The following is a 121,896-nucleotide window of genomic DNA, read 5'->3' as shown; positions in this document are numbered from 1 at the left end:
GGCACCGCAAGAGCCACGCCTATATCACACCAATCCGATTTAACACCAACTTCCCTCTGCTGGTGGGGCATGTGTTGGTATGCCAAGGCAACCCAGGACGTGGGGCTAGCGCACGCCTGGGGGTGTGACTGCGGGAAAGGGGGTCAGAGCGGCCTTTCTGCTCCTGCCCGCCTTGCCGGGAGGACGGACTTGACCCGGTCCCTCCGCGCAAGCGCAAACCGTTCAGAGGTCCTCCGGGTCCCTCTTTCCGAGGCGGGCAGGACCGCTCGCCCAAACGCTGCCCCGGCGCGCCGGTCCGCCGGAGGAAGGAGGCCTCCTCTAAGAAACCAATCCAGCTTTATTTGACAGGCCCGAGCGCGCGCCCCTCAGCTGTCCTTCGCGGGGAGGTTCTTGGACTCGGTGGCCTTGGCGAGGTTCCCCGCCTCCTTCTTGAGCACGTTGAGCAGCGTCTGGGAGCTCTCCAGGATCTGCGGGAGGCGGAGGCGGAGGCGGAGGCAGAGGCGGGCGGGGTCGCGCCGCGCCGCCCACCCCGCCCGGGGCCGCGCCGGGGGCAGGCCGGGGCTCACCTTCACGTAGGCCGCCTCGGTCTCGGCGATGGTCTTGTCGAACTCGTTGCGCGAGGCCATCTTGCGCGCCAGGCTCTCGTTGAGGCGCGCCAGCCGCTCGGTCAGCAGGCGGATGTCGCTCTGCAGCTTGCCCTTCTCCTCCTCCTCCAGCCGGATCTGCCGGCTCAGCTCGTCCCGCTTGGCGCAGAGCTCCTCGATGCCTGCGGGGCGGGGCCGTCAGGCGACCCCCACCCCCCCAGAGGGCTCCTGCCGGGCGGGGCCGCGGCGCTCCGCTCGGGGGGGCTCCGGCGCCCGCGGGGAGCTACGGCTCCCGGCATCCCTCGCTCCCTGCCCGGCCCGGCCCGCCCGCCCCCCGCCCGCCCCCGCCGGCCCGCGCCCCCTTACACTTGACCAGCTCGTTGTTGTAGCTCTGCAGCGCCGCGCCCTGCTGGGTCATCGCAGCGGCTCCTCCCGGCCCGGCCGGCCGCCTCCCCGCCACCGCCGCCGCCGCCGCCTTCTTCCCGCCCGGCTCCGCCTCCCTCTCCGCCTCCTCCCCCTCCAACGGCCGCCCCCGCGCGCCGCACGATGGAGGTCTCGGCCGCCTGGCACGCCCTCAGCACCGGCCTGGTGCCGCCCGCCGCGCTGGGCCTGGGGCCGGGGGAGCCCGAGCCGGCGCCGGGGCCGGGGCCGGGACCGGGCGCGCTGCGGGCGGCGGCGGCGGTGCTGGCGCGGCACGGGCTGCTGGCGGCGCTGGAGGAGTGGCTCCTGGAGGTGCTGCAGCGGGACCTGCAGGCCCGCGTCGCGCCCGAATTCTGGGGCCGCGCGGGGGGGCGGCCCGGCGGGGAGGCGCCCTGCTCGCAGCGGCTGCTGGAGGCCTTCGCGCTGCTGCGTCGCCGCCTGGCGCCCTACCTGCACGGCCTGGGCCTGCTGGAGGAGTGGGCGCGGGCCGGGGCGCTGTCGGGGCGCCTCCGGGGCGGCTTGCGCGAGCGGGCCGGTGCCCTGCTGCGCGCCGTCCTCTTCTTCGCGCCCCCCGCCGACTTCCGCGAGGCGGTCCGGCGCTTCTACGGGCGCAGCTTCCGCATCTACATGCGGCAGTGCGGCGGCGGCGAGGAGCCGGGGGGCGCGGGCTGCGGCTGCGGGGAGGAGTGCTGCTGGTGCCCGCTGGCCATGGAGCAGTTCCAGCAGCTGAACGCCATCCTGTGCGTACCGCCGGCCGGGGGCGAGGGACCTGCAAGCAGCGGGGGGGGGCTCGCCCGCGACCCGCCGACGGGACGGGGGACGTCGTGGCGTTCGGCTTTCGACCAGGGCCTCTCTTTCCTCTGCACCACCAGCCACGAGCTGAACCTGCTGGAGCGGGTCAGCGCCGACGCTGTCACCCACGTCCTGCACCGGATGATCGAGGAGCGCATGGAGTGGCGGTGCCGAGGGGAGTACGAGCGTTCCTTCTTGGGGGAGTTCCAGGAGGTGAGCTGGGCCCTCTTTGGGAAAGGGGGAAACCGCGAGCCCCTCCCTCGCCATGGACCGTAATGCGGGGGGGGGACGCTTCAGATGCGCCTCCCTGGTTCAGCCTGTTGGCCCCCTTGCCTGGACGGCGGAGGGGATGGGGTGTGGGCACCTGGGCCTTTATCTCTGTAACAGGCCATCTGTCTTTCGTCGTCTCCTAGTGGATCGAGAAGGTGATTGGCTGGCTCAGCAGAGTTTTTCTGCAAGAAAGTGCAGGTGCCCAGCCCGGCCCAGCCACCAGCAGCACCCTGAAGCGGTGGCGTTGCCACGTCCAGAGGTTCTTCTATCGCCTGTACGCCAGCATGCGCATCGAGGAGCTGTTCAGTATCATCCGTGGTGAGCCACGCGTGGGTACTCTTGCCGGGTGCCCTGGTCTCTGCTCTCTCCTGTGCTCTCCAATGGTTGAGTGTCTGCCACCGTAGACCAAACGCAGCCCGGCATCCTCCGGATCGGCCTGCATGGCAGTGCTGCGGGCCCCGCCAGCTCCAGAGAGGAGAGGCCGGGCGCCTTTTGAATCAGGTTCTTTCCTCGGGAATGTCAGTTTCAGAAGCTTCTTGATGTCTGTGTTAAAGCTGCAGCAACGTTGAGGAGCCTCTGTAGGGGTTAACCGTGCTTTGACAGTTGAAAAGCGGCTTGTGCTGTTTACCGTTCTGCCTGCTCCGTCCTTCTGTGTTGGACTTTGAAGCTTCAGCATAACATTGGAATAATTGGGGGGCTGTGGCTTACAGGAAGGAGAAGGGTGCCAAGGCAGAAAGCCCCACCCTGGAACCGCAGCCGTCGGTGGCTCGTCCTCTCCTCTCAGAGGACGCACTGCGCTCAGCAAAGCACAGCGCCAGGAGCACCTCTTAATTCTCTCTTTGGCTACTCTGGGTTTTGAGGCAGATTTCCCAGAGTCAAAGCCAGCAGTAGAAGACCTGAAATACTGCCTGGAGAGGACCAACCAGCGGCAGCAGCTCCTGAACTCCCTGAAGAGCGCCTTGGAGATGCGGCTTCTCCATCCAGGTGGGTGTTTCCCCCTTCCCTTTTCCATGGGTCAAGAGACATTTTCTCCTGATCGCGGAGCTCCATGGAGCCCGGAGAGCAGGCGTTTCCCCCTTTCCAGCTCCCCACTCCTCTCTTTGCATCAGGGGTGAACACCTCAGACATCATCACCCTCTACATCTCTGCCATTAAAGCTCTGCGGGAGCTGGACCCCTCCATGGTGATCCTGGAAGTGGCCTGTGAGCCCATCCGGAAGTATTTGAGGTGAGCGGGGCCGGCTGGTGTTGTGGTAGCCTCTGCAGCTGGTGTGGCTTGCTCCTTTCTGGCCTGCCTTTGGTGGTTGCGCATTTTCAGGATCGCCAGCTCTGGTTGGCACGGTGGACTGAGAGCCGTTCCTCCTCCCAACAGGACCAGGGAAGACACCGTGCGGCAGATCGTGGCCGGCCTGACAGGCGATGCGGAAGGATCAGCCGATCTGGCGAACGAGCTCTCCAAGGCCGACCCCGTGACACTGGAGAATGGCCAGGAGAGCGACGACGACGTCTCTGAACCTGAGGACTGGGTGCCTGATCCGGTCGACGCTGATCCGAGTGAGTTGGGGCTGCACTGGGAAGAGAGCTGCAACCAAGCACTTTGTGAGCACGGGGGGCCCGCGGCAGACCCTGAATCCTGGCTGAAGGCGCTCCTGGGCTCTACGCATGGCCCCTCCGTCTCCCACCAGGCAAGTCCAGTTCCAAGCGCCGCTCCTCGGACATCATCAGCCTGCTGGTGAGCATCTATGGCAGCAAAGACCTCTTCATCAATGAGTACCGCACGCTGCTGGCCGACCGGCTGCTGCACCAGTTCAACTACAGCGCCGAGAGGTGAGAGGCCAAGCCGCTCAGTTCTGAGGCAGGCCTAGTGCTCCAGCATAGCAAAGGCCACCCTGTGAGTAGCAAAGTCTCTCCCTCAGGCTTGTCAAAAGCCTTTGCTGCTTCTTGCTTCAGGGAAATCCGAAACGTGGAGCTACTGAAGCTGCGCTTTGGAGAAGCCCAGATGCACTACTGCGAGGTCATGTTGAAAGTAGGTGGTCCCTCGTTAAAAGGGCCTGCGGAGGTGTTGCGAGACCACCCTGGCCCCTCTGAAGGCTGGTTTCACTTGGCGGGGCGGGCAGAAAACGGCCCCCTTGTGGCCTGTCTGCGCCTCCTGCTCAGTGGGGCATCGCAGCTCCTTCCCTCCCTCCCCCATGCAGGACATGGCGGACTCTCGGCGCATCAACGCGAACATTCGCGACGAGGAGCAGAAGCTGCCCGAGGAGGAAAGGCCCCCCTTCAGCCTTGTGGCCATCATCCTCTCCAGTGAGTTTTGGCCCCCCTTGAAGGAGGAGAAGCTGGAGCTCCCAGGGCAGATCAAGGAGGCCATGGAGGCCTATGCCAAGAAGTATGAAAAGCTGAAGGTAGGGGGGCTCCGTGTCTCTGGGCGGGTCAGCTGGGGGGCCCTGCCTCAGCTGGCAGCCAGCTGCGAAGGAGGCCTTCCGTCCCTGTCCTCCTCCTGGTTCTCCCTGGCCACCCTTCTGGGAGGTGGCTGCTCCTTCGTCCCCATCTTCCTCTCCGTTTGCGCAGGACCTCTCGCGGTGTGGCGTGCCCTTGTGCGGAACAGGCACACAGAGGCCAGATCACTAGCCAGGATTTTCTGGCTCCTTAGCTGGGTAACTGCAGCGCTCCCTCGTGGCTTCTTCGCAGGCCATGAGGACCTTGAGCTGGAAGCACCACCTGGGCCTGGTGGACCTGGAGGTGGAGCTGGCCGACCGCACACTGTCCCTCTCCGTGTCGCCGGGGCACGCGGCCGTCATCCTGCACTTCCAGAGCAAGGGTGGGTCTCCCGGTTCCTGTGAAAGCCTCCAGCCCTCTGCGCTTCCCCCAGGAGGAGGGAGGGAGGGAGTTTCCGGTGTTATGAGAAGGGCCAAGTTGAGATTAGTTAATAAGCATGAATAACAGCAGAGGCTGGAAACAACGTAGACCAAAAACGGCAGGGCCTACCTTTCCGCAGACAGGTGGCTGCTCCTCTTTGCCTGCCCCCTCCCATCCCTCGTGCCAATCTGTCCCCCTCCCCCATTCAGAGGTCGTTGGCATCGCCTGCACCATGCCCCACCAACCAGCCACAGCAGGAGGGGCCATGAGAGGCACACCTGGGGGAGGCATGCATTTGCAACTGGCTGCTTTTGTCTTGTGGTGTCAGGGTGGATGTGGGAAGGGGTCCTATCAGGAGACCGTTCTTTCTGGTGCCAGGGCAGGAGCGGAGTCTCAGACTCTGCACGTACCAGCCCCTCTGAGAGCCCATCTTGGTGGAGGCCTTTCTGTGTGAGGTGCTGCTTCTGCCCCAGAATTCCTGTGTCCTTCCTCGGGCCTTCCTGATGTGGTGCATCGCCTGGATGGGCTTGAGTCAGGGCCCTGACTGGGGCACGTGCCTCCTTTCCAGACACCTGGACGTTGGAGGAGCTGAGCGACTCACTGAAGGTGCCAGCAGCCTCCCTGCGGCGCAAGATGACCCTCTGGCTGCAGCAGGGGGTGCTGCGGGAGGAGGCCCCTGGGACATTCACAGTAATCGAGGAGGAGCCGAAGGGCCATGCGGAGAAGGTGGTGCTGATCGACAGCGACGAGGAGGGGGATTCAGCGATGGCCTCCCAGGCAGACCAGAAGGAGGAGGAGTTGCAGGTGCCATTCTGGGTGGGAGCCCCCACCCCCCACCCCCCACCCCCCACCGTTGACCATGACCAGCCTGAGAGGCTAAGGCCAGGCTGTGGCCAGGGTCTTAACCCCGGCCCTCGACTAATTGGCCTGTCCACGTCCTGGGGTGGGGGCTGGGGGCAGAGCTGGCCTCCCAGCTTGGGGGTGCTGGGCAGATTCCAGAGGCCCCTTGTCTGGAGTTTTCCTTTGCTCAGCAGCAGTTGCACGCACCAGCCCCATGGCCCCATTCTGGTCTCTGCCTCAGCATTGTTTCCTGTTCTCCTGCATCCACCCCCCCCCCCCGCAGCTCTTCTGGACATACATCCAGGCGATGCTGACTAACCTGGAGAGCCTCTCCCTGGAGCGCATCCACAGCATGCTCAGGATCTTCGTGATGACGGGCCCCATGGCGACCGAGATCGACGTCCAGGAGCTGCAGGGATTCCTTCAGAAGAAGGTCCGGGACCAGCAGCTCAGCTACTCCGGGGGCGTCTACCGCTTGCCCAAGAGTGGCAACTGAGGCGGGACCCCCGGGCTGCCAAGCCCATGGGGCAGCACGAGACAAGATGATATGCGCAGGGAACTCTCCAATTCTGGCCTGCTGAGCCATCCTCACCCTGATGTGTGTGGCCGCGGAGGGAGGTGCAGTCACGGGGACCGCTAGGGAAAGCATTTGTTTTTATTGATTTACTGGTTTGTAATAAAGTGGCTTCTGTCTTAGCCATTGGGAGTGCGATGTACTTTTTCTCTGCCGTATGGCCCAGTGGGCAAATTGGGCTGGCTTGCTCCCTCTTTCCGGCCCTGTTCCTGGCCCAAGGGCTGCATTTCTTTCTGGCCCTTCCGCAGGATATCAGGAGAGACTGGGGTGGCTCCCCACAGGAAGGGGGGCAGAAATACGGCCATTTGGCTGGTTTGGTCTTCCTTCTCAAGTGCCTTCTTAGTCCAAGTGTGGTGTGCTTCTCAGAGCATCCGTCTTGGCTGCAAGCTCGCCCTTGTAATCAGTCTGAATCTGATACCGGAGAGGTGGGGAAGGGAGGGAAGCTCTTGGGCGCCCCCTTTGCCGAGGGCTGTCACGTGCTCTGTCCCCATCTTATCCCATCCAGGGAATCTGAGGAGTTGTGGTGTGGCACTCAGGAGCGCATTGGCCCTGAGAAAGAAAAGGTAGCCAACTTTGGTCCAGTGGGGAGCATATTTCTCCAGGACGGATGGATTCATGTCTGTGAGTCTCAGCAAAACCTTTTTAAGTCCCAAATGCTCCGCGAGGTTACAAAGCGCTGATCGCACCTGTTGGGCTGGCAGAAAGGCCTAAAGAAATCAAAGCCGGGGAGATGGCAGAGGTCTTTGTTGAGAACCGCTGAAGGCATGGGACACACTTGGCACAGGAGAAAAAGAAGATGTGGAAAAAAGGATTTGGGGAAAAAAAAAAGCCGACTGCCACGGACGACTTGTGGTAAGTGACCTGCTTTGAGGAATCATTGGAGCGGGGCGGGCATACATATATTATACGGTGAAGACTCTCTGTTCTGCCCCTGGATTTTATTGGTTAATTCCTACTGTACAGTATGAATAGGAAGGAAAAATACTTGCTCCCTACCCTGTGTAATCAAATGTGTTTTTTAAAAAAACTACACCTCCCCCCCCCCAATGCTTTCACTTTTTCTTGCAGAAGGGATACTACAGTGCAACCCTCCTTGTTCTGGTTGTGACAAGGCCAGGCTAATGGATCCAAAAAGTGACAGCTTGGAGAAGTCAGCATCCCGGTCCTCTCACTCTACGGTAAGCAGGAGACATTTTCCGCCCTAAAGGAAAAAATGGGGAAGAGGAAGTGTTTGTGTAGAAGGTCTACCTAAGATTTTCCTGGCCTGTTGCAACCCTGCTTCTAAAAAACCACCCAACCGAGAACCAGCAATCTGGAAAATATGCTGGAAGGATCTGCAGCGGCTCCTTCTGGCAGCCTGGCTGTTGCTGCCACTGGGTCGTGGGGCAGAGGGTCAGCTGGTTCTGCCCATTGGCTGGCAAATGTTCTGGGACCTTGTGATGTCACAGACACTCCCTTGCAGGGTCCTGCCTGGCTGGAGGCCTGGCACGTTTTCAGGGCTCCTTGGAGGTAGTGAAAGATTGGGCTTAGGGCTCCAGGATGCTGCTGGCCTGCCTGTTCACCGTAAGCGTCCTCTCCTTGCCTTCAGGTGAGTCCAGAAGGTTGCCTTGAGGCCAGAAACGGTTCTCCCTCTATTTTGGGTCGAGCCTCGGTCTGTTATACTTAGCGCAGGCTTTCTGCTACCTGGAGGTGCTGAGAACTGAACCTGGGTTTTCTGATTGCAAGGCTTGAGAAATGGTCCTGATTATCCAGCCCAGATGTCAAAATGTGAGGTCGTTTCTGTAAGCAGCCCACAGGCAGCCTGGCTGGTTTCAAGTCATTAGACAAATCGTACGAGTCTACGAAAGGAACAATATATTTCCATCGCCATCCATGGGCGGAATTGCTTTCTTGCTCTGCCCAGCTTTGGAGGCCCTGCTGTTCTCCCGCTGCATGGATAGAATCGCTCAGAAAAGATGTGCAGAACAGAGGGAGCAGAAGAGATTGAAAAAAAGGGGGGTTGGCTCCTCTGCTGGCAATTTTAAGGCAGCTGCTGGGCATTTAGGGCTGACCCAGCTTCAGCCTCATCTGCAAGGGAGGGAAGCCACGAACAGATGAAGGCACAGGTGACGCTGTGTCTTGGTGGCAAGCCCAGGTGGCTGTTCATGTGGCCGCTGGGTGAGCTTAGCTTAATACTGCCAGGCTGCAGGAGGATTTTGCCCTGTATCTGGTTCCCATGCCCAGTGAAGTCTGGGACAAATGTCAGCCAAACAATCCCATGTATGAGATCAATAATGCTGGGGGACACACACATGCACAAAATATTGACTTGCGGAGAGAGGATCACCATGGGAAGAATATGGGGGAAAATCTCCCAGCTGTCTTTTTTTTTGCATTCAGAATTCTTCTTCCTTTGAGTTGCAGTGAGAATGAGCAGGCTAGAGGCCTCAAGAGCTCCTCCAGCCAATTTTGAGTTCCACCCAGAACAAAGAAAGAAAATAGTTGCCTCTCCCCAAGATGCCTGGAAGGAGGAGGACCGAGGAGGAGGATCCGATGAGCGGATTGTTCGGAGAGCTGTGAGGAAGGTGAGCGTCTTTGGAAGGGGCACCTCGGAGCACTCACTGCAGAATGTCCGCCATGGCAAGGCCAGGTGTGGGGGCCCATGGGGCTGCCTCCGCTTTGACTCTCCGCACTCCCAAGTAGGCAAGCAACAGTCCCTCGGCTCTCCCCCTGTGCTGTGGTGGGGCGGCAATGACAGGATGGCTGAGAGGCTAGAGGCAAATTGCTCCAAGGACAGGCATATCTCTCGGCTATCAGGAGCCAAAGCGGGTGGGCCAAGTCCATCAAGCAATGGCAGAATTAGTTCTACACCCTTGGAGAACTGTGAACGTCTAAGTGTGCCAACCGAAAAAAAAGTCCTGCCTCCAAGTAGCCCTGAGGCAGAAATACACAGAGCAGAAGAAAGCTTAGTGTGGTTTAGGCACCCCTGAATCTTCCTAAGCAGCGGGTGTGGTATGAATTTATAACAGAGCATTGTCGTCAACAGTATCCGGAAGATGCTGAAAAACACATGGAAGTTGGCCACCGGCAAATCTCCATCCCCAGTAAGAGCTTCTCCCTCCCGTCCAGGATTTGGGGAGGGAGGACTTTGCATCCCTTTCCTCCTCCGGGTCTGGGGAACGTGGTGTGGCTTTGTGCCTACTATGCTTGAAGTAGCAGGACAAGCACTGGGCTTTGCCCCTCTGAGAACCAAGATGGGGACTTGCTAGGGAGGGCAGGACAGAAAAGGTGCTTGTGTCTCTTGCCGCCTGTCTCCCCAAACTGCGGGATCAGTCTCCAGGACCTCCATGGATGAGTTTGTGTTTCCGGAGAGCTGGGGGATGGGGGTGCCCCTCCTGCCCCTGACTGTGCTTCTCCTTCGCATCCCAGTGGCGAGACCCGAGGGCAGCTGTCCCGAAGTGCTGGCCAGAGGGACCCTGGCAGCGATTGTGGCCGCCTTGGCTTTCTTGGGCTTCTTTTCCACGTCTGTTCTCCTGGTGGTTGTGGTCTGCGTCTTGCGGCTGGTGGATAAGCAAAGGTGGGTCTTGCGGGCTGGGAGGGAAGGCCAGCCCCTCTGGCTGCGGGGCCTCCACCCCGCTGCTGCTGAGCTGCAGAGTCCTCGTGGAAGAAGGACTCTGGAACCACCTGGGCGTCTTCCTGTGGCTCAGGATGGCATTTCTACAATAGTTGCAAGCAGCAGGGAGCATGCCTCCCTGCTCTGCCCTCCTCCGGACCGTGTGTGCGGGTCTGGGGATAAACCGGTCCATGGATGGAGACGGTTGAGCAAACCTTGCAGGCCAGAGGACTCTTTCCAGTGACGCCGCAGCCTGCACAGCTTCCAGGGTTGCTGAGTGCCCCTGTCCCAGGTTGTCCCTCACCAGCGTTTTTGTGTCTCTCCTCTCTGTCTCAAGGAAAACAGGGAAGGAAGGGAAAACAGCTTATCCTCCTCCCAGAAGGCTTCTCCCTCCTATTCCGTAAGTGCTGTGGGCCAAGCCAGGGGCGGCTGCTGGTCCCTGGGCTCCTCACGCTGGATTTGGGGATAGCAATAGGGTAGATGTGGATTGCTCTGGGTGCTGCAGTTGAAGCGCCAGAGTTTAGAAGTATGGTCTCAGCTGAAAGCTTCAAGACCCATGAAGAATATTTACCAGCCACCCAGGCGTTTTGTCTGTCCAGATGGCTGTCCTTGTCCAAAGCTTGGGCTGCCGCTTCAGGTGCCATAGGACCTCCTCCTCCCATTGGCCTCAGCGAGGGAGGGAGGCAGGGAGGGGAGGTGTGTGCCAAAGGGGGCAGGCCCCTTTCATTTTTGCCCGTGCCTCTGCTTGCAGACCACCTCGCCCCGAGCATACATATATGACCATGAAGCCACATAGCTACGAACACCTCCATCCAGCTACCCCGTGAGTAGCAGTTCTTGGCTTCTGCTTCAGAGGAACCTAGGTGTACATGGGGCTCTTCCTTTTACAGCCCAGACAAAACAAGTAGCTGTTTAGCTATCCCAGAACAGAATGTTTAGATTTGTAGCTGAACAGGGTTCCTGCCTCGGTGCACCGGTAATCAGCCCGAGTTATATTTTATTTGTGTTTGGCTTTGATGCAGCCACTGCAGTTGTTGTTTGGGAGCAACCAACCTGGAACCCTGCTTTGGATGTCCTGCCAAAGCTTTCCCCAGGAGGGAGCAGGCCAGTGTGCTTGCCCGTATCCAGATCACACCATCACCCGCTGAAATTCTTCTGGCCTCCCCATGGCTAGGCACGTGGCCAGAGGCTGGGTGTACTGAAACAGCATTGCCTTCAGCCAAAGGTGACACAGCAGTGCCCGTCCCCTTTGGCTGAAGGGGATGGGCACTGTGACTCCCTGGCATCCAAGGGCAGCAGGCCTGCCCTTGAGAAGTTGTTTATCCACAGGCCCTTTTCCCCCCCGCATACAGTCCGAGGAGGATAACTCCAGTGGTCAAAGAGGGATGTCAGAGTAGCCAGGACGAATTGACAGAAGTTGTATCTTGGTTCCAGTGTGCATTTTGATGAAAAGGAATCTGACCCCTGGGCAGTCTCAAGAAGCTGTTTGGGGTGACCGCTTTAAGGATGTTGGGGAGGACGTTTTGCAGAAACCAAGATGGGAGAGCTGAAAGGGCGTTTATTGGCACAATTAATTTAGGACATAAGGCTTTTCTTCCAGAGAAAATTTATTTAGCTTGGCTCAAAAAAATAGCCAGAGCTCTTGATTACTGCCAATTCCTCCCTTTCTGTCTTTGGCTGGCAGATGCAAACAGCCCTACGTGTGGGACCGTGGGGCCGAATTCAAAGGTGGAGGAAGGAACAGGTGTGGAAAAGCTGGCCCCTTGCTCTCCTCGTCGGGCAGGTTCTGCTCAAAGCACTGAAGCGCATTCTCTGTCCCCTCAGGCGAACTCCGGAGGGTGCCTACCTGAGTGCCAACGAGCTGAATCCTGGTCCCAGGTGGGTCAGAGAGAGAAGGCAGGAAGGGGAGGGCGGGGCAAGATCCCCGAGAAAGACTGCGCCTTTCAAAGCCTTCTTGGGTACACAGCTGCTCTTGGGGTTCATTTTGGGGTACGTGGTAGAAATGCTGTTTTAACAGTAGACAGATGGCTAGAAGAGGGCTTGCTTAAGAACGAAGTACCGCTCTCTGATGTTCAGCCATCTTGGGGGGCACGAGTGAGGAAAAGACCTTCAGCCCCCTTCGGAAGCTGAAGGAGGTGGAGACTCTCAGACCCAGGAGGCTCTTTCAGCATGCCCTGGGGCTGCTGTTGCGGAGAGGCAGAGCACCCCTTGAATTCTTTAGCTCTTCTGCGCCATGAACAGTCAGACGCTGCAGCCGGTTTTTTGTCATCAGTCAAAGCTGAGCAATAAGTGGAACTCTCCTGGCTCAGCCCAAGGGCCTTTCCAGCCAGCATCCTTCCCCCAGCAGCAATTCTGCCCCAGCACCAGATTCCTCTGCTTCCTAATGAAGGTGCAGTTGTAGAGTTAGAGTTAACAAATGAGCACCTTCTCCGCTGACCTGGAAGCATCCGGCTGCATCATGGGAGTCGTGGGGCAGTCTGGCTCTGCAGCCCTTCATTGTGTCGTTTTAATTTCAGAACCACTCAGAATCTCCACCACCAGAACTTGAATGCGTCCCAGCAACCCAAGTCAGTAGGAAGAAGAAAGCGTGGGGCCTGGGAAAACGGGGCGGGCGGGTACACCTGCTCCCCACCCGACCATTTCTTGTCCTCCACTTGCCACATGCAGAGTTTATTTGCTGTTTAAAAACCAGGAGCAGATAACTTGCTCTGGGCTTAGGGTCTGCCTAGAAATCCTTCTGGTGGTGGTCCCTCTGGGTAGCCAAGGGCTGGAGCAGAAAGGCCGCCTGAGCGCCGGCCCTTGTGGTCCTCTGCCCGCCCCCCCCCCATGCTGCAGCCATTTCCTTGTGCTTCCAGGTCTGCCCCAGAGAGGGAGTACGTTAGTCTTGAACCGGTGCAGCCCTTTTCCACGTGAGTATGAAGAGCCCCAAGATGAAGGTTTAGGGGTCTCGGGAAACGAGGCTGCAGCTAAGGTGCTGCTTGTCCCATTTAGGGTTCGTTTTAAGAAGATCGTGTAAGGTGACGTCATGTGAAAGAAACTAGAAATTCTTACTGAAAATTTTTCAGTGCTTCCTTGTCTGTAGATGTCCCTAACCCCTTAAGAAAAGCTTCTGTGTACGTGCACTTGTACCGTGAATTATTAGGTGAGCTTCCAGTGTGCTGCACTCATTAGGATCTTGTTTGGATCTGGACTACCTAATGGCATGGAAGAGTGCGGGGTGTGCTTTTATTTGAGGCTTCCTGCTTCCCAGCCAGCACCGTCAGCTTTAGCCACAACAGCGCAGAGCTTCCATGTGTGGCAGCCACACATCCCTGAGTTTGTTGGGGGGGTGGGGAGGAGGAACAGAAGTGGGAAGTTGCATCTGGACTTCCCAGAGACACCACAGACACCTGGTGCCTGGTTGGCTGCTCTCATCCAGCAAGATCCATCTGTATTTCAGCCCTCCCCTGGCAAAGAAGTATGTGAATTTTGAAGAGTCTGACCCTGCAGCCATGTAAGTGTGGAGAACAAATTTTGTGGGATGGAGGAGGTGCGCGCTCTTTTGACACCTTCCTCCTGCAGAGGACTGTAATGGACAAGAAAACAGAAGCGAAGGGATGCCCAGGAATTCCAGCATGGCCATGTCAACTCGGGCCAAGCAGGAGGGGGGCTTTGTGCATGAATGTTGGCTCTGTGAACCTTTAGCCAGTGATTAAAGAGCAGCCTGAGGTTTGGCAACTCCTGGAGCTGCCTGATCAAAAAATGAGGTGACCCCTGGATCATACACACACCCCTTTGCAGCTGCCCATCACACTAGCTGAGCTGCCTCTCAGGCTGCTCAAAGGAAGGAGGCCAGAAGCTTTCGGCCTTCCTGAGCCAGATTCCCATTGCTCCTCCTAGCAGAGGTTCTGCCTGCCCAGCCCCCTCCCTAATACAGAATTCTTCACTTTTTTCCCTTCCCAGAATGGGAGGCTCTCCAGAGACTGGAATGACACCTCGAGGGTGAGTTAGCATTTCCTGGGACTGTGGGAGATGGGCATGGTGGATCAGCTGCATCCAGGTGACAGGGTGGGATTAGCTTCCTAGTATGGAAGATGAAAATGCTGGGCATCACAGGATTAATATTGTTCAGAGCGTTCCAATCTTTTGAAGTAAATGGGCAATAAAAGTATCAGTGGAAAGAGAGATTCAACAGGCTGTCTTATGGAAAAGTTCAGTGTATTTGTTCATAGCAGAAACATCATTCTCCTTTGCAAATTACGGAACCTTGAAAAGTTAAGGTAAGCGTTGCTGGACCCCAGCCAGCAAGAGAATGCAGGCCTGAATCATGATGATTCAGCGCTGTAGTACTGAAAACCCCTGAAATCTCATTTAACATGCCTTCGATGCTCGATACTGGCTGAAGGGGGTATTGTCCTTCACGCCCAGGGGCGGCTTCCCAAGCGCATGCCACTGGCCACGGTGTGCGAAAGAGGAGGTGCGCTCAGTGGGCGGGTGGCTCTTCTAATACTGCACTCTTCTTGCATTGCCTAACACGGGCTCGATATGTGGATCATTTTTCAAGGGTGGTGTAGTTAAAAGATAAAGAAAACAAGGAATACAACATGCTCTGCTTGAATTCAGTCAATAGATAAAAATTTACCTACTGTAAATGGCATAGAGTGAAAACATATCCTATGGTACAAAAGCTGACCCCTTGTAAGAAGCACTTTGTGTGTTTGTGTGCACACACACACGAATGGACACACCTATCTACGGGATAGAGTGGAACAATTCCCTTTGGGGTAATGTTCTGATATGCTTACCAGACTCTTCCATCAGCTTGGAACTTGCTTCTTGTCCTTCATTAGTAGAAGAAGGTGGGCCAAGTGCCATTGCTCTATGTCAAATGACTGAAACATGCCTCTGTGGCATTTTAACTGCAGTGTCCTTGGAAAAGGTGGTACTTAGTGGGTAATACAATAAAAGCTTTGTTCAGAGACCTTAAATGTGCAAAATTATTTTACCTGCCTGCTGATCTTGTTTTGTGTTAAATGGATCCTGGGGTGTGAAAAACGGCAGGCACCAAATCATACTGGCTTTTGTTTCTCCATCTCATTGTTCAACAGACGTGACAGTCATATTTACGAAGAAGTGGAATAGGAGAATCACTGCGGAGATGGGCTAACACGCTGTATGAACTTTCCCATGGAGCCCTTGGGCTGCAGAAAGACTCCTCTGGCAGGGTACCACCAGGACACCCTTTGATCTTCCTATTAAACATGCTTTTAATTCCCCTTAGTCCATTGATTTTGCTGTGTATGCCACAGAACCCTGTTTGTTGTGAGAATGTTGGCTTGGCGTGCTCTAGAACGTAGATGCTGCTGAAGGCACGATGCCATTCATTCTGCAGCCCTCTTATCCGCCTCCATAAAGAAAAACTCTTTCTTGTTAACTTAAAACAAAAACTATGTTTTAAGTTAACATTATTCTTATGGTCAAAAAGGAAAAAGGATACGTTCTTGAAATACAGAGCTTTTTGAAACAGAATGTACAGGTTTGTTAAACCAAGCTGCATAACTTCCCTGGGTGCAGATCCCTGTGAGTCCTGTTCTGACCCTTCGGTTGCCGTGGCTCGTGCTTGGCACTGGGGCCATTCCTTTGCCCAGCTGGCATCCTCACAGCTGTTTCCACAGGGGAGAATGGGAGTGCAGTTGGGGAACCCAGGAAGGGGAGCACAAGCCTGGAGGGGAGGGGAAGCGTCCCTGGGACTATTTCCTTGCAGGGGCTGTGGACAGAGGGGGCAATTTGAGGGGGCCCTGCAAGGCGCGATGGCGCATTTCCAGCAGCGGCTCTCTGTTGCTGTGGTGCTTCGTGCAAGGATGCTCGCGGCTGCTCCAGAGGCGTTTCCAAGACGACAGAGCCCGTTGCTAAGGAGCGGCTTGTTTACGGCGTCCCCCGCAACCGCCAGGCCGACAACGCTCCGTCCGGGCAGCTTGCGCTCTTAACGTGGCAGTTAGCGTAGTCGCCATAGCGAAGGGACTCTCCCGTGCTACCTGCGTGCGGGCGTTTCCTCTGCGACCGTTACTAGGAGACTCCTCCCCAAAGCCAATTAGCGGCCGCTATCAATCATTCAAATCAACCAATGGAGGAAGCCGCCCGGATTTTTCAGTTGGGAGGGAACACAGCCAATGGGGGGAGGAGGAGGAGCTTCAGCCGACCGTTGTAAAGTTCTAACAGAAAATTGGAGGGAGAACGTACTCGCGCTAAAAAAACGTTCAAGCGTGAGCAGGCTCTCGGTTAAGACTGACGTCTCAAGTGCCCAATCACAACCTCAGAACGAGTACTTTCGGCCAATCGCCGCCGGCAAGGCAGATGACGAGAGAGGTGGAGTGAGGTTGAGACGGCGCGCGCGACTGCGCGGTGCCGCCCCCTTTCTTGCGCCTCCTATATAAGGCGTGTCCGTTACCTTGACGCAGCTAGTATTTGTGGTGCGTTCGGTGGCGCTCGTCCTGCTGTCTGGACCGGAGAGAAGAGGCCGCTGCTGCCCGTCGGTTCCGACGCCATGAGGGAGATCGTGCATTTGCAGGCCGGCCAGTGCGGCAACCAGATCGGCGCCAAGGTCGGCCGCACCGGCAGAGGCTGGGTGGGGCGTGGGCGGCCGCCTCCGCTTCGTTTTCATCGCTCTCCCCGCTTTTTTGCCCTTAGTTCTGGGAGGTGATATCGGACGAACATGGCATCGACCCCACCGGCACCTACCACGGCGACAGCGATCTCCAGCTCGAGCGCATCAACGTCTATTACAACGAGGCCACCGGTGGGTCCGCGGGCGGGGCGCCTCTGAGCGCGTGTGGAGTCCCCGCCGGGCCTCGCGCGGGAGGGAAGGCGCTGTCCTGCTGGCTCGCCGCCGTCCCTCTCCTCTCCTCGCTCGCGGTGTGCCGGGCGGGATCGCGGGACGGGGGCGACGGCGGGGTGGTGGGGCCTGCGGTTCTCGCCCTTACGCCGGGGGGACCGAGTGACAGCCGGCCCTGCCCCCCGGCACCGGTGGTGGGTTCGGGTTCCCGTTTCCCCCCGGTCGTGCTTTGCCCTCGGGGCGCTCAGCGGCTTTTTTCCTTCGCAGGTGGCAAGTACGTCCCGCGGGCTGTGCTGGTGGATCTGGAGCCGGGCACCATGGACTCTGTGCGCTCTGGCCCCTTCGGGCAGATCTTCCGCCCCGACAATTTCGTTTTTGGTGCGTAAGCCCGGGTTTGGGGGGGAGGGCGTCATGGATGAAGCGGAGTGGGCTGCACGGAGAGCTGCGTTGGCACTGGGGGAGCAGGCATTTTCGGGTGATTTGGGTAGAAGAGGGTTGGCCTGCACGCATCTTAGTTTTGTAATCTAGATGTGGGATTCTGAGTTGTTTAAGCCTCCGCCAGCGTAGAATCTTTGTGAATTTTATGACACCTCTCAAGTTTTGCTCATCAGCAATATTTGGCAATTAGGAGATAAAGTTGCTATTAGTACGAAAGTCGTTAACTTAGATGACGAGGGTTTTGGAATGACGATGTCCTTGCTGGGAAGGGATGACTCAGGAAGATCCTATTGAGGCTGCGTTGCCAAGAGTCCTGTTTCATCTGTGCCAGAGCAACGGGGTGTGCTGAGGCCTGATCGTGAGGCTGGCACAGCATTTGTGCTTCAGCCCTAAGCATGCTAAGGGCTGCATGGGGGCAGTACAAGAGCGTGAATTTGGATCTCCATAATCTCAACATGCTGGGATAACGCATAACCTGGTAGGGCCAAGATCGCTGACAGACCTTACCTGGCAGCACTTGGCAAGGTTAAGGCTTTCTCTGAAACTGTTTCTGTGATTGGCTCAGTGGTTAATGGAAGTGGCTATTACTGCTTGGGCGGAGGGGGGCAGCCCTTCCCAATAGGGTTTTGTGTATAATTCCCATGAAGGAATGTTGGGGGCTCACTCAACAGGTGCTCATTCCCCCACTCTGCTCCTTTGCAGGTCAGAGTGGAGCAGGCAACAACTGGGCCAAGGGCCATTACACAGAGGGGGCAGAGTTGGTTGACTCGGTGCTCGACGTTGTAAGGAAAGAAGCCGAAAGCTGTGACTGTCTCCAGGGTTTCCAGCTCACGCATTCCCTGGGGGGCGGCACTGGCTCTGGCATGGGGACGCTGCTGATCAGCAAGATCCGCGAAGAGTACCCAGACAGGATTATGAACACTTTTAGCGTCGTCCCCTCCCCCAAAGTGTCAGACACTGTGGTTGAGCCCTACAACGCCACTCTCTCAGTCCACCAGCTGGTGGAGAACACGGACGAGACCTATTGTATCGATAACGAGGCCCTCTACGATATTTGCTTCCGGACCCTGAAGCTGACCACTCCTACCTACGGGGATCTCAATCACCTGGTGTCAGCCACGATGAGCGGGGTGACCACTTGTCTGCGGTTCCCAGGCCAGCTAAATGCTGACCTACGCAAGCTAGCGGTCAATATGGTCCCCTTTCCTCGGCTGCATTTTTTTATGCCTGGCTTTGCTCCACTGACCAGTCGTGGGAGCCAGCAGTATCGTGCCCTGACAGTGCCTGAGCTCACCCAGCAGATGTTCGATGCCAAGAACATGATGGCAGCCTGCGACCCTCGCCATGGGCGCTATCTCACTGTTGCGGCAGTTTTCCGTGGGCGCATGTCAATGAAGGAGGTGGATGAGCAGATGCTGAATGTCCAGAACAAGAACAGCAGCTACTTTGTGGAGTGGATCCCCAATAACGTGAAGACCGCTGTCTGTGACATCCCTCCCCGCGGCCTCAAGATGTCGGCCACCTTTATCGGCAACAGCACAGCCATCCAGGAGCTCTTCAAGCGCATCTCGGAGCAGTTCACTGCTATGTTCCGCCGCAAGGCTTTCCTGCATTGGTACACCGGGGAGGGCATGGACGAGATGGAGTTCACCGAGGCGGAGAGCAACATGAACGACCTGGTCTCAGAGTACCAGCAGTACCAGGATGCAACAGCTGAAGAAGAGGGTGAGTTCGAGGAGGAAGCAGAGGAAGAAGCAGCTTAAGGGACCAGAGGTCACGCCTGTACGTTAGTTCAAAGGTGTCACAAACTTTATTCATTCCAGACCTCTTCTCTGTTCCTTTGTCCTGCGTTTTCTTCTTATGTCACCTGTCTGATGCTGTACAGACATTAAAAACATTTTCATCCTGTGTGTTGCCTCCGCTGTAATTCGTCATAGTAAGCTTGCCGGGTGCTGTTGCCAAAAGTTAGGGCATAACTTTGCCGGATAGCTGGGGAGAAGAAAAATCCAAGTCAGCCGCCCCGCGTGCTCCAACTTGTTCTTTCTGGCGTGGGAACGTGGCGGGACCGAGCAGTATGTCGGAGGAGAGGATGGGCGTAAAGGCTTAAAGAACACTGTTGTGCTATACTTCTCTGTAGGTAAAAGCAGGCAGAAGCAGTTCCAGGAATGTTTCTATAACAGGTCATGTGTCTTGAAAGTTACAAGGGAGCTTACTGGCTCCACGCATTCCATAACAGACTCGGCAGCTGGCAGCCCTGGCGGTGGTTGCAGCTGCTGTCTGACCTCAGCTCGTTTGGTTCTGTGCAGCCGGGGGCAGTGGTTTGGAGGAGGGACTCTGGGAGTGAATGGGTTGTTCTGAACAGATCTCACCTGCTCAGGGGAGCTGGAGGGAAGGGGAGAAACTTGGCTTGGGCTGAGAGGTTCCACGACTTACTTGGCACGAACCCGGTGTAGAATGGAACCAAGCCACCGCTGGCGTAGATCTTTGTGTTGGGCCAGTAAGTGCGGGGCAGGCGCTGGCCGAAGCTGTACATGGGGTTTCTCAGCCTTTCCTGGGGAAGGATGGGCAGGTGTTAGGGGAGCTGACTGCTCACTTGGGGTCTGCTAAGTTTGGTCCTGAAAGACCAGAGGCTCAGTCCCCCTGACTGGCTCTGCAGCACAGATCTGTTGTTGCAGGCATGGGAAGAGGGAAGGGAAGGGCTATCAAGCTGGACCCTGTTCTAGGATTCTTACTAGGTTTCCAGAGGTAAGAAACTATTTCTGGGGACCAGCTTATTTGTCTCCAGGAGGCATTGGTACCTGGGCCTCTGGGCCGTTTTTGGGGAGAGGTGTGCTCAGCCTTTTCTTTTCCCCCTAGTATTACCTGGTTTCTATCAAAACTGTTCATGGCATCTTTCACTCCCTTCAGGTAGTTGACTCCCATAATCCAGCTGAAGCATGGGATAAATCCAGCGTATCCTGTGAAAGAGGTTCCAGGGAAGTGGGAGCCTTGGTTGGAAACTGAGCTGCTCAGGGCCTAAGATGGTTGATGCTAGAACCCTTTTTGCTCCCTCCAGGCCCAGAACAATGGCAGGTGTGGGGCTGTGACCTCATTTTTCCAAACCAATCTTGCCTAGTAAAAAAAATCAGAAGAACTGAAGGGAAAATTTGGCAACCATCTGCTCTCTGTTCTTCACTGAGTTGCACTTCAACTCCTGTAATTCCTGGCCACCTGATTGACATGTCTGGAGGACATCAGGCAGGAGAAGGTGCAAATCTCCCCTTCCCCTGTTTGCAGGCAGGAGCTAGTTGCCAAGAGGGGATTGGGTGAGGCCTCTGGGGAAGGCTTGGGGCAGGGAGAGGCATGCTGTTAGCTCTGTTTTTTCCAAAAGGGAAAGAACCTGGTGTGCTTTCTCCAATCCTATTTCCCTAACCCTTGTTAAAGCAGCAGGGCCTCTTGTGTTCTCCCAAAGAACCATACAGTTGGAGTTCCCACTCCTGATCATACAAGAACCACGGTGGTGGTGGCAAAACTCATGGGCGGGGGGGTGTTCTGGGCCTTGGAGGAAGACCAGGATAGCACAAGTCTACCGGTAAGAGATTCCTTTTCTCACCATGGCCAGTAATTTACCCGAGATGGCTTTTCGCTGGATGAGGTTGGGCAGATCCATCTTGGGGGTCCGGTCAAACCGCCTGACATCCACGGTTTCTGTTGCCATTGGCAGAGGCACCCCTTCGGTCCTGGTGGGCTGGGAGTCCAAGCAACAACAAAACAGTTTTGTCTGACTTCCTCCAGTAATCATGCAAATACCTTTCAAAGTGATTGAACCCAGTTTTAAACATCCCATCTTAGGCTAGTGAGTTTCTTCTGCTAAACTCTGCAAAAAAAAAAGTATTTGGTCAGTCCTGAGTCCCCCAGTTTGGAGTTTTGCACCCATGGGTGCAAAGGAAGTATTGTCAGAACAGGCTCCTCTTGCTGGTCTCGTGGTCTGGGCAAATTCATAAGGAAATTGCGCTCCCTCGGGGTTCCAGGGGTGCTGAACAGGCACTTAAGGCTCCCAGTCTAATGTAATGTGTATGCAGTGAAGTATGTCAGTTAAAAGGCAAACAGTTTGCCCTCATTAGGGGCAGCCCATCAGGAATAGTTGTCTACTGCTGAAATCTCGCACAGATCCCAACTGCCATTTCCACCCAGCCACTGATGGGTATCTCCCGGGAGGTGCGGGGGAGTGAGGTGCCTCTTTTCTGTGGCTCATTACGGAGCGCACAGCCCTGGAAGCTGGTCCCCAGCTCATGGTCTGCTTCTGCGCACGTACCTGATAGGCTCCTGGGTGGCAAGGAGGCCCCCGCCAGCCCTGACCGCATACCAGAGACATGCTGGTCTTGCAAGGCCCCCGGTGCTGCTCCTGACCACACACCAGCGCAACGTCCGGGTGGCACAGAAACTTCTGGTCGCCTTTCGGCGAGACCAACTGCGAGCCGGCTGTGGCTGCAAACTGCCTCCATCCTGGCCCGCAAGCCAGCCGGATGCCCGGGTGGCAGGGGGCGACCTTCCTCTGAGCCACCCGTTGCACCACATCAGCCTCTGTCCCAGGAGGAGGATGGGGCAGGGGAAGAGCCCTGAGCAAAGGGGGCAGGCAGTCTTGGCCTGGAAGAGGAAAGCAGCCACAGTAGGGTGCAACGCCTGGAGAGGGAAACAAAGGGAGAAGACCAAAGTCCTGAACTGGGGAAATTGCTGGAGGAAACCTGCTGCTTCCAGCCATTTGGGGCCAGCAAAATGGGGGAGGCAGGATCCTGGGATGAGGCCTGCTGGGCGGTGATGGTCCTCAAGTTCTGGATGAGGACCTGCCCGTGCACAGAGAGCCCTCAAGGAAAGGACTTGCAGGAGCCACCCGCCCATGCCCGGCCCCTTCCTCCTCCAGGTCCTTTTTGGTGGCGGGATAAAACTTCTCTGGGTCAATGTCTCTTATTTGGCCAGCTGTGAGGTTTTGATGCTTTGGGTTGCTATGCCACAATTCGGCGCTGTTCTCTAGTCCAGCCGGAGTAGGAGAGGCAGCAAGGAGCTTGCCTCCCCTCCCGGAATGTCACAGCCCTCCAGCAAGGTGTGGGAGCAGAGCACAGCCCTTTACAAAAGCCCTTGGTGCCCCTCTCCTAGCTTTCTTGAGATGGGCACCTGTGTATCCTGGGATGTATGACTGGTACTGATCCATCCTGTCTCGTGTAGGGAGGTTTTGCAGGCTGAAGTCTTCAGTGAACTTGGGCCTCCTCAAAGGTGCGAGAACGGAGCACGGGCTCTTGTGGACCTCGGGGTCGGTCAGCATCCTGGAGGTGGTTCTGCCGTAGCTTTGCCCAACCTGGTAGCGGACCTGAGGGTAGAAGCCTCCATATCTTGGGAGGCACAAGCAGATAAAAGGAACGGAATCCACATGTTGGCATGTCAGAAAAGGAGCATTAATTTAGATCAGTAAAAGTCGCCTGGCACCAATGTTATTAGAGATCTGCCATAGCAGTTTGATCGGTTTAGGAAATTCATAAAGGGGCCTTTCCTGAAAGAGAATGGAAAAGGAAAAAGAAATGGGAGAAAGGCAACCTTGTTCTTAACTTAGAAAGTCTTTGTGATGGGCACAGTTCAGAGAAAGGAATTAAAAGGCAGGTGGGGGGTGCCTTCCAGAAGACTGGCGTGGAACTGGCACAGCATCCCCATTTGGTGGACTCAGGGATCAGCCAGCCTTCCTGCCTCTCGGTCTTAGTGTGGGGCGTTTAGAGGTATACTGCCTCTGTAGGTGGAAGTTCTGCTGGGAGACTGACATTGGTTGTATGGTAACATTAAATCGCATTTCTTCAGCAACAGAAAGAGGTCTCCAGCCTGGAGCCTGTGGACTCACCCAGGGATGTAGTAGGGTTCCTGCGGGAAGAAGCTACATTTCTGAGTTGCTGTCATTGTGGGTCAGCACTGCTGCTTCAGGCTTCAGCTTACAAGAGGGCCTGTCTGCCTGTCTGGCTGGCTGACCCCCAGCTCTGTCACCCAGGTGACCATTGTGAAGCAGCCTCCTGTCTCTGCTTTAGGGCAGGTGCAGGGGGTGCCCCGGTTGGACTTGGCCTTGTTAGACCTACTAAAGGCGAAGGTCTCTCACTCTCCCCTCCATAAGTGCAGAACAGCTGCCTGCAGGGGCGTCTTAAGTTGGCACCCCTGGGCTGGCTCCGAGACGTTGGGGCTTCTTTCTGTTCCCGGCCTGCCAGAAGCCAAGGCGGAGGTTGGGGGCTGCACCAGGCAGGATCTGGTCTCCTTCGGGGCCATAACAGCAGGGAGGCTGCGGAGAAGCGGATTCTGCGGGGCAGGGCCCTCCCCTCTGGGCGCCCTTTCCCGGCCAGCATCCGATCCCACCGCGGCGGCCGCGAGGGGGCAGCAAAGGACCGCGGTCGAGCGGGGCCGGGCGCTCGGCCTGCCTCGCGGGGCCGTTGTTCCGCGGCCGGGCTGGGCCGAGCCGCGCGAAGGTTCCGCCTCGGGGTTGCTGTTCCCGGGGCCCCATTTGGGCGGCGCACCGGCGAGGCCCGACTTCCGGCATCCTGGCCCGGTGAGGGGGGCTCCGCGGAAGGGCCGGGGACGGCGGGGCGGTGGGGGTCCGCTGAGCCAGGCCGCGCTTCCCTCCCTCCCTCGGCCGGGGCCTCGCTCCTCTGACCGCGCGCGCACGGGGGCAGCGGCCGCCGGGAGGGAAGGCGGAACGCAGCCGGTCCCGCGAGCGAAGGGCCGGGGGCGCGCTGTGGCCGGCGGGGAGGCGCAGCCGCGGGGGCGCCTGTGGGTGGGAGCGGCGCGGAGCCTCCCAGGGCGGGACCCGGGAGCGGGAAGGAAACGGGGAGGGCAGCCGCCCGCCCGCGCCGGAGGTAACGGGGGCTTTCCCGCCACGCAGCTTTCTCCGGCGCGAGGAGGAGAACCGAGGGGTGAACGCTGGAGGCCTCGAGAGACCAGGTGAGGCCCGTCCTGTTCTGGCGCTTCGCCCCGCGGACGCGCTCCGACGTGGAGGGGGCCTCGGCCCTCTGAGCGCTGGGCGCGAATCCCCCCGGCCCGCCGGGAGGAGCCAGAATGCGCCGCCCGGAGCCCGGAGGAGGCCCTTTCCGCAGCCGGGCGTCCTCCCTTCCGCCGGGCCGGAGGGGCTGCTTGCCTCGCTGGAGCTCGGGGGCTTTAGAGCCGGACCTGCCGAATTGGTGCCCCGGGGCGTCGTCGGTGGGGATCTGCTCGTCAGCTGAATTCTGTGGTTTCGTTTCTGCTTTCTTTGGCTGGGATGCCCTTTGTAACACCGAACGAGGATAAACGAAAGAGGAAGAAAAGTCTTGGCCGGGTGGGACTGAGGATCTGGATCGGGAGAAAGTGACCAGGAGAGCTGTGCAGCCTCCCTCTGAAACTTGCTGCCAAGGAGAGAACTCAGGACCCTTGGCTCTCCAAGCAGTACCGCCCTGGTTCTCTTTGATTGGTGCCCTTGGCCCACTGGGCCAAGAAGCGCCTGGCCCTTCTTAAAGCTAGGGTGGGTGCGGGTGTGCAGGTGGTATCCACCCTCCTCAGAGTGGTCGCAGGTTCTGATCTACCAGGATTTCTCCCCCACAGCTCTGTGTTGTATCGTATTGTGGGACTGTCCTTCCTCTCTGCCGATCGACCATGTGAGGAACAGCCACCCAGGAGCTGTGTGGCAGGCAGTGGGACAGAAGAACAGTGGCATGAAGAAGCTCCTTGGAAGACCCCCACCGAGGGGTTTTTCCACCCAGGACAGTTGGCTGCATGTTAGCAACCTAGGGCGTTTAGTTTGGCAGATGCTTGACGGTCGGCGTTGTCAACCCTTTTGCCATTTTTTTAGATTGTTTGTTACCAACGTGTTACCATTTGTAAAGGTCTTGCAGTTTTTTTCCCTTTGGGGGATAGAAAGAACAAGTGCCTAAAATAACGTGTTTCTCTGGGGGCACAAGGAGGTCTGATCCTGCCTCTTGGCCAGGCTCCTTTCCTCACCTGTTAGCCACAGTCACCAAAGGCCCTTCATCTGCTTCCCCCCCAAGTAAAATGATGCAGGGAAGGGCAAAGGATTGGTGGCGTCCTCGCCAAAACGGCATGGCCGGAAGAGCTGCTGCTGCTTCTTGCAACTTCTAAGCGGGGCCAGGAGACGCCTCAGCCGTGGATACTTGCCAGTAACCTGATGGTCTCTTTGGGACTGTTTCACTGAAAATGCTGCTGGCCGCTCTCCAAGCCTGGCCACCTTCCTTGGGTACACCTGTCTGGCTTCAGACCCCGAGTTCCCCTGAGTCCAGTTGTCTTGGTTGGTTTCAGCACAGAGCAAAATCCAGTGGGGTGACTGGGCTTAGCAGAGACCTGAGACCATCTTTCCAGACGAGCACGCCGCTGTAACCTTGAGATGTTTTTGCACCTAAGGTGGTGTGTATGTGTGGGTGTGTGTACACATGTGTTTTGTGAGAACACTACAGTGGGTGTTTTGAGCCAGTTGTGATGTGATTGTGTCTCATGGTGTCTGATGTGGCTTGATGTTTTGGTCATCTGCCTGCTGGACAGGATATTTCCTTTCAGTGGTTTCTGATTTAGATGGAGCTGCAGCACCAGATCTTTGGAAATTAGGTGGATCCCTGCAGAGATCACTGGACCAGGGACAGCAGCTGACTGGTCCCGCATTGTCAAGGGCTTTTGATATGGTTTGCATTTACTGGACACTTCCATGTGGTTTGTGGGTGTTTTTTGAAGTCGGCAGCCCCTGAGAAATGTTAAATGGATCACAGATGTCAGCTGCAGAGTCTGTCTGGGCTCTACTGTTTGGAGGACTTAAGGGTCCACATCCATGGGAATCCTGTGTTGGCAGTGCACCCGGCAGCCCCTGATTTTTCAGCTAGACAGCAGCACTTCTTAAATGTTTCAGTTCCAAATGTTTTTTTTAAAATGTTTTTAAATTAAACCCTTAAAGTGAAAAACAAAACAAAAAAGCAGCACACTCAGCAATTGTCCAGAAAAACATCTGGCTCTCTTTTCCTGTGTAGCTGTTTTTATTCTCAGGAATAAATTCAAGCTCCCAGTGCATTTCTTCAGCCTTTAGCTCACTGGAGAGGCCATGCCTGGCAGATCCTGATGCTGGCGAAGTGCCAGCTCCATGCAGTTGGCTTCTCCAGGCGCCTTTCTTTGACCCTCCGTGGTTCCTGCAGGGAAGGGCCGCCAGGTCGTGTCCCTGGAGAGGAGCTTGCGTCGCTCCTGTCTTTCGTGAGGGGGTGTGGGCTAATCAGCGTTTTGGCAGGTCTGGCCCAGGGCTTCCTGAACTGTCAGCGAAGCACCAGGACATTCTTTGATGAGGCCTGATTGACGGCAGCGGGGTCCGCCTTGCACTGCTCATCCTGCTTGGTTCACAAGAGAGGCCCGGCTTGCCGCTGTCCCCTGGGATGGCTTTGCGTGCCATTTGGGGCCACAGCGTCATCATGCTCAGGGCAACGGCAGGGCAGATGGCAGAGCTTCCCGGGGGGGCTTGGCAACACCCCCCCGCCAGGTGTAGGGGAAGCCTCTCTGTCCCATGACCCCATTAAGCAGGCAGGAGCCAAGTTGCTCCAAGGGGGTTGGACCCCCCTTCAGCCAAGCCAGGGAGTGGTTTGGCTCAAGGAGATCGGGCGAGGAAATGGAGGGGGCTTCTGGTCGCACCTTCCAGAAAGCACCCTGCAGCACAATCTGGACTGGGAGGCCGCCTGCCCCGGTGCTTTCTCTGATGGTGGCAGGAGTATGAGCGGCAGCTGGTGCGGGGCTCCTTCACCTCCGCCGCCTCGGGGGCAGTTGCGGCTGATTGCCACTCTGTGGCCGTGCCTTCCCTGCCCTTGTCAAAACTGTCTCAGCCATTCAGAGGGTGCCCAGCAGCGTCCCTCTTCCCACAGCAGCCGGGGGGGCTTCAGCTCCGGGACAGCCGGGGGCCATGGACAAGGGCGGACTTGCTCCCAAAGGAAGGTGGCGGGAGGGGCGGCACTGAGGTTTCTGTTGTCCGCCTGCTGCAAGTGACCAAATTCTCTCCTGCTTCCAGGATGAGGAGGCGGCCGCCCTCTATCCCCTGGAAGGCACCCTGCTGGACGACTACCCTCGTCATGGCTCCAACGGTGAGGCGCCTGTCCTGCAGGCACAGAGCCTGTTCCTTCCCTCTCTGGTGGGGCCCAGCTTCTGACAGCTCTTCCTATCCCTGCTGAAAAGTCGCCCCCAGAAGTCCAGGCCTGGGCAAAGGGCCAGGAAGAGGAAGGGCTCTCTGTGGCCCTGAAGACCAGGGAGCAGAAGTCTCAGCACCGCCCGGGGCATCCCAACCCGGGAGGGCGGGGCTTCTCATTTGCGTTTTCTGCAGGCAGTGCCCCTTTGCTCTCCTCTCCCCGAATGCACTTAGCGGGGACACCCAGCAGCTGAGACAGCTACACCCTGGGTGCCAGGGTTGGTGCCAGAGGCTGCTGCTGGAGAGAGAGCCTGGGAGGGTCAGGGGCTTCCGACCTAAGAAGGCAGCCTGCCCTCTGATCTGGGGGTCTTTCTGTGCTTTGTCCTCCCTTGCCTTGTTCAGCCTTTCTCTCTGGGCATCTCAGGAGATTGTGAAAGGCATCTTTGAGGAGGTAAAGAGAAAGGGGGGCCTTGTGTGGGGAGTGGCACAGGAGGCCTTCACCTGGGCGTTCCCATTTTTAGGTACCAGCCGATACTTAGTTTTTCAAATGACCAAAAAGACTCCCAGATGGTTGTTCTCCTCTAAATGAGTGTTCAGGGGTGATTGCTTGGAGAAGCCAAGTTCAGTAGGAAAATGCTTTTAAAAGGCCTTGGCAAGGGAGCATGCTCTGAACATTTCCAAAACTTCCCAGAAAACTCTCACCCAGCCATGATCTGAGAAGCTTTCAGGCCTCCGCCAGATGTAAGCACTCCAAGGAAACTTTGGCTGCCTCCTTGGATTCCCTCCTGCGCCCCAGCCATCCCCCATCTGGCTGGCCCATCCAGGGGTTGCCTCTTCCCGCCGTCCGACCCTTTCTGAGACAAGCGCTGGCTTTGCTGGGCCGGCTGAGGATGGGCTGCAGAGCTGCTTCCTCAAACTGAAGGCCCCGAGTCCCAAGCTGTCAGCCCGCCAAGCCAAAGGCTCCGGTTCCCCTTTCTCCTTTGCAGGCAGACGCTCCACTCCGCACCTCTCCTGGGACTGCCTGGTTGTGAGGGGTGCCTCTCCGGCTCCCGTCTGGGTGGCCGTTTTCAGAAGGCCTTCCTTTCCTGGGCAGCCTCCCAGCTGGAGGTTGCAGGGCTGACCTGTCCTTCCCGGAGGTGCCCCGCCAGCTGGGGCGCTTCCCAGCGAGCGAACGAGGGCCATGCTTCCTGCTCAGTCATGTGAGGAAAACAGGATGCCAGGGGCTGTTTCTGGGAAGGAGGGAGAGGAGGCTCTGGGCCACCCTTTCTCTGCAGAACAGTGCTTCCCAGAAGGGAGGAAGGTCAGAGGGCCCGGCCCATTGAGGCAGCATCTGAACTGGCCGCTTCTGGCCCTGGGTTCTCTGGAGGCCTCAGGGAGAGGGGATTCAGTGGGCCTTCCCAGTCGGAGCGTCTGGCCAGTGGAACCCATTGCCCAAGGTGTTCGTCCAAGTCTTCCCCTATCGGTGATGGCCGGTGAAAACGTTTCGGGTGGGTGAGGGCATTTGCCTTGCGGCTTGGCCGTGTCTTAACTCCTCGCAAGGTTATTTTCGTGATTGATTGCGTTGGCTGTCTGGATAAGAGGCGGAAAGGCAAAGAGGGTTTTTCGGTCGGCTTTAGGTGACTCCAGTGCCCTCAGGAGGACCTCCTTGGCTGAGCCGTAAGCCCACCCCAGCAGGCCGGGCTATGGCGGGAGCCTTGGGGTGGAGGGCGAGTCCCTGCTCCACAGTTCGTTCTCCCTCATTTCTCCTCCGTTTTCTCTCCCCCCTCTAGAGCAGGACCCTTTGCTCCAGAATCTTCAGGTGCTCTGGGCAGGGAGAGACATGGAGAAGGTGAGTTGCAAGGAGTCTTGGGCAAGTTGCCAAACTGCCACAGCGCCCGCCCCCTGGGCAGATTTCCACCCCCTCCTGCTTTCTGAGGGGGAAGCCGCGTGGACCCCTGACTGCTGCTCCCTGGGGCCGTTCTGTCAAGGGCACAAGTGTTCTGTGGAGGGTCTCGCTGACCATGGGGGGATGAGGAGCAGCCTTGCCCGCCAGGCTGCCCCTCTCCCTTGATGGTGCTGGAGGGTCACACTCTGGAAGGCCAGGCCCCATAGGGAACCCTGCATCAGGGCTGGGCAGAACAGGCTCATCAGGGTCCTTCCGGGTTCTCCTAGCTCCAGGAAGAGATGAGGCTGGGATTTGCCAGCCTGCGTGACCCCCTGGCGTGGCTCATCGGCGTGCTGGAAAGCTGTGGTGATCGGAGAGGGCAAGGCTTGCTGTCCCGCATTGTCCGTGAGCTGCAGGGTTGGATGAAGGATCGCGCGAACTGTCAGCCGGTAAGGGGACGCCGGTCCCGCCCAGAGCATAGGCCTCTGCTCCTTGGCCCTTAGTGGGGCTCAGGGGAGGGCTGTCCGCCAACACCCTTGCCTGGTCTGGCTCGCCTTGTGGCCAGGTGCCATTCATTGCCACTGTCCCAAAGGCCTGGCACTTCCTGCAGACCTGGGGAGGGAAGAGGAGTTGCCTGTTGCCCAGAAGCTCAGACCCCCCAATTTCCCTTCTGTGGCGGGTGGCAGGGACCTGCTGGGCTCCTCCAGGCCTGCCCCACGCAGGCTGGCTCAACCCCCACTCACCCCTGAGAAGCCCTCCATCCCTTTGCTGCTGTGCCCGGGACTTCAGCTGCTTTAGGCAAGGAACTCTGAGCCCCACTGATGAGGCAGGGCAGCCTGCCGGGTCTTTAAAAAGAGCCCCTTCAGATGGAGGCTCCCCAGTGATGCCTCTCCCGAGAGCAAGCGGGGATGGTGGCCAGGCTGCCTCAGATCACGGAACCATGGGACCTCTCTCTCTCTGATGCCTGCAGTCCAGCTTAAGGCTGAAGGAGCTGCAGGCTGGCCTTTTTCCCCTGCTTGTGCGGTGCAACACCAGCCTGCTGGAGCCGCTGATTGGCCTCTATTGGCTCCACGCCGCCAACCGCCACCATTTGCTGGGCTTCGTTGACCACCTCTACCACCAGGGGAAGTTCAAAGAGGTGAGCTCTCCCTGCCCTGCTCTTGCTTGGCCACCAGGGGGCAGTGTTGCTCTCCCGCTGGGGCCGTGCGGAGGGGGCCAGAAAGCAGGTGGCGGGAGGCTCTGGGGTCGCGGCTGAGGTCTGTGGCTGGGCCCCTCCCCTTCAGAGCCCCTTTGCTGAGAGCTTGGGCGGCTCCTCCAGCCTCTTGCTGCCCCTCGGCCGGCCATGGGACCCATGGGCTTGGGGAGGTGGAGGGCCCGGCCTCTCGAAAGGCCCATCTGGCCAGGAGTTATGAAGAAGCCGAGGCCCGGGAGATGGTGGAGGGCACACCTGGGAGGCTGTGGCAGCTGTCCGGCCGTCGCTTGGCATGTGAGGGCAGGATGTTGGATGCGCGGCTCCCCGTGGCCAAGGGCCTGCTCCTTCCACCGCCTCTGCACGCCACTGGAAAAAGCAGTTGGGGATTTCGGCAGCCAGCCAGGCGGCTCCCCTCCGAACTGACAGATGGCTTCGGGGGGAAGCAAGATGGCTGTCGCCAAGCCCCTTTTGGAAACCCTGTGGGGATTCAGCAGACCTGGAGGGGAGCGGCATGGCGCTCATCTGAGGTCGCCCTTCAAGCCTTTCAGAGGGCGTCTGCGCCTGCCTGAATGGGCCTTTCTGGTACTCCCCGTGTGAAGATGGCAGACAAAGGAGACTCTTGTCACCAGCAGAGGCCCTTCTCGGGAAGAAAAGCCATTCTCCCGCCAGCAGAAGCGGCCTGGCGTGCTTCGGTGCCCCCGTGATGTCACAAGGGACATGGAAGGCACTGTCAGCTTTGATTAGCAGGGTCTCATGGCTTAATGTGCCACGATATTTCATGTCGGAGGGATGGCGGCCGCCTCAGGGCAGCATGAATGCCCTCCATTGTCCATTGAGTTATTTTATTTACGTTTTTTTAAAATAGCTCATAAAGGTAGAAAAAGAAGATAGCTGTGCCTTTAAAAAAAGAGGGGCGACTTGTGCCTCGGGATTGGGGGGAAGAAGGCGTGTTTCTGTGGGCTGCCTGGAGTGGAACAAGTTTTCTTAAAAGCACCACTCTTGTTTAAGGAGCATATATTAAATTCAGAACAGGTGGGGCAGAAATAGCTTGCTTTCTTCCTGGCTACGGATACAGCTGAGGCCACTTCCATTTTGACTTTCTAGCCTGGGAAAACTCTGTTCCTTTATGTTTGGGAAGGCATTTTGGATTATTAGGGACAAGGGCAAATGCTTCCTTTAGTCAGATTTTTCAGTGCCGCTCCATTAAGTAACAGCCCTATGAGAGGGTGGCAAATGATTGGAGGCTGTCAGTGTGCGTGTGCATCTGTGGAAGAAGAGTAGGGAACAACTTCCTTCTGGCAGAATAACACGATCCCCAGGGAGGATAAAGGAAGGGACTGCTGCGTAGAACCTCCATTTTTAGAGATAATCTATCCTTGGAGAGCAGAGTTCAGGAAGGAGGGAAGGACTGCAGCCTTCAGGCCCACTGGTAGGCTTCCCAGTTAGGCCTGAAACTGGTCACTGTGGAAAGCAGATGTGCAGCCAGGCAAGCATTCGCAATGGTCCAGCATCATCACGCTTCTTACCGGCCTAACCCTCAGCTGCCATCGCTAGTTCCCATTGGATTCCAGAGAGCAAACGTTCCCAAGCGGATATAAAAATAACAGCAAGGGAATGGCATAGATGAGCAGTTGGGTATGTTAGATTTTTTTCCTTCCAGCCCCCTCTCCTCCGTTCCATTCTCATTTCCAAAGCTGATCAAAATAGAAGCCTGGGAATGGCTGTATGTCTCCACCCCCCACCCCCCTTTTTGTTGTCTTCTTTTTGGCTTTTCAGCTGGTGCAAAGTTAGATTCGTATTGGAGGCTTGGGATAGCTGTGTAAGAGGTCTGCATTCTAAATGCCGCGCACCCTTGGGAAAAGGTGGTGTGTTGCTTTATGCGCACTTCTGAATGAATGGTCAAAGACATCCAGAGCTTCCTGTGTGCTCCCCATGCTTGCTGTGCGTCCCTGCCAGCCAGGGTATCTCTGGGAAAGAAGCTTTATTTGTAAAGGCTGAGTCAGGGGAGGCTTTGTATCTATACCGCCACGCTCCTAGGCCTGGCCCATGCATGAATATCCCTACTAGAGGTAAATAAAACCTGTGGAGTCCTTGGTGCTCTCTGCGCTGGGTGGCTGGCGTGCAGACGTTTCCAGGGAGCAACAGTGCGAGTCAGCTGGTGCTTGTAGAAGTTGGGTCATGAAATGTCTTCAAGCAACCACCCAGCTCAGAGAGCACCAAGGGGTCCGCCGTTCAACCCTGAGCCACAGATGCTCCCTTCCATTGGAACAAATAAAATCTGCAGTGCCATGTTGCTTCAGTGTGCCAGCCAGGCAGCTCACCGTGGCCCACACGATGCTCCGCTTTGTTCTCTTGCTCTCACGCTGACAGCTCTCTGTTACAATTGGGCCACTTTTTGTATCTTTGCTCTTCAGGCTTTCACATTTTCTTTCCTTGTCCTGCCCCTCGTTCGGCCATGTGAAGGGGCATCCCTGTCTGACTGAAAACGAACCTGAAAACGAATTGGGCCTTGTTTCTTGTCTGAAGGAGGTCTCCAAACTGTTGGGGGGTCATCTCCGGTGTAAAGGGAACTGGGAGGGTGACGCGCATCGGACGTCTCAGCAGTCCCTTTACTGAACTGTTGGTTTATTCCCTCTAAAATAAGTCAGAATTCATCCCTGAATAGTTTAGGGTTTCCAAGCCACTTGGAAGGTTACTGGCCTCCCAGATGTTGCTGAAAGACAACTAGGCCCTGCTGTAACCTCTGGAGGGCAACCCATTCCATCGCAGCCCTGCCTGTGGGGAAATCAGTATCCATCTTCGCTGGCCAGCAGTGGGTCAGAGTTTTGCTGGTGCTTTTTTCCCCCATATCCTGCCCCCCCTTCCCAGTTAGCTGGGGAGGCAAATTATTCCACATTTTCTCAACTTTACCTCACTCGGGAGATGCATCCCTTCTGAAACGTGCATGAGTGGGAGGGAGCCTGGCAGCCTCTTTGTGCTCTTGAATTGCAGGAGGGACCCAGAGGGAGTGTTTTGGTGGCCCCAAGGAGCTGCACTAAAGAACGCCAGCGGACTAGCCTGCGGGCATGTGTGTCCACAAGCGCTTTCTGCTGAGTCTTACTGCTGCTGTATTAACAGTCCTTTCCCCACCCTTCCTTGTTTCCTAGGCTGCTACTTTAAGCATAAAACTGAAACTACAGCCAGACCTGGAGTTCGAGAAGGTAAATTCCATGTAAAAAGCAGATATCCTTGGATCATTTACCTGTCTCCCTGCTTCTCCCTGAAATGCTAGCTATCCACCTGCAGGGACAGGGAAAATCCAGGGTTGTTTGGCTTGGTTGGGTAGCTCTTCTGGGGTTGATGCATACAACTTTTCAAGACTTCCGGGAGTGAGGTGTGCCGATGTGTCTTCTCCCTTCTGTACCCTAGATGTGCATTCCGTTGCTGCTTCAGGACAAAACGGAGCTCGTGGCAGCTTACGTGGAAGGCAGTCCTGAGCTGCAGCAGAGCCTCTTGCGACTCCTAGACTCGTGGTCCGTGCCAGGCTTCCAGGTCAAGGACCTTGCAAGGTGAGGGGGCCGCTGGGAGGCCGCTCAGGGAGGACTTCTTTCCGGGGGGGAGCAGCATCGGCTCTCCCGCAGCCAGTTGGGCTCCTACAGCAAAAGGGAGATAGCTACTAACTTCCCCCAGATTCACTGTGCAGAATGAGCACGTGCTATTTCATCCTCCGTGTTGCTTTTGTTCTTGCTTTGCTATTGCGTATGATTAACGTGCAAGGGAGGGAAGCCCCCGCAGACCTCCTGCACACGGACAGGGTCCCCACCAAATGTGCTCCGAATCCTTGCTGCCCTGTGATTTCAGTTTCAGAATGGTGCCTGGGTTCTTCTTCTGTGCTTCTAACGAATCACAGCACGTGTGGCTACCTGTGCGCACAGACAGACGATATCCTTGGTCAGGTGGTCCCAAGGAATTGCGCCTTTATAGCGCCAGGGGTATGTGGTGGAAGGCACAGAGACTGAACTCTTGCTGCCTGGGCTCCGTCCCGCTGAAACCTCGGCTCACGTTTGTTTCGGCTCCCTTTCAGACAGTATCAAGCTCTGCCTGGCAAGTGGCCAGAAAAGATCAACTGCAAGATGATGCATAAAATGGCCTTCCAATTCCTGAACAAATACAACCTGGACCCAGGTGGGCACGTCAGGGATGTTCTGTGGGCGGGAAGCCCTCATCCTGGGGACGGGGAACCAGATGGAGTCTGGGGTTGCTCCTGTTGATGTAGATGGGCTTCAAGGGATCTCAGAGCTTCTTGCTGGCTTAGCACCTTGGACATCCCTCATTCTCAGCCCCAGAGCTGTGGCATTGCCCGTGCCACTGGGAATTCTGGAGGATGGCATTGCAAAGCAGGAGCAAAGTAGCCCAGCTAACTGAAGGGCAGGAGAGCTGTACAAACAGCATCTCTGTGGGTGAAAGGGGATGGCTTTGGGCTGAGTGCCCTCCCTGATGGGAGAGGTTTCTGTGTGGGTGTGTGCATGAGAGAGAGAGAGAGAGAGAGAGAGAGAGAGCACGCACTAGGTCACGCAAGTCTGAAGGGACAAGAGAGTCAGAGCAGTTTCAGCATGAGAATCCCTGTTTCTGCCCAGAGACAAACACCCTGCCCAGAGATAACGCATGGCCCCAACCCTGCGCCTCCTCCTGGGCTGGGAAACAGGCGGGTTGTTGTTGTTTTTTCATTTGTTTGACAGATTGCCACATACACTCTCCCTCCTTCAAATGCACCTTCAGGAATATCTTTTTTTAAAAATGGGCTAGAAATTGGCTTTAGAAAGAAGCTTCAGCCTTTCAAGATTGCCTGTGCCCAGTGCCACCACCTATGTTCCATGCACTCCCTCAGCAGGTTACAGAATTCCAGCCTACACACTGATCTGCTTCCTCAAACGTGCACACTTCAAGCTCAAGCAGGATTATTCCCTGCTGTTAAAATAAGAGGCGAATGCAAGGGCTGTGGTGGTTTGAATCGGCTCCGATTTGCAAGGCCTCCACACAGCCTTTCTCAGCCTGGGCCCACCTGTCAGCATGGCCATGGCTGAGAACTCTGGGGACCAAAGTCCGCACATCGGAGGGCACACCGGCTGCCTGGGGATCACAACCACCAAACGTGCCCGAAAGAGCCAGCCCCGAGAAGCCTTGCGCTGGCTGTGGGTTGCTCTGGAAGGTGAGCTGCAGGCCAACAGCAGAGGGTGGGAGAAAGCTGCCTGTGGACTCGGTGCTCTTCCTCCTGTACCCATCTGGGTGAAGTGCCCTCTCTCTCTCTCTCTCTCCTGCTTGTTTGTTGCTTGGGATCACACACGGCATTTCTCCCCCGCTTAAAAAAAAGGAGTTGAGTGACTCAGCCTTCCCTATGCTGGTCCCTCCAGATCTGTTGGGACTGCAGCACCTCACATCCCTGGTTTCACAGCCTGAAAGTTCGGAACATGGCTGGAGTGAAGGAGGCTACAGGGCCTGGGCAGGTGGCAGAATGAACCTGGCAGACCCCCGCCCCCCAGTCCCTTTCTCTGCTTCCACTGACCCATCCTTTTTCTCTCCCTCCGCCCCCCCCACCCCGCTGTAGCGCTTTGTCCCAATATTCTCAACCAGCGATATCTGGGCACTTTGAAATACCTACTCCACAAAAGATTCATTGAGGTATGTGGTGGGAAGGGGGGAGGGTGTCAAAAGGCCACAGACGTTCCAGCACCTTCACAGAGTTGTTTCGCAACGTCTCTTGCAGAAAACCATGACGCAAGAAAACTGGGCTGATCACGTCCAGGTCAGTGCGATTTTGCTTCCAGCCAGGCGGGTCTCTGTGGCTGCCTTGACAGTGTCTGCAAGATCATAAAGTGGTTGGCTTGGTTTGGGTTCAGGGCTGTGTGCAAACCATTTATTGTGGTTTGCCAGTTACGGCTTATGGCTGGTTATTACTATATCTTACGGAGGATGGTTGAAACAAATTGTGGCTTAGCACAGTGTGTGAACGTAGCTTGTGTCTTCTGTGCTAAAGCAGATGAAATATCTGCGTCCTGAGCATGTAGATTGTGCATTGGAGGATAGTTGAATTACGTATGAATTCTACAAATTTGCAGAACAATTTTTTTCTGCTGAATTTTTTTCCTTTTTCCTTTTTGTTTTTTGCTTTTGTTTACTAATGCAAAATATATTTGGGTTTTTCCTAGTCATTCAGATCTTAACAATCATTGCAAAGATTTCAGCTGAAACCCTTTAAGCATCTCTCCACATTCATAATGGCTAGTTGGTCTTTTTTTTTTTTTTTGGATGAAGTTGTCTGCTTTAGGCTCAGTTACATTTTGGGGTGCATTCGCCAACTTGGGGCGAAACTGTACCTGGCATTTGATTGCTCCGAAGTGGCAATGTGAGCGTAGACTTAGAACAGTTACCTTGGAGAGCGTAAACCATACTGAATTGGAAGGAAACGAGAAACTCTCCCTGACCTTAAAGAATGCTTTTCTCTTTGGAAAGTTGTAATTATGGATTTAGGGGAATCCTGGTTGGATTGCCAGGGTATGAATTTCTGAGTGCATTCAGTCTGCCCTCTCAAGCATCCCGTCTCCACAACAGAAAGTGCCGGGGAATTTAATGCATTGAGCGAGATTAGAAAGAGGGAGAAAATGTCTCTGCCAATCCTTCCATTTGTTAAAGATCTTGCAAACTTGCTGTGTACTGCTTTGGCCTGCAGCCAGGTAGACACCTCAAAGAAGCGTGAGGAGCTGTAACCCAAGAGCTGTCTCTGCCGCGTTTTGCAAGGGAGGATTTATAGGGCACAAGAGCGGAGCCTTCAGCTTATTTGTAGCTCTAGGGGGAAGAGTCGGGGGGCGTGTTCCTTCCCCCTGCCCATCCCCCTAGAAGGACACCTGACGTGCATCCAGCTGCCACAGTGGGGAGAGGGCCATGCTCCATCTTCCGCCCCAGCCTGGGCTGCAAAGTCTTCTGCTGCAGACTTTGAGTGTGGGGGGAAGTCCCCTGCCTGAGAGTGCGGATGGTGTGAGCCCTCCGAGGCAGGCAGCTTCCCCTTGCTGCCGCGCCCATCTTCCACGTCCTCCTTCCCACGGGCGGGTGCAGATGCGGCCTGCTCGGTGGAATGTGACTGCGGGAGCTGCCAGGCCTCATTCCTGAGATGCCTCGAGCCACCTGAAGGCGTGGCGCTCCTGCTGGAGTGGGAATAAATCACTCGGCCTCAGGTGAAGAAAACGGTGGCCAGATGGTGGCTGGCTCTGCCCCCCAGCAGCCCCAAAGGCGGAGGAGGGGCTGGGCCTGAGCCTTGGCAATGCTGGGCCAAAGGGAAAGGCTCTGCATGTGGGAGGAATTCCCCACCACGTGGTGACACTACACAGAGAAAGGTGGACCCGGCCGGAAGAACCTGGTCCGGCCAGGTAGCCAGCACAGGCGGAAGGCAAAGTGGAGCCGCTGTGCCTGCCGGGGGTTGGAGCCAGCAGTGGGTCTGTGGGTCCACTCAGCCACACTTTTGGCCCCCACGGGGTGGCCTTATTATTCCTGGCCGGTGACTGCACCTTGCAAAGGGCTGCCCTTTGTTTTCACCTTTTAGGCCCTCGAAGTAATTTCTGTGCAGTAGCTGCATCCCTATCCTGCGCCCCCCTGCATGGGGTGGCTTCTTCCCCCAGCTTCATGTCCGCCAGAGGCCACAAGGTCATTGCCCCAAGGCCGCTGGGCATGTTGCACGGGAAGGCGGCCCCCCTGCTCCCCTCCGGCCCCGCAGCAGCCCCTGGCGGGCTCTGGGCAGGACGAGGAGGAGGAGTTGTCCCCAGCTTGCTCCTTTCAGGGGATTGCACAAGATCTGCCAGGGCAGCCTCGGCTGCGCTGCCTCAGCAGCTCCGGAGGGAACAAGGCACGGTTCCCACACGTTGCCTGTAGCTTGAGAGAGGAATGCCGCTCAGCCGGTGTTTTGCCTCTGGTGCCGAACCCATAGAACAAAACTGGAACGGTGGGAAATGCAGATGCATAAAGCTCCGATTTCAGACTTGCCAGCTTTTCGAAAATCCCACACAGAAAGGAGAAAGGAAGGGAGATGCCCTCCTCTCAGGCATGATGAGGATGATGATGGTGACGACAACAACAGTAATAATGCTTGTATGCAGCTCTTCCGCCTGAAGAAGACTGGAGTGGTTTGCGGGGGGGGGCAGGGGGGGCATAAAGAAAACCGTGAGATCATTGTTTATGTTTTAGAACAATAAATACAATAATAAAACACATAGTTCGCTGTAAAAAAAGGGGGAAACAAATGGCAGGCAAGTCTAAAGGCAGTATGCTCCTGGGGAAGTTACTGACCCTCCTTTCCCCCATGGTCAGAGTGGTGATCCACAGCCCGCCCCAGGAGTGGCCTTGGTTCAGAGGACGGACTGCCGGCCCCTGCAAATGCCTGTCTACTCGCTGCGGGGGGGGGGGGGTAAGAAGCAGCCAGGGTTGCCCTGGCCTTCCCCTCCCCCCCCGGTTGGGGCACTAGCGTGGTCGCTGCACCATTGGCTCCCCTGGCCTGGGGGGCTCCAGATCCCTTCTGGGTACACGCGGAGTTTGAGTCCAAAATACCTGGGAGAGTGGGCTGCAACACCCAAGGCAGGTGGGGCTCAGCTGCCTCTCAGCCCGCGGACATCCCTCCCTCTGTGCTTTCAGGGCATCGTCCAGGACAGTCGGTGGCTCCAAGAGCAGCTGGTTGAACTCCTGGTCCGTTACGCTGGCCTGGGGGTTGCTGCCCAGTGGGCTCAGCGCTATGGCCTCCTTGGGGACAGCTTGCCGATTGGCCTGGTGGACAAGATGGAGGAGCTCGCCGTTCTGGAGAGGTAGCGAGAGGGCGGGCAGGCGGGCAGCAGTTGGGGGCAGCTTGGCCTCATGCATGCAACCCACGGCCCCTGCGCCAGTGAATAGTTGTCCTTCCCTGCGGCCTGTAGAACCAGTCACACGCTCCCCTCAGTGCAAGGCTGGCAAACGTTTCTTTCAAATAATAAACCAGTGGCTGCAGGCCATATGCGGGAGGTCCTGCCAGAAACGTGTGTGTTGACAAGGGACGAAAGGAAGGGATTCTCCCTTAGCCTGCCTTGTGGTCAGCTCCCAGAAGAGCAGGGTGTTCTCAGAAATGGCTTCTTGACATGCGGTTTGAAGAAGTGTGCTGTGTTCTATCACATCTCAAGTCTGAAGGAAAGCAACTTTTGGTGTCCAGTAGGGGTTCCCAGCCTGCAAGGCCTGTGTAAATCCTGTGCCTCTTTGTAATATTGCCTGTGGCTGCACACAGTTTCTCCCACCATTTGTGCTCTGGGACATGTGTATGACTGGAGGGGGTGTCTTCCTTGCTCCCGTTTTCCTAAAAGAAGCCCCCCTCCTGCCCCCAGGGAAGACGCCTCGGAGCAGACCGCGAGTGCCTCTTGGGGCAGCGAGGAGGAGTGCTGCTATCGGCTCCCTGTGCTGAGGGAAGACATCCTTTTCTTATCAACCTGGGAAGAGGTGATGGCGTGCAAGGAGCGTGTACTCCAGGTGAGGACACCCCTGGCCATTTCCTTGCTTCCCAGCTCCTCTGTATGCTGAGTTTTCTTTCTGGCATGAAGGGTCTGTTCCTAAAGTCCCTGGATGTTTCCCTGCTTTCACCGAGTCAGTTAATGGTGGCTGGTGGCCAAGGATACCCTTTCCCGATAGTTCCCAAAGCGTGGAGACCCCACTCCCCAACCACTGGGTAGCACGGACTTCCAGCCAAAGACTTTACACGTCAACCGTTCCTTTCAGGAACTCTGTGGGCCCCCTGCAGCCCCTTCCACCGGCCGCACAGAGGGGAGTCAGGCTGCAGCTGGGGCTCCCAGTCCCCCTTCTAGGCTGCATCCTCCGCTGCCTTAGAGCAGTGTCCCGGGCTCATGGGATAACCGCTGTCTGTCCTTTGTCCACAGCCTGGCCAGATTGTTGGGATTGACGTGGAGTGGCGCCCGTCGTTCAGCGCCATTGGAGGGAAGCCGCGGGTCTCAGTTGTTCAGCTGGCAATTTGGGGCCACGTGTTCCTCCTGGACATGCTCCAGCTGCTCCAGCAGGGAGGACAGGAGGCGCAGTCAACCTTCTGCTGCTTCTTCCAGACTCTCCTGGCTGACCCGGCCATTGTGAAACTAGGCAAGTGGCGCTTCAGTTTAGAGGCCCCTCCTGCTGAGGGCACTTCAACTTGGCTGGTGTTGTTTCAGCGAGAGGTCAGAGGAAGGAGGAACCCTTTCAAACAGTGGACACTGAGAGGCTAAGAAAAGGCCCTGTTCGCGGGCCAGGCAGGGCCAGTGTTCCCATTCTCGGCTGCTGTCCCAGGCAGGCTAGCAAAGAGGCACAAGTGAAATACCCAAGCTGATTTTTTTTTAAAACGCAGAATAAAAAGCTTCTGTAACATTATAGCTGAAGTCCAGTTTTCTGAAGAAATCTACTAGGCATCCTGGTTTAGACCTGTCTTTAAGGTGTAGCTTTGAATCTTCTGCTTTCAAGCACTTTTTCTCTGCAGTTTAGTAGATCTTGAGTAGATTTTAGTGATAGTTGTCATAATTGCTGAGTAGACCTCTGCAGCTGCACCAAACTCCTGTGTGACGCTTCCTGCGCCTTCTTAATAACAGGAGAGAGGATTTCCAGGCTGAGTTTTGCCTTCAGGTTCTGCAGCAGCCAAGTTCCAAGGCCAACCAGCCTGGGGATAAGCCGCAGCTTAGCTTTGTGCCCTCTCTGCAGGCTATGGGATGTCAGGAGACCTGCGTAACCTCATGGCAACCTGCGGCACTCTCAGAGCTGCAGATCTGCAGCTACATGGACTTCTGGACCTCCAGCTGGTGCACCAAAAGGTAAGGAGGGAAAATGGAATTTCTGGCTCATGGAGGGAATGTCAGCTGTGTTCCCAGGAGGAAAGAACCCCCCAGTGGATGCCCAGGTGGATGCCCTGTCTGAGTCCACCGTGGTGTGTGTGTTTCTGTGTAATGCCGGCCTTTTCACAAACGCTATACAGAGGCACGCTACCGTGGCGTGATGTTCTTTGCGAACTTCCCCCTCCACTTTCCAGCTTCTCCAAACCTGGAAATGCAAGGACCCGAGACTCAGACAGCCCAAGTCCATGGACACTGCCTCACCTCACCTTCCTCCCTCCCTCCCTCCTCCAGTTGCCCAAGCGCTCCAAGAAGAGCTGCCAGCCGCCGGACGCTTGGCAGGCAAAGGGCAAGGCCTGGGGGACCAGGCTGCCTGAGAAGGGGCTCAGCCTGCTGGTGCAGGAGGTCCTCGGCAGACCCCTGAATAAGACAGAGCAGCTTTCCAACTGGGAGAGGAGACCCCTTCGGGAGACGCAAATCCTCTATGCAGGTCTGGCTCCCTTGCCCCACTTCGAGCTGAAGCCAGGCCCCAAGATGGCCCCTTCTGCTGGGGGAGTGCAGTGGCAGGAGGGGGAAGCCTCAAAATCTTGGCTGCAGAAGCAATCCAGCCCCACCCCCCGGAGCTTCCTACGTGGCGATGGGCAGGTGCTCTGTTTCGGCCTCAGCTTCTCTGCCCCGCTGTTGGCCCTGCCCTACCTCACAGGGCTGTCATGAGGTTTATAGAGAAGGTACCCGCGAGTGGCTTTGAATGCTTGGCCTGAGCGTTAGAGCAGCAGTGACCATCGTGCCTTTTCTCAGCTGCTGACGCCTACTGCTTGCTGGAGGTACATGCCAAGTTGTCGAAGGATCCAGCTGCTTTTGGTCTGAGTGCTGATGCAGTGGTGGTGACGCAGAAAGCAGGCCCTAAGGCGAAAGCGAGGAAGCAACGGAGGGAGCAGGAAGCACTATCCCCTCACAAGGAGGTTCGTAGGATTGGGGCCTTCAGCCAGAAAGAAGAGGAGGCCCCTGCTGAGTGAGCCTCTGCAGGAGCCCCATGGTGGATCTGGGGCCATGTCAGGCTTCTTGCTTGGCCTCAACCAGCAGCACTTTGGGCTCCCCTCCCTCCTTTTGGGGTTCAGCATCCTCTTGGGCACCCAGCATTACAAAGGGGTTCTAGCGCCAAGCCCCCCTTTGGCAAACTGGGGCTAGATGGCCAGTAGGCCTGTTTTTCCCTGCAGATTCCAGCACCCGTCCTGGAAGAGGCCCCCGGCTCTTCGGTTGCTGTCTTGGTGCAAGACTTCCGCGTGGTCTGCGACAACATGTTGCAGGGCCTGGGGAGATACCTGCGCTGCCTTGGGGTGGATGTCCGGGTCCTGGGGAACGACGACGAGCATCGGAGGGCTGCTGAGGTCAGTAGCCTTGGGGCCAGGGGGAGAAGTGGGTCTGGGCTGTGGTGGCACCAGTCTTCTGTGTCTGGCCTTGGGAGGGTGGGGGCTCTGTAGGGACCTCTAAAAGGTGCGCGCATCCCCAGGCAGGGCAGTCTGGGCTCCATGCTTTGGGAGAAGCCAGGGAAGGCCCCTGCAGAAGCCCCAGGTTCACTTCGCAGGAGGGCCAGGTTTCCAGCCATTTAGAGGCGTGTGAGAGAGCAGAGCATCACCCGCAGATCAGAGGCCATGGGGCTGAACACAAAGAGGAGCTCGGTTCAAGCCCGGCCGCCCCTTGGCCATCCCACGTCCTTCTCCATCCTCATTCTAATGATCCTTCAGAAAGGATGTCTTGTCTCCGTGGAGACCAGGCACTCGGCCTTCTGAGGGTTACCACACGGCCAGTGGCTTTTATCCATGCTTGGCTAATCAAAGGTACCGAGGCCCATCCTCCCCTTTCTCCTCCCAGCCCCCCAGGCTCCCCATCTCCCCAGCCCCTTTCTGTGGCTTAATAAGAAAAATTGGCACTGATGAGCTCTGGCATGTGGATCAAAAAGCTCTCAGGAAATAGCCGCCAACCCGGCCTCAGGTGGGGCTCCAGGCTGGTGTGGAAGGTTAACTTCTGCCCCATTGCCTCCCCCCAGATTTGGCTGACTCTGGGATTTTGCAGGTGGAGGGCAGAGCGGCATGGAGAGGGTTGCCGTGGTTATGGCCCCAATCTCAAAATCAATGGTTGCCCACCTTCCCTAAATTGAGGAATGGGGGGCTTTTGAAAAGGCCCAGAGGATAGAGCACTGAGGGCAAAACTGGTTAGTGGAGCGTGTTCTGAGAGAGAGGAGGGCTGCCACGAAGCCCTCCCTTATCCTGGGCCAGGCACTCCCGCACACCTCCTGCACAGATTTGTTCAGAAGATAAATGGCATCCAGCGAGGTTTAAATAAAGGTGATAGGGCCCAGCCTGGCTCCACATCTATTCAGTCCAGTGGGCTGTTGGGCACTTGCTGATTAAAACAGCATTTGACCCAAGAAAGGTTTCCCTTTCTTCTCCCTGCCTCAGCCAGCCCTCCGCCTTGAACGCCTCCAGTTCCAGGCAAGCTGCTGTTAGTTTGTGCCCAAAGTGAGTCCAGCTTTTACTGATTCCATTCCAGATTGCCCGGGAAGAAAACAGAGTGATTTTAACCTCCGGCCTTCCGTTTCACTCGGTGAGTATGCGGTGGACATCTGGCATGAGTGCTCCCAAGAAGACGGGTGTTTTTTGAGGTCCTTGCCTTGTTTCTGGACCTTTAAAAATATTCCTCTGCCCCCACACCCCCAACCCCAGTAACAACTGGAAAATAGCCTCCACTTGGCCTCAGCAGTACAAGATGACAGCAGACATCTCTCCCGTGGCTCCAGGGATTTTCAAGATGCAGAAGCCAGTGACCATCCCTTCTTTTTGTGACTGGGCTGGGATTTCAGCCAGGAGCTTCCCGGCTGCCCCTTCAGCTTTTCTCCTTCACCCACTCTTCCCAGCCCCGGCAGCAGCTTCCCCTTTGTGACCTCTAGGCTCTTTCAGGCCTCCCCACCACCTCTTTCTAGCCCAGACCCTTTCCATGGCTTTCCACAGCTGCAGTCCCAGGTGGGCAAAGGCCGGTGTTTCTCAGTGAGCTGCTCGGAGAGGGCCCGGGAGCAGGCCCTGCAGGTCCTGAAGCACTTCAACGTCCGGGTGGCCTTGGCCGACATTTTCAGCCGCTGCCAGGTAAGGCGGCCAGGGCCTCCCTGCCCTCCGCCTCGGGTGCCCCTTTCCCGGGTCTTTGGGCCTCTCGGAGCTTCCTTTTGCGGGATCTTCGTTTGCCCTCCCCCCAAAAGCAGTCCCAGTCGTCCTGGTGGGGAGGGAGGCCGAGCGGTCATAGCCAGGTAAGAGCCTTTCTGTGTTGGGAGCAGGTGGCTGGCCAAGAGGGCAAGGCGCGAGAGGGCCACTGTTTAGGGCACTCCTTGTGGGTCGCATGCCAGCTCTTCTGCTTGGAAAAGGGAAGCCCAGCCCTGTGGAAGGAGGGCAGGGACACACAGGGGTGACTTCTGCGGGCTAGGATGGGGCCATCAGTTCAGCTGCTCTGCCTGTTTTATGTTTGGAAACTGTTTCGGGCACCGTTAACACAGAAAAAGCAGCCTGTAGAGTAGACCGGGTTGCCTTTCTCTGGGCAGGTGAGAAAAATCCACCGTGGTGCGTTTGCCTTGCTGCACATGTGACCCGACAGCCGGTTCCTTTTCCCTCTCCTCAGAGGGGCTGCCCCCTTTGGGCATCCGGCAGTTTCAGCCGGGGTTTTGTTTGAGGGACGAAGACTGAGGGGGGAGGGGTCCTCTCTGCAAGTGGGACTCCCTGACCTGCAGCCTCTCTCTTCCGGCCCTGCTGGCTGGTGGCGGGGGGCTCTCTGTCACCAGGGCAAGAAATGAGCTTGGAAGCTCCACCAATGCCAGATGCCACAAGCCAACCTTTGAGGAGAAAGCACATCTTGTCTCGGGATGGTGGGAGCCGAGGGCCAACAAGGCTAGCCAGCTTGTTTCTCATTGTGCCTCGGAGCCGCTGGGATTTTGACAGGGGCCATCGCAGCCCCTCCCTGCCTTCTCTCCCCATGACCTGCTGGGTGGGGGTCCCTCCTTTGGACCCCGCCAAGCCAGGGCCCTTGTTTCCCCTTTCTGGCAATGGGGGGATTCCTGGAGGACAATTCTGAGACCTCACTGAGCCTGCAGAGAAAGCTGACCATCGCCCCGTCCCCTGCCAGTCCATTTCCTCCTCTTGGCTTGGAGCAGAGGGAGCGTTCATGGGCAGGGCAGGGCAGGGCAGAGCAGGGCAGGGGGTCTGTTGCGTCTCTACCGAGTCATTCACTCCTCTTGGCGTGGTTGTGAATGGGTGACGCAGGCTTGATTCTCCTTACCTCTGCATATTCTCTTTTCGAATTCTGTATGGTACGAATGCTGAGTTTGTGTTCCGTCTTTACCCCAAGGAGATCAAAGCAGGGGGTGGCGCTTCTGCCATTTTTATTTGCAACGGTCCTGAAAGCACTTTTCCAACAGCTGGGCAATCGTTTGAGGGACGAGAGGCCACCCCTTATTTTACTCAGGGACCCTGCAAAATTGCAATCAAAATGCAATCAAACCATGTTTCCAGGCAAGGTTGAACACAGGCCGGCTGGCCGGCCCTCTTGGATCTGGGGCTCAGTGGGAAGCAGCCTCTAGAAATGGGGACCCAAGGATTTCGGGGGGGGGCGGCTGTTTCCATGTAGAAAGCAGCTCTGGGCTGGAGTGGTGTGGGCGCTAGAACAACGTGCTGTACCCCGAACAGGACAGAGGGGCTTAGGCAGGCGGGCTTTGCGGCTTCCTGTTGCTGTTCTTTTCCAAAGCAGTAAAATTCCCAGGTTTTCTGCCACATTTTCCTCTGCGTTCCAAGCCAGGAGCCTCCTGGAGGAAGCGGAAGAAAGAACCGGGGGAAGGCCCGGCTGGCCCTTGGCCGGAATCTCACCCGCTGTAGCCGCCTTGCGGAGCGCTGCCTAGTTCCCACAGACGGTGTGTTTTCCTGCCAAGATCTCAGTATCTTCAGAAATCCAGCGGAGCATGAAGGTCACAGCAAGGGAAGAATGACAGGCTCCCCCGCTTATGCTTTTGCTAACGAGCTGTAGACCGTCCCCCTTGGAGCCCATTGGCAGTCCAAAACGGTGTCCAAGGAGCCTCTGCTGCCTAGTCTGGATGTGTGAGAGGTGGCCCAGTTACGTTTCCTCATCCTGGCGATGGCTGGTTAGTCTTGCAGATGCTCTGGGCTCCAGGGAAGAGGCACCTGGCACTCCTCACCTGGGGTGGCCACTCAGGAAGTCATATGGGGTGGCAGGGGAGGAATTAGGCCAGAAGTGCTATGTGATGGGGTGGGCCATAGCAAAAGGAAAGGGCTTTGGGCAAGCTGTTTGGAGGCTGCCAAAAGGGGCCTGCTAAGGAGGGGAGGAACCCCACGTGGCCAGCCATCCCTGGGGTGCTGAGCACGGGAAGGTCACTGGGACAGGAGGCTCGAGCCTCTTTGAAGGCCACCCCGCATTGCAGCAGGCGGCTTCTTCTCTCCCTGTGCCAGTTTCCCTGGGCAGGGTGGCTGCGGAGTTGGCGGTCTGACTTCCATCTGCCTTGCTCACTCCTTACCTTACCTGAGACGGCCTAAAGATTGTCGGGGGGTCTGAGGCACGGGTGCTTAGAGTACCTGGGAAAGGCTCACCTTTGGGGTGGAGTGAGCATTCAAGGCTACCTTGCTGTTTAAAAAGTAGAACTTGAAACTAGCTGGATCTCAGAGAGGCAAGTTCCTGGGCCAGTGGCGCTGTCCCGGGTCCAGCACTTCCAGCCCTGAATGACCGTGATGGGGCTCAGCGGGTGCCGAGGAGTGTGCAATGCTGCTGCTGCTGCTTCGCAGGCCACTGCTGAGAGGCACCTTCCCCCCAGGAGCTTGGCAGTAGAAATCAGGCAGGGAGGGGAGAGCCCATGACATCTCCTGGGAGGGAGCCATGCGCGAAAGGTGCTTTGGGGTGGAAGGCTTCCGAGGGTTGGCACCAGGGAAACTCCAGGTGCAGAGCAGGAGTCCTCACATGAATCCCTAACCCTTTCTGAGCCACGGCCATTTCCCCAGACCATGGCACAACCCACAGGTCTTTTGCTGGCCTGCTTTGCCAACGTGCGTGTTCCGTGTGGCTTTCTGTCGGGGAGCCGTGGTGAAGGGGAGAATCTGGGGGTGGTTCCCAGGCAGACGAGACCCATCCGGGCAGAGCCAATGGGACTCCGTCCTCCTCTCCCGGCAGCCGGAGCCCTGGCTGGCAAGCCTTGGGTTATGGCACCAACAAGGTTGGCAACACTGAGTTTGCAGCAGCCGGGTTCAGCTGGCGAGCGCAGGGGCTCATGTGAGAGGGATTGGCACCCATAGTTCATTGGGCCGGGCAAGAACGCCCCCCGCCGCACAAGGGGTTTCTGTGTGGCTGCCGAGACCCAGCGTGGCCAGCGAGTGCCGGGTAAACCTACAGACATCCGGGCTCCTGGTGCAGGACGCGGGTCGGACGACTGAGCTGCTCCCGGCGCTGGGAAGGGGCAAAGAAGTTGGCTGCTTCTCTGCACGGATTGCCTGCCTAGGAGAGTCTCCTTCACACGCGGGCCGCAGTGCAGCAGCCGCCTCTTCGCTTTTTCTCCGTAACACCAGGGGGGCGCTTTTAGTCTTACCAGGAAGGAAGGGGTCCTCGAAGAGGAAGAGCGGCACCCCATGCTTTGGGGGGCATCACTGACTCTAGGGGTGCCAGAGCTCCTTCTGGGTGAACAGGCTTGTCCATCTGGCCTCTGCCACAGTCTCCCTCCCACCACCCACCCTTTTGTTCAACTGCCCTTCCCTGAGGAAGGAGCAGTTTCATGGAGGCGCCCCTCCGTGGGGGGGGGGGGAGGCAGGGGCTGTCCGGTGGATCCCAATGCCTAAACGGCCTTTTGTGCCTCAAGGGCCACGCCTCTTCCACCTTTGGAGCGGCGCAGATCTCGGAGCTGGAAGGAGGAAGGCTGCTGCCCCCGGCCCCCCAGCGAGCGCTTTCCCGTCTCTGCAAACGTGGGATGGTTTCCTCCACCACGGATCCATTCCCCTCCCCCAGTGAGAAGCAGCACCGTGGAGTTCCCAGGGCTGAGAACCGCCATGGTTATCTGAGGTCATGGACTCAAATAATTGCTGAAAGGGCTTGTTTGCATTGGAGCCCTCGGAGGAGGTTGGCAAAACTGTGGCCAAGAGGGGAGCCCTGTCTCTGGGGCACCCTTTCCCTGGGGGCAGTCTGGCAAAGCACAGATGGCAGAGTGGGCCTGAGCCGGGGTGGGGTGGGCTTCACGTTTCCTTTGGGGGCCTCGGAAAGGGCCTTTCCCCAGACAGACCCCGCAGCTCAGGATGCCGCAAGAGATCTGGGCCAGGCTGGGCCTTCGTCCTTCCGCCTTTTTCCCTCAGAGGTCTCCGCCTTGACTCTATCTGCTGCCTCTGAGGAATCGGAACCACGGGAGCGCGTGCACGATTGGGGCTGGGGGATACAGATCGAAAATCCAAAGCTTCTGTGCCAAGTGGGGACTAGAACTGGGTCTCCCTGTTGCCAGCGCAGCACCCTCTCTGCCAGCCCTCCCCCACACCCAGACAGGCTGCATCTCCGGCTTCAAAGCCAGAGTCTTGCCCCACCTTCTGTGTAGATCTCTGTGCGCTTGCAATTGCTGTCCATGCGCATGTGTGCACACGCAGGCACGTGTACACACACTCATTCAGCCAGTTGCTTTTGGGAGAGGTTTAAGTTCGTGCAAAGGTTTGTGCTCTTCCTCCAAAGGAAGCCTCTGAGCCACATGGGCCTGCTTGTGTTGCGGCCATTTGTTGCTGACCAGTTGGGCTCCCCACAGCCAAGAGATTGCTGGCAATGGTGGGAAATGGGAGCAGGCCAAGGAAACCATTGTGGGGAAACCCACAACAGGAAGCCCGTCAGGAGGAGCTGCTGCCCTCTGTCCCACCCAGGCCCTCTCCAGAGCATCTGGCTGGTTGGTTAGGTGAGGAGGAGGTTGGGCTGGGTGGGCCGGCCTTGATCTAGCATTGCAGCGTGCTCCTTGGTGAGTGGGGAAGCATCTCTGAGATCATCTAGTCTGACCCCAATGTTGACTTCAGCCTGATTTTCATTGTGGGACTGCTGTCCAATAGAAAGAAGTTGCTCCTTGGACTGCCGGCTTGTAGACAGAAGAAGAAACGGCCAGGCGTATCCATTTGAAAGAGCTGCTCTGCTCCATGCAGCCTCCCCTGGAGCTCCTCTAAGCCAGTGTCTGCCCTTAGCCACTCTTGGGCAGCGTCCTTCTCCAGAGACTCCGTGCCACCATGTCCTCGTGGTGCCGCCCAGCCTCCAGAACAGAACGGGGCAAAGCTGCTCTGTGCTTCCGTGCAATCCCCCCCCCCAATACCGTCTGCTCCGTTTATTAGCCTGTTCTGGGGGGGGTGCCTGTTTCCTGACCCCAGGAGCTTCTGGCTCTTTTCTCTGCTCAGAGTCCCTGCTGGGTTCCGAACGGGTCAAACTGGCGGGGACAAATCTCCCGGGTACTGGGAAGGTGAGCTTGGTGGCCATTCTGTGACTTGGGGCCATTTCCGGGGACTGCGCGGCTGAGCACCATCTCCCCTGAACGGGGCACGTGCCGAGTGTCCAGGGTCCTTCCCTGCTCGATGGGCTGTTTGTGTAAGGGAGAGTTCTCATGCTAAAAATACACTGTCAGCGATAAGAGAAAGCTGGGGGGGGGCATGGAAATAACCCTGCGCTAGGGGGAAGATGCTGTTGTGCTGCTGCTGCTGCAGATACGTGGGTATCTCAGAAATCGGAAAGGAGGCTGGGGCGTCGGTTCTTAACTCTCATCCTGCGTGTAGTGTTGCATCCAGTCCCCAAGACCCTGTGTCCAGGCCACTGCAGGTGTTGCGCTGGGTGGCTCCCCTCCTGCCAGGGCTTGGCACAGGGCTTCAGCTGCTAGGCACCTGGGCTGCAGGCAAAGCCAGAAGACTCCCCAATCCCCTGGGGGGCTACCCAGTATAGTCAGGAAGCTAGGAATTGCCCTGGTCTGCCCCACAGCAGCCTCTTCCAAACTGGCCGTGGAGGAACGGCTGGCTCAGCTCTTCTCTTTCTCCTCTCTGGGAGGAATATCTAAAGGGGAGGCCCTGCTGCCAAGGCCGCTGTGAGCGACCCCCAAGCAGGTGCCGCAGGGTGGGGAAGGGAGGGATGTCGGCCTTCCACGTCAGCTGGGAATCTGTCACAAGCCGCTGCTCGTCCGGGTGCAGAGGAGCATCTCTCTCCCATGGCACCGGCTTCTGGCACTCCTCACGGGGGCCCCCTTGCTGCCTGTGCTTCAGGCGGGTGCTTGTGCTGTGTGGCTGGGTTACCAGATGGGAGGTAAACAGTGCTTTGGATCAGTGGCATTTGGTGGTCTTGCTGGGAATCTAAAACTCCTTTGGCCTCTCCTCTGCGTGCCGTTCTGCCCTCCAGGCGCCGCTTGCAACCAAGAATCCGTCCTCAGTCCTCGTTGCTGGCCTCCGGCCCTGCCGTTGTGTGCTAGGTTAACCTTTTTGTCTATTTTTGACCTAATAAAATCTCACATATTAGACTTGGAAGGATTAGCTTGCCGTTGGCAAATGCCGAGAAAGGGGGGGAACTTTTGCTGAGCATGCACACACACACACAAAACTGATGACAGTGTAATCTCCCTCAGTGATAATGGAAAACCCCAGCTGCAAGTAAAGTCACGGGGTGTTCTGGTGGGGTCCAGGGCAATCAGCTGGCCCAGTGGTGTGCCCACTGCCCCAGTGGCCCTTTCAGACCCTCAGGAAGGCCGAGCCATAGAGTTGGACTCCCTGGAGGATGGGGCCTGGCCTTGGGAGAGCAAGGCCATTTGCCCAGCAAGCCACAAGTCTGCAGGTGATGCCATCCTGGCCCAGCAACCAAGGGGGAGCTTTCCTAGCACATAATCCCCCCTCCTGCTTCAGGACCATTGTAGAGATGAAGGCTGGTTGGCCAACTGTCAGCACGGTGGGAAGCCCATCTCAGGTCCCCAAGTGGATGCCCACCCCCCCGGGGCCACCTTTTCCTGATGTGCCTCTGCTGTTTCCTGGTGGGCAGAGAGGCCTTCCCAAATCCATCATCGCCCCAGCAGGCCAGCACTTCCCCTCCCTCGCGTGGGGCTCCTTTTCCCTACAGCGGGCTGGGCCCTTCTGGGTGCCCGAGATACGCAGCCAGGGCATGGAATGGGAGACCAGGGGCTGAGGGCTTCAGCGGGGTGCTGAGACAGCTTCAGAAGGGAACTGGACAGGAGAAATTGGCGTGTGGTCTGGGGTGGCTGGGCGAGGCTTCCACGCCTGCAGGCAGCATACCTGAGAACGCCAGCCCATGGGGATCATGCCGCGGGCTGCCCTCGAGCCCTGTTTGGGAGCTTCTCGAGGCATCTGGCCGCTTGTGTCTGGGCAGGGCACCTGGCCTGCTTCACCCCAATAGCTTGATCTGGGTCTCGGGCCAGGCCGTGCGGCAGTCAGCCATGCTCCCTTCCTGGGGTGCTGGTGCTGGGAAGCTCTGAAGAGGGCGGTGTGGCTCTCTGGTTGGCAGAGGGGCAGTGCTAAAGGGGGGGATACAGGCCGTAAACATGGGAGGAAATGGAGGAGACTGGAAATCTCTGCAACCTTCCACGGGAAACTCCCGTCCCTTTCAGGCATCCCTCCACCTCCCCGGGAGGAGAGCTTCCCACAGCTGATGTGGGTTTAGGTGGCTCACTTTGGCTCCAGCTGGGCCACAAAGAGCCAGACATTCCCCGGCGAGGCAGAGGCCCTTGATTTCCCAAAGACTGGCCACAGTTCCAGGCAGTTCAGGCTCTCTCCTGCTGGAGGGTTAGGGTTCCCCACCACACTTGGTGCAAGGGGGCTTTCCTGGCTGGGCCTGGCTCTGCGGCCAGGACAGAAGAGGCCAAGAGCTCACCTCCAGCCAGCAGCTTCAGCTGGCCAGCTGGCCCACCACCTCAGGGCTCCCTGCTCTGAGGTCTTATCTCTGCTTCCTCTTGTCAGCAGCCCGGCTTGTGGCTCTGGGCTTGGGGCTCTGCAAGGAAACTTCATAAACCAAAGAGGCAGGAACGGGCTTCCTTCAGTCTGCCCTGAATCCGAGGCCAGTTCCTTTCCCTGCCTTCCCCACCCCTTCACCCCACCTGTTCACTCAAGGATCTCCTTGGTCCTGGTTTGGGTTCTCAGGCTGTCCTGCTCCACAGGGCCTGGGGAAGAAGGAATCCCCCCCCCCCCCCCCCGTTTGCTGCGGAAAGTGCTCCCCGGCTCCTTCCTCCTGAGCCAGGAGCAGGGAGGCTCGGCCTCTTTGGCCCTGATCTCAGGAGGAGCCACAGTTGTGTCTGTCCTTATCAGCTTATCGGCTGGGCTGGAGGGCCAGACAAGCACTTACCTCCATCCATCAGGATGGCAAGCAGCTCAGCTCGCTAGAGAGGAAGCACTCAAGCCAGTTAAAAGGGGGAGAAGCAGGTCCCCGGCCACGTCCCCCCTGCCTGTTCACCACAAAGGAGCCTCCCTGGTTGGGGGGAGGGGGACGGATTCAGAGGGAGCATAGCAAAAAGGCCGGGGGAGGGGGCAAACTGCTGTCTAGAAGCCCCAGGTTACATTTTCTTGAACCTAAAGTGTCTATTGTCATGAGGGAAAGGAATATCAAGAAGGGTGAAGATGCCCAGATGGCCGAGGCATTGTCTTGGTTGCTCTGCTGGGGACAGCTTCCGGGAGTTTGGGGTAAGCTGGCTCCCAGCAGGGGTCACCTGTCAGCAGCCGCCCCCCCCCCCCCCCGCCAGTACCCGGGTGCGTCCAAAGCAGAGAGGCAGTCCACCCAGCCTGGCATCCTCTCAGTGCATTCCCGGCTGAGCCGGGAGGCGAAAAGCAGCTATTTTCAGCTTCCTCCCCTTGAACCGGAGTTCAGGAGTCATCCTCAGCGAGAGGGGGACGGGTGTGTGTGTGTGCGTGGAAAACCAGGGCCCGGAGCCGCTCCAGCGCAGCCCAAAGGATATAAAAGGAATGGAAAATTGCTCCAAATCTGGAAGCGTGGCCTTCTGCAAATGTTCTCACAGAACCACTTCTCGGCTTAGCTCTCGTCACAGGAGAGCGGGGCACGCTGGAGTGGGCCTTGGTGGTGTCCCTTGGAGGAGCCCAGGGCCTGATCCAGCTTTCCATGCTTCCATGAGTCCTAGCAACCAGGCAAGGGACCTCCCTGTCCAGAGCAGGCCTGTCTCAGCAGGGGCGGTAGCATGTTCTCCCTGTCCCTGGCCTGGGAGGTGGTGGTGAAGGCAGGACCCCACCTGCCAAGGGTGTCCTGCCACAGGATGCGCAGTTGCTGCTCCAGGCCTACCTGGAGCTCAGCTGTCTCACAGAAGGACACTGTGCCAAGGCACATCAGGCCGAGAGGGTTGCGCCAGATTGGCAAGTGTCTGGGCGCAAGGTCCAGCCAGTTGGCTTGGGTGGGGGAAGGAAGAGTGCAGGTCAGTGGGTTGGCCAGAGGCTGGTGGGGAGGGCCATAGTAGGGGTGCAGGTTATGGAGCCTCTGGTCCAAGCAGGGGCTCGGCAGCTTGGCAACCCAGCCAGGACCCTCCACCCCTGAAGGCACAACTCTGCGATGGGGGATCTGGCATGGAAGCAGCCAGCACAGCCCCAGTGGGACCAAGCAAGGCAGCCACCCGGGTCATCCATCAGGAATGTTGCTCCAGAGGCGGTGTCAGGAGTCCTGATCTGGCATGGGAAAATACTTCCAATCAAAGGAGCTGGGACAATATGTGAAAAAGAAGAAATTAGACACTGAAACGTGAACCATTGACATTGGCACAGCAGAATGGCTATTTTTAAGACTGGCTCCCCCTGGGGGGGGGGGGGCGCTTTCATTTGTCCTGATCAGCTCTGCCCTTCCAAAATTAGTCGCCGGGTGGGAGAATCTGTTTTGTGGCTTCGGCCAGTGTGGACCCAGCACTGCTCCTGAGTTGTGCTGCAAAGCCGTCTGCAGGCTGGGGTCTGAATGTTGGCTTAGCTCCGCTTGCGGCTTTGAGTTCAGGGGGGGTGGGGCACTGGCACTGGTTGTCAGGGTGAAGTGAGCTGCCCTCCTGGATGCGAGCTCTTGTGGGGAAGAGATGGAACCTGCATAAACCCACCACATTGCAGGGAGCTGAAACCTGGTTTTCCTAGCTTTGTTTGTTGGGGCCAAATCCAGGCAGGTGGGGGGCTTCCTCCCCGCTGCAGCCAGCCTGCCAGCCAGCCTCTGTGTTCAAAAGGCCAGGCCTGACTGCCCCCTCCCTTGGGCTTCCCAGGCCTTTGTCTGATAGCAAGCCCCAAAGAAGAGAGCAGCCTCCCCCCCCCTTTCATTCCCACACTCATAATTGCTGGGTCACAAGAGGCACAAAGCACTGGGGACAGAGCAGCAAGCAGAGCTTTTTGGGAGGGGGTGCGGCTTCTGGGTTTCTCTCCAAGCTTCTTCTGGTAACGCTCTCCCTGGCAATGATTCCTGCACCCCCATCTCTCCTCACCCGCCCCCAAGCCCACCCTGCCAGAGCGTTCACCCCTCGCCTTTTGGTGGAAAGGCAGTCCTCGATTAATTGGGTAGGGGGATCTTCAGGACTCAAATCAGGGATAGGGGCTTTTGGATTTTGGAAACTGCCTGTAGTTTTGCTCATAAGCTTCTAGAAAGCGCTGGTGCCAGGAGGCACCACCTTAGAAGGGGCCTTCTCCCTTCCCTCTCACTGGGGAGGGCCATCCTTCCACAAGGAGGCAGGCCAAGACCCCGCACCCCATCCGTGTTGGTGCCACTTCCGGATCTCCTGGGAGGTGGCAGAGCCCAGAAGTTACCCCCCACACACACCCAGGTGGGAAGTCAGCTGTCCCACTTCCTGTGCTGCCACTCAGGATGGGGGGCCGCAGCCCTGGCCCAGGGTCCTTCAGCCGCTCTGGCCTGCTTTGGGAGGAGACTGAGGTCCATCCCACCCAGGGAGAGCTGGCCCAGGAGGACTGTCCCTTTTGGCCTCCCAGTTGTCATTTGCATTTGCCGCCACCTTCCCATCTGGCTGGTTGCCACACTTTATTGTTCCATGTTGCATCAAGCTGCATGTGCCTGGACGACAGCCTTTCTGCCCCTGCACTGCCAGGCACTTGCTTGTGGGAGGCCCTGCGGTCAGTCAGTCACATTTCTCCTGCGGGATGGATAGTCTCTGGAAAGAAGGGTGGAGGGCTGGGGAGGAGAAAGACGTGTGTGTCCCCCCCCCCCCAGCCTCCACTCTGCTGAGCCCAGCCTCTTGCACTTCCAGCCTCCTTTTCGTAGCCTGCCCTGCCCTGCCTGAGGAAGAGGTGGGAGCCTGGCATGGGTTCCCGCCCTGGGGCCCTTCCCTGAAGGAGCCCCACCCTCTGGCAGCAGGAAAGGCTGGGAAGGTGTCCTCAGGTTGCCTGCTGCAACGTGGGGGGGGGGGGGGTTCCCACGCCACCTCACTAGCAGAGCATCCCTGGGGCCAAACTTCTCATGCCTGCCCTGGTACTTGGCACATATTACAGAGCAGAGCGCAGCCTGCTTGACAGGGTTCCCCACAGGCTCGCCCTCCAGGGTCCTTTGAGAGAAGGGGCTGCACTGCGTGGGTGGTGACATTTGCTGCTGCTGCTGCTCCTCCTCCTCCTCCATTTCTCTGATAATCCTAAGCCAGGGCTCCTGCAGAGGTGCCCTGGTGGACTTCTTTTGAGGGCAGCTGATTCTGCCGGGTCTGGGGCCAGGCCAGAATGAGGCATCAGGCAGAGGCAGCCAAGCAGCTTGTCTTCCTCTAACCAGGGATTGGAGACCATGACAGGGCAAGGGTGCGCACGGGGGAAAAGGGGGGCCAAGGGTGCGCCTCTGGCGAGCAGCCCCTCATAGGCTGTGGCAGTGGGAAGCACACCTGGGCTGCACTGGGTTTTGGGGGAGAAGGAGCCTGAGGCTGCTGCGCTCCGTAGAAGCAGCGAGTCCTCTTCCCTTCTGGGGGCCAGCACCCGAAACTGCCCCGTGGGGAGAGCGTCCCGCGTGGTGCTTTCCAGAGGGGAAGGGCCGCGCTAAAGCCGCCCGGCCCTCGACCGCTGGCGGGTGTGAACTTCCTCTCCCAGCGCCTTTCCCACAGCCGGGGTGACGTCCGTCCGCCTCTGCCGGCTGGAGGCCTGTGAGTTTTGATCCGCGCCTTTGCGGAAGCACCTGACATCCAGTAAATCAGATTTCTCTTCTTCCTCGACGCGTTTTAAACGGTGTGTGTTGAGTGTGAGAAAAACTGTCCTCTTCCCAACCCAGCAGACGGCGGTCATCCCACGAAGCCCCCTCCCCCAAAGCAGATTTGGGACAGCCGAGCCGTTGCGCCAGAGCAGGAGCGGCGATGGGCCCAGCCTTGGCGGCTGGAAGGGGCAGCTCCGCGGGCCCAGGGGACTCCGAAGGCGGGACCCGGGTGCTCGCGCTGCCCAGAGGGACGCGGGGAGGCAGGAGGCGCTGGGTGAGGGGCCAGGCGGAACGAGCGGCTGCGGGCGCGGGGCTCCGTCGCGGTCGGCCCGGGAGACGGGGCGCTGTCCTGTTCGGGAGGCCCCCGCGCGTCCAAGCGCTGCTAAGCCCCCTTTACAGCACAAGCCGCGGCGGCCGCGACGTTTTCTATCTGTCCGATGCAGCCCCGCTTCCCCGTGAACAGGGCAGCAGAACCGCCGTTGGTAGGCGACGGCCATCCCCCCCACTTCTCGCCAGGGCCGCCCCGCCTCTCCTCTTCCTCCTCCTCCTCTTCCTCCCTGCTGCTTGTGCTGCGACTCGGAGCCGCCCGCCCGGCCGCCCTTCCCCCCACTTTCCCACACTGCTTAGCAAGTCGGCAGGTTCTCACACTCGGCTCCCATGGGGGCCGCCTGCTTGAAAGCAGGCATGTCCGCCCGGCCCAGCGCTCTTCCTCTCCCCCCACTTCCCTGGTCAGGGAAGCCCCCCACCCCCGCCGGCAGGCAGGCAGGCACGGTGCATCCTCCCAGCTCGGCAGGGAACAAGTGTAGCAGCCGGAGCGCCGGCCGGCCAAAGCAGTGCCCCCGTCCCGTCCCGTCCGCTGCTGGGATTGGGCCTCCCGCTGCGGCTGCCCTCGGCGCTCCGCCCGTCCTTGCGTGACTGCGCCTGCCCGCCTGCCTCTTCTCAGCCCGCGAGAGACAAATAATGCAGACAGGGCTGAGGGGAGAAATGGTTCGGCATCCGGGTCGTCAAGTGAGGCATCGAGTCCCTGGCAGAAGGCAGGGGAGGCCGAGACACTCGCCGGTCAGGGGGAGGGGGCGAAGCCTGCTCAGGGGAGCCCCATTTCTAGGCAGCAGCTGCGGGGAGACGAAAAGGCAGGGCAGGAAGCGGTGGGGAGGAGGCGCCAGGCACTGTGCCCTCTGCAGCTGGAGCTGTCGGGCTTGCTGAGGGCGAGGGCCATAGCGCAGACGAGCTCAGGCAGAAAGGCAGACCCCAACCCCCACAAGGTCTGTGTTTGCCTTTTCTCCCCCCTGCCCCACCCTGGGTCTCCCAGCACAAAGCCCAGTGCCCCCTTGGCCCCAGCGACCTCCGTGCTCCTGGGACTGCCTGGACATCTTCCCAGGATTGGGGGCAGACCCCTCGGTTGCCCTCACCCTATCCCTGTTTGTTGAACAGTTTAGTCTAAAGGGATTAACTTGGGGAGGGGAGGCGGGGGTCTCCCTTTTGCTCTGCCTCTTTCTCTCTCTGGGGAGGCTGGAACTTTCTCCCTGCCTCTGGGGACCGCCCCCTCCCTCCATCTGTGGACCATCCAGTTCTCTCCCAGAAGACCCTGAGGTCCCCGGCCCTTCTCTAGGTGACACACAGCAGAGCTATGGGACTGTGGCCAGTGCTGCAAATCCAGCACCTGTGGGAAGCTTGACTGTTGCCAACGCTTTCTCCAGTGGGAGCTGCCACTTCCCCCCCTTTCTGTGGAGGGGCCCATCTTCCATTCCGGGTTTGGCTCTGTGGTGCCAGGCCTGCCGCCCACTTGCCTCTTCCCCAGGCCAGTGTTCCTGGGCAGCACCACCAGGTCGGTCACCCTCACTGAAGGCATCTGCCTCTTGTGTTCTCCTCTCTTGAAAGTGGCACAGCCCGGGTCTCTAGGGGGAAGCAGGCCACCACCACCCCGACAGCTGCCCCATGGCCTCCCATTCCAGTCCCGGGAGGAGCTTTTTCGGCTTCCCATCTCGGCCTCCATCGGGCCGGCTGGGCAACAAATGCCAGACATTCCTGCGGAGGAGGTGACGGCGGGGGCTGCTTGGGCTCCTGCTGACAAGAAGGAAGTCAGCCCCGTTCCCTGCCTGTTCTCCCCCTGGCAGGGGCAGCCTGGAAGGAGAAGGGGGGTGTTGAATGCCTCCCCCCCCAGGCTTCTTGAGGAGTCCATTCTTTTTTGCCGCCTCGCCTGCTTCCCATGGGGCCTGGGGGGTTCCTTCCTGGAAGAGTCTCCCAAGGGGCAAAAGCCAAAACGTTTGAGTTTTTGGCTGGCTCAATCTGTGCCCCGGGAAGCAGGAGGACCCCCTTTTGGTGCAGCCATGGGACTCCCTGCTCTCTCGCCTTCTCTCTGCTTGCGTGCTTATAGGGAGCTTCTCCCAATCTTTTCCAACCGTCCTCACAAGAGCACCAAGGCCGTGCTGGGCTGCCCAAGGGCCCAGCTGTCCTCCCCACTGAGAAATTCACCAAGAAGGCAACTGCCTTCTGCTGCTGCTTCCAGCAACTGGTTCTCTGCAGTAGATTCCTCTTGGACTTGGAGGCTCTAGGTACATAGGCGGTGATTCACAACCCTTGACTGTTTTCTCTTCTTCTTCCTCCAAGGATTCTTTTTTTCTGCCTCCAGGCTTGAGGCCGCAGCAAAACTAGGGCTTCCTGGTAGTGGGAGGGATGGGCTAAAGTGAGGCCCCCTTCGGAGCCACTTGTTGAGGGGAGATCGGAATGGGGGTGTGGTGGCTCCGCTGTGGCACCTTGCTAGCTGAAAGGGGCCTCGGCCCGTTATCCCCACTCACAACCCACCCTCCAACGTTCCACAGGTGGATGCGCTGCCCACATCCCGGTGGCCCTAAGCAGGGTGGGCAGCCAGACTAATTGTGCATTCCTGGGGGTTGTGCCCCCTCGGAGCCTTTCATTAGCCCACTGGGGCTTTTGGCCCTCAGAGGGTGTGGAGCGCCAGGGTCCGTGGGCCTCTGCTCTGGGGGCCAAAGGCAGTTGGCCCCACAGCCCCCCAGAAGGCTGCCTGCCAAAAGGCTAAAGTGCAGGGCCACGAGCCATGTGGGAAAAGGCGCGAAGGGAGACATTCCTCTGGGCAAGCGGGTGGCAGGGGTGGCTGTGGCCAGGCAGGGCCAGGCCAGAGCTCTTCCTAAGTCTCCTAGGAAGAGCCAGGCTTTGCCACTTAGGGATGGGTGATTGGCCATGGTGCTGCCTGCTTTGCAGGAGAAAACACCCGCTTTGGCATCCTCTTGTTTACCAAGGGGCTGAGCTTCTTCCGGATCCCCAGCCTGAGCCTTTGGACGAGGGGGTGAACTTGGTGCCGGAGGAGGGAGCCAGGCTCCTGGCTCTGCTCAGGGCATCACTTGGATGCTGTGGGTTTTGGCAGGATGATGGGGGGTTGCCACCTGCCTGTAAAGATAGGGGTCCCTTTCTGAATTCTGTGAGTGCCGGTGAAAGAAACTCCGCCTGAACTGGCGCACAAAGGCAGCCTCTCCTTTGTCTGCCCCAAGCAAGCGCTGCAGGTTGGCCATCAACTGTTTCTCCGCAAGGAGGCTTCACTGAGGGCTGCGATGTGGCCAGGTTTGGTTCTCTCCTCCTCCTCCTCCTCTCTAAAGACATGGCACTGCTCGTTGACTTAGAAAGAATCATACGTGTGTGCAAATTCATTCTTTCTGAGCCGGCACGCAGGGCTACCTCTTTCCGAGCCTTGGGAACTGTTGTCGTTATCTTGACCTGAATTTCCTCGTAGAGGAACCAAGTCGGGGGGAAGGGGCTCCGCAGCTGCCTCCCATCTGGGTCCTACAGGAGCAACCAGGCCAGATCACTGCTGTGCACCAGACCCTGGAGTGTCCCTTGCAGGGCCTGAGGCCGGAGGCGCCTTGGCCTTCCTGCCCTTCTCAGGTAGCACCTTCAAGGGCTCTTGGGTTTCCCCAGGTTTCAGTCCTGCGAGGCCTCCCGTCTGGTCCCCGTCCCCCACCAGCCCTGCTGGGAGCAGCTCAGTGGCCTTTGTGTCAGGGATGGGCTCTTGCTCGTGCAAAAAAAAGGGGAAGTGTGTGCTGTGCCGTCTGTCTCTTGATGGATCTTTTCACACGCTGGGGACCCAGAAGCGAGAGCCGTGACACGACACAGGAGCAGCCGGCCCCCGGTACTTCCCTGGGAAGCCTTTCCTCCCACCCTGGCTCACGCACGCTCCAGAGCTGCTGACCAAATGGCCTTTCCTGGGGGGAGGGCACTCTTTTCCCTTCCAGTTCCCTGGAGCTTTCATCCGGGGCACCAGCTGGGAGAAAGCTCGCTGGGGGCAGATCAGCTAGTCCAGCCACAGCACAGAGAGAACTCCCCAAGCTGTCCCGGGAAGGGATGGGAGATCTGCTGGCATTGGGGCTTCAAAAGAGGATCCACAGATCCACAGTAAAAACCGCAGGGGTCCTTTTCAGCACTTTATTGAATCACTGAGCCTTGTGCGGCCTCGGAACTGTGCTGATAGAGCAGCTCTTTGCAGTCAGTCCTTGGTGGCCCTGAGCCACTCCTGTTGGGCCGGTCCCAACGTTTCTGAGGCCAAGTCCAGGTCTTCCCCTGCCACCATGCCACGCCGTGTTGGCAGCAGTAGAGAGCGAAGAAGTCTGGAGACGGCCCCGAAGCTGCTGCGCAGATGGGGCGCTGCTGTGGCTGTGAAGAGGGGAGGGACCGGCCTCCCCAGGAGGGGCGCTGAGGGAGCCACCTCAATGGCTCTCAGGGCTGGCCCGGCCTCCCTTTCTCGTTTCTCTTTCCTTGGGAAAAATGGTCTGCACCAGGCGCAGCCCTGCCTGAGAGCAGCTGGGAACATCTGGGCTGTACCACTCACCAGTGAAGCAGGGAGGCGTTTCCAGCACAACCTGCTTTTAGCTCTTGGGGGGCTTTGCCTTGACACAGCGATTCGGCCTGCTGCGAGGAGAATGGGCTGTTGGGAAGGTTTGCGGCCCTGGGAGCATGGGGCCGTGGCTGTGGGGCGGCTGTCCAAACTGAACCGGCCTCCAGAAGCCCCCCTGGCCCTTAGACACAATCCTCTGTGTTCAGGGGCAAACATTGGGAGCACAGGCTTCCCCAAAGGGTCTGGGGCTTGGGGGCACGTGCCAGATGCAGCCCCTCGCATTCACCTCCATTCCAGCCCCGGCCTCTCCCTGGGCCCCTTGGCTCGTCCTCCCTGCCCTCTGGGCTGGCTCCCACATGGAGGAGACCTCTCTACGGGTGCCACAGCCACATGCTCCCACAGCCTGCCCTGTCAGTCCAGGCGGCCAGCAGCCAAAGCAGCCGCTGCCAGCTTGACAGTTGCGGGGCAGGATCGACAAGGTTGGCTGCAGCATCAGGAAGGAGTGCCCACTTTACACTGGGGGGGGGCAGAATCCCACAGCCCGAGCAGCAGTTCCAGGTTGGCACAGACGCCCCCCAGCCCATATCCAGATGACTGCTGCGCTCTAATCCCGGTCCTTGGTGCATCACTGTCCTTGTCGGTTTGCTGCTGCTTCTCAGGATGCTGACGTTGTGGCCGATGGGCGTGTTGGTCTTCGGGTCTGGGATGAGGGTGCTGGGAGGACCGTCCCCCGCCCACGTGCGTCCTGATTCTCGGTTGTTTTCAAAGACTTGCATCCCATCCTGTCCCGCTCTCTTCCCTTCCCTCCTCTGCTGCCAGCTTGTTCCACCTTGTGTGCAAGGAGAAACCGGTTTTTCTCCTTCTCCGGGGCCTTTTGTTTCCGCTAGATCAGTTACGTTGCTTCTGGGCCTCGCTCGCGTTTCCTTTCTCACGCTTGCTTTCTAAAGGGCGTCCTTGTACCCACGTCTCCTCCTTCCTCGGTTTCTGGCAGGTGGGAGGGGACAGGGGTGCAAACAGCCCTCTCCGGTCACTCTCTGGCCATTGGAAGCCCACCTGCTCCTCTGCTTCACAGGGGCCCAGTGGGCTTGCCTGAGATGGGGAACGGGCAGACTTGGCAGGAGGGGCAAAGAAAGTTCTCCTTCAATGGGGCAGTCTTAGCTGGTGGAAGGGACGGCAATCAGTTTAGGGGGCTGTTTCCTGCAGAGGTTTCAGAGGACTCCCCCCTTGGATGCAGTCTACCTGTGAATGCAAGCCACTCAGCGGCTTCGGCGAGGATGGGCCTTGCTTTCTGGCTCCAGGTGCTGGAGGGGGCCTTCTTGAAGGCATGAACTGGACTCAGAAGCCTTTGCTGTTGCTGGGTAGGCAGGGCTATCCAATCAGCAGGGGTGGGGGGTGGCTTTTGGTACCTGACCTGCACCAGCCCTCTGGCCCCCATACAACCCCGATGTGCAGCAGGGAGCAGAGGCCAAGGAGACTCAGCTTTCAGCTGGCACTGCAGCCTCCAGTTCGGCAAGTGTGGGCAAGACTGGCATGGGAGCCAGGCCTGGCAGGGACAGGCGTGGGGCGCCCCAGGTATGGCTGGGCCGGGAATGCAAAGAGGCCTGCTGCTGGTGCAGTGGTGCCTTTTCCTCTCCCACCCAGAGGGAGCACACGGCACTCACGCGCTGCGGGTTGGGTCTGCCGCCCGTCCCCACTCAGCCAAGTTGTTGGCTGCTTGGGGAGTCCTGCCCCAGGAGCTGTGGAAATGGCAGGGGTCCCTGCCAGCCTAATTCTAGGGAACCTTTAGATGATTTATCCAAGTCGTCAGGTGCAGTAGCCCCAAGCCTCATGGTGCAGCTTCCCAGGAGACCTTCTCTGGATGCTTGCCATAGCTCTGGCAGGTCTGCTTGTAGCTTTGCTTTTCCCACACCCAGGCAAGGTAGGCCTTTGGTACTCCCATTTGGTGGAGGACAGGTGGGGCCGAGCAGCCGAGGGACCCTGTGGCAGCTGCCTGTCCCCATCTTCTGTAGAGGGTGGTCTGGCAGGCAGAGAAGCTGAGGCAGGGCTGGGTTTCTGAGGACAGCCTGTTGTACACCTCCTCCCCTACCCCAGGCGATGCAGCACCTGTGAAAGTTTGGGCCGGACGCAGCACTGGGAGATCACAGAAGGGACCTCTTTATGGAAAGTCTGGTTGCCATTTGGGGGAGCTAAAGGTGGCCCTTGGGAGCTTCCTTTCGGCCCATCTGGGTGGCAGAGCAGTGAGTTGGCAGGGCGAGAAGGGCCACTCGGAGCCAGGGGGAGCCAGAAGCCCCTCCCACCCCCCTTGAGCCTCACAAAGTAGCCCCTTTCTTGGCTCCCCCAGCGGCCACACATTCACAGTGCCCCTCGGCTGCAGAAACGGGGCACAGGAAATGCCTTCTCTAGGGCTTATTTGCCCAGCCCCTCTTGCCAGGGCAGGGCATGGTGGGGAGGAGAGCAAGTGCCATTTGGGGGGTTGGTTTGGGGAATCGGAGCGGAGATTGGAAACCACCAGCAGCCAGCCACCAGGGCGTGAACGTTTGGCTCGTGGTGATGTCTCAACGCATGGGAAATCTTCCAGAAATGCGTGACTAATGCCCGAACAGGAGCAGGGAAGAGGCGGCAAGGCTGCTGGGCTCCTCCAGAGCAGGCCAGCTGATCTCTGCTCTCAGAAGCCTGGCCCCCACCCGCCTTGCACTGCAGCCCTGTGCACTCCCTGGTCTTGGGAAGGACCAGCTGCAGCCAGCACACCTCTCTGGCTGGCCTTCACCCCATTGGGGGAGTGAGGGAGGAGCCATTGGCGCTGCTCCTTCATTGCTGGCTTGTTAAATTGCAGGGGTTCATTCCCCAAAGGCCCCTCCCTGTAGCATTTTCCCCATTCTTCCTGGGAAGGGTTCAGGGCTGCAGCACATCCCCTTTTTGGCTTCCCTTTCATCCTCACAACCACTGAGAGCAAGTGAAAGAGTGAAAAATAAAAACAGGGAGGAAGGGAGGTCCTTTAACAGCAATCACCCTTTCTCAGAGGCAGTCTACCTGACTAAAGATGCTGCTGGAGTCAAACAGTGGCAGCCATATCAACACCACTTAGCCTTTCAAGCTCACTCGACATAATTAAACGTTTGATGATGGAACAGTTACTGCACGTACGTGTACGTTGTCATAGTCACGGAGGTAGGACAATTCTCTTACGTCGCTTCTTTTACAAAAACGGGGCTGGGGGCTGGCCGGCCTTTGCCCTCCAAGCCAGCTCTCCAAGGACAGAATGGGGTTTGGATCCCTGACTTCCCCCCTCGTGTGACTGTCTGCTTGCCCTGGCCTTGACAAAGTGAGGAGGAAAGATCCAAAGAGATTTGTTCTCCTGGGCCCATTTCTCCCCTCCTGGCTGAGGCTCTCAAAAATTGGCCTGTGCCTCTGGGGGTCCTCAGCATGCCAGAGGTCCTGAGTGTGGACTCTCTGCAAGGGAAGCCCACCTCCAGCTTGGCCCCTTGAAGTCTGGGCCCCAGGTTGGGGGCCAAAAGGGGTGACGGGCCAAGCCGCTTGGACTTGCGTGGCCACGAGCTGCTTGACTGTCCCGGGAGGGGGCAGAGATGCCAGATTCAGTAGCGAGAGGGAAAGGTCCTAATGGGGACAAGGGGTCTTCCAGGGATGCTGCACATCCCAGAAATTTTCCATTCCTCAGCCAAGCTTCATTAGCACTTTATGGTGTCATTGGTTTGGCTTTAATTAATTTATTTATTTAGTTTAAATCAGGGTTGTTTGATTCACAGAATGAAATCTTAACAGATTCATGCATTGCACATTCCCACACCCAAACATGTATCTGCAGCGTCTCTTCTCCTGGGAGAAAAGCTACTGCTGGGACCCAATTCCAGAGCAACGCTGAATCCCAGGCTCGAGAGTTGCTGCTGCGTTGCCTTCTTCATGTGGGCCAAGCGCGCGGTCCAGCGGCTGCTACGAAAGCTTCTTGGCCATGGGCAGCTGACCTGACCCACCAGCCTAACACTAGCTTCTGCTACTTGCCTTTGCAATTAAATCGGAGCATTTAAGCCCCTGGAAAATCATAATTCTGCTCCAGGAATCAGAGAGGACGTGTGCATGGCGGTCATGGCCCAGACCTAGCCAGGCATTGCTGACCACACTGCTGGTTCCCGCACCCCATACCCTTAGCAGAGCATCCCAGGAAGGCATTGAAAGTGTAGACAAATTCTTGGGGGCCTCTCCTCCCCCAGCACTTCATTCGTCACCATTCCCACAGAACAGCCATGTCCAGGCTGAAGGCCACATTCTGGAGACAAAGAGCCAAGGGCACTGCCACGCTGTGCTTGGAGGTTTTCAGTTTGGGCTGTTGGCATCCCCAGATGCCGCCCAGAGAAGGGAGACTTTGGTGCATCCTGAGCCATGGAGGCAGGCCCCCGAAGGAGCATGGAGGCCCAAGAGCAGCCACTACACTGGTGCCCTAGCTCAGGTGAGCACGCCCTCAGGGGGGAAGAAGCACTCTGCTGCAGTTCCCACACTCGGGCAAACCTTGCCAGCTCAGCCTGAGTCACTGCCAAGCCCCAGACAGGCTCTCGTTGCCTCCTGAGAAACGGAACTTGGCTGTCACCCTCCTGGAGCAGCCTTTCAGAGGATCAGGAGTCACCACGGGCCTGGGTTCCCACGGCCACTCCTGCCAGGACGGGGAGGGGCGGGGTGGGGGCAGCCGTTTAGGCCCTGGAGTCCCCGTGCCGCTGAACTGTCCCATGCAGGAGCTGGTGGTCCTTGTGTGAGACTCGGATTTCTTGAGGGTCGCACCTTGCTCTGAAAACAAAAATGAAGTCTCCAGTCCTGACAGTCCTTGCCAGTGGATTTCAGTCAGGTGTCCTGGAATTAGATAGGGGGACAGGCCTCTGTCTTGTGCGATGCCCCCTCCTCGCCCACATTGGCAGCCGTCTTGTGCTCCGATTCAGGGAAGTGGAGTCCCAACCCTGGGGAACTATTTCCAGACCTTTGCAGGTCCGGGGCTTGGGTTGGCCCCAATCTGCGATTGCCGGGGAGGGGTGGCTGAGATGCTGCTGGCTTTCCCAGAACTGGTCCGCAGAAGGGAGCACTGCCCGCCCCCCACTTCTGGGAGAGGGGCTGCCACCGCATGGGGTCCCTTGTTCCCAGGAGCTGCCTTGCACTGGGGATGTGGCGAGGCTGAAACGGGGCCTGTGGAAACTGGGCCTCCTGGGGTTTCCCCGGCTAGGCTCTTGTCGTGGCTGCCGTCCCCTCCCACCCCCGAGTGTGAGCAAGCGGCTGTGCGTGGCTGCAGGGGAGCTGCTGCGCCAACCTCCTCCAAGGCAAGATGCACGGCTGCTGTGATTGACAGGCCGTCGCAGGCCACGCCATCAGCTCCCCTGCGCACATCTCAGGCTGACAAGGTGTCAGCCTCCCACCGGCCCAGCCTCCCTGGAGGTTTTCTCATTGGAACGGCAGAAGCCGCATCATCCTCATGACCTGTGCTGGGAAGCATTCCCAGGGATCCCGGCCGGGCCCCGACTCGGGCTGCGCCGCCTCTCCTGGGTGGGGCTCCCTCTGCGTTCCAAGTGGGACGGGTTCAGCGAAGAGAGTAAATCAGCCTCTTCCCATGATCAGAGCATTCTCAGGGTTGCCCTGCCCTGCCCTTCCCCAAAAACAATGTTTGGCAACAAGAATTGCCGTGGGGGTGAGTAAACATGGGGAAGATTCCTGGGCAGGTTTAGTCCCGGTGCAGCTATCCAAGATGGGAGCTGCGCCCTCCCTACTGGGCCTCCAGGAGGCCTGAGGCAGCGGGTGGCCCCTTGAGGACACTGACCCGGGCACAAAGCTAGCCTTGCCCTTGGGGTCTTGCCTTGGCTTCCCCCTGGGGGGAGCCGAAGGGGTTCTTTCCCAGCAGGAACCCAGCAGCTGCTCAGCTGATTGTGGTGAAGGAAAATAAAGGGGTGTGCATGTGCATGCAAAGCTGCGGATCAACCAAATTATGGAGAGCCATTTTGGTGGTCCAGTCTCTGCCTGACCTGGCTTTTGAATTCTCCGTGCCCAGAGAGATGATCACTGCCCAACCTGGATCCTCGCCAGCTCCTGGACCGAGCACACCTTAGTGCCACGCAGTCCTGGAGTGACAGTGGCCACTTCCATTCCCAAAGGCCCCAGGGACACCTTACATTTGCCACCTGGCATGCTGTGGGAACCCCTCCTGCCCCCCCCCCGAGGCATCCCTGGCGTTCACTCCCCAGAAAACATTTCTAGCTTCTGCTGGGCCCCTGTCCCACCCTAGGCACTAGAGCCCTCAGGGCCAACCGGCATTCCTTTGGGAAGCCCAGGGGAAGGATCCCCTGAAGGGCAGGAAAGATCCTGTCTAGCCAAGTCTTGGGGGCAGCAAAGGGGGATGGGGAATGATGCCCTGGCTAGGGGGTGTTCGAGACCACAGCTGCTTTTCTTCTCTCGTAATTCTGTAGCCCAGAGTTAGAGAAGGAAGCAACGGTTACCATTGTGGGTAGCTTCAGAAGAGGAGGGCAGAGCGGATCCTCCATCTTCAGGGGCACTGCTCAGGAAAAACAGACGCAGAGCCAGACAGATGAGAAAGCCGGTCATGGGTCGTCCAAGGAATTGTTCGTTTTTCACTTTATTGAAAGCACACCTTTCACTGTGTCTGCCGCCTCTCTTTCTCTGAACAGGCCTGCAACTGCAGCCAGTACCTGAAGGTCTCGAAGGAGAGGATGGTGCAGCTGATGAAGCAGAGCGGCTGCTGGACAGGGGATGGAGGTATGGGGGGTGCCTGCACTTCAGTTCCTTTACAACAGTTAAAGGCAGGTTTCTAGCCCACATAGACCCAGGATGGGCTTCAGAGCAGGCATGCAAGGGGAAGCCCAGCAGCCTGCGGAGAGAGCGAAGGCCATGCCCAACCCGGTCGAGCACCTTGTGGGAAATTGATCTGTGCCGATTGGCTCGGCCCTTCGCAGGCAGTTAGCTCAAAGCTGGCTGTTCCCTCCAGAAACCTCAGCAAATGACTGGAAAGAGCCCTTGCCCTTCCAGCTGTCATAAAAGCAATTGCAGGGCCCCCGAGCCACCGTAACCGTGCAGCTAAGCAGCTTCTCTGAGGCAGGCTGCTGTTGCGGGGCTGCTCCCTCATGGGTCCCAGGATCCCAGGTGGCAGCAGCTTTGGGGGCAGGCCGGCTGGGAATGCCAAGCGGTTGGAGGAGCGGGTTTCCCAAGAACCTGGGGCGGCCAGAAAGGGAAGACTACCCCATTTGCTGAAACTTTCCCTTCCGCGGTTCCTTCCCCATTGCTGCCGCTGTGACTGACCCAGCTGGCTGAGCAGGTTTCTCCCAGAAAAAGCCTGAGAACGGGAGAACCTTTTCCTGCTTTCTGGTTTCTCTCACCTCATTCCCACAAAAGGCACCTCCTGCCTGTCCTCCCAGCTTCCCGGAAGAGCGGTGGATGTAAAGCAGGGTCAGAGCAGACGGGCAGAGGCAGCGCTCACCCACTTCTCTCGGCTCCGCAACCGGCCTTCTCCCCCCCTCCGGCTGGCCGGCCCACGTGCCCACCTGTCCGGTACAGTTTGGGGACAAAATGGCCATGGGCCTGTTTCCTGGAGCACCACCTCCACAGTTTCCCGCCTTGCAATCGGATGCGCTGGGAGCCTGCCCTGGTGTGGCCCGGATGCATCGGCCAGGCTGGTCCAGGGACTTGCTGGATTGCGTTTGGCTGCGGTTGCCCAGCTGCCTCAAGAGGGGTGGCAAGATGGCCCAGACAGAGCCCCTTTTGGCTGCCGCTCAGGAAGTGGTGCTGCGGGAGCTCCCAAATCCTCACCCAGAGAATTAATGGACGGAGGGAAAACGAGCAGCCGCCCTGAGCCGTTGAAGAATTCCGGCTGAGCTGTTGCTCTTCCTGGAACCCACCCCAGGCCTGCATTTTCCTGTGCCCGCTTTTTTATTTGTATTTGAACTGCGTTTGCATGTTGTTAGAGGACAATTAATTGTGGCGTAATTACCCATTTGAATTTTCCACCTGCGACTCTGTGCAGGCTTTTCCCAGGCTGTGGGATCGTTTCCCGCCCCTCTCTCTCTCTGAGAGCCAGCGCATCATCTCTCTCTCTCCCTTTTTGGCCAAGATCCTCTCGCAAGCCCTGACAGATCCACCTGTGGCTGCAGTGCCAGCCTCGTGGTCCCGGGGCAAATGGCATCAGTCCTCGAGCCCCCACCCAGGGACGATCCTAGCCTCTCTCCCCCGCCAGTGAGTGCAGACGGTGGCTAATCAGCATGCCTGTCAGGTAGCGCAACTGCCTGCCCACCTGCCGGCTGGCTGAAATAGGGACTAGAGGGAGAACTGGCAGACTGAGATCTTCACCCAGGGGGTAGTGACCCCCTTGTCTCTTTGAGGATGCCCAAGTAACCAAGGGAGACTTGCCCAGCGCTTGTTTTCTCAGGCTCCCGAGGGCTTCTTATCAGCACATTGCTTACTGGGACCTTTGGACTCTAAGAACACTCCCAGGGTGTGTTTTTAAAACTTGGGCAAGTTTTATGGCCCACCACCCTTCCCCCCTCCCTCCTGGCAGAGGCACTCAAGGTGGCACACACACCTTCAGCATCCTGAGAGGACTCGACTCTCCCTGTAAAAGGAGGCAGCATTTCTAGAACTGGCAGTTAGAGAGGAGGCTGGCTCGGCCCCCCCAGGGTCTAGCACCTTGCCTTCTCGTTAACGGAAGCTGAGACGGTTGCCTATGTGACTAACACCCCCCTCCCCTTTGAGGTACAAGCTTCAACCATTTCTGAAATCACGAAGGGCGGTTTTACATCCAGGACATGCGGAGGGGGGCAAATTACTCCTATCTGGAGGGGGCAGTGTTGTTGTGACTTTACACAGGAAGGGGAAAACAGACCATTTGGCCTTTCTTGCCAGTGACACTTCAAAGGGTCACCAACACAAAAGCACTTCAAAGTAACCGTTTGTCAATGAGGGGCTTGTAAAACCCCATCCGTCCATCCCGTGTCCCCCCGCCCCTCCAAGGAGACCTTTTCAAAGCCCTCCCCCCTTGGACGAGGCCACCCCGGGGCCAGTATGCAGAATGCCAGCCAGGGCCCCCTCGCCAAAAGGTCACCTCCTCTCTGTCTCCCGAGAGACAAAGGGGGTTTTCTTTGGCAAGGGAGGGAGCTGGAGAAGCAGAACGGGGCAGGGGCGGAGGAGCCCCCTTTGAGGGGAGCAGTGTTTGGCAGGGAGGCAGTCACCAGCACGAGCTCTCCCACGCTGCTGTGGGTTGATTTCACAATAAAAAGGCATCAGCAGAAATCTTCACATTTATGCTGCAGATTCAAAATCTCTGAAACGGCCTTGCCTGCTTCCTCTTGAACGGGCTTTCCAGTAACTCCTCTGCATGTTTTGTGCCTCAAGAGAGAAGATGACTGAAGCCTGCAGGAAGAGGCCCAAACTTTGCCCGCAGAGCCCAATACCCTGCCTGCCCCCCCCCCCGCCCACCCAGGTGATGCCCTGCAGCAAACAGCAGGGAAGTCTGAGACTCACTCTTTGCTTTGCAGGGGGCTGTGTGGGAGATCCTGGCCCCACCACCTGCATGGAGTCCCAGAGCTTCAACCTGATCCCTCGGCGGCCTAGCTACAGCCCAGGCTGGCAGTGGCTGGAAGCGGCAGGCCCGGGGGACGAGCCCACGGTGCTGCCCAACGGCGTCCGCTTGAAAGTCGAGGCCATCCCAATGGGTGTGCTCTCCAAGGAAGATCCAGGCTGCTTCTATTGCTGCAGCCGGTGCGGTAAAGTTTTCTGGGAAGGGTCCCACTTCAGCCACGTGGTCTCCCAGTTTAAGGAGGTGCTGGACCTGCCAGAAGAGAGCTGAACGGGGCCAGGGCCAGGGCCAGTAGGCTGCTGCCAAATGGTCCCTTGGACTCTGTATGTGCTCAGGAATGAGGGAGGACCCCGGGGCCTTTCAGAGCACCCTTTGCAGTGGGCGGGGATGTTGAGAGGCCACCCCATTTTAGAAGGATCTTTAAAAGGATTTCCAGGACTCGGCCACAGAACCAGGGATCTCCCATCAGGTGGCGTCTTGGTTCGGCCACAAACCCTCTTGGCTGGAGCCAGCACAAGCGGGACAGCCCTGTGACCCTCCAGCCATTTTCATCTTCCCAGCCTGCCAGAAGCACAGAGAGGCCGGCACTTGGCTTCCAACTTCCCATTTTTATTAGGTTTTTGACATTGGAGTGGTATAATCAGGATCAGAGCCATTGCAGGCAGGGTAGGGCCATCTCCGCCCCACCCATCTTCCCCTTCCCCACCCCCAGTGTGTTTGTGGGGAGGGGCTGTTGCCTCCATCATTAAATGATCATTAGCGGTGCCCGGGGTATGTGTGTTTCCAACATGTCTTGTTTAAATCTGAATGCTGCACTGAGTGTGTGCCCCACTCGGAATCTTTTGCGAATGGACAGCATATAAGCCCCACAAATAAAGACATGGAAAGCGGAACCGTCCGTTGATGTTCACCCTGACAACGCTCAGAGTAACTGGAACCCTTCAGGGCTAGTGTTGTGTGTGGCTGCAGCTGATCTCCTTGGGTTTAACCCACTGGATCGGTTCCCTGCTTGTACATCCCACTACCCTGATCCTCCGTGATCTGTTCCATAGGTCGTGTGAACAGGCCTCTTGTGTCTCCTGCTTCAGAGCAATCACAGACTCCAGGAACAAATGTTCTTTTGCAGGCTGGGGGATTCCACACACACACACACACCCCGCAGTGCAACTCAGAGCCTTTGCTTCAACTCTGTGCATGTCTTTCCCCCCCACCCCACCCCCAGCACAGAAGAGGTCCTGCTGTTTCTCTGGAGATAAGGAGCACAGGCAAGAAATGTTTCCCTGGCGTCTCAGCCAGCGAGCCCCCCCTTCCCGTCGCCCCCTCTTCTTTGCTCACCCGTTTACCATCCGAGTTTCTGGCAGGAGATTCCACAGGATGACCTTTCGGCATGAGAGCAGCCCGTCCATCTCCCCAAAGCGCTGGCTCGGTCTGCCTTGAGAAATCTGGACCTTCCGTGCAGAGGACGGCAGCCTGCACGCTCCCCCCGGCCCCTCGTGCTGGCCGCTCTTTCCTCTGCACAGCGGCTGTTTTTGCAGACCTGCTTTCGGCTCCTCTGGTGACTGGTTGCTCTGCCCCACGTGCCCCTCGAAGACGGCTTGATCCCAGAGCTTGGGGCATTTGTTCCTCACAGAATTAGATGCTGTTGACAGAGACAACAGAGGTCTGCAGGGGTAGACAAGCACTTAGCAGTCTAGGACTTGGATCTGAACAATAATGCTGTGGGTTGTGGTGTGAATGTTACTGGGGTTGATAGAAAAATATGGAGCGTGTGAGTAAAACGTGCCTTTTTACACATTCAGACTTTTAGCTGCCAAGTTTATAGGACAACCAACGACAGTGCTCCTTAGGCAGGTGAGGAAGTCAGGGCTGCTTTGCTACTCCATGGTATTGCATCTCTTTCCACCCACCCTTTGCCTGCCAAACCACCTCGTTTAGGAAGCTGAAAAATACTGTTGGCATTAAAAAGGGGCTGTTTCTGGATTTAAGCATGAAACATTTAAAAATACACCTCTGCCAAGGATGAGCATTCTGGATACTCTGTTTATGCAGACTTTCCTTCCCAAAGAGCAACCCGCAGGGAGCCCAGGGGCCCACAAGGGCAGGCAGCTCCCCAGTGAGCACAGCCATTGCAGGAAACGAGGTCTTTTCGAGGGCCCTGGTGAGATGGGCTGCCAAAAGACCCATCAGCCGGCGGGGAGGCTGCATTGCCGGCCTGGCAGTCTCTCTTGGCACCAGAGCGCCGTAATTCCGGAAGGAAGTTCTATTTCCCTCCTTCGTCCTTGTCCCACAAGGCAGGCAGCCAAAGTGCAGGGAAGCGGTTTCTGAGCATCTCAAGATGAGGCCGGTCGATCCCAGAGGACGCTGGACCCTTTGGTCTTTGGCCTACAAAAGAAAGCGGCACACGCAAGTGGGAACAGAGAAACGATGGGGCCTCCTTGGCTGGCCGGTCTGTGGAGGGCACCATCCAGAGGAGGATTCCCAAAGAGGGCTGCATTCCCTTTCTCTGGTCTCCTGCCTGTGGGGACATATCCAACAGCGGCCACTGTCCCCCTTCACGTGGGTCCCCAGAGTAACATCCGAAGCAGGAGAGGGGCCCCTCCAAGAGAGAGCCCTGCAGGGAGGGAAGGGGCCCCATAGTCCAGGGCAGAGCTGGGCCCTGGCTTGCCAGGAATCAGCCCTGGGCTGAGAGGCCCAGCTCCGGCTGTGCCTCAGAAGCACTTGCTTCACCTCTGCAATGAGGGAGGAATCGGAGGGCACAGGATGGGTGGGGAACCGGCCTTGGGCCGCTTGGAGGAAGCCATAAACCCCATGTCTCAGAAAGGCTGCACAGTGTCACAGGCGCAGCCAGACGGGCAATAACCTATTTTGTTCTCATTTGGGAACATGTTCTGATCAGGGCAGAGGGCCTTGCGGGGCCTCTTGGGGTCGCCACCACTGCTCACGGTTTAACATTTCGTATGCCACTCTCATGGCCCCCCGTTTTGCCCATGTCTGGCCTGATCGGAGAGTGGCCCAGGATTAAGTTAACACATCAGACTGAAGAAAGAGGAAACCGTATCCTGGCGCTCCAGATACTATTTCAGGAGGCTCCATAGATTAAATCTGCAAAACTGGGCCCCCAAATAAAACCTGTAGGGAAAAAGTGGACCACAGATGAGCTTGGAAGAGGGAGACGGCAGAGAGGCTTTCCGCCCCTCCCTCCCACCAAGGTCCACAACAGGGCCCCCTCACTCTCGAGGTCCAGATGAAGCGGCGGGGAGGGTGCAGGGGGCGGATACAAAATGGGTGCGGAAGCAGGTTCAGGATCTGGGCTGCTCCATCCTTAGGTGGTCCTTTCCCGGGGGCCTGCCCCAAATAAGCTCCCTGTTCGAGACTGGTCCTGACTCCCTGGCACAGCTTCCTTTCGTGCCGGTGTTTCAACCGAGGAAGGCGCCTTCCTTCACCGGCCTCTCCTCCGCTGCCCTTTCCACCGGCTCTCGGGATCGGCCACCGGGTGGCTTCGCCCGCCGCGCACTTTGCAGGCAACTTCCTCCCTGCGCGCATAAGCGAAACTGCGTTTCTCCGCATAGGACTCGGCCCAGGCGCCGAGGATAACGCGCGGACGTCCCCTATCCACCAGTCCTAATCGGCAGCGCCCTCCCCCTCTCGGAGACCCGCGTGCGCGCGCCCGCGCCTCCCCTGGTCCCCGGCCCCGCCCTCCCCGCGGCTGGGAAGAAAGGCGCAGGACTTTCCCACGCTCCCTGGTTCACGGGGGGAGGCCGCGCCGGCCCCGCCCCCGCGGGCAGGCCCCGCCCCGCCCCCCTCGAAGGAGGGCCGCCGAGCCGGGGCCGCGTCGCCTCTGCGGGAGGCGCGGGGCGGCGGGTGCTCGCCAGCCTCGGGCCCCCTGCCTCCGCCAGCGACCGCCCGGCTGCCCGGTGCTTCGGCCCAGCCGCACAGCGCCCCCTCGCCCCCATCTCACGGTCCCCGTTTCAGGCGTGCCCGGAGGCCCGCCGGCCCGCCCGCCGCTCCGGTCAAGGGAGGCCGGTCCCCCTGCGCCCGGAGGAGGCTCCGGAGCCTTCGTGACCCCCTCTGCCCCCTCCCGCCCCGGGAGTCTGTGCGCCCAGGTACGTGAGAGAAAGGGCAGCCGCCTCTCCTTCGGCTAAGCCTCTTCCTCCAGTAGTTGCGAATGGCGGGACTCTCGCGGTCAGGAGGGGTCAAAACACGGCAGGGAGCCAAGTCTCCGACACAGCAGGCTCGGGCTGGAATTAACCCGGTTTGCCGGCTTGTGCCATACCCGGATCACTTCGCGTGCCGAGGCTCGAGAGAACCGGCCGAAGGGAGCGCTAACGGAGCCTGGGGGGATGTGTCCGCGTCGCTCCTGACCGGCCTGGGTGGAGCGTGTTGTGCGAACGCAGCCTGCGTGTCTAATGCCTCCGTTTCCCTCAACGCTGGCCCGGGTGGCCTCCCTCGTCCCTCTTAGCGGCAGAGAGGAGCAAGAATCTTTCGGAGGCTTTGCTGGCCCACCGGCCTAGGACTAGAGATGGGGGAGTCCCTCTGGGGAAGTCAAGGTGCAGAGTGTTTGGAAGCTCATTTTATCTTCACACGACATTCTTAACCTGGTTACTGAACCTGAGAAGCATCTTTTCAACATTCCCGCGCACTGGGCAGGGAGTTGGACTAGATGATCTCCGAAGTCCACCCCTCCGTGTTCTGCGATTCCTAACCATAGCCCTGCCATTCATTATTTACTTTACTTTCTCATGAGATGTACCCCTTGACTTGGCTCCAGGTGCTCAGGGCACACACACCCTCCTCAGTTTCCCCCACAACACCACTCCCACACTCACACCCCCGAGAAAGTCACCCCAGGAGCTTCTGTGACTGCAGGGGGGTGTCCTGCAGCCCTCAGGCAGGAAGTGCCAGAAGAGGCGTCTTGCCACTGATCCTCTTGCTCTGGTAGCGGAGGTGGGCATGCCAGGCAAGCTTCCCAGCCACACAGAAGTCTTGGTCTCCTAGGCCATGTCTCAGAGAGGCCCTTCTTTCATCTTGCATAGAACAGCTCCTTGGGCTGGGAAACTGCACCGCTCCACTTCGCTGGCCAGTGCCTGTTTTTTTCTCACGCCCTGGTTGCCCCCCCCCCCCCGCGCCTGTTCTACTTTCAGTTTTCTTCCTCTTTCCCCCTGAAATTGGCTGAGTCAGCAGTTCCTTTGTGGGTCTGGCTGCAGCTTCTGTCTTTTGCTTGCCCAGCGATCCTTTCCATAGATCTGCTTCCTGATAAGGGCCGGGGCTGCCTGACCCTTGCAAACCGAGTCATCCCTTTAGGGAGCAGGCATTATGTCCTCCTCAGCACTCACTGCTCTTTACAGAAGAGGGGCCTTTTTCTGGGCCGGGTGCGCCACAGATGTTCTGGAACCACCAGCACTCCCATACAACCCTTCTGCCCCTTCTCACAGGATGAACGGCCCATCCCAGGGGCTTCAGCCAGGGGGACAGAATGGGGAGGGCAAGCCAGGCAGATGCCCCGGGGCTGACTCTTTCCGCCCATCCCAAAGCCTTTTCTTCCTTCCCATGCTAAAATGGCCAAGCAGCCCTGGAAAGGACAAGAAAAGCATCTTCCCCGAACCCCACGTTTTCTTTTGTAAAGCGGCTACTTTTAAAGTTGTTATGCACATGGGGGGGCAGGGGAGAGGAACCTTCTCGGAGGGACCTTCCCATTGGGCTTGCGGGCATCTCCACCAGTCGTCTGAGTCAGGGAGGTAGCCGAGGCTGCGTTGTCAGCTCCATTCAAGCCCCCCTCCCCCCGTTTGTTCCCCCTAGTTTAAGCCAGACCCTTGACTTTACTCCATGCCTGCTTGGCCTTCCAGAACGCCCTGGACCCCACTGCTGGCGGGCAGGCTGGGACTGGAGGACAGATACCACCTGCAGGAAGGAGGAAAATGGTGTCACTTGACCATCAGCTATTCGGCAGTCTTTGGGGTGCAGATAACGGGTGAGTTGCCAGGTCTTTCAAACAAGCTGGTTTATTTGTTATTTCTTTAAACAAGGTATGTGAGTAATGGTACTGTGCTGTAGTCTATTAATATTTGTTGTGCTTGTGCGGGTGGATGCTCACCAGAGAGCCCTCCAGCATTGCCCTCCAGAGGGACCAAGTAGCTCTTTCAAGCGAGGAGGGGGCCATCTGGGAGACACTACAAAGCTAAGGCGCCTGTGTGGTCTGAGAGTCTGCCCTGGCAGGCTCTCAGCTACAGATGGTCAAGGGGGCAGGTGCTTAGAGGTGGCATTCAGAGCAGGGAGCCTACAGCCCATGGACCAAATTTAGCCCCTTTTACTTCACTTCCAAAGATTTCTTTACAGCAAGGACTCTGCATTTTTAAAACAGGAGCAGAAGAAGCAGAAATCCAGCCAGGCAAGCATTTCTGGGCAGAAAGAATCAGCAAGGGATGGTAGCCACCCCTGCTGAATTTCTGCCTCACAAGCTTGTTTTAAAAGCTCTTGTGGCAATATATCAGCAAGCACCTGTTTGCTGCTCTTGGTGTGGACTTGGGGCTCAGGTATTTTCTGCTAATGGGGGGGTTGGGTCTTTTCCTGAGGAGGGGAAAGAATTGGGGACTGGGGGGTTGGGAGCTCTTGAAGGAAGACTGCCGCCTGCCCCTTTTGCACCCCTGAGCCAAAAGACCAGTGGACCTTCCTGTCTCCCCTCCGGCCAGTGCAGCGGATCCCCCAGTGGTACCACTGAATCTGACCAGGACGCGATTCCCCCTGCTCTCGGCAGCCCTGCGGGGAGCAGCCACTTTGCCGGCCTTCTCCTCTCGATCCGGTCGGTCTCGCCTGGACTCCTGAAGTCCGGGAACCATCGGGCTTGGGGGAGCCCTCACAGGCAAAGACCCCGCGAGGACGGGCAGTTCCGGAGCGCTTCCCCCGGAATGGGGACCCGCCAGGAGCCCAGATCGCCCGGCTGCTGCAAGCGAGGGCCGCGGTCGCCCGACTCCGGGGAAGCCGCCGCCGCCGCCGCCGCCGGGGGAGGCGGGGCTCGGCCGGGCCCCTCCCTTGCCGCGCGGCGGCCAATCCGCTCCGGAGGGGGTGGGGCGGGCTGGGGCCCGGCCATTGTTATGCAAATACCGAGGGGACGCCTAAAAGGCGCCCCCGCCGACGGCCCGCTCAGTCCCCGGACGACCCGCGGCGCCCGGCGCCCGTAGCAGCCCGCCCGTCCGCCCGCCAGCCAGCCAGCAGCGATACCCGGGCGCGGGGCGGACGGAGGAGCCCCAGCGCTGCGCTTCGCCGCGGCGAACCAAGCCAGCCAGCAAGCCAGGCGGCCCGGCCGGCCAGCCTCTCTGGGGCCCGCGCGCCTCGCCCATGCGGGCCGGCGCGCGGCGCCTGCCCCGTCGCCAGCCGGGCGCGCAGCCATGAGCCAGGCGGAGCTGTCGGCTCCCCGCGCGGCGCCCAGCCAGCGCGTCTTCCAGGAGGCGGTGCGCAAGGGCAACACGGCCGAACTGCACTCGCTGCTGCAGAACATGAGCAGCTGCGAGTTCAACGTCAACTCCTTCGGGCCGGAGGGCCAGACGGCGCTGCACCAGTCGGTGATAGACGGCAACCTGGAGCTGGTCAAGCTGCTCGTCAAGTTCGGCGCCGACATCCGCCTGGCCAACCGCGACGGCTGGAGCGCGCTGCACATCGCCGCCTTCGGGGGCCACCAGGACATCGTCCTCTACCTGATCACCAAGGCCAAGTACTCGGCCGCCGGCGCGGGGGACGGCGCGGGGGGCGGCGGCCGCGGCTGAGCGTGCCCCGAGCCGCGCCGGGCCCGGAGAGGAGGTCCCCGTCGCGGCGCTCCGGGGCCCCCGGCCGGCCTGCAGCCCCGCGCGGCGGCGAGCCCGTCCCTGAGGCCTCCTGGAGGACTGAGCTCTGCGCCGCGTCCCGGGAGAGGAGGTGCGCGCTGCTGGCTGGCACGGGGCGGTGAGGCGAGGCGAGGCGGGCCCCGGCCAGGACCTCCTTGCCCCGCGAGACCAGCCGCGTGCCGCCGCCGCCCTGCCTCTCATCTACCTCGGTTGTTCCACAGTGTTGGCTCCCGCGCTTCCCTTCCTTGGGCCGCTCGGCTGCCGCCCCCCGCGCGCCAGCAGCTGCCAGGGCCGTCCCCCGCCACCCCCCGCAGGGGCCTTTCCCGGCGGCGGGGTCGAGCGGCCCCTCCAGCCCCTGCTCCGAAGGCGAGGCGGCCGCAGCTTTTGTCTGGTGTCCAGACCGAAATCGCCCCTCCCCGGCGCGCCCCCCCCCCCGCTTCCAGCTCTCTCTTCCCCTCCTCGCAGTCTTTTTGTCAGCTCCAGCGGGGGGGGGGGTCGCGGCGCGGGGGAGCTTTTTTTTCTTTTTTTTGCAAAAAAGGTGGTGCATTTCGCCTGGTCTCTTTCGAAGGGGAGGGGGCGCTTTAGGAAGCGTCTTCGGAAGGTCGAGGGCGCCCCCTGCTGCTGATGGAGGGGAAGGAAACTACTGAAAAAGACATTTCGAAGGAGGCGATTTCAGATTTCAGCGCGGGGTTCGCCGCCCGGCCCGCTTCGGAAAGGAGGGGGCGCCGGTCCCCCCAACTGACTGCCCGCGTGCCTCCGATGCTGCTCTTAATCCTCCGCCGGGCGTGGTGCGCCCAGGCAGCCCCCATGAATGTCGAGGAATCGCCCGCCTCTTCTGCCCCCTTTTCGTATGCACTAGAGAGAGCGAGAGAGAAGCCTTTTTCACTGCCATATCACCTGCGTCTCTTCTCCCCCACCCCCATAGCCATTAAACCTTTTAAAATATAGTTTTTCACTGTGTTTGGGCTGCGCGTTTAAGTATTTATCTTGTACGTGTGCAAGGATGTGTGTGAACATAAATATTTGTGACTTGGGCGTTGTGTTGGAAGGGTTGTTTATTTTGTAGTTCAGAAAATACGGTTTTTTGGAGGGGCGGCTATTACGCATAGTTCTTCTTTAATGTCTGCAATACTTTCCCCCACTGCACTGAGTTATTTTGCTGTCTCCGCGGTTCCTCCGTGCCTCCCCAGCCGAGGAGGGCCTGCTTTCCAGAGCCCCCTCCTCACTCGCTTACCCTCCTGGTGGTGTTGCAAGGAATGGCGGTTAGGGCTTTGCCGTCCCTGTTGGAACCGCTGGGCGGTTCTCGGTGGGGGAGAACCAGTTCCTTTTTTCAACTGAGGGGGGGTGTTTAGAGTTGCACATAATTTCTTTTTGTCTTAAAACAGATTTGCCACGATGAAATGTCATAACATTTATGGCATAATTATTAATTAAGAAAAAGTAGCTTGTGTTCAGAAATCCAAGATCGGATTTCAGTTTTAGGAAAAGATCTTGGTGGAAAGCCCAATTTTCTGAAGGGGAACCCTTGTAAAGATGTTAACACATATTTATATTTTTATATATGAAAAGTATACCTTTGGAGACTGTGAAACCTTTTTTTTTTGGGTGAAATTAAATATCAATGAGGCTTGTTCTGTTCTTTTGCATGGTTTTTGTCCTGCTCCCCCTTTTTTTTCTTTAAAAGAACTAATTGGAGAATCCTCCCCCACAAAGAGGTGTTTTTTTCCTGCAGCGTGAACTGAGTTAGGAATATCTGCCTTTAAGGAACAAAAGGGGGCTTGTTATCTTGGTTAGCAAATTAGCAAATCCAGGGTGAGGCAGAGAAGATTGCCAGGGTTTCCTCGCTGTCCCCACAAGAGCCCCTAAGCTTTCTTGCTCTGGAGGAAGACCTGCTGACTTTGGTGACTTTGCACGGCTAGTAAGTGTGCTTTGGGCTGACACAGGAGGGAGTAAAATTAATATTTTCTATGCAACCTCATAAAATTATCGAATGTGGCTAAATGTTATTTCCCTACCTCCCGCCAGTCCCAGCGCTGAGAAATAAAAGGGATAATGTTGTTTGGCTGCTTGTGCTGCTGGACCCTTTGTGCCAAAATGGGAAATCTCTCTTTTGCCTTTATTTTAAAAAAAGGAGGGGGGGTGTTGAGGTGCGCCTATTTTGTGCTGATAACATCTGGCAATCTTCACGTCAAAAATGTTTTTCTTGGGAAAATGCATTAACATCTGTGAAGAAACAGACATTGGAAGAAGCTGATCCATGGGTTACTTCAGCGAGAGCCTTTTGCTAAACAATGGTCTTGTTTTCCCCCACTCTAGACGGCAAATACTTTTCTTAATTATGTTAATTAATTTGTGGAGAATTTTAGGCTTATATTGAAGCTTTACGTGGGTCACTGTATGATCACTTTTTAACTGGATGAAAGAACTGCAAGTCTGTACAGGGGGCTGAGTTCATGAGTGTATCATAGCATTGTGTAGTCCCAGGGTGAGAAATTTATAAATAATTTTTCCACTGATCTTTTTATATAAAAAAATGTTCCTACGTTGGTGTGTGCTTTGTTTTCTTTTCCGACCCAGAGGCTGTGATTTCAAGGAAGCTGCTGATGGGCGGGGAGTGTGAAGGGGGTCCAGGCAGGCGAGGAGGCGGGATGAGGAAGAGAGTGCGCTCCTGTTGTCTTGGACTACAGCTCCTATCACTCCTCACCGAGGGGGAAGCCACCCTGGAGAGTTGGGTGTCCTGGAAGGCTGCTGGGGAACCGGATCGAAATGCAGCAACCTTGGCAGGTCTGGGGCTGTGAGGGAAGGGCGCTCTGTGAAGGAGAGCCTCCATTGCCAGTTCAGCTTTAGAGTAGGACAAACTATTGAAGGGAGGGTTGGAAGCATTCGCATAGCTTTGGGGTCCCAGTGTGAGGAATACAGGAGGCATTGGCCACCTTTATTTCTGTCCCTCGCTGGGTACTCACAGCGAGACAAAAGGCCCTGGAGCAGAGGGTCCCAGGACCCCGACAATATCTGAAGGGCCACAGGGTCCCCACCCAGCTGGGGGGCAGTCCCAGCATCAGCTGGAGGGCACCAGGTTGGGCAGGGCTCTTGAGGGTGGCAGCCTTCTTGTAGGGATGGTGTTTCTCCCCTGAGTTTCGGCAGAGAGGCTGGCTTCACATGATGGGCTTAACTTTGATTCACAGAACTGATTTTCTCGGTGGCCCAGGCCGGATTCTCACAAGGCATTGAACCCGACTGAAGCCTTTGGGCTGGATTCGCGTAGCCTGCCAGGCTAATGGGGGCTGCGACTTGGGGGCTGAACCGGGTCAGTGAAAGAGATTTGCTACCTTCTGTTGCCAAAACAGCCCTCTAGTGAAGTTGAGCAGGCAGGGAGTTGTGCTAATCGAGAAATGGGGCCGCTCTGCAAGCAGGCTGAGTGGTTGCGTGACCCCAGCCAGGGGGTGCTGGTCCCCCAGGGGCTCTGAGGATGCCCTGCCCTTTGGGGGAGATGGAGCAGGGCTGTTTTCCACCCTGGAGGTCTGACCAGACCCCTGTGCCGGTTGGACCTCTTGCCCTGGGTCGCAAGCCTTGACTTGGCCTGGGACGGACGCCTGCGGGGCAGCGGATGCCCGTTGACAGGATGTCAACCCCCATGGTGCCCTGGCCAACAGGCTAAGCAGACCCCGGCTGGAGATTGGGGGGGATGCCTGCCTCCTCTTAATCCCACACAAGACCTGGGCTAGGTAAAAATGGGGAGGGATCAACCTTCTGGGCCAAACTGGCTCTGTGAACGAGCCCTACCCCTTAAGCCATTTGGGTTCCTGTGCTGTGTGAATAGGGCAGCTGTTCGCCTGAGATCCTGGGTTGTATGAAGCAGGCCAGGGTGGTCTGTTGGCGGCCCTCACCCCCTTGGCACAGCAGCCTGAAGCCTGCCTGGCTCGGGCCTTGGGCCTTCCCCAGGCCCACTCCCATGGCTAGCACCTGGGGTGGGCTGCTTGCCTGGGGTGGGCACTCTGAAAGGTCGCCCCTGCCCCCTCCCTGTGCATCGTAGGTGGACTCGTGCCTCTTCCTCCAAGCTGCTCCTTGGGTCCTGGATTCCAACTCTGCCATCCCAAGCCAGGCTGGCTGCTGAGCTCAGGAGGGAGCAGGTTTACTGCCACAGCCCTCTGTGGGGTAGAGAGAAGGGAAGATGATACTTCCCTGCCCTCCTTGGCACCGCTGTCAGGGACGGTATGGAGTCTCTTTGTCAAGGGAGACCGGGCTCCATCCTGCCCTCTTCTGAATGTCTGCAGGTCGAGGGCCTTCTCGCAGTTCCAGAGAGGAGGATTCCCCCACAGAGAATGGCAACTCCCAAACGTTGTCCTCTTTATTTTTCCTTAAAAAAAAAGCTGGGGCTGCTCCTGTTCCTTTTTGGGTTTGCTTCTCTAGGCCCATGCCAGCCTGTCATTCTAATTTTATGTTATTTTTCTGAATCTCATTGTCCCCGAGTTGCCTTGCGTAGGCTCCTGTCGCCGGGACCGAAACCTGTGAAAGAATTTTGAACTTCTCAAGTGTTTCCTGCAGTTGTCTCCCCGTTTTTGTTTGTGCGACTGACTCCAAAACAGATGGATGAGGGCACCTCTTGGTCTTCGGCTGGGGAGACCAAGAGGGGAACCAGGCTTTGTTTCCATCCTGATTGACACACGGATAGAAATATCCATCACCCATAAGGATGGGGATGTGTGTGTCAAATTTAAATGTCTTAGTATTAGAAGTGATGGGGGGTGGGGTGTCTGGTTGGAGGAGAGTCTGTGAGGGCCCCATTTCAACATACTTTTCAGGGCCTTGGCTGGAAATATGCATCATTAGGGTAATATAGCAGACAAGAAATTGAGCTGAAGCCAATCAGTTTAGGAATAATTGGGGGGAAAAAAAGACAAGAAGTGGCTGTTTTTACATTAGCTAAAGGAGAGTCCAGTTTTTGGAGAAGGGGTTTACTGAAAGATGCACCAAATCTGTCTGGATCCCTAAGGACGCCAGGAGGGGACGTGGTTCACGCAGCGTTTGCATGGTGCCCGGGGCGGACTGAGGGAGAAGCAGGGAGTTCTGCTTCCACATGAACCCATCCCCTAGCAGGCTGACTGGGCTCTCCCAGGAAACCAGGGGGTCAGGGTTGACCCTCGCATCTCGAATGCTGGTCTACAGCCAGCCCCTGCAGGCCAGAAGCCTCTCTGCCACTCCTTATTCTGGCCTGTCCAGCCTCTGCCCAAAGGGGTGATGAAGCAGCCCGCCTTCCGTGCAGGGCAGGACCTTTCGTGAGCGTCCCTCCGTTGTTGGCTTTTGGGCCTTTCCCACACCCTCGCCCGCCTTGGTGGGGCCACAGAAAAAAGGCAGCCCCCGTCCCCTGTGTGCAGAAGGGGGTCTCATTCAGGCCTCGTTTTCCTGGGTCCCCATTCCCTCAGCCGCCCCCCCCTCTGCCAGCCACGCCCCCATCTCTCGGCTCTTTTCTTCCTCAAGACGGGCCTGTCCCCCCCCCCCAGAACCCCTTCTTGTTTCTTTCAAAGAGGCATTGACTCTTTTCAGCCTCCCTCCCCCTCTGGCACCCCCACTGTCCCCCTTCAGCCTTTTTTTCAGCTATTCATTCCCAGGACAGCCCCCCCTCCTCCCAGTCCCCTCTCTCAAGCAGCTGCTATGCTAATGAAGGTCTGCAGAAAGGGGCTGGGGGGCGCTCCAGAAGCCATGCCAGGAGCAGCAGCTCCAACAAAGGAGGCTTCCCACCAGCCAAATCCTGCCAGCTTTTCACATTCAAATCCATTAAACAGGGAGCTCCCTTATTCAAAGCGTTGCATTAAATCCGGGAGGGAGGGAGGGAGGCTTCTCGGGCGGCCTTTCCCAATGGTGCTGGGGTGCAGGGGTGAGCGGGTGGTGGAATGGTTTGGGTAAAGGATCTACCTGGGCCCCTTCCCTCCAATGGCTCCAGAGGCCACCAGCCCATTTCCGGGGATTGGTGCCCCTGGACTGGAAAGGGCAGCCTGAGGCCCGTCCTGGGAAGCACGCTGCCCCCAGGGGGGTGACCGGCCAGATTCTGGGGCAGTGGGTTTGAACCTGCCTGCAGACCGAGGGGGATCAGCCATGCCCCCAAGCCTTGCCCTGCGTGTGGTCTCAGTCCTGGCCAAACAGAGGGGCTGTGCTGGGCAGGGCAGTGCCCCTGGAATTCCACCCCAGTGAAATGGGTGGAAATTGGGATATAAGTCCCTCATGGGAGGAGAGGGGGAGGCAAGGCTTCCTTTTAGCTATAACGTGACCAAATGTTCTGTGTCGCCACTCTGGCAGGTTAGCATTTTAGAGCTTGGTTGGCAGATGGGGGCAATCATCCACCCGGGAGAAGCAGGGAGTGGGCAGCCTTAACAGTGGGGAATGCACCTTCCCCCTGCTGTTACTTCCCTCCCATCCTCCTTGGAGATGCTCTGGTGCCCCTTCCCATCACATTAAACTGGGGTGGGGGGGGCTGAATGGCTTTCACCGGAGTGATCTCCCCAATGACATATACCCTGTGGGACCACCCCTGGCATCCTGCTTCCTTGCCCAGAGGCCCAGAGTCAGGAGTCCCTCGAGGAAGATGGGAGGGGGGATCTCCCCAGATTGGTCCTGCTTGAGAATGCAAGTGGGGAGGAGAGGATGTCAGTTTGGCTGCCCCCCCCAGAGCACTGCATTCTCTGAGCCCAGCTTCCTGGTTCCTCATTCAGATCCCACTCCCCCCACACCCATGGGAGCGCAGGATGGTCTCCCCCTGCGGCCACCTTCCAGGACGGAAATGAAAATGCGAGGCGAGGGGCGAGTATGGGAGGAGGGTGTCTTCCCTGGCGGAGGTGCCAGCCATGGGCCTCTCAATGCGTCATTCACCCTGCTCAGCCACACAGAAAATCCGGGTCATCCAGATCCTTGCCCTGCCTGGAGACAACTGTCGCTTTCTTCTTTTAATGGCTGCCCCTGGTGGGGAGGGGGCTGAGAAGCAGTGGCTCCAGTGGGAAAGGGCTGGGGTGAGGCTGGTGTGGCAGGGAGCAAGTCGCCCGGCCGGGGCCCTGCCATCTGTGAGCACGTCCCCCTTGCAAGACCCTCTAAGAGACTCTGGGGGGGGTGTCCCTTTGTCCGGCCAACTTTGGGACAAAGGGACAAAGGCTCAGCCGCAGGCAAGCCGGTGCAGGATGCCCCCCACGTCCCTTCCCCCAAGGGCACATGTGGAAGGCTCCCACTGTTCTCGCCCTGGCACAGGAGACCAAATGGCACGGGGAAGCTGGGCTGCTCACGGGGAAAGCGTTCCTGTCCCAGCGCCTCTTCCACCTAGGCTGAGAAATGTTTGGGTGGCCCCAGGGACCCCGTATGCCCAAACAGGCGGACTTGGGGAGGCTCCTTGCCCTATAAGGAAGAAGCTGTGAAATGCTGAAAAAAGCAACAATTTGGGGCAGGGCAGTGGTGAAAGCCCCCCCCCCCCAACACTCCAGTAGATTTTTTTTCCCTGACAGGCAGACCACACCTTGGTGTTTGGTGTCTCCCAGCAGTGGGGCAGACACATCCGTGCCCACATATGCCCAGTCGGGCACGTCTGCCTTCTGAAAGGCTGGAGGAAACTCTGGGGAAGACAAAGCTGGCCCCTGGTGCCCCCTGCTGGTACCAAGGGGAAACAGCCGCCCAGGGAGAGGATGGCAGAAGCTCCGCCCCCAGGGCTGGGCTGGTCACAGGAAAGGCCTGGGGGACTGGGGGGGGGGGGCTGATGGGAAGGGGTGGCACTCAAGGCCCCTCAGGTGGCGGGTACTTAGAGGGCCTTTGGTTTCCAGCAGCTCCTCGGGCACCTGTCAGGTGCTGGTTGCAACCTTTGCCAGTTTTAAGCGGGGACAGAACCGTTTCTGCAGAATTGAAAGCCACGGTGGGCAAACTCTTTGGCGTGGGCCTGGCCTTGGGAGGGGGAAGGAACAAACAAACCGTTAAAGCGCGGGGGGGGGGGGTTGCAGAAGAGATTACTCAATCCAGAAACATAAGAAAGACGCTCGAAATAACCCGCCTTGATTTTGTCTGGCATAAGATGGGCGGAGGGAAACCCTGGCAGGCTTTCAAGATTCTGTTATCCTGCAGCAGCGATAAGGAACATTCACGGCATCGCCGCCGTGTCTGTTCTTGAGCCGGCCTACCTCAAAGGGGTGACAGCTGCAATTGCCCGACACCCTTTCGAGGAAGGATTCAGCGGGGAGGCGAGAGAAAGGCTGCAGGTTTAGGGCGCAGTCAGCGCACTGGGATAGTAGAAGTGGGGAGCCGAAACGCGGGATCGCGACTAGCAAGGGACGGACTAGCAAGCGACGTGGGCTGGGAGGTGCGTGGCTTGGAGAGGAAGCCAGGAGAGGAAACGGCCACAGAATGCGCGGAGGCGCTTGGTTCAGTCCGAGCGGCCGCGTTTATTGATCCCGACCCAGTCAGGAAGCCTGCGTTGAAAATCGCGCGGCCATCCTCGTCCTGCTTTTTGCAGCTCTCCTCTGGCATCTCACTGGGCGGAGAGATGCAAGAATTCCTCCCCATCTGCGAGGGGAGAAAAGAGGCAGGTTGATCGTTGGGGCGAGGGAGGAGGTCTCCGTGATCAGCCGGCCCCCTTGGCCCATGCTGCCGTCTCATCCCCCCCCCCCCCCAAACAGCTCAGCAGAGCCAAAGAGGCCCTCGAAGTGAGCGGCTCGGCAAGATTTGCGCCTCAGGTTGCAGGACCCGGCTCTCCCTCCCTCCTTAGGCGTGGATTGGGGGTGTGGATGAAGAAGACCCTCTTGTGTAAATTGAAGATGGCACCATCTCTCTCTCTCTTTCTCTCCTGGGAGACCCCCCTGGATCGCATCCCCAAACGGGGAACTCCTGGGTCTTGCTGGAAAAAGTTTGCTTTCCTGATGCGGAGCCCGCCGAGGGGAGGACCGTACCACTGGGGAAGACGCCGCAGTACTCCTGGCATTCCTTCTCCAGGTAGAACTTGTTGGCGTTGCCGCCGCAGCCCTCAAAGGTGACGCATTTGCCCCGGCTGGCATCGAAGGCCCAGAATTTAACCTTGCAGGTGTCTCCCGAGACAACGGGGAGCCGGCAGGCCGCTGAAGGGAAAGAGGAAAGCAAAGTTTGCTGGGGTGGGGGGGCAGCCGGCGGGCGGTGGCGGGGCGGAGGCTACCCTCGGGCCGGGTTGCTGGCGCTCACCCTCCGTCCGGCAGGTCTGAAGGCAGCCGCGCTCCGAGTTGAAGTTGTTCTGGTTTCCCCGGCAGCCCCCGTAGAAGAATTTCTCGCAGTTCTGGGACGTGATGTTGTAGAAGTAGCGGACCTCCATGCCCAGGCAGGGCCCGGGGTCCCTCGGCTTCAGGCAGAAATCTGAGGGAGGGCGGTGGGGGGGGGCGTTACAGCTGGCCAGAGGAGAGGGGCTTATGCCGGCCGGGTTTGATTTGAAGGGTGCCTTCAAGGACAGCTCTTCCGTGCGGGGAAGGAGGAGCGACCCTGAGGGGGGCGTAATCTGGGGCCGTGCCCTGCGTTGCCCGTTGACTGACCCCCCGCCCACGGAGCAGGGTAACCTCCAGCACTTGGAGGCTAGGAGAGGGCCTACAGATTTCTGCACAGCAGCTCGAAAGGCTGAGCCGACGAGGGTCCTTCCATCAGTGGCGGCTGCTGGAAGCCTCCGGGGCCCCCGAGGTGCTCACCTTCCCGATTGCCCCCCACAAATGAAGGGGAGTCGTCAGCAGACCCTGCATCCTCATCCCAGGTGCTCCTCCGGTCTCTCTGCAGAGAGAAAATTGGCCAGTGCTGCATCCTGAGCCCCGGTGGTGGGGAGGCATTTAGGGCTGAGCCCCTGGCCCCCTCAACGGAATGGCATACCTGCAGGTTGCTTTCCAGCTCTGGGAGGACGCACTCCCCTGCGGAAAGAGGCACTGGTCAGAGGGGGGCACTGCACCCAGGGCCAAGTCCTGCCTCCCCCGCAAGTGACACTTTGAGGGAAGGGGGGGGCAGAGGAGCCCCCGGTCCAGGGATCCTGCTTCCGCCTCAAGCAGCCGAGGTTTTTGGAGCCGGTGGACTTTACCTTTTAAAACCAACTTCCTGGCAATCTCCTTTTAATACATTCAAGCCGTTTCTGCTTCTTATCTGGGACTGCCACGTGGTCTCCCGGCACTGCATCTGGCTGCCCGCCTGGTGGTGGGTATCCCCTTGGCTGCTTTTGGGGTGTCTTGCCCCATAGCTTGTTTATGGAAGGCAAACAGCCTCAGAGGATTGTGTCATGGGGGGGGGGGCTCACTCCCTCTCTTTTCCCCAACCCCCCCTTCCCTGCATCTCCCGGCCTGGAAAGACACCCCCACTCTTTGGCTCCCGGTTTGCCTGTTTCTGTCAGCCTGAAAAAGGCATCTTCAGGGATTCCCAGGTTCACAGAAAACTGTCTGAACTCCTCTATCAGGTCCTCCCGCAGCTCGGGCCTCCTTCCTAAACAGGACAAGAAGGCATGTGACTTTTGCATTCCCAGCTCCTGCAATACAGCCAGTTAAATTCATCAGCTATTCAAAAGCAGTCACTGCAGCTTTGCTGAATGGAGCCTCCCCCTTCAGTAGCAGACTACCACTGAATTTCAGGGGTGGTGGACACGTGATGGAGAAGGCACCACTGCGTTGGAGGGCGTCCCCTTCTCCTGCTGAGCTTCGCAGGGCTCTAACTGACCACTGTGGGAAGCAGTGTGCTTAGTGTCCTCTGAGCAGACTCCATTCCTCCCAAAACAGAACCCGAGGGCTGCCCAGCGGAATTGAGACTGTCCCTTTGGGGAAGGCTGACCTGGCTGTTTGCCAAGGGGGCTGGAAACTTGTCCCTGAGTTTATGGCGGGCTCTCCCTGGCCCTGGTCCCAACGGTGCTGGAGGGCAAACTCTCCTGCCCCCCTCCGCCACCTTCCTGCTTGAAAAGCAAGGTAAACATGAAGACCGTGGCAGGGACAGAGCCCTCCTCTGCTTTTGGCCCTTAATCCCCCTTGATTTCCCTAACCTGTGCTGGGGACCGCTTCCCCTGGGGTGGATGGTGCCACGTTTCCAGCTGGGGGCAGGAGAGACGGTTCTTCCTGGAGGCAGTGGGGACCCTGGGAGAGTTTCTCTGCAGGTCCTGGAGGGGTGCCCTCAAGGCCGTGAGGGCAACCCCCTGGCGCTGCATTGGCGGCATTTCCAGCCCTCAGCGGCTCCTCTCTGGCTCGGAAAGTGGAGAGCCCGCGCCTTCTGTTCTGGGACCCTGCAGCCCCCCCGTGTTCGGTCTTGCTTCCACCCCCGTAGCAGCCACGTACCGTAAAGCTGGGCTGTGATGGTGTATCCGTAGCTGCTGTTCTTCTCCCACGCGACGAAGGCGTATTCATCGTAGTTGGTGCGAGCCACATAGCCCTCAACCTGAGTCTCCCATACTGGGGGGGTGGAGAGGGAGGCAGAATGATTCTCCCCCCCTCGCATGCCCCAGCAGCTCCCACCCTGGTTCTTACTGTGTTCCCTTCTAAGGACAGGTCCTGCTTCTAGAGGGCATCACACAGAGCAGGAATTCTGCGTTCAACTTTTATTTCTGTTTAAACCCTGACCTCAAAGTGCTGGACGAGCCGGTTCGTTGCCTGCAGGGATTGGGAACCACCCAGCACTGCTGGCTCTTTCTGGAGCCTGCTCTGGGTGCCGTGGGTGGCTGCACTGTCTGTCTGCAGGGCGAGGAAGCCTTGGGGGGCAGCGCCCCTTCCCCTCCGATCGGCTGCTGCGGCCTCATTGGTCTACTCCTAGTAACTCCACCCCGAATCTTCCCATGGCCCAAGAAGTGGGACTAGGAAACCCCATCCCCAGAGCCACCCCTGGGGACCGCTGAGCGCTAGGAGGGGTCTCGGCAGGCGTTTCCAAACCTACTGGAATTGTAGTAATGGTACTTTCCCGGGGTGCTGGCCTTTTGGTAAACTCCGACTGCTTGGCTGCACATGCCCTGCCTGCAAGAAGAAGTGGGGAGAGTGGCTGAGAACGTGGCTGCGGCTTCGGCCTTCAATAAGGCCGTGGAAGGCGCATTAAGAGGAAGGGGAAGGATGCTCGGCTTTGCGGACCCTGCAGATGGAGCTGCTGGCTCGGGTGTTCCCCATCTCTCTTGTGGCTCTGAAGACACCCCTCGGCTCCCTGCCGGAGTCCAAAGTAATTTTAACAGTGGATAAATTGCCCCCTTAGATGAATAGGAAGCGTTTTTAAATGAAGAAAATGCCTGTCACCAGGTTCCCCTGCCTGATTCCTTGAGAATGCTAGGTGGCATTAATTACTGGCGGTTTTCCCAGTAATATTTTGGCAATTGCTCTTTTGCCCTTCTTTTTCCTGGGCATCACAGTCTTCCCAGGGGGATGGCGGAGGAGCCTGGGCACCCCTCTGTGGGCTCACAGAAGGACCGGGTGCCCGTTCTGCAGCAAGGAGCTGAATGGCCTTCTTCCCTCTGCCAGGCCGCACCTACCGGAGCCGGGTGGAGGTCACGGAGAGCTCCTTGTTTGTCTTCCCCGGTGCCACTACCAGAGTGCCCATCATGTACTGGTCCTTATATTTCTTCAGCCACTTGCAGGTTGTGGCAAGAGCAGTAACGTACCACTTCCCATAGACCTGGCGAGGACAAAAACAGAGGTTCTTTCAAAGCAGCGTTCCCTGTCCGCCTCGCAACAGAAAGCAGACTTTGGCTCAGTTTTCCTCCCTTCCTAAAGGCCGGTGTTTCTCTGGCCCTTGGCAACAGTATTATTATGCCACAGTCCTCAGTCGGGGTGGGGGGTTCTTATGATATTTCCAAAACTAGGATTTGAGCCGTGGTTATTCTATTTTGGAGGTGTGTGACCAGCTGCAAACAGCAAGGTGGTTTATACCAAATCCATAACAATCACATAAAAGGTGCAGCACATAGAAATTGAAGACTGGGCTTTCAAAGCCCCCAGCTACATTAAAACAGAGAAGGGCCGCCAGAAAATGGGAATCGAGTACTTGGAATAAAGTTGAGCTAATGAGACTCGGAAGAGAGAAGGAGCCCGGCGGTTCTGGGGGTGGGGTGGGGATGTTATCTGCAGGTTGGGATTCTGCAGGGACCAGAGGAGCTTTCTAACTGGGTGTCTGGGAAGGGGACCAGAGGCCCATAGAAAGCCCATTCCTCTTTTTAACAGGTCAACCCAGCGGGGTCTTACTCTCGCTTCGTCAAAATCCTCCTGGATTTGGATGTGGTCAGCTGGAGTGACTGGACTGCCGCTGGCCAAGAGGAAGACGGCTGCAGAGATGAGAAGAAGCCCCTGCGGCTTCATGGCTCTTAGTCCTGCTCTGTCCAACGTCTGAAGGCAATTCTGATCCTGCGTTGCAGTTGCCTTGTTTTTCTAGCATGAGGAAACACGAACTTTGGTCTCCAGGCTGCCCCGAAGGTGAATGGCCTTGCATTGGATGTGTGTGTTTGAGAACCCCAGGAAGCAGGTCTCCTGCAAAAAGCCTCCCAGTTGAATTTGAGGGTGTGTGTGTGAACCTCTTTCCCCTTCAGAGGAGGGGGACAGAGAAATGTATTGGACATGGGGAAGAGGGGGCTTCCCTCCAGCTGTTCCCCAGTTCATTCAGCTGAGACAAGGGGGTCTCGCCAAGCACTGGCCTGGCCTGCAGAACTGTAACCTTCCTTGAGACTGTAGGTCCTTTGGGGCAGAGCTCTGTCCCCTCGCCCTTTGCAGAGCACCATGCGTGATGGCCATTCCTGGCGATTCTTGCGTTGATTCTTGCATCCTGACTTGGGGTCTTTCAGCCTGCAGACTTCCGAGCCCTCTCTTGTAGTCCGCATGGTTTGTCCCAAGGAATAATTAACCAAAGCAAACAGCGGGAGAATGCTATAAGCATCAAAGGTTGTAAACCTTCCAAGGTTTTCAATTTGGACGTTGGATTCTAAATAGACAATGTTACTATTGAAGGCCAGCAGCCAGGGTTCATCAGGCTGTTGACAGGACAGAAATCTGAAATGCATTCTTTTTCTCTTGTTTCATGTAAACAGATCTCCAGCATCACTCCCTGCCGGCTGAAATGATGGGCAGCTCAGCTAATCCCACAGGAAACAGGCTGGTTGGCCCGATTGCCTGGGAAAGGTGACTGTTTGGAGATTCATGCAGAACCAGGTGAGTGTGTGGATGTGTTCAGCACTGATGGGCTAAAGCAGTGGTTCAAGGTGAAACTCAGCATCAGGAGCTATGGGTGAAGCCAGCCTGGAACCAGGAACTGGCAGAGCCCCAGAATCCTTTGTTAGGCAAGGCCAAACTGGGATGGAAGGTAAGCTGGGCACTTCCCTCCCTGGCTGGGAATGACCCGCTCGGGGGAGAAGTGTGCAGGGCCCTGGACCAGCCCCGGAAGACATGGGGGAATTGGCCAGCTCTTTGAGGAAGAATTCTGATCAAGAGCGCCCTGACGGGGTTCCACGGGGGGAGCCTTTAGAACCTGGTGACGCATAAAGGCATCACAATCTCCCATCGGGTGTCACAGAGCCGCAGCAGAGTCTTGTACAAATCCAGGTTGGGATGAGAGAGCGCAGTCTGGTGGCCCTGAGCCTTCTGCTGTCTCTCTCTCGGGGCACAAGGGTTTTTTTCGGGAGCTTGGTGAGACGTGATCCCAAGGGGCCACGATGAGGTTCAAGAGGAAAAGAGACCTTAAGGAGCAAATCTGTGAGCTACAGGGAATCATTCACATCCAAGGTGATCCTTCTCGGGCCCGCCAAGTGCATTCGCTTTAGTGGATCCGTGGGATCTTCTGCCCTGGAGGGTCCCATTTGGGAGGGGGAAGCTTCTGGCAGGCCTTTTGCATTGGTCAGATTAGCCGGAGTGGCTGTTCCTGGGCTTATGCTTATTTGAGAAGCCCCTCGAAGGGTTTTGCTGCCTTTGGTACAAAGCCTGCCTAGTCCAGCATCCCTTTCCCCCGATGGCCCCCCAGTGAGTCTCCTCTGCCCTGTGATTCTTTCCAGAACAAGGGAAGAAGCTCTTCACTCAAGGAAGTGAGGAGACGGAGCGCAGAAACAGGAAGCTGATCGGCTTCCTGCGCACCACCCTGCGGGAAGAGATGCAGGAGCTGAATCTTGGGCTGAAGGTAAGAGGTCCGGGTCTCTCCCATGCCTCTCCCTGGCCCAGACTAGTCCTGCCCCATGGAGAGAGCAATGGGCACGGCGATGCTTGTTGCATTTCAGGCCCTCTCAGCCTGCCCGCTGCCACGTGGGGTGGCACCAGCTGTACCTTTGGCAGAAACTGGTTCTCCGGTTCCCTCACCCTCCCTCTCTCTGGTCTTCATAGCACGATCGCGTCACCATCAGCAGAGCCTGCCGAGAGAAGAACGCTTTCGCCAGATGTACTGTGGAGGTAACTGACCAGCACAGCTTTCCCCCATTGCCTGTCCTTCTGGGTCTCTCCAAAATGCCCTTCCACCTTTTGCCCCACCCTAGCAAGCCCGAGAGGCCCTGAGCAACCGGGTCTTTGATCGGATGAACACCCACAATCTCCTGTTGTATGAAGTCAAGCGCCGGGGGAAACACCTGGAAGAGCTCCAGATGACACTGCAGGACCTCAGGGACTTGGAAACGGCCAGTCCTGAGGCCCAGGTCCAGCTCCAGGTGAGAGGGGTGGCTGCGCTGCCCTGGAACAAGGGTCCTAGAATGCCCATGGAGGGAGGGGCATGATTCCGGGGAAATTATACCTTGGGAAGCACTTATGGCAGGTAGCTGGCAGGATGATCAGCTCTGAAGATCTAGTCTCCATATGCACTGGGCCATAGGCCCAACATCTCCAGCCTGCAGGCGATGGGAGTTGGGGAAGATTGTTCCAGGGACATCAGTGAAGCTTCTTGTCTCAGCTTCAGGGATGCTGTTGGTCCAGGGGAGGTGGAGGGCATTGCCTTTTTTACAGAGGCATTTTCCTCAGCCTTTTTTCTGTGTGCAGACAATCCGTCAGCTGGAGAATAACATTGAGAAGATGCACGTGAGCATTGTGACTGCAGAAAAGGTCTACATCCTGTATGTGAAGATGCTGGACCTCCTGAGGGATGTGAGTCCAGTTTGGCTGCCTCCGCATGCAGTCGTCTTGCGCGCAGAGGGACCTGGGTCTGATCCAAATGGGCCACTTCATTCACCTTGTGGGCTCTAAAAGTAGAAAGAGATGAAGGACAGAGCGAGCAAGAAGGAAGGGATGGAGCTGGTACCTGCCTCCTGCTTCAGCGGCAGCCCTGATGGCTGTGCTTGGGACCGGGTCGCCTCCCTGCTCTGCCCAGGGCTGCTTCCCAGAGCCTTTTCCTCTCTCCAGGAGCTTTCCCACTTTCCTTTCGTCCTGGATGACTTGGAGCGCCGGGTGAGCATCACTAAGATGGAACTGAAGGGGATGGACTTGATGGCCATGGATATGTTGGAAGCCATGGAAGCCGCCAAGGTGAGAACAGGTTCCTGCCCCCTCAGCCTCCCCACCAGCACTCCCCCCACTCCCCCCTTTCCCTGTTGTTACAGGCAGACATGACCAACACAGAAAGTGAGTTAATTGCTGAGAAAAAATTCAGGGAAAATGCGCTTAGCGTCCAGAAGAAACAGATAGAACGGATCCGCACAAAGGATGCCAGCGAGAGGCACCGGCGGATGGTGAGTCCTTCCTGGAGTCAGGACCGGAGGCAAAGGATTTGGCTACTGTAGACCCTCCACATTTAAGGGCAGGATGCCTCTGAGGGGGGACAGAGAGGAGGTTGAGGGTTGGTGCCTCGAGCCCCCCTGGCGGGCTTCCTGAGGCTCCCCTGCCTTTTGTGGGAGCCCCGTTTCCCCTAATATGTTTGTTTGGTTTTATTATCAGCAAGCCCGGCGAGACATGGACTTCCCTGCCCTGATGGGCCGCGAAGGAATGAGGGGTAATCTTCAGATGTTTCAGGGTTCCTCTGAAAGGGCACAGCCTGGGGATGGTGGGTGTTGTGGCCAAACCCCCCCGAGGGCACCTAGTTGGAGAAGGCCTTTCTGGATGGAAAGCCTCCTCTCCTTCCAGGGGCAAAGCTGGAGGCTTCCAAGGCCCAGATTGAGCACCAGACCCTGGTGACCTCCGAGGTGGAGAAGATCAAAAGTGCCGTGCAGTGCTCCCATCTCTGGGTACGTACGGCGGCTCTCTCTCTGCCCGCCTGGCCCCGGCCCCAGTCCCCGGTTTCTTTGCCCTGATCTGGGTTCCTCCAAGGCTCAGCCATGAGCAATGCGAGAGCTTCAGCAGCCCTGCATCCTGGTAGCCCCTTTTTCGTACTCTCCAATAACACTGCCAGGAGCAGCATCTTCTAAGTTCTTTCAGACGTGGGCCTGAGATACGGAGCCCCATCAGAAACCCTTGTGCTGCCTGAACTGGTGAAAATGACCTGCTTTCCCACCCGGCGGAGCACCTTTGCTGGCATGCAAAAGCTCTCCAGCCCTCCGGTCTCTAGCAGGGCTGGGAGGATCCCTCTCTTCTCAGGCCCCCGGCACTCAGTTGAAGCCCTGCCCAGGTTGTGAAGGGGTCCTCCGAGGCAGGGGGAGAGGAGGAGAGTTGGTGAGGCGAGGCATGGGGAAGGGACGCGTCAGCCGAAGGACGGCAAGTGGGGCCCTGCAGGCGTGAGCTCCTTTTCCCCTTCTTTTTGCCCTCCCCTGCCAGGATATCACTGGGCGCTTCATGGCCCAGAAGAAGTCTGAGGAGGACCTGCGGCAGCAGATTGCCGAATCAGAGAAGAAGCGACGGGACCTCAAGGCCCAGCTGAGGGCCCTGGAGCTGGAGCGAGCTGAGCTGAAATTCCACCAGTCCCTGGGCTTCCTCAGGTGCTCACCACCAGTTCTGCCAGCTCTTCAGCAGGCCGGAGGCGCTGCGACTGAAAGCGTCCCAGGGCCGCCTCTGGCCACAGTTGCCCCCCCCTCAAAAAATAATGTGGCTTCTCCTTCCAGCTCAAAGAAGCTAGAAGAGACTCTGCAGAAGAACCTGGAGGAGGAGGAGAAAAGGCTTCTGCAGGTCCGCGGCCAGGCCTCCAGAAACCAGGAGCTTCTCCTCCACTTTCAGAACGGGGTCGACAACCTGATCATGAGGCTGTGCGACATCACTGTCCCTGGGCAGGTCTGTTGCAGGCTCGGAAGTTGTTCCAGCCAGAGCCCCTGGGCCGTGGCCCAAGGCAGGCATCCGAGGGGCCCTCTGCCCAGGGCATCCCTCTCTTCCCACTTCAGTTGGAGAGCCAACCGGGGGGGGGGGCGGCCGTCCTTCCCTTGGGTTGTGCCCCTTCCCCGCAGGGACAAAGGTTGGGGGGCCAGCTTCAACCCCAGATGCCGAGGGTCTGCCCCTGGGCCTTTCTCCCCCGCTCTCTAGGAGTTCCCCAGGATGGAGGACATCTTCGAGAAGCTGCACTTCTGTGAAGCGAAACTTCTGCTCTTGAGCCGAAAGATTCTCAATTTGCCCTTGTACAACTTCAGCCAGGAGGAGAGCAACGAGGCAAGTCTTCTCCTAGGGCCGTGCTGCCATCGCCCCCTTTATGCTGTGCCAGGAGCGAGAGAGCTTCTCCTGCAAGCCAGGATATGCTCACCCGGGAAATGTGATTCGGGCTTTAACAGGATCCCGACTTCGCTCCTAGAAGGTGTGAGATGCCCCAGCTCAGCCAGAAGTCTTTCCTAGCCCCCGAGCCAGCTTTGGACACTTTAGCCCTGACTCGGCCTGGTTCAGGGGGACGCGGTGGCGCTGCGGGTTAAACCGCTGAGCTGTCGATCGGAAGGTCGGCGGTTCGAAACCGCGCGGCGGGGTGAGCTCCCGTTGCTCGTCCCAGCTTCTGCACACCAAGCAGTTCGAAAACATGCAAATGTGAGTAGATTAATTGGTACCGCTTCGGCGGGAAGGTAACGGCGTTCCGTGAGTCATGCTGGCCACATGACCCGGAAGTGTCCTATGGACAATGCCGGCTCCAAGGCTTTGAAACGAAGATGAGCACCGCCCCCTAGAGTCGGACACGACTGGACTTTACGTCAAGGGAAACCTTTACCTTTACCTTACGGCCTGGTTCTGCTTGCAGACCGGGCGGTTGCTGCCTCCCGTTGCAGGGCAAAAAGGCTTTGAGCCTCCGATGGGGTTACAGTGTGCCATCTTGGGAACATGGTGGTTGTAATGGTTGCCTAATCCCAAATACTCAGTCTCACAAGCTTGGGCTTAAAGATAACTGATTTATTAAAGGAATAGTATGCAAATACAGAGAAAGCTGAGAATGAGCAAAAGCGCGCCAAATACAAACTTAAAAGCCTTGCCTTCAATCCAGTCCCGCCCCAAGCACCCGTCAGCACGCACCCCCTCCCAGGTGCTAGGATCCATTACACGCGCCTGGGAAAGTAACCTTGAATAGGATTGCAAACCCAAACATACATTCCAAAGTTTCAAAACAAAGCAGAGCGCAGGAATGGAAAAACCCAGAAATGAGCCAGGCGGGTATACACGGAAAACGGCTTGACATGTGAAACGTTACGATGTTAACAGAACATTGAAAGGGGGAACATGACAGTGGTGCCTCTGCTCATCACACGCTCTCCCCGCCCCCTTCAATCTCTTGCCTGCTGCCTTCTGATCCTAACCTGTCCTGGGCAGACGTTTGTCGACCTCAGGAATTTCCTAGAGGAGAGCACTAGAGACGAGCCCCAGAACCTGAGGATCGCCTTTGATGAGGACGAAGAGGATGTCAGAGGTCTGTACTGCCTTGTGGGTGTCAGCAGGGGCAGTGCTCCAAGCAGATCCCAGTGGGCGTTCATGCAGCCGCGGGCTGAGCCTCACTTGGGGGGCTGTTGCTGCCAGATCAGAAAGTGAGGACCTGCTGAAGAGAGTTAGTTTCCTCCCACCCAGAACTACAGTTCTCAGCTGAGTCCTCTTCCTAAGCTACCCTGCGAAATACCCTTTCGTTTTTTTCCCAGTGAAGGTTGCCTGTGCTAGATCCACCATGGTGCAGCGGAGAAGGCGCTGCCCTGGCCCCAGGGAGGTGTGGGTCTAGTCTCCCCTCAGCTCAACCTTCATTGCAGGGTGGCCGTTGTGGGGAAAAACAGGAGCAGGGAGCACTATCCGTGCAGCCCTCAACTCCTGGGGTACAACACTGACAAAGGAACCAATCTCCCATCTTCTCCCACCATCAAAAGTTGGGATATACAGGTAATCCTCGTTTACCGACCACTCATTCAGTGACCATTCGAAGTTATGATGGTGCTGAAAAAATAATTTATGGCCCATTTATGACCATTTATGACCATTTATGACCTTCTCAGGGTCATTAAGCGAGGACTAGCTGTAATGTTTGGAGGGAAAAAAAACAAGCAAGGAACTCTTTCTCTTCTCCTGACCCATTGCCAGTTTCGTGTTTTTGTCAGTGGCCTGGCACGTATGTTCCACTGCTTAGCGAGCTGCCTGCTCCAGTTCCTTCCTTCTCCTCATTCTCCCTTTAACCCCCCACAGAAGCATTTACCTTTGGGGACATTGACCACAGCTACGTGCCCAACCGGGAGGAGATCAAGAGGCAGGGCTTGAAGCTCATTGAAGAAAAGACCAAGGTGGTGAAGAAAAAGCAAAGAGGGGGCAAAAAATGAGACTTCCAAAAACTTCGCTACCCTTGTTTCTTGGATGTGGAGATTTGACTCTACCGTTTTTTTTAATCTGTATTTGTTTAAAATTATATTGAACCTGCCTTTAAGCATACCCCCTACTGAATGTGCAAAAGAGAAGTCCTCCAGGACTTCACAAATTGAGAATGAAGACAAAGAGGTTGATTTTGATTTGCTCTTAAACAAATCTTCCTGTCTGCGAATTAATTATAAGGGCAATAATAGGGAAGATGCTTAACTCAGGCTGGGTGGGTGGTGTGGTGTAATCAGTGCAGGAGATGCAGGAAAGTGGGAGTTTTTGGGTGTGAGGGTCGCATAACCCTTTTTATTCGCCCGTTAAGCACAGGGCTGGATGGGAGAGATGTGTCCGTGGCCCTTAATTCACTGGTAAATTAACCCAAGACTTCATTTGGATGTTGGGAGGCAGATCCGGTGAACTGGGATTAAGGTCCCGGCTTGGACTTGATGCGTATTTTCAAGAGGTTTTGGTTTAAGGGATCCGGCAGAGGCTGACTTATATCTGTCCCAGGGTTAAAAGCAACAGCCCAGAAGAGTCAAGCAACCCCACTCCACTGGGGCTGCTGCATTTCGCCTGCAAAAACCCAGGTGGCTGCTAGGGGGCAGCAAGCAGATCCAGAGACGTCTCCCTCTGCTGCCCTCTAGTGGCCACCTGCAATTTAGCAGCTCAGGCATGGTAGTCCCGACTCAGCAAAAGGTTTTGATTTAGGAACTCAGCCCAACGCGAGCTTGCCAGGGCCGCTTCGGCCCGAAGGTGGAAGCCTCGAGCCTCGTGAACGGGCGCAGCGCCCTCTCTCCGCGCCACAAACCACGTCCGGCTTTCAAGGCGCTGTGCTTGTCCCTCGGGGGCCGCCGTCCTAAGCCCTAGCGGCTTTCCCGGTTGCTAAGATACATGGAAGATGGCGGCGCACGCGATTCCGCGTTTCCGGCCCATATGTCCTAAGCTGCGTGCCGTAGTCGGCTAAAGCGCTGCTGTCCTCTTTCCCCAACAAAACGAGTCTCTAAAAATATTCCTGCCCCGCCTCCACTCCCAGATCCGTGGGTGGAGAAGAGAAGCCGGAGCAGCGGCGGCGTTTAACAGCGGAGCCGTTGCGGACCGCCTCCCCGCACAGCATGGTTGCGTTATAGGACTGGTACCTCTTTTCGTCCTCGCGGGCTCCCGTAGTTCCTGGACACGGGCGAGCCGCCCACTTCCGCCTTGCTCTGGCGCGGCGTTTCTCCCCGGGACGTCCCTCGCGGGCCGCCGTAGCCTGGCTCCGCGCGCGTCCTGCGTCGGCGCCACCTTCCTGGTTGCTCGGCGAGGGAAAGGGAAGATGGCGGAGGCAGCAGCGAAGGCGCCCGCCCTGGAAGCAACTCCGGCCGCCCCGGCGGGGACGGTGGCTCCGGGGACCGCGCGGAGCCCGGCGGCTCAGCGGCCGCGGGCGGAGAAGTAGGCGGCCTCGCCGGGCCGGGCCGGGCGCAGCTACCGCGGAGCGCCGTCCCGCGCCTCACGATGCTTTCGGCCTTGAAGAAGCTGGTGGGCTCCGACCAGGCCCCGGGGCGGGACAGGCCCATCCCGGCGGGGCTCCAGTCCATGAATCAGGCGCTGCAGCGGCGTTTCGCGAAAGGCGTCCAGTATAACAGTGAGCGGCGGGCGGGGGAGGCGGGGCGCGGGCTGGAGGGGGGCCCGGGCGCCACGGTGAGGTCTCCAAGCCGGCTGGAGGCCCTGCGAGGTGCAGTCGTCGTCTTCTGGAGGGAGCCGGACAGGGCAGCCGAAGCAGCAAGGCGCCTGCCGGGGCAGTTTCCCGCTTTCCCGGGATTTTGGCGTGGGAGGCGTTGCGAGGATAAGGGTCCTGCGGTGGCCTAAAGGGGCCCGGATTGGAGCGGCTGGGCTTCCCTCTTGGGGTTATGCAGTGCCCGTGGGCTGGGCGATCCCTGCCAGCTGCCTCTGCCTGCTTTTCAGGGTTGAGTGAGGGAGAAACGGTGCGTATGGCCTTAATTCGTTATTTGAATTACATCTTTCCTTTATCCCTCCCCAAAATGCACTCTGCCCCCAGCAAGACCACTTTCCAGACCTTTTATTGCGAATTGGGGGGAGAGGAGGCGTGGAAGGCCGACTGCCTTTAAGAGAATAAATGCAGTAGGTGGACACTTGACTTTCTGTTTTAGGAAGAATGGATACTTGGGATCAATGAGGAGCAGCTAGGGGTCGAGCATTAATTCGGAGGAAGGTTGGGGCTGCCAGCTGTAAAATCTGAAATGTCTGGCTTTGCCGGAGACCAGTTTTGGTACTTCCAAACCCAGAGGGCTGCAGCCAAGATCCTTTGTGCAGGGAACCACTGGCTGCTTTATTGCACTTGGGAATTGAATGCTTGTTCAGAGCGGTGTTGATACTCTTTTGAGGTGATCAGGCCTCAAAAAAGCACTCAAAACTGTCAGGTTGTGCCTTCCCTGGGGCACATGAACCAATGCCATTCTTGCTTTGCCCTGTGTCACCTGGGTATGCACAAAAACATTTATAAAGGATTTTGTGTGTGTGATTTTTTTTCTTTCTGAGAGTAGCTCCTGCAGCCATGATTTTTAATGTATGGGGCTTTGTTTAGTTGATCTGCAAGCTAGTGATTGGAAGACAAGCATTTGCTTTGTCAGTCTTAGCAGCTGATTTATTTTGCTTGGAGTGATGCCTTGCCGTTGGAATATTTTTTGCGCCCCTGACTTCTTTCCTTTGGTCAAGACAACATTATCACTTGGGACTGTTTTGTCTGTGGGATGATTGCACAAACACAACCCGACTCAGTTACTTGGAACCAAGTCCAGTTGGCTGCAGAGAAATTGGCATCTATGTTGAGAGTGGTTAGATTACAGATTTAGTTTCCTGGCTTGAGTAGGACATAATTATGGGAGCCTTATGGGAGCCTCTTTGAAGTAGCCTGGCACAAAGACCTGCAGAAATACCTGAATTTTCTTAACTGTCCCAGAGGAACCAAGGTCATCTTCTTGTGATATCCTGGTTGTAATAGCATCTAAATAACTAGGATGATGGAGGAGATAAACAGTAGGTTATCTTGTCGTGTGATCCCCAGGATCCCCATCCCTGTAGAAGTTTTCTGTTTAGATCAACAGAGAATTAAGTGAGCAGCTTAATTCTTCAGTATGTGAAATTTAGAACCTCTGCAATTGATTTTTTAAATTTAGTTTTTAAATTGTGCCTCTGAAAAGGCTGGAGATTATTGGCATGGACTGCTACACAGCTGCCAACAGCCATTCCTGACTCAACCATTTGTTTATCTTAAAAAGTGGATGCCTGAACCTAGGCACATGAAATATTCTTCTGTCTCTGCAGTGATGGTGCTCTTGCCTCACTTTACAGAAGAAGCTGGGAGTGTCTTGCTCATCATTTGTAGCAACCTTAACAGAGAACCAGGCATCCTACATGCTGCTGCAGCTTTTCTCTCATTGTCTGTTGTCTGAGCAGAGGGTGAGAAAGCTGTAGCTATTTGTGGTCTGTGGCAGATGTACCTCTGTCTTCATCAGCTTTGTTTTTGCTACAGGGTACCCAAAATGTTTTCTCCTTTTGTGTGGTATATTCCAGCCTTTTTTTTCACTGCGGTTTTCCATTACCGCCTTCATGAGAAACTTTCCAGTCTCTGTAGCAACCTCGGTGCAATGGCATATCTCTTTCACCATGATGAGAGTAAGCGTCAGATGGGTGAGGATTGTTGTCTGGGAGGTGATCTGGAGAGTGGTGTCCATGTGATTTTCAAGAATAGATTGGATATGAGACGTTTCATCAGGTGCGTTGCAGAAGGGAAACCGTGGGAAGGCAGAAATGTTTAGGTCCCAAAGTGTTACTCTTCCTGGGTATCAGGTAAGTGAAACTCAGAGGGTCCTGTGATGGGGAAATAGTGGGGAGCAACTACTGCTGCGAGTCATGCTCTGGGCTTGAGGTACCTACTTGGAGTAAAAGGGTATCTCATGTTTGGGAATGACTTGGCTATCCCAGGTCACTAATCTCTGTGTTAATGGCCTAAATTACCTTCTGGAGGAGGTTGTGTGGGATCCCTACATACTAGTTCTTTTTATCTATCTGGTAACCCGTAGATCACCTTTGGATGCTGATTTCCAGGCATATCTTCAGTTGTTGCCTGATTCATTGTGTCGCAGTGGTCCATCATAAGGTTAAGCTTATCTGAGTTGTAGTGTCCTTGAAAAAGGTCCTCTCCGCGGCCTATGTTGCCTTCTTCGTGCTGGTGACTTTGATTATCACTGGTATATCTATGGGAAAAACCTGAGTGACAACATTTTAACATCTCATTGCTTGTGACAGGACAGATTGTAGTGGTGCTTGTTCCCTCTTGCTGTTGATCCTTGGCTGTATCTGAGCTCCCTTCAGGCTGTCTAAAGAGCCACAGAGACACGTTTATGTGGTGATTTGTTTTATGCTCTGCATGCAGTCAGTGGACCTTCCCATATGAGCAGTCATGCTCAGGCAGGAACAGAACGGCACTAGGTTTAAACAGTGGAAGGCCTAATTTCTCCATGCAGAAAAATGCAACTTCTCCCCCTCTTAAGTTTGCTTAGGTGACTCCCCCACACTTACCATAGTTCCTTCTTCCTCTCATTCCCATTCTGTTCCATACTTCACCACTCCCAGGATTTCATATTGTTGCAAAAGTAGGGGTGGCAATAATAACATAGTTCAGTCAACAGCATTGGGTGCAGGCTGAAAAGCTGGCCTACCTTTGCTCACATCCCAAAGTACAATTTCTGCAGAATGCAGGGTGTGGGCAGGTTTATCCACCCTCTCCCCGCCTGCCATGTCCAGTGGTTTTCAAAGGCAACTATCAGTAAGGGGCAGCTTTGAAATAGCTTGGATGTGTGCCCTTTGCAAGAATCACTGTTTCTTCATTCCGGGGGCGTAGTTCTTGCACCAGTTTATTTATGCCTTTTGCCAATTGGTTTCTGATGCATTTCCATTTTCATCTTTGCAAAGAGCCCAGAGTCTGGAGACACAGACCAGAGGCTCAGGGTTCCTCTGCTCCATATCTGGAACTGGCTTGCCTATATTTCCTTGTGTGTCTTCTGTACATTAGGCTTGGTAGATCCCAGTGGCCTCAAGAATCAGCATTTTTGAAGCGTTAGACTCTGGGCTATAAGAAGGTTCCCCTAAAAGACACAGTGTGCTGTTTTTAGGTTTTAGCAGATGACAGCAACCATTTTCTAGACGGAGGACTGAAAACATCCACTGTCACATCTATTACTTTTGTATTGATATACAGGCAGCATCAGTTGGTAGTCAGCTTTGATATGTATTCCAGCTGTTAATTTGAAAGTTGTGGCACTTCCTTGATATGGTGTAAACGCTGGATTACCCCTGTCCCCAACTCTACTGTAAGAGCAGCAAGTTAGTGAAAGGTGGCTCCAACTGTTGCTTAGCCAAATAAGAGATTAAACAAATTATTTGCTATAACACTCCCAGTATACTATTTTCGCTTTTTTGTCTTCTAAGTTTATTTTATTAAATAGCCAAAGGCAGGGATACTTAAACTGGTTTTTTTTAGTACAGTTTTGTAAAAAAAAAAAAAAAAACAGAATTTGCAAAGGTGAACTCTCAGTTTGGAGACTGATTTTATTCCTTAATTTTTCTTTCTCTAGTGAAAATTGTCATCCGAGGTGACAGAAACACGGGAAAGACCACTCTGTGGCATCGGCTGCAGGGAAAGAAGTTTGTTGAGGAGTACATTCCAACTCAGGAGATCCAAGTCACCAGCATCCATTGGAATTATAAGAGTGAGTTTCGTTGGCTGTTGGGGGAAGAGGCGGGAGAAGTGCTTTTTCTTTGCTGTCTGTTGTATACCTGAACATTTGAGTCCCCACTGCTCTGTTCCCCTTGTCGCTAAGGGCACGTTGCTTGTGCAGGCTTGTTTTCAGGGTTTTGAACACATCCAGCCCCCTGCTCTAGGCCACATGGGTCAAGGGTAGTTCTAGCTGTGTTTGAATTAACTGCGTTTGGGCAAGCTCTTCTTGTCTAATCTGTATGTCTGGGTGTCTTTTCCAGCTACTGATGATATTGTGAAGGTTGAAGTCTGGGATGTAGTCGATAAAGGTAAGGTCTGTTCGTAACCATCTGATGTTACAATTGGGATATAGTACTTGGATTAGGCCTGAGAGTATTTAGAAATGGGCGCCTGCCGTTCAGGAAGCACTCTTTTACTTCTTCAGTTCTAAAAACTCACATCAAGCATAGTTTCATCTAGTTCTTCTTAGTTAGGAGTGGTAAAGAATCTTGTGAGCCCAGAGTCCTCCAAGGAGAAGGCCCACTGTCTCTCCAGATGAGTCACCACTTTGGCTTCGCCCCTTCCCTTTGGCCTCAGAGCAAAATTTTGTGCCTCTACATCAGAATCGTATTCAGGAATGAGAATTGCCTGACCTTGGAAGGGACTCTTTGTTTTAGCTAGATATGAATTGCCGCCCTGGCCTTCCCTTTTCACAGCTGTGGCAATTTCAGGAGGGGAGGGGGCTCCCTTTCCTCTTAAGGAGGTGAATGGAAATTGCACAGCAGCAGGATTTGGAGGGGCGTGTGCTTGTCGGCAGTGCCTATTGATCGGGGGATTTGGAATATGGATAATTTTATTTCTTAGAATCCCCTTAATAACTGAGGAAGGTTATAAGTATTTCTTTGGAATTTTCTCCAAATATTCTTATTAAGCCTGGCACAATTGAGCTCTCTGGAGCAAGATTTCAGACCTGGGAACAGAAGGCGTGCAGGGAGCACTCCTTGTTCTTTTTCTTTTCTTTTCTTTTCCTTTCTTCTTTTCTTTTCTTTTTCCTCCCTTTGGCAGTTAGACTTCTATGGAGCCTGAGGAAGGCCAGGTTTCCAAAGGTTAAATATTTATTCTTCTAATTCACACCTTTAGGCCTAAGGATGCTGCTGTGGCACCGAGGGCCAGTCCTTTGCAGCCTAGTTTAGCATTGCCCCTGAGCTGCTTCTACTTCTCTGCCTGCCCCGCTGGGTTCCAAGTGGCAGAGTGTCCCTTTGCCCACGGCTGCTGCTTCCTGGTGCCGCCCTTGAATGCCCCCACCTGAAATGTATGTTAAGCCTGTCCAGTTTCCCTCTCTTCTTTCTGCAAAGTGAGGAGACATCTCCCATTTTGAGCTTGCAATGGTAGAAGTTAGAAGTGTTATGGTGTGGGTGGGAAGTGGGAGAAGCTGCATATTTGGGGCTCCCTTTTCTACTCAGCTAGGAAACTGACAACTCTGACAGCAGTTTTTCCTTTCCTGTTCCTTTCAAACACTGCAGGCAAGTGCAAAAAACGGGGAGATGGATTGAAACTGGACAACGACCCTCAGGAGGTGAGGCACGCTTTGACCCGCTGTCTTGTAAAGCATCAAATCCTCCATTTGCATATGGCGCAGCCTTTTATTTCCTGGAGGCTGTGAGCAGCCCCAGGTCCTCCGATGATTTGAGCTGTATGTAGGCCAAATTCCTTGGGGAAATCAGCTGCCAACTACAGTCTGAATGCAGGGGGCCGGTGGAATTGATGGTCTGAAGCTGCCCTTTAGATTTGCAATGCTAGCAAACGGGGGGGGGGGGGGATGAAAGAGCACCCACAGTGGGCTTGCTGTGCCATCCCTGAGTGCGTTCCTAGCTGGCCTCGGGATCTTGCCCTGAGTATGGAATGGGAGAAGCATTTTAAGCTTTCCAGCTGGTCTCTGTGAGAAACAGGGATGGAAGGTGGGTCTCTTGGGCAAGGACGCATGATCCAAGCCTCGTCTGCATCACGCCGCCAGAAGCGGTGAAAAAGCCAAATTTTCTCTTACAGTTAAATAGCTGGGGCGGCCACACGTATCTTCTGAGTAGTAGAATAGGAGCCTCTGCCTAGGGCCTCCTCCAGCATTACAGCTTCCAGCTCAGCAGCGGAGCAGGGACCATCTGCAGACAAAGCCGGAACGTTGTGTCTAAAGAGGCAGCCAGGCGGAATGTGCAGAGTTCCCCAAACCAAGTTTCTTGTTCTGCTTGCCAGGCTTCAGCCCAATAGTTCTGCTGTGCAGACTGTCCCAGCTTGCTTTGGAGGACTCTGTCTTTTTAAAACGGGCGGGGGGAAGGGGGAAAACTGTTGTAACTTTGTAAACTCTGTAGCGGAGTCAGTACGCATGGGTGGGGTGACTTAGCTACAGCCTTTGGGGACGCACTGGCTCCATTGTTGGTCCAGGGTGCTTTTCTGAGATCTCGTTCTCGTCCCACCCCAGGCAGAATCCGAGATGGCTTTGGATGCGGAATTCCTGGACGTGTATAAGAACTGCAACGGGGTCGTGATGATGTTTGATATCACCAAGCAGTGGTAGGGACTGCTGCCTTCGCCCTTCCCCTTGCCGTGACTCTCGACAGAGCGAGCTCTTTGAGAAATGCAGAATCCCTTTTGTTGCCAGGCTTTGCAGTTTGCCCAAGGCTTGGAGGAGATAAATGCTGCTGTCTGCTCCTGTTGAGCTGAGAGCATCACGTAGCACTGAAGAAAGACATGGCTCTGTGGCGGCGGTGGAGGAGGTCTCCTTCGGCTGCTCTATTAAGCCCGGGGGGCAGGTCTCAGCCAGCACGTTGCTAGATGCTGCCATGCCTCCTGTAGGCATGGCAGCCCTCTGCCAGAGCTGTCATGGCAGGACAGTGGCCTGGCCTGGCATCGTGCAAGTAGCTCTCTTGCTTTCCACTCCATGCAGGACCTTTAACTACATCCTGAGAGAACTTCCTAAAGTCCCCACCCACGTACCCGTGTGCGTGCTTGGGAACTACCGGGACATGGGCGAACACCGGGTGATCCTGCCTGATGATGTGCGGGAGTTCATTGACAACCTGAACAGGTAAAAACAACAAGCTTGTTAAGGAGCTTCAGGCCACCTGCTGGGGAGCCCTCTTGCGGCCATGGCCGTTTTGAGTAACTCAGTTCATCACTCAACTAAAAACTGCCCTCTGGTGGGCTTGTTGAATAAAGGTAGCTGCGGTCTGAATGCGCACTCTGTAGTTAACTTGGCATCTGCTTTAACAGTGTTCATCTGCAACAACTCAGCAGGAGATGAGTGGGTGGAACTGCTGTGTGCACATGCATGAAATACCCGCAGAATAATTGTATGTCTGCTCTGCTTTTCCCTGTTGGTCTTTAAGACTGATCACTCGGCCACCTAGGACACGTGAATACATTTACAAGCGAGGTGCGGAGGGCACAGTCCCTTATTCAGTAGAAGGTTGCCCCTGAAAGTGAAGGCTGTTATTGGTCTCCTTTTCCATAAAGTGGCGGGCCTCCTTTATCTAAACGAGCACCCACCAGCCTGGTGGCTGGTGCAGGTGACATTATTGGCATAAAAACTGAACGTGCCCCACAAAGGGATGGATGTTTGCTCCATCAGCTCTTGTGCCTCTTTGGACGGCTGCTCTCAGTTGCTGGCAGCCATTGCCCCCCCACAGAAGCTCACGGGCAGCAGGCCTCTTCAGCAGCTGCCTGCCACTGTCTTCAAAGGGAACCTGGCATTAACTCGTCCCTCAGAAGCGCCGTGGGCAGCATAATAACCCACCGTAGACTGAGCCGTCAGCCACAATTGGAGGGTTTGTCCCAAGCAGTCAGCCTGCACAGGCCCCTCCCGCAGTGCCTCTGGCTCACAGTGCTGTTCCTCCCCCCGACACTGAACAGGCCCCCTGGCTCCTCCTACTTTCGCTATGCCGAGTCTTCCATGAAGAACAGCTTTGGCCTCAAATACCTGCACAAGTTCTTCAACATCCCCTTCTTGCAGCTGCAGGTAAGAGTTTGCCCACTCTTCCCTTGTGGGGGCAGGGAGGCAGCTGCACGGTCCCAGCACAGCTGCACCCGGTCTTCTGCGCGAGAAGAGGGGTGAGCTCCCCTGGGGTAGAGGTGCTGCTTCTTTCACCCTGTGGCCAGACCCCTGCAGGCTTCTCTGCCTTTCGCAGGGTGACCATGAGGGTAAACAGAGCCGGGGAGGCAGCGTCTCTCCTAGCCTGGCCGAGGAGCCACATAAACCAGAGGCGACTCGGAACCTCCATTTGGATTTAGTCCCTCCCCAGATGGTGTGGGTGTTCAGAGCTCTTCCGGGTCAGGATGCCCTTCCTGGGTGGTTTAAGTCCAACCCTCCTGCGCTCCCCCGGCCTGTTCCAGACCTCAGGCTGCTGCCTCGCTGGCCAGAGCTGCCGTTAAAGTTAGGACCTCCCTCACAGGGCAGAGTGGGAGAGGGTAGCCCAGACCAGCCCAGGGCTGGTGACACCCGAGCAGCCTCCCTGCATGCTCCGAAGCAGCTGATCTCCCTCCCGTCTCTTGCAGCGAGAGACTCTGCTGAGGCAGCTGGAGACCAACCAGCTCGACATTGACGCCACCCTGGAGGAACTCTCTGTGCAGCAGGAGACAGAGGACCAGAACTACGAGCTGTAGGTCTGATGGGGCCGCCTGCGTGCGCGTGCCCGGGGGCTTGGGGGAGCTACTGCTCGGCTGGGGCGTCTCCTCTTCTCCATGGCAGCGGCTTTCTCCCCTCCACACACCTTGCTTCAGGTCCTGTCAGTGGGCTTTCTAAAGAGCGCGCTGGGAGCCTCTTGCCTTCCCTCTCGAAAAGTCTCGAGAACCGTGGTTTAAATCTGGTCTCTGCCACTGTCTCTTGGGGAGGGCCATCCCGCCGATGCTTCTTTAGGGAAGCAAGTTTACTCTTCCATGTACAGCTGGCTCAGTTTGCCTTTTCCTTTCCCAACTTCCCTCCATCCAGCACAGAGCTGCTGCGGGTGTCCCGCTGCCTGGGATTTTGTTTGTTCTAAAGCATTTTTCTGTTCCTGAGTTCCCTGGGGAGGATGGTGCCCCTGCAGTGGGAAGCCCCAGTTGTGTGCCAGGGCCCTGCCAAGAGGGGAGGGCCAAAGGTCTTTCTGGCCCGGCAGCCTTGGGACCCTTGGCTGCCTGCAGCCACGAAGGCCCAGCCTTGCTGAGGGTGGGAGTGGGTCCCTGAGGCTGTTTCTCTCCCGACAGGTTCCTCGAAATGATGGAAGCGCGTGGCCGCGGCCACGCCTCTCCTCTGACCACCAACGGGCAGAGCCTTTCCTCGGGTTCCCAGTCGCCGGTGGTGCCGCCTGGCAACGCTTCGGGGGGCTCCAGCCCCGGCACCCCCCAGCAGAGCTTGGCCAGCCCTGCTGTTGCCACGGACCCCGTTGAGCCTCCTGCGCCGGGGCTGCCACCTGAAGCCCAGCCCCCTGCGGCCCCCCCCACACCAGCTCCGCCACAGAAGCGCGGCATCATCGCTCGGCTCTTCGGGACGTCCCCGGCTCCTGAGGCTGGTCCTCCCCTGCCAGGTGAGGGTGGAGCCACTGGCTGCCTCGTCCTGGAAGCACACTGGAATTTGGGTCCTTCCTGCTGTAGTTGGTGGGGGTGGGAGAAAAGCTGGCCACCTGCTTCTGCTGTGGCAACATGGCGCCAGCTCAGGGACAGAGGCACCCTGCGCCATGGGTGTTTCCAGGCCCACCGCTGAGCTGGTTCTCCGTCTGCTGGCGCACTGGCAGGGCTTAACCGGTTCCCCTGCGGTGCTTCCCTTGCCTTCCAGATCCTGCCGCTCCCGCCCTCCCTGCCGTTGCCCCCCCCAAAGTCCAGAGCGTGGAGGACTTTGTCCCTGAGGAGACCATGGACCGCAGCTTCCTGGAAGACCCCGTCCTGCAGAGAGACAAGGGGCTGCGGGCAGCCAAGGCTCCCGCCGACAGTGACAGGTGCGGAGGCCCTCTTCCGCAGCCTCGTGCTGTGGGCTGACCCAGCAGAGCTCTCTGCCCTGGGCAGTTGGCCACTTTGTTTCTCGAAGCACCCCCTTCTGCCCCAGAGAAGTGGGGCTCAGAAGATGGTGCCCCGATGCCTCTCTCCGCCATTCAAGCCCCAGCCAAGCTCCCATTTGCTGGGCAGCCATCTGTGCAGCGGGGTCTCTCTCTCCTCACTGTTGCGCTTGTGTGGGTGTGGGTGTGTTTAGCAGGTTGGAAGCAGCCGAGCTGTCCCCTTGGCCTGCTTGTTTGGTGTGGGAGCAGCAGGTTGCCAAGGAGTTGAGCTGTTTTACTCTCTTTCTCCACAGTAGAATTTTATGCCTCAGAGGCGGGTCATGGGGAGAAAGGCCCTCAATGCCTGAACTGGCTGGTCTTCATGTTGCAGTTCTGTGCCCCCCCACCCCCCAGCTCTGAGACAAGTTGATTTCTGGAAGTGGAACTCCTGTAGCCCACTCAGCCTCTGTGGGAAGGGAAGTGGGCTTACAACACCCGATGCGTTCCTCTTCCTCAGCAAAAGTAAATGCTGGATAGAGGAAACAGCTTAAGGGAGGCGGAGGGAGAGGCCCCAGTTTTCTGTTCCATTCATGCCCTCCTTCTTGCAGTTAGCTCTTGGCCTCCGTTCCCCGTCCTGGGAAGGGAGCATTTTCCGTGCTTGGCATACTGGCACTTTGCCCACGTGACCTCCGAAGCAGTGATAGGCCAGAAGCCGTTTTCAAAGACTTGCGGAGCCTCTTCCAGCCTCTGTGTTTAGTTTATGGGATGGTGGCAGATGCAAGAAAACACAGAGCCTTCAGCAGCTGGCTTTCCATGCCGGTCACACAGGGTTCCACGTGACACGACAAACGTCTCTCCAGAACTGCCTGTTGGTAGCTGCTGCTTTGAGTCCTTGCAAACTCCTGCGCGTGTTGTTGGCGACACTGTTTTGCTTGCTTGTCTTTTGTCAGCCGCCTCCTGTTGCTCAGATTTTTGCAACCATCAGTGACTCTTCCTTCTGCATTACACATCCCAAATGTTTAAGCTTTAGCTTCATTATTAGGGCTTCTGGTGAGCAGCCTGGCTTTACTTCATCTGCTATTGATGGATACGCTCTTCCTCTACCCCCCAATATTCTCGCTGGCATGCTTTCCCTTAAACAAAGCAATCTGTGCAGGGAAAGGGTGGTGGCCCAGAAAGAGGCACATTTTAGACTTCTGCACCTCTTGAGAAAGGCCTGTTGTGCCAGGGCAGAGTACCTCAGTTGCATGCCGTTTGCTTCCTGGAATTCCTGGGCAGCCGTGCTGGGAAAGGCCCATCAGCAGGAGAAAGACTGCCTCTCAGGCCGAAGCTTCTAGATTTTGCCCTGTCTGTCCCTGCTTTTTTCTATTCACGCCCTCAGAACATGTTGCCTCTGGGGTTTTTTCTTACAGTGACAGAGATGCTCCTGGTGGGAACCCCTTGGTTGCTGGCTTCCAGGATGACCTGGACCTTGATGAGCATCTGTCCAGCAAGCCCCCATTAGTGGCAGAGCTGGTCCCGAGCAAAAACGTGACCTTGTCAAGCGAGGAAGAAGAATGCTCCAAGTTCTCCATCATGATGGCTGAAGATACTGGCTTCGAACAAGAAAAAAAACGGTAAGAGGCTGCTGGGAGTCATGGGAGGGAGCCTCCAGATATTGCTGAACCACAACTCCCAGCAGCCCCAGCCAACATGGCCCATAGCTAGATGTGCAGGGAGAGGCAGCTGAGTACAGTAATGTGTAGAGGACCAGAAATCCTCAACTCCAGCTTTAGCAGGGCAACTGTTGCTGTTCAGTTTAAATTGTATTATTTAAACATTTTATCCAATCTAAATCAAGACTGTAACATTGTGCCAAACTTTAAACAAAAAAACAGTACCCAGGGAAATTCAGTTAACATGTATCCATTGAAAAACGCGTATATAAGAAAAACCTTAAAGCCTGCTACATTCACAATTATTGGAAGAAAGAAAGTTATGCTGTTAACCTTGCAGATTCAGGGTTCATAGGATTTTGCCCATCGATTCTTTGCACATCACGTGAAATCAACTAGATTTCCACCGAAAATACTGAAGATTCTGCACCAAGCGTAAACTTGTGCTAGAGGGCAAGACTTGCATAATGTTATGTTACATGTAAGGCATAGACTGCTGATGCTTAGTTGACATGAGGCCTCCAGACGCTGTACTCACTTTCCTTTTCCTCCTCCTCCAGAGCTTCCAAAAAGTCCTCAAAACTCCCGGAGCCCTCAGCACTCACCAAAGCCACAGAGCTGAAATCTCCCACCAGCCAGCCTCCCGTCGAGCAAATGAACAGCATCAGGCACTTGATGGTGGCAGGCGGCCCTGAGGCCTGTGCCCCCCTGGCTGCCCCTGCCTCCCAGCAGCAGGAGTCCGAGAGCGACTCCGAGGGGCCCATCGCCACGCAGATGCTCTCATTTGTGATGGACGATCCTGACTTTGAAAGCGAGGAGTCGGAGAGCCAGAGGAAGCAAGCCGTGAGTTCTTGCCTTAGGCATTGAAGGGTTGGGGGTGGGGAGACGGAAGCAAAGTATTAGGTTGTCTTCAGAATCGTGCAGATGGAGGCCAGGTGATTTTCTGCTGTTGCTGGGCATGCTGCTAAGCAGAGTGGCCACCAGCTCTTCCTGGGAAGGGCAGTGCTGAGTGTGCCTTGACCAGCTGCAGAGCAGAAGGGGGGGAGGGGCACATCAGAAGCAGGTGAGGGCTGGCCTGCTTGTGCTGAGGTTCAGTCGGGGCCTTGGTATCCACCTTGTTCTCAATGAGGCAGGAAGGGCGAGCACAGGTGTTGGAGGGAGGCAGAGGTCAAGCCTTGAGTGTCCTAGACAGCTAAGGGGCTAGACCTGACGTGACCTGCTTTTGCCAGGGCTTTCAGCTGGATGCATAAACTGTCTGGGTTCAGAGGCTGCTGGTCACTGAGCACCAGCCATGGGGCCCTCCTGCTTCCTGGAGGCATCGTGCTAGGCCCTCCGTTCAGCCCTCTGGGTCCATCACAGATTTTCTGTGGGTCAGCTGGTGCGCTGGCTACCCCAAGGAAACGCATTCAGAAGCAGAATGAGCGAAGCACAGATGGAGGAGAAAGGAGGTCTTCTCTGGGGTCGTTTTGGCAAAGGAGCGGGTTGGCAAGAAAGGCTGAGTAGCGGGTGCTGAGGTGCCTCACTCCGTTTGCCTCTAGGAGGAGTTCCCAGTGCGAGAGGATCTCTCGGACATCTCCGACGAGGACGCCCCTTCCAGGCCTCCCCAGCTGGCCAAGCCCGTGATCCGCTCCTTCAGAGTGAAGAACGAGGCGGATCTCTTTGGGTTGGGCCTGGATGAGCCAGCTCCCAGAGTCAGCAGCGAGGAAGGTGAGCAGGCCTTTGCCACCGGCAAACCTTGGGGCCGGGCCGTGTCTTGTGGGCAGCGGTATACTCCGACGGCAGTCGCAAAGGTTCTTTCTCCTGGCTGCGCATCTCAGTAAAAAAAAGTAGATGAAGCCAAGCCTGGATCTCCATGACAGGCTTTTGGGAGGCTGTCCGGCTTCTCTCAAGGGTGCAGAACTTGCGGAAGGGAGAAAGTTGAGAGCAAAGCATGCCTGGTGGCACTCCTGCTGCATTGGTCAGAACCATCGGCTGTGAATGGGGCAGGCACAGCAGGCCGCGGGTCCGTTGAGCCCCTCCACCCACGCAGGCCAGTTGGCGCTCCTGTGCCGGGGATTATTCCTTCCCAGGAAGCATCCGGTGCTCAGGCGCCTGGAGCATGGAATGGCCACAGGGTAAAGGCACCTTCTCCCCATGAAACATGGTACTGTTGGAGGCACAGATTCCCCGTGCTGCCGCAGCTTAGACTCTTGCCTGGTGGGAAGCTCACGTTCCTTCTCCCTGCCCCTTCTCTTCCCAGCTGCAGATAAAGAAAAGCAGTCTTTGAAGGAGAAAAAGAAAAAAAAGAAGAGAAGTAGCAAAGAGGTGGGTTGCCGTGTGTGTGTGTGCGCGCGTGCACAAAATTATTTTCAGCTCAGCTCCCAAAGCGGGCTGTGAAAGCAGGTGAAAACAATAACCGAAGGAATTCGTGCTGGCAAAAAATATTCCCAGACACTCAAGGGGAGCTGCTCAGAGCAGCGTGAGAAAAGGTTTCCTTCTTCAACACAGAGTGCTAATTGCACGCATGCCCCTCCCATAGGAGGTCTGCCCCCCCCATTGGAAACTCAGCTCGTGCGCTCACAGGTGAAGCACCCCCCACCCTAAACATCGGGAAGCCGCCTGGCTATGGGCGGGCCGGCGCTTGCTTTCCCTGTCTGGCACCCCTGGGGCACTCTGCCAGGGAGGGAGGGAGAGGGTGCGGCCTTCAGCTATGCTTTGCAGGGGCCCGTTGCACCACATGGAGCTGGGGGTTCTGGGCGTGGCCCTGAGAGGACTGTCCTTGGAGGGGCACAGCCTGGATTTGGGCCGAGGCAGTGATTGGAATGGGCAGCTTTGGGCCTCTTCGGAGCAGGTACCGTGGGTGGGTGTCTCTGGCCTTCCCCGCTTCATCCTCTCTCCCCAACTCCTCTTCCAGGAAGAAACAGAGAAAATCGCAGGGAGAAAGAAGGGCAAGCCGAAGAAGGGCAGGGAGAAGGAGGAGGACAGAGGAGAGAAGGAGAAGAGGAAGCCGCCACCACTGAAGCAGACACCGCAGCGGGGCAAGGCGAGGCCCAGCGGCATCGACGAGCTGGAGGCCTTCCTCGGTGGCGGCGGTGCTGGGGCCGGCAGGCAGCGCGGGGGCGGAGACTACGAGGAACTGTAGCACTCAGACAGGTGCCCGGGCAGGCATCCCGGCTCCAGGAGGAAGCCACCCCCTCCGCAGCTGCCGTCCCTGCCTTTCTCCGCCGCCTGTTGCGAGGCTGGCTGGACCGAGGGGAGGCAGGGGCTGCGGAGGGGCCCGCGAGGGGCTCAGAAGCACCAGGCCTTTTCATCCTTCCTGCCGGCCTAGAGGGTCACTGCCCCGGGGAGGCTGCCTTTTGTTCCGCTTGAAGCGTCTGCTGCCCGTTGAACGCTGGGTCTGGGCTATTTTTTTACCAGAGAAACAGCTGTGGACTGATGGCTCCCTGGGAGCTTGGACAGCTGTGGGGTCCCAGCCAGGTGTATGTGGAGGGGGGCAGAGGCCTTCTGCATTGGGAGGGGGAGGGGTGTTTGAGTAGCCTGGGGCTTTATTCTGGGGGTTTGGGGGAGAGAGACAGACTTAAGTGCTCCCCTCCCTGTTTCTTGGTTGTCCCAGTTTGTGTCCCCGGGAAGCCCATCTGTGCAGCTGAGCATCCTCAGCCACCTTGCTTTGACATCTGCCGAAAGAGGACTGGCCACAGCAAGTGGGGGGGCACCATCCGCCCCTCTCCTGCTTCCTGCTGGAGCACAGAGCCCTCTGGGCAGGAGGCTCTCGCCCTTCCTAGACCCCTGCCTCCCGGTTACTGCTGCATGTGTTTGCCCTGAAGCCCCAGGCAGCCCCTGACAGTGGGTGGTCCCCCCACCATCACGTTTCCTGCGTTGCCCCCCCCCCAGCGCCTTCACTCACCTTCCTAGCCTTGCTGTGCGCCTCCGAAGATCTCAAGGAAAAGCAGTTAAAAATTCTGGTGCATTCCATTGTGGCCTCGTGTTCCTAGGTGTGGATTGAACTTGGGCTGTTTTGACATTCCTCCCCCGTCCCTCCCTTGGGGAAATGCACTGGTCATCCTTGACCTCCAGCAGCCTGCATGACACAGGTAGTGCTCTCAGGGCCTCGGGCCTCCCTCCTTGAGTTGGGGGGGGCACGCATGACAAACCTACTCTTGACCCATTGCCCCCTGAAGCACCTGGGCCCCTTCCTCCTCCCCCCCAGCCCCTCCCAGCCTATTCTCTGGAATGCAGCTGGCAGCTGAGCCTTGTACTGCTCACCTTCCCTTTTCTTTTATTCTCCCCTTTTTCACTTCGTTTTTGGGAAAAACAGTCCCAGCGATGCACTCCTCCATTCCAGCTGATAAAGCTCTTGGTTGTACAACTGTGTCTGGCTCCCTCCTTTGGCGGGAGGGGAAATGCTGCACCCCTCCGAATCTGATCCAGGTGGCTTCTGGCTCGCTCCAGGCTCCCTGTGTGTGCACATGCTCAGAGATGCCAGCCCTGGGCCACATAGCCAATGCCTGGTTCCTGTCCAGCCCTGGGAAAATGGCTTGGCCTGGCCTTCTCCCCCCCAGGAGGAGGCCCTCCCTGCTGCTAAAGGCTGGGAGCTCAGCTGTCAAAGATCAGAGGTGGGGCCTGAACTGCAGGGCTGGCTGGCGTGCCTCAGTGTGGCCCAAGGGAGGAGGGCAACCAAGCCTTGGAAAAGGTTTGCTGGCCCCAAAGAGCAGCCAGGAGGTGGGGAGGGCGGAAGGGTGGGGCACGGACAAGGCCTCCAGCATGGGTGGTGGTGGTGGCTGAGGCTGGGCTTAAGAGTGGAAGGAGGAGGGTGAACAGGGTGGTTTTGCGTGCAACTGAGCTGCCTTTCCCATGGTACATGCTCGTTCAAGGCCAGACGCAGGGAAGACCCTGCAGAGCCCACTTGAGATCACTGCCGCCTCCCCCTGCTCAGTATCTTGCGGCAGGAAATTCAGAAATCCTTGGGCGGGGGAAGCAGGTCTTCCTGACTTCTCGAGCCTTTATCATGGTCCTTTTTCTCATTGTTTTTTTCCTGCCCAATTTAAAAAAGCCCCCATTTTGCAGATGCCCCACCCTTCCAGGCCTTGTTCCTGGCCTTTCTCCAGCTGCCCAGCAGAGCTAGCCTTTGTATTTTGTGTGGGAACGGTGAGCGACGCTGTGTGTCTTTTTGTTGTAAGTTAAGGGTTGAGTGCCAGGCTTCCCTCACCATCCCCGTTTGGCTGCCCACAGCCGCTGGCGTTGCTGTGGTAACCTGCCAGGCAGAGGATGGTGATGTGCTCCCCAGAAGGAGGGGAGGGGGATGTTTGTGGGATTCTCCCCAGCCCTGTCATCTGCGAGGAGGCAAAGGGGGCTCCTTCGGCAGTGGTTCGTGTTCTCTCCCTGGGAGACCCCATGAAGCAGAGCCTGTCACCCCCACGTGCTTTGCTCTGGAGGTACTGACTCTGTGGGGCTGGGAGGTGAGGGCTGCTCCGCTCGGGAGGCATCTGGGCTGACCCGGTGTGGCTTTCAGCCTTGTCCACCTGCCCAGTTCCCCCTCCTGTCAGCCCGTTCTGGGACATGCCTGAATCTGTGGCCAGGAGACTCAGCTACCAGCTAGGTTAAGCTGCAGACATCTTGGGCACTACCTTGCAGTGCCAAGAGATGCAGGGTAACCCTCATGCCTGCCCTGCGGTTCTCCAAGTGGGCGCCCTGCTACAAAAGAAGCTTTTAGCGGATTGAATCTGGGCCCCGTGCAGAATTGTGTACCCCTCCAGCCATGCAAGGATCGGGTGGGGCTACTCAAGGACGTGCTTCTGTGGGGGCTGCCCTGGGCTTCAGTAGGCCTTTGATTCTTGTCCGCCATGACTCCCTTCCTCGTGTTTGCCATTAACTGTGGAACATCTGCTCCGGGCACAGTCTATCTTTCTGCACGTTGGACTGGGTTTCTGCCTTCGTGACCTGCGTGGTGAATGCCTGTGGGAAGCGGCTTGGCAGAGGGGGGTGGTCGTTGGGTCCGAGGGCTTTAACTTCGGAAGCAGCAGCTGCCAGGCCTGCTTGGTGCTCTCGGCAGGTTCTTACCATACGCCGGAAGCGGGTGCTTCTAAGGGTCCCGTGGAATTGGCAAGGAAGTGGTGCCTCTTGGGGAAGGTCCTTGGGGTTTCTGCGGCTCATGCATATCACACGGGCAGGAGCGACTCCAGGTCCCGGCCCAGATGGGCTGCCTTACTGCCTGTGGGAGGGAGGGCCAGAGTCATGCCACGTCACGTTGCTAAACTCCGCGCTGTGGCCTCTTCCACACCTGCAGAGCCAGGCCTTTTCCCCTGCTGCTATTCCCACTTTTCCCAGGGCAGCGGAAGGTGGTGGAGGACCAGCTTTGAGCTGCGCAGCCCTGGGTAAAACACCAGGTGGTTCCCCTTCCTAATTGCTGCTGCCTCTGTGCCCGATTCCACAGAGGCAGCCCCCCCCCCCCCGCAAGTCAGCATTCGAGGGATCTTGTGCCCTGCTTGACGAGCAGCGACATGCCAAAGATGCCCAGCCACCGGGCGCTCCGAGCTTTTTCTCCGCCTCTTTCTCACCCCCCGACAACCCACCCCAGTCCAGCGCCTTGAGTTTAAAAGCAAAAGGCCCAGTGACCAGGAGGAGTCCTGTTCTGGTGCTTTTTGACGGCTCGGCTCGTAGGTCAAACAGCTCCAAAGTGTAACAGCAAGATCAGGTGGCAACCTGAAGCAAGTCTCCTTTGGTAGCTAAGAAAAAACCACCCTGGAATTTATTCCATTGAGGAGTAAAAGGAGCTGTGCTCTGCCTGACCAGCTTGTTGGGGTGAAGGTTCAGCAGGGCTGGGCAAATGTCGGCTCCGAAGTGGAACCCCAAGATCTCTTGGATGTACCCAGGCATGCAAACGTTAAAGGTGCCGTCTGCAAGGGGAACGCGGCAAGCCTGATGTCGTGAGCTGGTTTGGTGGCCCCTGTAGCCGTTTTGAAAGCTCTGAGTGGTTTTTCTTCAGAGAAGATGGACGATCAAGCAAGCTATTTCCATCCCTTTCTTCGCCAAAGATACAAACATGTTTTATTCTAGGTTTTGTGATTCATCCTGAACAGGCTGCAAGGTGGGAGGGTGAGTGGGAGGGCCGTGTTCCAAAATGGGGCGTGGGCGCCAGATGCTGAAGTGGCTTCCTCTGGACCAGCTCCCCTCATCTGGATCTGCCAGCTGCCCGGGGCCGAAGGCTCCCCTGCCCACCCTGCCCACCCTGCCCCTTCTTGGCCCAGCAGGGCTGTGATGGAGGGGTGGCTCTCAGGCCCCTTTACTGGATGGGTTGCCCAGGGCCCTCTGCCACCCCTGCCCCCACTACCTCCCAGCTTCCATGTCCAGGAAGAGGGATTTTTATGGCAGATTTGCTTTTCAACAGATTTTGGTGCGTGCCAACCTGTCTTCTGGCTCGTGGCAAGATTAGATGCAGTGGGATGCTGACCTGGTCCCCATAGAGAGAGCACAGAGGAGTGCAGGATGCGCAGTCCTACGGAACCCGGGCGTCATACAGCACATGGCTTCTAACCCCGAAATGGGGATTGCAAATTTGGTGGAGCACCTTCTGCAGCTGTGGGAGCCCATGGAGCCTCCCCATTCAGGAGCGGTGTAGTTATGCATGCCAGGCGCAGCACCACCATGCCCCATTATGCACTTGATCCCCTGAGGTGAATGCTAGATGGAGGAGGTGTAGCTGTTGGGAAAAGAAGGGACAGGCTCTACTTCCAGGCCTTGCAAAGTCTGCCCAGGCCCCAAGAGGTCTCCAAGACATCATTTCTAAGCCTGGCTGGCCTTTCCTGGCTCCAGAGCTTGGGGTCACCTGGTTCCAGGTGAGAACGGTGCTCCTGCCCACCCTCTCCCTCTCCCTCATTGCTGCATCACCCTGGCAAGACTTGGCTTGCTTCTTGTCCAGATGTCCAGATAGCCATCCCTCCTCCTGCAGAGTGTGTGGGCAGTGGATTGGCCCCCGCTTTGCTCCTGAGGGCGGGACTGGGAGGTGGGGAGGGTGTGTTTCTCCAGGCAAAGAGGGAGAAGCGCACAGTCCTGCCAAGGACAGGAGGGTCCGGCACTCTCTGGCTCAGACGCCTTGCTTGCACTCCTGGTGAATAGAAAGCAGGCTGGGGAGCCTAATGGGGTTGCTCCTCGAGCCCTTTCCCAGGAGGAGGAGAGCAGACAGGCATCTGTGATGGCTGGTTACTGTGCCCGGGGTAAGGGGTGCCGGGAGCTGCCTGCTGGGAAGGCTTTCCTGGCCCTCGGAGATGCTGGGTTCCTTGATGACTTGCTTCTCCCAGAGGACTTTGAAAATAGGGCTTCCGGAAGAGAAGTTAAACAATGGTACCTCCAGATCCAGAGACATTCTACCTGTTGGTCTCTGACTGGGGAGAATCGTCCAGTTCCGCCCGTGGGCTTCACTCTGCCTGGCACTGATTTTGCCCAGCTGGGTGAGAAAGAAGAGACTGGGACGGAACGGTCATTTCTTCTGACCGTTTGGAACGAGAGCTTTTTATTTGGACCCTCCACCCACCCGCCCTCCCCCAAAGCAAATTCAGTGGAAGGGGCCGGGTGGGGGGAACAAGCATCACGCTCAACCGGCTGTCCTCTGAACGGACCGCAGTCAACGCCTGTCCCTCTGGTCTCGTGCCTTGTGGGGCGCGGGGTAACGCGGTCCTGGGCTTTCTGCCCCCTGCGTAGGGAGACCGCGCTGATGGCGGCCCGCCCGCTGCACCGGCTGGATTCCCGCCTCCCGCTCCGCGCTGGACGCGTCGCCTTTAAGGGCTGCCAGTGGCCGCTGGGGGCGCTGCGGAGCCCGGGAGGCGTCTGTGCCGGCCGCCGAGCAGGTGCGGAGACAGGGAGGGGGCGCCTCTGGTGCGAGCGCCCGGCGAGGTGAGGTGGGGAGGCCGCGTGCTTGCGGGGCGGGCTGGGGGGTGAGATCGGGGCAGGGGGTGGCACACAGGGCTGGGGGCAAAGCCCTGCCCTCTGAAAGTGGGGGCTCTACACTCATCGCTGGCTGAAGCTGGGAGGGGGCTCCCCCCCTCCAAAAAGCAGCTGAAGAGGTCGGGGCCGGAGGGTGCAACGCCTTTTTTACATGGGAGCGTCTTCGTGCCCCCCACCCCCTGCTGAAAGGCTGCTCCATCCGCCACCAATGACGTATTGCGAAGGAGGAGGCCCCCCCAGATCCCTTTCCAAAGATTGGCATCATCTTGACCCAGCAGCGCTCTCGACATGAAGAGGGGCATCCCTTCCTATGCCATTCCCCCTCACTCCGCCTTGCTCAGATGGGTAGAAAATCTTGGCCAGGACAGGGAGGGGGGAGTGAAGGTAGATT

General features: G+C 57.3%; 9 protein-coding genes and 1 long non-coding RNA gene across 10 annotated transcripts; 7 read left to right on the top strand and 3 right to left on the bottom strand.

Moving 5' to 3' along the window:
- Positions 1-319: 319 nt before the first annotated feature.
- SSNA1 (SS nuclear autoantigen 1) lies at positions 320-1,079 on the bottom strand. Its single transcript, XM_063316544.1, has 3 exons — positions 951-1,079; positions 567-766; positions 320-467 (listed from the first exon to the last, which is right to left on the bottom strand). The coding sequence occupies exons 1-3, from the start codon at positions 1,000-1,002 to the stop codon at positions 366-368; spliced, it is 354 nt and encodes a 117-aa protein (XP_063172614.1). The 5' UTR covers positions 1,003-1,079; the 3' UTR covers positions 320-365.
- A 36-nt stretch (positions 1,080-1,115) lies between these two features.
- On the top strand, positions 1,116-6,454 carry ANAPC2 (anaphase promoting complex subunit 2). The gene is made up of 12 exons (XM_063316542.1): positions 1,116-1,744; positions 1,877-2,009; positions 2,210-2,384; positions 2,931-3,050; positions 3,176-3,293; positions 3,438-3,619; positions 3,751-3,892; positions 4,016-4,091; positions 4,261-4,464; positions 4,751-4,880; positions 5,487-5,722; positions 6,042-6,454. The coding sequence occupies exons 1-12, from the start codon at positions 1,131-1,133 to the stop codon at positions 6,252-6,254; spliced, it is 2,343 nt and encodes a 780-aa protein (XP_063172612.1). The 5' UTR covers positions 1,116-1,130; the 3' UTR covers positions 6,255-6,454.
- Positions 6,455-13,107: 6,653 nt separating this feature from the next.
- On the top strand, positions 13,108-15,178 carry LOC134506022 (uncharacterized). Its single transcript, XR_010068767.1, has 2 exons — positions 13,108-13,905; positions 15,012-15,178. It is a non-coding gene; the product is annotated as an uncharacterized LOC134506022 (long non-coding RNA).
- Positions 15,179-16,347: 1,169 nt separating this feature from the next.
- TUBB4B (tubulin beta 4B class IVb) lies at positions 16,348-19,081 on the top strand. Its single transcript, XM_063316516.1, has 4 exons — positions 16,348-16,504; positions 16,591-16,699; positions 17,003-17,113; positions 17,876-19,081. The coding sequence occupies exons 1-4, from the start codon at positions 16,448-16,450 to the stop codon at positions 18,934-18,936; spliced, it is 1,338 nt and encodes a 445-aa protein (XP_063172586.1). The 5' UTR covers positions 16,348-16,447; the 3' UTR covers positions 18,937-19,081.
- Positions 18,844-23,262, bottom strand: CIMIP2A (ciliary microtubule inner protein 2A). Its single transcript, XM_063316517.1, has 7 exons — positions 23,037-23,262; positions 22,325-22,539; positions 21,468-21,835; positions 20,783-20,900; positions 20,036-20,130; positions 19,607-19,724; positions 18,844-19,162 (listed from the first exon to the last, which is right to left on the bottom strand). Exons 1-7 carry the CDS (start codon positions 23,090-23,092, stop codon positions 19,074-19,076), a joined length of 1,059 nt encoding a protein of 352 aa, XP_063172587.1. The 5' UTR covers positions 23,093-23,262; the 3' UTR covers positions 18,844-19,073.
- Positions 23,263-26,266: 3,004 nt separating this feature from the next.
- Positions 26,267-71,670, top strand: EXD3 (exonuclease 3'-5' domain containing 3). The gene is made up of 21 exons (XM_063316480.1): positions 26,267-26,429; positions 27,145-27,267; positions 29,078-29,136; positions 29,460-29,621; positions 30,143-30,310; positions 33,511-33,564; positions 33,773-33,912; positions 34,428-34,528; positions 35,949-36,022; positions 36,108-36,146; positions 39,020-39,186; positions 39,733-39,874; positions 40,279-40,531; positions 41,081-41,190; positions 41,503-41,698; positions 42,007-42,170; positions 42,426-42,596; positions 43,759-43,812; positions 44,217-44,348; positions 67,885-67,972; positions 70,741-71,670. The coding sequence occupies exons 1-21, from the start codon at positions 26,267-26,269 to the stop codon at positions 71,049-71,051; spliced, it is 2,871 nt and encodes a 956-aa protein (XP_063172550.1). The 3' UTR covers positions 71,052-71,670.
- Positions 71,671-77,960: 6,290 nt separating this feature from the next.
- NRARP (NOTCH regulated ankyrin repeat protein) lies at positions 77,961-79,540 on the top strand. The gene has a single exon (XM_063316512.1). The coding sequence runs from the start codon at positions 78,164-78,166 to the stop codon at positions 78,536-78,538; it is 375 nt and encodes a 124-aa protein (XP_063172582.1). The 5' UTR covers positions 77,961-78,163; the 3' UTR covers positions 78,539-79,540.
- Positions 79,541-86,961: 7,421 nt separating this feature from the next.
- On the bottom strand, positions 86,962-91,866 carry AMBP (alpha-1-microglobulin/bikunin precursor). The gene is made up of 10 exons (XM_063316511.1): positions 91,753-91,866; positions 91,044-91,186; positions 90,464-90,540; positions 89,872-89,985; positions 88,934-89,035; positions 88,439-88,476; positions 88,264-88,342; positions 87,773-87,940; positions 87,508-87,672; positions 86,962-87,124 (listed from the first exon to the last, which is right to left on the bottom strand). The coding sequence occupies exons 1-10, from the start codon at positions 91,864-91,866 to the stop codon at positions 87,090-87,092; spliced, it is 1,035 nt and encodes a 344-aa protein (XP_063172581.1). The 3' UTR covers positions 86,962-87,089.
- An 849-nt stretch (positions 91,867-92,715) lies between these two features.
- Positions 92,716-99,318, top strand: CCDC183 (coiled-coil domain containing 183). The gene is made up of 14 exons (XM_063316513.1): positions 92,716-93,279; positions 93,546-93,667; positions 93,868-93,933; positions 94,017-94,184; positions 94,510-94,614; positions 94,870-94,992; positions 95,067-95,195; positions 95,401-95,455; positions 95,587-95,687; positions 96,214-96,374; positions 96,498-96,663; positions 96,910-97,032; positions 98,167-98,263; positions 99,019-99,318. Exons 1-14 carry the CDS (start codon positions 93,210-93,212, stop codon positions 99,147-99,149), a joined length of 1,617 nt encoding a protein of 538 aa, XP_063172583.1. The 5' UTR covers positions 92,716-93,209; the 3' UTR covers positions 99,150-99,318.
- Positions 99,319-100,471: 1,153 nt separating this feature from the next.
- RABL6 (RAB, member RAS oncogene family like 6) lies at positions 100,472-116,934 on the top strand. Its single transcript, XM_063316546.1, has 15 exons — positions 100,472-100,804; positions 104,817-104,951; positions 105,220-105,267; positions 106,462-106,514; positions 107,412-107,503; positions 107,877-108,017; positions 108,842-108,947; positions 109,484-109,587; positions 110,171-110,490; positions 110,739-110,898; positions 112,347-112,550; positions 113,150-113,432; positions 114,128-114,296; positions 114,829-114,893; positions 115,483-116,934. Exons 1-15 carry the CDS (start codon positions 100,675-100,677, stop codon positions 115,708-115,710), a joined length of 2,238 nt encoding a protein of 745 aa, XP_063172616.1. The 5' UTR covers positions 100,472-100,674; the 3' UTR covers positions 115,711-116,934.
- Positions 116,935-121,896: the final 4,962 nt, after the last annotated feature.

This window comes from Candoia aspera, chromosome 16, assembly GCF_035149785.1.
Source record: "Candoia aspera isolate rCanAsp1 chromosome 16, rCanAsp1.hap2, whole genome shotgun sequence".
NCBI classification, from domain to species: domain Eukaryota; kingdom Metazoa; phylum Chordata; class Lepidosauria; order Squamata; family Boidae; genus Candoia; species Candoia aspera.
Note: the sequence above shows the minus strand (reverse complement) of the source record. Positions and strands in the feature narration are given on the sequence as shown.

Bases quoted from the DNA above. Each gene is read 5' to 3' on its own strand.
- SSNA1 (XM_063316544.1), bottom strand. From the start codon at position 1,002: ATGACCCAGCAGGGCGCGGCGCTGCAGAGCTACAACAACGAGCTGGTC. The intron at 767-950 runs GTAAGGGGGCGC...CCCGCCCCGCAG, and splicing joins CAACAACGAGCTGGTCAAGT to GCATCGAGGAGCTCTGCGCC. The intron at 468-566 runs GTGAGCCCCGGC...CGCCTCCCGCAG, and splicing joins CCGAGGCGGCCTACGTGAAG to ATCCTGGAGAGCTCCCAGAC.
- ANAPC2 (XM_063316542.1), top strand. From the start codon at position 1,131: ATGGAGGTCTCGGCCGCCTGGCACGCCCTCAGCACCGGCCTGGTGCCG. The intron at 2,010-2,209 runs GTGAGCTGGGCC...GTCGTCTCCTAG, and splicing joins TCTTGGGGGAGTTCCAGGAG to TGGATCGAGAAGGTGATTGG. The intron at 3,620-3,750 runs GTGAGTTGGGGC...GTCTCCCACCAG, and splicing joins TCCGGTCGACGCTGATCCGA to GCAAGTCCAGTTCCAAGCGC.
- TUBB4B (XM_063316516.1), top strand. From the start codon at position 16,448: ATGAGGGAGATCGTGCATTTGCAGGCCGGCCAGTGCGGCAACCAGATC. The intron at 16,505-16,590 runs GTCGGCCGCACC...TTTTGCCCTTAG, and splicing joins GCAACCAGATCGGCGCCAAG to TTCTGGGAGGTGATATCGGA. The intron at 16,700-17,002 runs GTGGGTCCGCGG...TTTCCTTCGCAG, and splicing joins CTATTACAACGAGGCCACCG to GTGGCAAGTACGTCCCGCGG.
- CIMIP2A (XM_063316517.1), bottom strand. From the start codon at position 23,092: ATGACAGCAACTCAGAAATGTAGCTTCTTCCCGCAGGAACCCTACTAC. The intron at 21,836-22,324 runs GTGCCCATCTCA...TTCCCTCTCCAG, and splicing joins ATACATCCCAGGATACACAG to GCGTTGCACCCTACTGTGGC. The intron at 19,725-20,035 runs GTAATACTAGGG...ATCCTTCCCCAG, and splicing joins ACAGTTTTGATAGAAACCAG to GAAAGGCTGAGAAACCCCAT.
- EXD3 (XM_063316480.1), top strand. From the start codon at position 26,267: ATGCTGGCGAAGTGCCAGCTCCATGCAGTTGGCTTCTCCAGGCGCCTT. The intron at 30,311-33,510 runs GTGAGCTCTCCC...CTTGTTTCCTAG, and splicing joins ACCAGGGGAAGTTCAAAGAG to GCTGCTACTTTAAGCATAAA. The intron at 39,187-39,732 runs GTAGCGAGAGGG...TCCTGCCCCCAG, and splicing joins GAGCTCGCCGTTCTGGAGAG to GGAAGACGCCTCGGAGCAGA.
- NRARP (XM_063316512.1), top strand. From the start codon at position 78,164: ATGAGCCAGGCGGAGCTGTCGGCTCCCCGCGCGGCGCCCAGCCAGCGC.
- AMBP (XM_063316511.1), bottom strand. From the start codon at position 91,866: ATGAAGCCGCAGGGGCTTCTTCTCATCTCTGCAGCCGTCTTCCTCTTG. The intron at 91,187-91,752 runs GTAAGACCCCGC...TGTCCTCGCCAG, and splicing joins AGGATTTTGACGAAGCGAGA to GTCTATGGGAAGTGGTACGT. The intron at 87,673-87,772 runs GTGAGCGCCAGC...CTTTCCCTTCAG, and splicing joins TCAGACCTGCCGGACGGAGG to CGGCCTGCCGGCTCCCCGTT.
- CCDC183 (XM_063316513.1), top strand. From the start codon at position 93,210: ATGAGGTTCAAGAGGAAAAGAGACCTTAAGGAGCAAATCTGTGAGCTA. The intron at 93,934-94,016 runs GTAACTGACCAG...GCCCCACCCTAG, and splicing joins TCGCCAGATGTACTGTGGAG to CAAGCCCGAGAGGCCCTGAG. The intron at 95,196-95,400 runs GTGAGTCCTTCC...TTTTATTATCAG, and splicing joins GCGAGAGGCACCGGCGGATG to CAAGCCCGGCGAGACATGGA.
- RABL6 (XM_063316546.1), top strand. From the start codon at position 100,675: ATGCTTTCGGCCTTGAAGAAGCTGGTGGGCTCCGACCAGGCCCCGGGG. The intron at 108,948-109,483 runs GTAAGAGTTTGC...CGTCTCTTGCAG, and splicing joins TCCCCTTCTTGCAGCTGCAG to CGAGAGACTCTGCTGAGGCA. The intron at 110,899-112,346 runs GTGCGGAGGCCC...TTTTTCTTACAG, and splicing joins GCTCCCGCCGACAGTGACAG to TGACAGAGATGCTCCTGGTG.